Raw genomic sequence first — 127,392 nt, forward strand, 5'->3', positions numbered from 1 at the left:
GCTCTGGACCCATTGGTAAGAGGCCACTCAGAGACTGGAATACTGCTGAAGCGGCTGTCAGGGCCAGGGATGATGGGCCACTTGGTGCCACCCCAGTGTGACGTGCCACTGGAAGTGGTGAAATTCAATGTGGATTCTACCCTTCCCCTGTACAGCGATGGTGACAACATGGTGAACTGGTGGGCAAAAGTGATGGACACTGGCAGGTACCCAGGCCTAAACCATGTGGTTCGAGGGACTCTCTCCATTTTCCACGGACCCATGGTAGAATCCTCATTCAGTGCCATGGGAGACATAATAACCAACAAAAGCACCAAAATGAGCATGGCAACCTACAATGCTATCCAGACAACGAAATATGCCCTCAGGTCCAGGAGTCAGACGGCCATCCAGATGTTTAAGAGAGATGATGTGAAGCTCTCCAGGGTCGATAAGGTCCTCTGCAGGAACATCCACACTGCAGGAACATTGGACAAGGCTCGCAGACAACAGGCCATGTTGAAAAAAAAAGAGAGGCAGGAAGAGTTTGAGTGCCAGCCATCAACCAGTGGCGAGCAAAGCAGGAATACTGCAGTGGAGGAGGACAGGCAAGCCAAATTGAGGCACATAACCGCTCAAAAGCGGAAAAAGGCACTGGAAGTACTGGTAAAGGCAAAAAAGATTTGAGATTTTTGTGTACCTGACATGTTTATTTTATTTAGTTTTGTATGTAGTTCAATATTGTATACAAAGGTTTATTTAAATATTTGGTTGTGTTTCTGTCAAGGGATGCTTGGGGTGGGGTGGGGGGAGCCAAATGGGAAGGGAGTTAAGTAGGAAGTATTTCAAATGTTTATTCTGTGAGTTACCCATGTCAAATTCTAATAAACGGAAGTAAAAAACAAAGAACTGGCTTCATTTCTCATTCCCTTGTTCGGAAAAGAATCAAGGACGAGTTAAAGGGGTTGTGAAAGTTGATAACCATCCAAGCTAAATAGCCGCAACTTATTTGTGTTTTACTGGAATATCATTGAAGCATATGCAATATATATATATGTGTGTGTGTATATATATATATTGTGTGTGTGTATATATATATATATATATATATATATATATGTATATATATATATATTCCGCGAGGGGGTTTGGGTCCTTGTCACCTTTTTCATCCCTGATGAGTTGGCACCCCTGTCAATAAAGCGGCCCTCCTGGATCCCCGCTTCTCCCAGTTAGTCCATCTATCCCCTGCACAGAAACATCTTGTGACTGAACGCCTCTCACAAGAGCTCACTGAAACGGAGACCGACACTGATCGCACACGATAGGGAGAAAAGTCTGCTGCTGCGCTGGGAACGATGGGCAGCCTGTTTGGGGACTTATACAGCACGGCTGACAGAAGCAGCTGCAGCGGTAACGGAGAGCTGCGAGACTACTTGAAGGAGACTCTCTCCGCAGATAAAAACCCGCTCAGTTGGTGGAGAGATACAGGGTGTCACAGGTACCCACAGCTTTCAAAGTTGGCGCGTAAGTACCTGTGTGTGCCAGGAACGTCTGTGCGCTCCGAGCGCGTGTTCTCCTCAGCAGGAAATATTGTAAATAAAAAGAGAGCTGCACTCGATCCAGACCAAGTCGACAGACTTGTTTTTCTGGCCAATAATCTAAGAAATTAAGTCGGGCCATGCTGCCTTGTTCTAGCTAAAATCGGCGCACTCCTTTCTTTATTTAAAAATGTTCTATTTGAGTTGTTTTTTTTCAACTCCTATGTTAGCCTATATGAATTCAGAGGCATGTGAAAGTCTCATTTTCTTTCCGTAAGGAATAAAAAGAGCAGCATTCCGTGTTGGAGGTCGGCCTCACAGATTGTTCGTTTATATAGGCTGTGTGTGCCATGGACGACATGCGCTCCGCATATCGCGCTCCGAGCAGTTATTGTTAATGTGTAAAAGACAGCCGCACTTGTGTGTCGGAGCTTCCTCTTGTTGTGTTTACAAATGTGTTATCAAAGATGTGTTTTTATCCTGTGCTGTTATGAATTCAGTAGGTATACATGATTTCCACAAGAAATAAAAAGAGCAACATAAAAAATCAAGACTGTTGTCGTGTTCTATCGGGGGGGGGGAAAAATAAAATTCGAACGAATTTCATTCATTCGAATTTCATTTTTGGAAAAAGTGACAGCCCTAGTGGCTGTACGGGGCAGGCAGGCCGAGCCGTCTTGGGTCATCAAGCCTCAAGCCTCATAACAATGTTGTTTGCCAACGCTTGTATCTAAGAAAAAATACAAAGCAATCTTTTTACAAACATGTTTACAAGCGGGGAACTAAACTAAAGGTATAACATGGCTAATGGTATAATGGAGGTTCATGTATCGTTACAGTTCTTTTACCGACGAATATGTGCTGACTAGCTGCTCTCGTGCAGGGTACTGCATTATATGGCCAGCCGGACATATCACATGATATAGGCTATACACTCTTAGAAAAATCGGAGGCATTCGAATAGCGGTCTAGTGATCTAAATAAACAAGAACCTGGATTCGGGGATTTAGCCTGTATCTGGGGGAAGAGACAGACGAACAGCAAAACAACCATGAAAACAAACGTGGTTGGTAACACTCCAGCAAGCTAGAAACATACAGGGCTCACAACAAAACGGTTGAGCAAACACATTTTTACAGAGACTATCAACATCAAGAAGCCACAATACAAAGAGGACAAAGTTCACCCAAGGGTACTTACAATTTCAAGAGCAACACGGCCATGGCAAGTCGGCATCCGATTTGCAGTCTTCTTTTTCTTTCAGTTCACGCTATTCCTGAGAAGCTCGCCCAACCTTTACTTGTGTCTGGCCTCTCTGTCGGTCAGCCTCCCTTTTCTCTTCTTCTGTTTCTCCGACATTGGGTTTCTCTGTCTCAATTTAGGCGGCTGATCCATGATGAATGTAACAATCCCTTCGCTACTGTTTATATCGAGCCGGTTCCGTGTTTGTGGGTCTGTAGTGCCTTAAAGCAATTCGGTGCTTCGCGAGACCCAAGAATCCCGCGAGAGTGGGCGGCGGGTCGCTGGCAGAAACTTGCATATTCGCTTTTTCCGCCAAGATGCACTAGGGGTCAGGGGCGTAGGAATGAGTTTAACATTGGGGGGGACACATATCGGAAACCTGACAGATCCGGTATAATTTTTAGGTGGGACAAATGCGCCTGTCTCCGATATTGGAGGGGACACGTCCCCTCCGTCCCCCCCGGTTCCTACGCCCTTGCTAGGGGTAGTCGTAACAGCAACCAATCGACCACATTGGTAGAACCATCACAATGACTCTTAACCTGTTATATTAAGGTAAATTAATCCAAAAAAGTTGTATAGTTCCCCTTTAATGCTGTGTTCTGTGTGAGTTTATGAGCAACCTTAATGACCTATATAAGGAAGTCATTGAGGAAGACCTGCTCAATAATGGCTGACGCAACCCACCTCCTGTGCTTTGAATTTTCCATGCTGCCATCAGGGCGCAGACAAAAAATAAATAAATAATCTAGCCCCTATTTATCAAGAGCCCCAGGTCATTTTGAAGCAGGTGTATATACAGGGTCGGGTCTATTTCTCGAAGATGCCCTACAGGCAGGGCCGTAGCCAGCTTTAGTAAGATAGTGAGGTCCGGCAGTCCTGGACCTCACTTTTGCAAGGTATTTTGGGGACAGTTGTATGGAACCAGTATCCTGCCATAATTCAAACCTGAAAAAAAAAGTTTCAAAGGCTTGTAAGTCTGGGTTTGAAAACTCAACACAAACAAAAAAGGTTTTGCACCACTGAAAAAAGAGATTATAGCCTGAAAACATCTGCAAACATGATTTTGTGTTCTATTTTATCTTCTTCATCATTTTCACCAACACATTTTCAAAGTTCAAAAAATTTCACAAACATATTTTCAAAGTTCAAAAAATTTCACCAGCGCATTTGCAGGGCTTCAAATCTGGCACTGTTCTAACAGTGTATTTCATTGTTTCCCGGTTTTGAAACCTTGTAAAAGGCATTCGGCAAACAGGTGTTCAAACATTGAGAAATACGTTTTGAAAGGTTGAATATTTACTTTTTTCTTCAGGTTTGAATTATGGCAAGATACTGGCTCCATACAGTTGCGGCTTCAGTTGCAGGGGTTCAGTTCACACACGGCAGACACAAAGCAACAAGTCTCAACTGAATTAAGCATTTACTCATCTTAAAGAAGTTCTCAACCGCTGATTTAGTATTTAGTTTCTAATTGTATTTTTATCTCTAGAAAAATTCCAGAGGTCCGGACCTTGGTGAGCTCATAGCTGGCTACGGGCGTGCCTACAGGGATCAGTATGCTCCCGACATCTGGGAGCGAGGAACCAGGAGGAACTCACTGAAACAGGTCCTCTGGTCCGAGCACACGTCGCAGTGAGGCGGGCAGCGCCGGCAGGCGCCGTCCTCGCCGGGGAAGGTCCGCAGGGAGCAGTTGAGTCCGCAGCCGCCGCTCTCCAGGAAGCGGCCCTCGGCACACGAGAGGCACTGGGTGGGGCCGGCGTCGCACGTCAGACAAGAGCCGTCGCAGGCTTCACAGGACCCTTCGCTTGTCTCGAAGAATCCTCTGTCGAGAGAGAGGGGGTGTTATTGGATCCAGTCCTCAGGAGCCACGTTGCGTACAGGACATGATACGTATGCATGGTTTAGTGTGTAATAAGTCAGTCCCTCCAGAAAAACGCGATTATGCAATCGCATAATTCAATGCATAATCAGCCAAAGTCCGCATATTCATGCGGGGGCCGCATTTTTTCAAATATGCCGCACTTTCACCGCATAAATTGCAGATTTCCGCGCAAAATATGCAGGGCTTGCATGATTTCATAATCCCCGCATTTTCGTTGCAAAAAAGTCACATATATCTTAGCAGAAAGTTGAAAAATGTTGCGTTTATTTCACACAAGAGCAGCCGTTTTCTCCTGTTGCCATGGGAATGTTATGAAGTGACGTAATTACGCGCGAGAACGTCATCGAAAAGCTGCATTTTTCGCAAGTTCCCGCATTTTTTTGCAAGTTCCCGCAATTTCATTGCATAAAATTGCATAAATATGCCGCATATTTCATCGCATTTTTTAAGAAAACGTGCCGCATAATCAAGGATTTTCGGCCGCAACAATCATAAAAAAACGCCGCATTTTTCTGGAGGTGATAGGACTGATAAGTGCTTAACACTTATCAGTCCTATACCCGCTACTTCTCGTTTACCTAGACTCTGCATAGTCACCCCCCTACCCCCCTCAGACCCCTCTTATGCACTTACTGTATGTGGTACGTCCTTGCACTTAATGTACACACTTATTGTATGTTGTACGTCCTTGCGCTGAAAACTAGCAGGTAGCATTGTGTAGCGTCTTATTCTAGCTATCTTTGTTGTACAAGATGAATGGGTTAACCTAGCGATGGGTAGTGCTTGGCACCTGGTTCTAGGAACATCATTACTGTACCAACAGCGATAGATTGTTGTTTCTCTTTCTTCTGACAAATGTTCTTATTGTAGGTCGCTTTGGATAAAAGCGTCTGCTAAATGCCCTAAATGTAAATATAATAGGATTTGAGGAATGCTTACTCTGGGCAGTTGGACCAGCACTTTCCCTGGTGGAGGAAGATGTAGCTACTTCTGGAGCAGCTGGTGCACACGTCGCTGGAGCCCAGGCAGGCCTCACAGTTAGTGGAGCAGGCCTCACACAGCTGGGTGGAGGTGTTGGAGTAGGTACCATGCGGGCAGTGCTCTACACATGAACTCTCAGGGTCAAGGAGATTACCTGGGATTATAAAGATGTTTGAAATTACATGAACGGCAACCTTTGTACTGGCGGCATGACAGCAGTAGTTTATTGTACCTGTAAAACAAGATGAACAGTCCAAAGCTTGTGGACCAAAGCAGGTCTTGCAGGAGGAATCACAAGAATGGCATTCACCGCTCTTGTCTGTTTCAACATATTCAATTGTATACATTGATGAGATAAGTAAGATAAGATAAGATCATTCAGAAGGGTGTTGCAAATGAAATATATTACATTCAAGGGAGTTATCCCCTTTATGACCGGGTATACACAGGAAAGTAATGCCGTATGTTTGCTTAATAAACTACCGGTAAGCAGCTCCGGCTCTCACTGTAACCCAATCCAGGTGCCATCCCTTTTGTGAAATGTATACCCGCTACAATATGCCAACAAATAGAAACACATGAATTGATGCTATTGTTATATTTCCTTCTTCCTTCTTTGTATTGGATGACTATCCTTTGTAGTACACTCCCTCCTTATCCAACAAGACGCATCTCTTCTGCACACATTTCGTTAACTGACTTTCGCTTTTTAGGTTTCAGATATTATGTTATATGTTGTTGAATTAAACCAAATTAATACAATTAATTCTAAATTCTACTAGTCATATCTCTTATTTTCTATAATAAGAATTAAATGTCTTTGCAGGCGATAAAATGAAATTAAAATATGATCAGGAAAATTTAACAAATCATTATGCGGCCTCGGTAGCCTTTCAGACATCACGTTTCTGTTGTGTTGATCCTCGTCTTCATTGTCAAACAGACCTACTAGCAGTGCTGCTGCCATTTTTTTCAGTTATTGACATTTGTTTTGAATTTAGGACAGGGTGTATGGCCACCTAACTTAGGGATCCTCACTTAAGAAATTCCTAATTTAGGATAGTTCTGTAATGACTAAATTCCTATCTTAAGATAGGATTTCTTCCTAAGTTAAGTTAGGAAACCTCCTTCTGTAATACCAAAACCCCTAAATGCCTTCCTATCTCAAGATAGGATAGGATTTCAGAGTTAGGAAGTTTCTGTAATGAGGCCCGATTCCTAAAGACCGTCTGCAGTATGACCAGTTGTTGTAGTTTCACTGGGTCGTTCAGCAGTGGAGGTTTGAGTCGTCGTTCCACCATGCTCTCTTCCTCTAGTACATTCTAGTGGGATGGGCTGAGTTTGAACTGAAAAAATTCCCACTTGACGATGTCTTCATTTCCAACTGGGTTACAACACTGATACACGGGAACAACGACCCACCGTAGAAAGACAATGCTTTACTGCCCTCTGGTGGGGGAGACGTGTTACAACACTCAAATGTATCTTCATTCGAGCTCAAAAGTTTAAACCATGAGTGGTTACTTTTTGAATGCACAATTCAAGCATGACCTCAATCACTAAGGATTATGGTGTAAGCCGCTCATCTGAAGAGCCCACGATAATTTTTTCCATTTGTGTATCAATAAAAACGTCCAGCCACACTATCCACAAAAAAGGTGAGGTTTAGGGTTAGGGTTATGAATGATGAATTCTAGGAAACTACTGCGGAAACTGCATAAAAGCAGTTTGTATCTAATGGCATTCTTTAAATTTGTTAATACACACCGAAATCCCCCTCGACAAAGCTAGCCAAGGGGGACGGATCAGATGGATCTAGGCAAGGACAGCTGTCTCTCTCTCACCCCCTTCTCTCTCTCTCCATTTCTCTCTCTCTCTCTCTCTCTCTCTCTCTCTCTCTCTCTCTCTCTCTCTCTCTCTCTCTCTCTTTCCCTCCCCTCTCTCACCGTACTGGCCCTCTGGACAGCTGACCAGGGGGCACTGGCCGTGGACCGAGGGCTTCCCGCCCACACAGGAGTCACAGTGGGTGGAGCGCGGCCCGTGACACGACTGGCAGGAGCTGTGGCAGGCCTGGCAGTGCCACCCGTCGGCGTCAGGGAAGCTCTGCCGGGGACACTGCTTCACACACTCCCCGTCTGAGGGAAGAGAGACCCAGACGGAGGGTGAACACGTCGCTGGACAACGCCTTGAGGAACGGCACGGCTGAGCCGCGTTAGAGAAACGTATCTATCTACACGTTTTGTCGACAGATATTATGGTTGAATGGAAACCCTATTTTCATTGGGGGATGAATCATCCTGGGAACAATGGCCTAGATTCTACTTATTTTGAAACGGGACTTGGATAAGCCTTCATTCAATGTGGTAAATTAGTCCTGTTTGTATACCACCTATTTAAACAAGAGAGTGAATTGAGAGAATTTGGTGTGCTAAATTACAAATTCCACTTAATGCTCAATGTTTCAGTTCTTTGCTTCAGAGACGGATGTGGTGTTTGCACCATCGAATGGCAGCCTCTGCGCGAGTTCCCTCCGCCCTCCTGGTTTGCATGAACCACGTATTTACATATCATGGTGGAGAAGACACGCCACTGTTTCCATCACCATTCATGAAGTGTCCGGGCTGGCAGGCCAGGCAGTGTGTGTCACTCCTGCACTCGGTGCAGGGCGCAGTGCAGAGCTGGCACAGCCTCCTCTCCGGGTCCTCGTAGGTGCTCTGGGGGCAGTGTCTACGGCACTGCTGCCTGAAGCTGCACAGGAAACACAGGAACACCACCCAGCGGGTTAGGATCAGAGTTAGTAGGGCTGTTTCTTAAATCTCTGAAAACATCCAGTAATTCAATTCTTTCATTCATAATTATTTTGTCTGGTAGGAGTTAAAGGACAAACTGCAATATATATATATATACACATGCTTTATGTATTCCACTATTGTTTCTCTCGCTCTCTCTAATATTTTTTGAAGGGAAAGAGGGAGAGAGAAAGAGAAAGAGGTAGAAAGACTGCAATAGAGAGAGACAGACGAAGAGAGAGGAGAGGGAGACAGAGGCAGAGAGACAATAAGAGAGAGACAGAGAAAGATATGCAAAAAGATGGATGCAGAGAAAAAGATACAAAGACAGAGGAGCGCGACGGAGCAAGACTGAGAGAAAGAAAGAGAGACAGAGATAAAGAGAGAGATCTCAACATGTTAGTGTTCCCCTAGGCTCCTTGTTTCTAAGACTTGGTGGCCTGAAACCTGAGTGCGAGCACTATACACATAACCTGGAAGACGTGCGTCATGGGCTCAGCATGCCAGCACAGACCCCACCGGCCTGCAGCTATGACTGGCTGCAGCACAGGGTCCAAGAGCCTCGGCTCCAATCACTGAATGAGAACCAGAACCAGAATAATGTCCGCTTTGGTTTCTCCCCTGTTGTAGGTCTCTTGTTGTTTATGAGGCTGAAAGTTCACTGTTTCCTCCCTGCCGTGACGTGGCAGGTGTTTAATCCTTTGAGTGGCAGACAGGTTGCCTTTTAAAGATGTCAGGCAGCACAAGTTGAACACACACACGTACGAGTACGCATTGAGACAGTAACAAATAACAAAGACAGATTAACCTTCTGCTGCCGTCTCTACCCCCCTGAGCGTGTTTTCTCTGTATCAGATGATCTGACCGCAGACAGACACGTCCCGCTGTGTTGCCATGGCGTCGGTGCTGGGATGCGCTGATTGTTTGAAGAGGAACAGCTGGATGCGCCACATAGCATCCATCATTACGGCCACAATGGAGGCTGGTGCCCCCCCTCTGGCTGGGAACAACACCCTCCCGGGGAACCATGGGGGGCCGCGGAGTCTCCAGGCAAATATTAGACTGCGGCCTGCTCAGGGAGGGGGCGGGGCCTCCAAGCACCTATTCTATAAGGCTTATGGGGAGAATTCCTTTGGGGCTGCTAGTCTGATATTGGACGAACATTAAAAAACTATTGAGAAAGAAATGTAAGTAAATGTGTATTATTGTTTATTTTATGTATTTAATATGTTATGTTTAATTATTAGAATGCAACTATATAATGCAACTGACCAGGGTAAGTTAAGGGCTGTATTTCGAGGTTCTGGATCCCCAATGACATGGGCATTGCATTAGCCATAGAGGCTAAGGCCGGCTATGCTGTCCCCATATTCGCATTGACCATCTTACTGGTACATAGAATGATTAAATACAGAGCGACTTGTATTGTTCTGTGCTAGTCTGCCCTTCACCTCACCTTACCTCGCTAAATGATTGACGATAGAAATAGGAAACTAGTTAGTTGAAGTGTTCAGTGATTGCTTAACAAAGTCAACAATAATATCATAGTTGTGGTTGTGAATACACACACACACACACAAACTGTTGAATCGTATTGAGTCATCGTTAAAGCTCCCCCACACTACCTGCTGAAGGGTTCAACAGGTGAACCTTTGTCTTTAATCCATACCTCAATAACTCGATGATAAACACACACACACACACGCACACACACACACATACACACACAGATTGGATTGACTGATGAGGCATTCCTCTGTAGAGCGTGTGTAGAAGGCTGGGTAGTGGAGCACAGCATGGGAGGGATCAGGTGACAGGGCTGTATTATAACCTGGCTCACACAACACCAGGCAGCCCCCAGCTCAGGACAGACACACACAATCCCTGCTCTGTTCCGACTCTGCGGCCTGCGTGCCACGCTGGGTCTTCAGTGAATCAAGTGGGCTACGGTTTGAGAAGATAACATTGTCCTGAAATAACTTCACCAAGAAGACAATGACCAAAACATAACATTTGTGCAGATGACCTTAATTCAATAACTAATTTTAAACACATTTTCTATGAGGATTGTATGCAACAGGCCTGTTAAGGTATGATACAGTGTGGTACTAGCAGCAGCAGAGATATTTGGTCTCATATCATCTCATTAAGTCAATATTCCCCATGCAATACAGCCCTTGTCAACAACTATTTCAGGGAAGGGATGTGAGCCACAGAGAATGATTTTCCCATCATAATTAAAGACAACTTACAGAAAGTGACTTTCCGCACAGCTGGAGCAGATCCCAGGGTCATCTGCACAGAGAGGAAAACGCTCAATATAGTTATGTTATACTATTTTTGACTAATTAAAACCATATTTGATGTAATAACACAAATACAGAACCTTTTTCTCAATGCAGTAAGAAAGCGTGTATGATGAAAAAGATAAAAGATTAAAAAAGGTGACATATATACCTGTGGAGCATTCCTTACAGCCCACGGCGCAGTCCACGCACTCGCCCGTGTCAGGATCCTCTGACTGCCCTGCAGGAGACCGTAAGGTGAGGACCCTCCGTACAGCCCACCCTCCACATGAACCGCCTCGCACTCACCGTAACACAATCTATCAGACGCTAATAACACATATTTACCCAGTTCACAGGAGGCCTTCTGACAGACGCCATTCAGGAGATTGTAGTGCTCCCGGCATTTGGCACAGACGTTGGCGTCGCTGCAGAGCTCGCAGTTGGCCATGCAGGGCAGGCAGACCCGTCGGCCCCGGTCCGAGTAGGTCCCCCGGGGGCAGTGGAGCCGGCAGCGGTGCTGGTGGAGGTACCGCTCGTGTCCGTCCTCATCTGTGAGACGGGGAGGTCGTGTTTGAATTCACACATTCTGACCGTGTGCTGGTGTCTGCTGGTGTAAATGCCGCCGGGCTATTGGAGAACCCACACGTTGACATGCTGAAAACTGGTGCATCCTCAGGGAAAAGTGGTTCAAATGTACTTGGTATCAATTTTTATGATAATAAATAAAACACATTTCTAAGTAGCAGCCAATTAGACCTCCCAAACGCTCACGTAACAGTTGAAAGGGAGAGGAGAAGAAAAATAGCCATTAGACCTAGAGTGACAAATGATAGGCAGAGATGAGAGTAGAGCTACGAGGGACCGAGAGTCGGACCGTTCAGACCAATGCTCTGCCCCCTGCTGGTGGTCTGTAATACTACAATGTGAGGCAGTGCTGGCTTCCGCTTAGAATTTTCAGTAGGCCTACGGACACGTTTGCTCCAAATGACACATTGTATTAAAAAAAGCAGAGATACCCATTGAGTACCTGGTTACAGTTAGTCACACACACACACACACACACACACACACACACACACACACACACACACACACACACACACACACACACACACACACACACACAAAATCCAAAGGTATAGGCCCAATTGTAAGAAGCACATCAACAAGTCGAATAGTGGAAAAAAACAGTATGCTTCAACATCTAAACTCCGTACCTTCCAATTAATTATAAATGGGATAATTGTCACCCATTTGGTAAAAGTGTGAATGAGCTTTAAGTTTTAAAATTGGATTTTGAGATATCGAAGTGAGAGACAGAAAGAGAGATGAGCGAGAGAGAGAGAGAGAGAGAGAGAGAGAGAGAGTTAACAAGTGGTTGAGGGAGAGGGAGATAGAGAGAGAGCGAGAGAGAGAGAGAGAGAGAGAGAGAGTTAAAAAGTGGTTGAGGGAGAGGGAGATAGAGAGAGAGAGAGAGAGAGAGAGAGAGAGAGAGAGAGAGAGAGAGAGAGAGGGGGGGGGGGGGGGGGGATAGAGACAGATAATGCAACTGAATACGTAGGGCCCAGGGGAATATTTCCCTCTTTGCCTTGGTTAACAAAGGCTCCCTTTTTGAAATGATCAGATTTCGCATTAGAAACCCAATCACAGCCACTGCGTTCAATGGCGTAGTGTGTGAGAGTGTGTTGGAATTGGAAAAGGAATACAGCGCCCAGTTATTTCGCCACCTACAAACAGCACAGGACTACTTTATTATCAACATTTAATAAAATCTCTTGCTTATAAACAGTATTCTGTCTCTTTCTAATTAGTTGTTACACATGTATTTGGATATATTTGGATACGATCATATAGTTCCAAAGCAACTTTCCTTCACAACAGCAACACCCATAAACAAATTCCAAAGAAGGAAAATACACAGGAAGGACTTAACAATTCACAAGTCAGCTTTTACTTCCAGAACTTAAATCATGTTGATAATCAACAACGTTGATATCATATTCCACCTTCCCCTTCGTTATCCGTGCATTAGTTTATGTTAGTGAGAGTGGCAGGCACCCTATGAGTTATAGTAACACCATAATAAACAGAGCGCCGCTTACCGACTCCACAGGTGGTGCATTCGAAGAGCTCGTGGCCCTCGCACTCGGAGCAGGTAGGGTGGCACAGGACGCATTGGTGCTTGAAGAGGAACCGCCCGGCCTCACACGACGGCGGAGCTCTACTCTGAGTGGATCCCGCAAAGTACAGCATCAGAAACGCGATGGCGAGCTTCATTGCAACCGCGAGGACTCACATCTATAAAGACGCTGTCCTGAATGGCTTTGGCAGCAGGTGGATAGAGAGAGAGAGAGAGAGAGAGAGAGAGAGAGAGAGAGAGAGAGAGAGAGAGAGCGCTCTGTCGCACTACTAGTGGTGTCGGTGGGCAGTGAGATAACTTGCTCGACCAGCTCCAGTGGGACAGAACAAAGCTCTGTGGTCAGAACAGACCCGGGAAGAAATGTCATAGTTTCGCAATATCTCCCAAAACAATTCTGACGTTACGGTGTTAATTAGGATGAGGATGATGATGTTGATGGTGATAGGGATAAATGAGGATGAATCAACATAGATTAAAAAAAATAGAAAGATATATAGGCCTAGAGGGAGAGACGAATGAATGAATGGATGGATGGATTCATGGGATGTGGAAAAAACATTAATTCCCCATGAATTGAAGATTCAGTCACCTCAGCCATCCTTCAACGTGTTAGCCCTTCAAACGTGCTCACTGATTAAACACAGCCTTTTAAAACAGCACTCTTAATGTTTTAGCCTGAGTGTACCAAAACAAGTGACTTATTCTAAGATCTTCATCAAATCACAATCTCCACCACGAGGGCGTGGCGTGAGCAGAATCATATTCAATGTCTGACGTCACACGACAGTCAAATCACAGGGAGGCGTGGCTATGATCTGCTGCAGCGGAATATGTACACGGTGGTCGTCGGAGATCCAATAAGCCGGACGTACAGTGGGCGGGGTCTCTCTGTCCGCGACATAACAATCAGCGGTGGGTTTGACTCGGAGAGCGGCACCACCCACTGCATATTCGGACCGGTGATTGGCTGTCATCGGACAGAGGCACCGCCTCCTGTACGTTCGGACCGCTGATTGGCTGGTACTATACAGAGGAACCGCCCTCCTGTACGTCCGAACCCTTGGATCTCACGGTTCCACCATAACATTAGATCGGGATGCGAGAGCGAACGAGCGACTGTCAGTCAGGAATTAAGCGCTCGTTAGATGCTCCGAGTTTTGCACAATGATGGAGGAGTAATGCCGGCGAATAGAACGGTAAGGGGACATGTTTTTTCTGAATCGACAGGCGAGTAGTAGTAGGCCGTGATACGTGACGTCCACAGGAAAGCACTGCAGACAGGTGCACCTGTTTTATGTGACTATGCGTGGGCCTATTTATGTGCATTTGTGGATTCGTTTACGGTGTTTGCGAAGCGTAGCCACCTGCATTGCATGTGTTAACTCCTACGACCAGGTTAGACACAGCGGCTGTGGATGGAGTCTGTGTCTAGGGAGGAGAGGACATGTGATGTATGTGATGCTCCACAAGACTTCAGCCTACTAGTTTACGTTTTATTACCATCTGAATCACAGCTACTCAAATACTGGCATCTACCAATTCAACCTTTTTCTTTCGGAATCTGTTCATAATTGTATTGATGGGGGTAAATACTAGAAACAGTTATTATTGAAAAACAATGCCAATATGCGTCAGTAGTAGCCTACGCATCATTCCAATCGTGAATCGATCATTTTTCTAACACAATTTTTCAATTGTTAATGCATACAATACAACAATACCCAAAGCTATAGCCGTTTACCAGCTGCTTGGGTTGACTTATTGAGTTAGGTGCTTGACGTTTGTGTGTGTGTGTGTGTGTGTGTGTGTGCGTGTGTGTGTATGTATGTTTGTGTGTGTGTATTTGTGTGTGTGTGTGTGTGCGTGTGTGTGTGTGTGTGTCTGTGTGTGTGTTTGTCTGTCTGAGTGTGTGTGTGTGTGTGTGTGTGTGTGTGTGTGTGCGTGCGTGCGTGTGTGTTCTTGTGTGTGTGCGTGCATGTTTGCGTGCGCGCGTGTGCATGCATGCGTGCGTATGTGCATGTGTGTATGTTTGTGTATGTGTTGCGTAGATCAAACACAGTCAGGGCATAACAACAAAGCTGACCCCAACTCGCCCACCCAGCGCCTCCTGGCTGCCATGTCAGGCCAGGCCAGTGCCACAGCGGACATCGGTGCACCAGCTCCGAGTTGGGGAAGGGGGTGGTGGGGGCTTGGCACCTGATCAGTTGCCACAGCCAATTCTGTCCCTGTCACTGGCATTTAGCAGCGGAGCAACTGAACGGCGATGACGGCTGTTGGTGAACTCTGTGGGGCTTTGGTTGTCAGTGTGTGTGTGCTGCTTCAAGCTGCACCTCCGTTGATGCACAGTGACATGTCCTGCTTCCAGCAACACTGTCAGCCCCGGTGCTGGAAATGTGGATTTGCTGAATTTGTGTTTGTATGCTCTTATCATATGACAACACTGGTCTGGTTAAGGGTTGCCCGGTGTGGGATGATGGTGTCAGACATTTCAGAAGATGTCACAAAGAAAGTGACTTGGGCTGTCAGGATGGGTGCACAAGATGTTTATTACACACGTGTATGCATTGTAATATATTGCATTAATCACAATCAACCACATTGTAAGGCTTGTAAAGGCCTAATGTCTGGAGAGCATTCAATAGCAGACCTGTTAATGGTGAACATGAAACATGCTGTTGCCCATTTAGCTTACAGGGTACCAGAGCTCTGCTGTTGTCACTACTGGTAAACGGCTCGGTGCCCTGGTCTCTCCCTCTATGATTTGGCTTCACTGCGGTTAAACGCTGGAGATGAGATTAGTGGGGCTGAGTGGCCCGTGGCAATCATGACTCAATCAGCGGCCGGCTTTGAAGCCGGGCGGCTCTGCAGACGTCCCCGCGGGCAGGGGGCAGAGGCAGTGTTCAGGGGTCTGCAGACATACGGAGGTCAGGCAGAGGCCGGGGGGGGGGGGCGGAGGAGGGGAGGCCAGCCAGGTGGAGGAGGGAAGGGGTTGCCGTCACATGCTAAGGGGTGGGGATCCCAGCAGCCTGTTGGAGTGGGGTCTGGGGGCAGCCTGGAACCAGGGTTACATTGTGGGTTCTTTCCCCTCTCTTTCCTTAGGTGTTGCATCACAAAAAGATTTGCTGCTCTTTGTTGTACATTGTAAATGTTTAATGTGCGTTGGGCAGGATATAGTGAAGTGATTAGGGCTTTGGAACACTGTTCCTGATTGTATTGAAAAGGAGCATTTATATATTTTATCTTTTTTAACGTATGTGCTACGATACAATATGCTTGGTTCAACAACATCAGTAACAGACTCAGACAAATGCGTTAATAGGACAGAGAAAGGTATTTCTTGTGAGTTTGTGTGTGTGAGTATGTATTTGTGTCTAAGTGTGTGTGTGTGTGTGTGTGTGTGTGTGTGTGTGTGTGTATTTGCGTGTGTGTGGGGGGGGGGGGATTGGGAATTTCTGACTCGCCTGCATGTGTACTGTCAGAGAGAAAGGTGTCTGTCAGTGTGTGTCGTCTTCTATTGCTGTCCCCTCAAAAGGCCCGCAAGGCACGACTATACAAATACTTTGTAGAATTAGCAAGTGAACGGCTCTTCAATTAGAAGAGACTGACCCAGAGTCAAGGAGACTCCTATTAAATCAGGAAGAGGCAGGGTTTATTCTTATACTATCTAGAATAATAAAACTGCTTGGTTTTAGTCCCGGTCTTGTGAACTATTTAGTATTTTGTGTATCTTATATGTTTTTTTTCTGTTAATGTGTTGTCTTTCTCAGCACACGCCAGTTGCCTTTTGTTTAATCTCCATTGCCTCTGTGTGGTTTGCAATGGTGCAATGCTAAAGTTTTGCGCGTAAACCATTAGTTTCAGACTGGGAAGGTTGCGTGACCTATAAAGACGAAGGGTAAAAACACGTTCTCCAACCTCAACGTCTGTATATGTTCTTTGTCAATAAGACCCGAAACCACCGATTTGAGCATTAGAAAATATACCCCATACCCAAATAGCCTGATGATGACGGCAGCGATCCTGCGTACACGTCATATGACGGTCAAGTTTCTCTCTGCAAAAACAAAATTGCTAACTTGGATTTTATTCTTTGCTTAAAATCCAATATTGTTTGATAGTTTCGTCATTAGGATGCATTTTGATAAATTTTTTACCGAGAAATATCCATATTATTTCCATAATCGTTGTTCAGTGAGCGTTTATGTTATTGAAGTTTGTTAGTGAATGAGACATTTGTATCATTGCTGTGGCGTTTTCTATGGATGCTGCTACCTTTTGAAACCATGTTGCTTGCATATTGTTTGAATCATTGTCTTTGCGTTGTGTTGTTATCTGAGCTGTTACGTTGAGTGTTATTTTATGTACATTTGGATGATGTTCTTTCAATAAAACTAAGATTTTAGGCCCCCCCAGATTTTAGGGGCTTTCCGACAGAGTAGGATATAAAAGAGACCCCAGCTCACTCCCAACAGTCCTTGGCCAGGACCAGAGCCTTTGTACTTCATGCAGACATTAATGCCCTGATAATATAAAAAAGACCAGACGTTGATTTCGTACTCCAAAGTAAGTTCTAGGTTGTTTTTGTATCTTCTATGACCTCTCAGGGAGGGATTGCATCAGTTCATGTAGGGCTAGATCCACCCAATTAATAATCGTGTATGTCCTTGAGACCCTCTTCCAAATAAAATAGATAAAAGGTCTCTTGCTCTCTCCCAAGTTACCTTATGCCCTATGTGTCACCTGCTCATAACAGCACTTCCTGTTGGACTACAATTCCTTTGTGGATGTAGCAGTCTTTAATGCCCTCTTTAATATGTGAAATATGATATTAATATGAAACTGACCCCAGGTCTCTAGCTCACGCCGTGGTTTCCTCGAACCGTCAATCACCTGCTTGTTAAATATCTTCCTGTTTGGCTACAAACCCCCATGTTGATCATTTTAGTAGTGACCTTCATGAACTGCATATACTCTACAAAAACATTAAAAGCTGTATTTATTTGTAATGATGTCTTCTCAAACGAAATACTTAAAATAACATGCAACACAACAGCTCAGATAACTACACAATGCAAAGACAATGATTCAAACATGCAAGGGATTTACGTGGTTTCATCGCTAGCAGCGTCCATAGAAACCACCATAGCAATGATAAAAAACATTTTGTGTACTTACAAACAAACTAAAAATATGTATGAGTTATTATCTATAAAACCATAGATTCACTGAACTTAGGAAAATAAACTCCAGGTATCGCTCTTATCCCTGAGAATAAAATGATTGTCAGCAATATTGTTATTTTAGACAGATACTTTGCAGTCGTGGTGACAGGGTCGCTTGATTTGCCGTTTTATTGAATGTCTCTTTAACCAGCCGTTGTGGTGCTGACCAGCGAGACACTCATATTGGTCGTTTTTGGTATTGTCAAACAACTACTTCTATGTTTAGGTAGGAGGTTGAAGGGAAAAATTCTAAGGAAGCGTGTTTCATGGGTGGTGCTATTTCTATTTCTCAAAAGGCTTTTTGGTGAGATAACATAGTTCTCTAAACAATTATCAGAAAAGTCTTTGAGAACGACTGAAAACTAGTGTCTAGATGCCTTGAGGAAAGGTTTAAAGGAAAACTTTGGGATTCTTCAACCGAGACCCTATTTTCAGATTATTATGGGTCTAGTGGCGCGTTTCGACGGGCGGCTACGATTAGGCCCAGTACGATAAGGTCCGGTGGTGTAGGTGCAGTTAGGCCCAGTAATAAAAGCAATGAATAAGAAGAACGCGACAAAAAAACAACAAGCAACATTTTCTTAAATGAACTAAGCTTTCGCCGTTGTATAGATAGATGGATGTAGAGATAGACAGATGTGTAGAACTACCTTGCAGGTACTGTGTTTGTATGTTATGATCCCCTGTTGCACGGAAGTGACAATTCTGTCAGCCAAACAACGAACGGCGTGTGTAGCTCAACTTGTTGGCACCCTTTCAGACCGCTTGGTACCACAACGGAGGTACACTTTTGGCGGTGGAAACGCAAACCGTTCCGAACCTATCCATACCAAAAACGAGCCATAATGGAATAATGAGGACAATTAAACAGAAAAGGGTCCAATAATGAGCGAGAACGCTGCCGCCCTAATAATCCACAATAAGGCTGCAGTGGAATCCTTGGGGGTAACATCGCCTGTCAATGTACGTCCTCTAGAAGGGCTTGTTTTTGCTATTGTTTGTTGTTGTTTGTTATTGTGTAAGTCTTGCTCAAGGAGAAGTCTCACCCTGAAACCTTGTTGTTGGGTTGTTACATGAAATTTCCTTATTGTCATTACAATCTCGACTGTCCTTCAGCCGAATCCTTTAATTAATAAGAAGCAACACAACAACAGTGCAGTCCAACACAACAAACTCTCCTCTATCATGTTTCCACCATTCTCTTCCTGAAACAACTCCCCTCTCCTTGAGCGAGATTTGTTTGGGCATAAACCAACCAGATCAAGCTAAAGGTAAATAGAAAAAAAATGGTCTGTATAAAATTGCTAGAATATAATCTGAGCCTGTGAGTGGTAAAAACAAGCACTGTAAGAGTATGTAGATGGACAGGGCGATATCACCCCCAAATTATTACATTGCAGCCTGTTTTCGTTGATTACGGATGGTTGATTATGGATTACGGTTAAACCAATTCTTATAATTAATACCCGCATTAGTCCGTGAGACCCAAAGTGATTGGAAAATTTGTCCACAAAGTGCCACAAAGGTAAACAATAGCAGTATTGCTATAGTTTACCCACAAAGACTTTGTGGGTAAACCTGCTTCCAAAGACCACAAAGTGGTCCACAAAGACCCTATCACATGTCTTACTTGTCTTACTTGTCAAAAATGTAATATAATTTCAATAATGTCATATCACATATCAATTCAAAAATGATATGTGATATGTGATACGTGATATTTCATTTTTGTGATATGACATTTTTTCAACCTGGGACATTATTTTAAGTACTTCAATGGCGATTCATTGTTATGTTTGTGGCTCTTCATCAGAATTCAAGAAGAAGAAGATGCCAGGACATACGATTACAATGGTTTGATCCCCAGAACCGGTCTGTTTGCTGTAGTGCAGTTCAGGGTTTCAAACTGGCAACTCACCAGAGCAGTGTAGTATGGACTGCATGCCACGGGAATGTGGCGGCACACATCCAGAAGACTGACTCTTGTTTCTCCAGGAATATCTGTATGCCATATTCGGTCTTACTTGGTCTAGAAGTGTACTGGTGCACTCAAACAGGACAAGTCTGCTGCTTTTTCTGTTTGTAGCAAACAATGTAGAGGACCCATGTTTATGTTTTAAGACTTGGGATGACGATGCCATTATGTGGAATCAACACAAAACAAGTCTATGGTCTTCTGAAGATTATTACTTGAATTTAATGGAATTTTACAACGTTGTATGAAGTGTGAATATGTAGCCCACTGTACTGGGCTCCACTTTTGTATTTTGAATTGGATTAATTTGTGATGATAATCAAACACACTGGCATACACTTAGTATTTTCAACAGAATTGACACATGAACGCACCCCTGTACACATACACACTCACAAACACACACACACACACACACACACACACACACACACACACACACACACACACACACACATCACAGGCCTGTGCGTCTTGGTTTCCTACTTGAGGTAAGTTGTTTACTGGGATGTAATGTGGGTATTGCTCTGATGCTTACTACGCACACACAAACACTTCCATTTGTGTATGGGTGTGTGTGTGTGTGGAATGTGTGTGTATAGGAAGTTTGTGTGTGTGTGTGCGCGTGTGTGTATGTGTGTTTGTGTGTGTATGTGTGTAACTTGCTTCTGCTTGTCTGTTTGACTAAGGAAGCACAGCAAATCTTTGTACTGCCTTTGTCTTGTCTTTTTCTTACTACTCCTTGTGTTAAGGTGAGACTTAAAGGTGTAATTGCCAGTCTTGGTATCCATTTGGCTTGGAACCAGCCAAATCTGGGTGCTCATGTTGCATTTACTCTGGCAAATGCTTCTGGCCTACCTTAGCAGACCTGGCCTGGGTCAGGCCAATCACAACCGTTTATCTATTAAGTGGCGGGTTTGATAGGATGACAGAAGAGCAGCCTATGGAAGCACCGATGAGGCCTTTTCATAAACAACCAAAATGGCTCCCGCTAATGTGTCATATGTCTTGTAGTTCTGACAATAGATAAATAGATAGGACCCAATGGAAACTACAAATGAACTGAGAGGTTCCATACTAATTCACATTTGTAAACTCTGGCACGCTAAGTAGTCAAAAGTCAATTTAAAGTAGGTTACTTATAATTATTATTTATTACACTGTAATTCTTACTGTGTGTCTAACTCAATCCTGCCGTTGTTTGTTTTTCAATTATTTTTTTTAGAAACGCTTCATATCAGACACCTAGCTCACAAGTTGTGATCAAACCCAGGGCCCTGATTTCTTCCAGCAGCATGTTTCTCACCGTGGTTGAACCGTCATACGTGGAGCCGTCCATGTCCTCTTCAGAAAAAAAACAGCCATAGACGGACACATTCTCTCACATACTGGGAACATGCACGCACATAGATGTTTCGACCCTGTCGTAAGGTCGTAAGTCTAAGATGTGGGAGAGTGGCCGTGTTGTGTGCTGCTTTCGGTGACCTCAACAAGGACAGGGGAGGTGTCTGGACATGTTGAGGAGAAGATCCACCGGCTGTCTCACTCCATCTCTCATGTTTCTACGGTGGATCAGCCAGACTTTGATCTCATCAGTGACTATCACTATTCCTCAGTCTAGTCTAGAGGTCCAAATCCCACATAAAGCATGGTTTTATTGAGACGGATCACACTCCTCTGTAATGACTGGAGAGAAGACATGGAGAGAGAAAGAGAGACAAACTAAATTCAGATTCCTCAAAATTTGGAAATGCTTCACTTGACGAGGGCTGGAGGTGCTGGGGTGCCTGTATTAAAACAAGGGTCCCCATCAGGGCTCCAGAGTGCGACCAATTTGGTCGCACATGTGACCAAAATATTTAAGGGTGCGACTAATATTTTTTATAGGTCGCTCTGGTGCACCGGGTGAAAAAATAAATTTCCTTCGCAATCGCATCATCTCTGCGTGTTCTCCTGTAATCAAACTCACACTCATGGATGGTAGGATCATATCGTGGTCTAAACCAATAAGAGAAAGAGCTCGGTCGGTTCTTTGCCTCTGATTGGCTCTGGTCCTGTTCACTGCTTGTGTTTTTTAAAAAAATTGCGAACGACCTGAACGCCAGAGTAACTGAAACGGATAAAGAAAATAAACGCGACAAAAGAGGGGGAAAATTAAGCGAGGTAAAAACATAGAATGCTTTTTCATTCAAAAAAACTAAGGCTACTGTTCCAACCTGCCCTACTACTGAGAGTCGTTATTCAGAGAGTCTGAATTACCCGCATAAGCCCTTTTTCACTGAGCTGAAATGTTCCATTTCAGCTCAGTGAAAAAACTTGAAACACTTTATTTTTATTTTTATATATAATTGTGCTTCAAATAAAGACAAGCATTTCTCTACACCTCATGCTTCGTTCCAGGGACACTTTTTAGCCCGCAAGTTACGAGCTGGAACTGGGAGTGAATCGGTCTGGTACGAGTTCATGGGTAGTGAGTTGCGGGTTTGTCTACCGTTCCAGGGCATTTTCACGGGTAGAAGGTTGTGAAAACACAGCTTACGGGTTGCCTGGAACGCACCATTATTCTTGTTAAAAAAATCATTCACATTATATGAATGTTATAGAGAGTGATAAAAAAGTGACCTTATGGCGTCAAAGGCGACGCAATGAAAAATTTGGTGCACCTAAATTTTGTGCTGGTGCACCTAAAAAAAAAGTTCGGCGCACCAGTGCAACCAGCGCATAAAGTTAGTCTGGAGCCCTGCCTATGAGCCAATAGAGTCACACATTCACACACTCCACAGGCTCCCTTGGGTATCAGGGTAGGATATCCCTTTCGGTCAGAGCATGAGCATACACACACGCACACACACACACACACACACACACACACACCAGAGACATTGTAACCAGAAGGTTGCTAGTTTCGATCCCCGGCTCCTCCTAGCTGAGTGCCAGGGTGTCCCTGAGCACGGCTACGAAAGGCAAGGCCGCTACCCATCGGGAGCAGGTAGGGTGAGGTGCCTTGCTCAGAGGCTGGCTGTTGCCGTGTGTGTTTAACTCTGCCGTCGGTGTGTGAATGTGTGTATGAATGGTTGTAAGTCGCTTTGGACAAAAGCATCCGCCTACTACCCTAAATAAATTCATATATATAAAATAAAATAAACCTGTGCTCTGTGTGTCTCTTGAATTAATTTCCCCTGAGAGATGACGTACAGCAGTTTTACCAACCGTATGTAGGGTCACACTAGACCTGGTTGTACATACGGCTCTGTCGCTGAGACTCAAAGTGCTGTGGATTGTCTACTCACACAGAGATAGGCTTACTTATTAATAACCATTGTTTAATATTATAGTTACTCCTCTATGAAAACTGCAGCACTTCTACCTCTTTTAGCAGAGGGACTGACATCATAGACTTCTTCAGTGTATACAAAAATAGCCAAATCGGTGTGTCAAAAAGTATGACGTCTTGCGAATTTTGTGTTTATGTTAGTGGTTAATTTTGGTCCAACGTTAAAGTAAAGAAATCTTTCTACCAATCTTCCTCCAGGTAAAGTCAAGCTCACCCACCAAGATTTGGACACAGCTAGAGCGTGCTCATTCCACATGTCACATGTTACTCTTTCCCTAGGCTATGTTCCAAATATATGAAAAGATAAATGTCTTTGATGGCTCCATGGCATGCAGCCCACACACACCTTCATGGGTGTCTATGCTGCAGAGCTTGGCGTGGGCGTTTGGTTGGAGAAAGCAGTCGGTTTCTGTTGCGTGACATGGAGAGGAGCTCTGTGTCTGATGAGCTGCTGTCCTCTGTTCCTGGCCCTTCCTACCACACCCCACACTGTTTCCTTGTGTGTGTGTGTGTGTGTGTGTATGTAAATTACGTCACCCCTGTCATATGGTGGAATGAGGCTGAGTATTTTTTGCCAATGGATATTAAACTCAATGAGTAAAATGTACTGTATCTTCATCATATTTTGAGTTCCCGTCAAAGCGCTTTTCTGCTATCTGTGTGTATTGGTGGATTCATTTACACATCATCTATGGATGGCGCTGGGATCAAGTTTATGCACAGCGAGGAATCAAACCCCTACTTCATGTTTGCTGCAGAATGTGAACTGTTTTGGGGTTTCCATGTACCTGTCGGTCAGTCTGCAGGGTCAGTAGTAGATCTGTTCAGTGCCACTTTGACGTCACTTGAACACAATGTGAATTCAACCTCTGTTCAAAATCCACGTAGGAACCATGGATTGGATGTTGAGCGCTGACGTGATTGGTTAATCTGTTTCCCCGTGGCTCGTCCCCAGGGACCTGTTCCTCTGCAGCATCTGGCTTCTGGTGGCAGCTTGTGAAGCCATGGGCACCGGAGAGGTCGCTGGTCCACACTCGTCCGTCTCTCCCGGCTCCTCAACACTCCTCTCTAAAATGCAGACGGTAAGTGAGTCGTCACCCCGTCTCCATCTTGAACGACAGATAAACTGCACAAACAAACAAAAGTAAAGGCAAAACATAAAATCACGATGCATCATTAAGTGATAGCAACACTGTAGTCATAGTGACCCCCTACTGCGGAATTTAGTTGGAATAGCATGAACTTACATCATGACTTATGACGTTAGGCTGCTCTGATGTATCACTTCTCCTCCTCTATGATCATTGTTATTTGGCAACTTAAACGCGATTTCTCCCTTAACATGAGCTCACTCCTGGGTCAGGGCCACAGACCGTTACTCCCACCCGACTATTTATGTGTTCTCAAGAAGTGGAAAGTATTACTAAAGCTACTATTTTGATAGGAAATAACACAGTCAAAGTATGGGAGTGACACCCCGTCGTACGACTCACTTTTGATCTGACGTCTAGAGTGATCTCTGAAGCTATTTGTAGCTCCCAACGCCTGTCTTCTCTAGTGCTTCCTGTAGCAAGCATGTAGCGAGATGTGCAGTGTAGTAATCTGTAACAGGACGCCGGGGGTGGATGGGAAGCGGGTAACCTCATCTATAGAGTAAGTGCAGTTCTCATATTAATAATGTATTGGATAAAGCAATAAGTTGCCTCGACTTCTAACTCAATCCTTTCCCTTCTCAAAATGAATTAAGACCACCAGGAGATGTTTCCAGAGAAGCTTCTAACTTGGATTATAGATCCTGTGTTCTCTCTCACTGACATCCTTTCTTATTCATAGTTATGTGCACATTTGATAGTCAAATATCAAACAAAACAATGTTGAGAACATAAGCAAGCTATAATAATACACATTTTGCTTATTTTTGATATCGAGAAAATCAGTACGATGCAACAATATATTATTAGCTTGTCTTGGGGATGACATCGCACGGTGCGGCTATATTTAGCTTGTTGTGTGAGGCGGCCGGCCTCCATTTACTGTCCGAGTGCCCAGTCTGAGTGGGACCCTCCAGGGGACTAGGGGTCAGACAGCAGGCCCACGCCCGGGGATCATGACGCCCACGGGGGTGTGATTCCCCCACCGGTGCCAAGGTGTGGGGCCGGAGCCCCGCAGGTCGATGCGAACCGTAGCACCAAGGGCTGTGAGTCTGGGGGGGGACCTGCTTCTTTTTGGGGTTTATTTTCTCCACTGCACCAAAGACCCCAGCAGCTTCTGTCCTCCGACACCGCTTCACAACATCGAGTCATGGAAACAATGCCTAGCAGTTACCCCACCACCCACACACACAACCACACACATGCACAAGCACACACGAACGAACACACACACACAGGGCTACAGAGTTCCAATGGGGATAGTGCACAGGTGTCGATGAAGAAGGACTACTTCCCGGGCTTCTGTACAGACAGTGAATGCTGGGTGGTCATTCTCAGCCATAATGACATCACAACCTGTGATCAGGAAATAAGCAGGACTGTATATGGCTCTGGTCTAATCAGAGCTGCACCCTGCTGTGAGTCACCCTGGTGTTGGAAAACACCATGGAGAGGGAGGGAGGGAGGGATGGAGGGAGGGTGAAAGGAAGGGAGGGAGGAAGGGAGGGACAGAGGGAGGGAGGGAGGGATGGGGGGAGGGAGGCACGGAAGGAAGAGAGGGAGGTAGGGAAGGAGGGAGGGCCTGAGGCCAGTGTCAGCCAGAAGGCAGTTAGGCTGACAGACTGTTTAGATTCCGTTGTAGATGTCATATCAGTGCAGCTGGATATTATGGTCTGGCCACGGGGAAGGGCAGGGCTGGAGTGGGAGAGCAAAGGCAGTATACAAAATAAGTGAGAATCAAATTCTTCCAGCAGTTCTCCAGCTGTGTGTGAGTGTACAAGCAGGTGGTTAGCGGACAGTGTTGTGTTTCTCTCCCGTCGGGTTCCTGGGAAGACATGAAGACGTGAAGGCTGGCGTCCACCAAGGCCTCCGCCGCGCCCTGGCCGGTGCATGCGCATGATCACATGACCCTGGACATGGACGCCGTCCTGTCCGACTTTGTTCGGTCCACTGGGGCAGAACCAGGGCTGGCCAGAGACCTGCTGGAAGGTACAGTAAGACTCCCTGTGCGTCAGTCCATGGTCACGCTGTCGTAGTTCAATATCTGTGTTCCACTGCGCTGGACGGCTTCCGCCTACACAGAGTCAGTGGAGCGAGGAGAGGAGGAGGAGTGAGTGATGGGGAGGGAGGAGGTGGAGGAGAGTGGACAAAGAGAAAGTTATAAATGAGAACCTGGGGAGAGCAGAGGAGATGAGAGGAGGAAGAGGAGAGGAAAGGTGATGAGAGGAGGAAGAGGAGAAGAGGAGGGAAAGGAGCGGAAAGGAGATGAGAGGAGGATAATGAGAGGAGGAAGAGGAAAGGAGATGAGAGGTGGAAGAGGAGAGGAAAGGAGATGAGAGGAGAAAGAGGGGAGGAGGTAAGAGGAGAGGAAAGGAGATGAAAAGAGGAAGAGTAGCGGAAAAGAGATGAGAGGAGGAGGAGGAGATTGGGAAGGAGAGGAGAAGAGAGGAGAGGAGGAAGAGGAGAATAGAGAGGTGGATATGTGAGGAGAGGAGGAAGAGGGATGGCCAGAGAAGAAAGGGAGGGGGGATTGAGGGGAGGGGAGCCAGCATGCTGATATAGAGGCCCGTGTGACAGTTTTACGAGGACTCTCTCCAGGGAAAGCTTTGTGCCCATTCAGTTGAAGTCATTGAGAAGCCTTCTGGTATTTGTAGAGCTCACATACAATCCCCAATCTGGGAGAGCAACAGCGCAAAAGACCACTGCAACAAAAAAATAATCCATACATCAGAACTGCAATTGATTTAACACCGGAATAACACATTTCTGTTTGGGCTTCACCGTGAACCACATGCTGAAAACAGAAAATGTGTATAAGCGTGTTGCTTTCCCGTTGTGACTCGTGGGGAAAATGTGACGGTATAAGAGCATTTAATTTGTTTATTATTAACAAAAGTCCTTTATTTACAATTGCCTGACCAAATACATGTTGACAGTCATTTAGTTATAATGAAACTTTATGTTGTGCCCTACAAATACTTTCCTTACATCATGCTATGATAAACATAGGAATAAAATGAGGATGTTTTAAAGATTCTACATACAGAGAATTTAAGTGTAAATAGTATATATATATACGAAACTATCGCCGGGATTTTTCCATTTATTTTAAACTATATTATTTAAACCTGCACTATTTGCGTTTTTTGATCAGTAACCTCTAGTGGCTTGAGTTGTAGCTACAGGTTTAGCTAGGTTGTTTTCATACAACCGTCGTCTGAATTACTGAAAATCTGGCTTCTGAATGTCAAGACTCAAGACTCCACCCCTGGAGGCCTCGACCCGTGGATTGGAGCGTTACATTCTCGAGAAGCTTCAGAGAGATTCTTTAATGGTTTTCATAGTGGCAATAGAAAAGTTACCCAGTGCAGCTTTAAGTGTCTGGCAACATTTACACTGCAAATTGCATCTACGAGCAAGGCAGGAAATGGAGCACCGTTAATGGCTCTGCTACCTTAACATTAAGAGCAGCCATCAGCAGCGGATATGGTCCAGCGCCGTCCAGTGCCGGCGCCATTCAGTGCCGTGCTGGAGGGAGCCGCCTGACCTCATGATGCCGCGTGTTGTGCAGGTAAGAACTGGGACCTGGGCGCCGCCCTGGGGGACTACGAACAGCTGCGGCAGGTCCACACCGCCAACCTGCCGCCCGTGTTCAACGAGCGCCGCCTCCAGCCCGGCGCCAGGGCCACGCCCACCCACGTCAGCCAGGCCGGCCGGCCCGCCACACAGAGGCAGGAGGACAGCGCACAGGGTACAGTGGCGCGGAGCGCTCTCACACACACACGCATACGCAGACACACATATATACGTAGAAACGCATACATACCCAGGCACACACACATTCTCAGACACACACACACACACACACATCCTCAGACACACACACACACACACACGCTTACACACATACACAGACACACATTTTAAGACACACGCACACACACACACATACTCAGACACACACACATACACACACAAACACACACATACTTGGAAACATACACACACACATACACACACACACACACACGCAAATAAACACACACACATGCTCACACACACTCAGAAAAGCTGCAAAACCTGAAAGTGTACTAGAGCAGAATGGGCGATAAATGGAATGATTGAAAACTGCTAACGTTTTTTTTTAAGTCAACATTATTTGGTTTGGTTGTTGTTGAATTCAATCCATAATCCCCTTAAACAGAGAGAGAGAGAGAGAGAGAGAGAGAGAGAGAGAGAGAGAGAGAGAGAGGGCAAGAGAGAGACAGATAGGCAGACAGACAGACGGATATCTACTGCATATAGGCCAATCATTTTTAACCAAGCAGCTGCTGACGTCTCGTCCTCACACGAACAACACAATTCATCAACATGCTTCTGCTGGCCTTTCTCCAACATGGAGGAGAAGGCGGTGGACAAACAGACAAGATAGACAAACAAACAAAAATACATCAAAACAACCCAACAGAATGCAAACAGACGCCTCTCTAACGCCTATCTCCTGCCGGTCTCCCCCCTGCCAGAGAAGCGTCTGACGCGGGGGATCTCCCACGCCAGCTCGGCCATCGTGTCTCTGGCCCGCCTGCACGTGGCCAGCGAGCGCGCGGAGCAGATCCCCGTGGAGATGCCCATCTACACCTTCCAGCTGCCCGACCTCAGCGCATACAGCGAGGACTTCCGCGGCTTCATCGAGAGGGACCTCATAGAGCAGTCCACCATGATGGCTCTGGAGCAGGCCGGTACGCAGCGGAGGGGTGAAGGGAGGGACGCAATCCCCCGGCGGCCATCTTGGCTCTAAAAGCCTTAGCCCGGCGTTTAGAAACAAGATTGCCGCAGTGGCCGTAAGATAATAATAAGAGATTTATATATATATATCAGATGACGAAGTAAGAAACTCTTACGACCCAAAAACTCTAGTCGTATGAATAAATGATGAAAATAAAATAGAATATTTCGAAGACGACCTGCTATGTATATAGAAAACCCAGGACATAACCGAGCTTAAAGTGAAGCTGTGGATTTAGTGAGAGACTATTTGTAAAAACTTGAGGTGCAGTACCCTTCAGATAGATAAGAGTGTGTATACACTCTTATCTAACACAGTTCTAACACAGTTAGAAAGCATCTTCTCGCTTGTTAGTTGTTCTAAATGGGTTGTGTGTGTGTGTGTGTGTGCATGTGCGTGCGTGTGTGTGTGTTTGTGTGTGTGTGTGTTTGTTTGTCTGCGTGCGTGCATCTGTGTGTGCGTGTGTATCTGTGTGTCTGTGCGTGGCGAGTGGGGCTGTGAGTGGTGCTATGAGTGAACTCTCCACTGTACATGAACAGAGAGGTGCTTCAGCACATTTGAACAGGGTTCGGAACCGAGGCCGTCCTCCTCCGACATGTGTCACTAGGATCAGTGTAGCGTGGGCCTGCAGATCAGGCTCTCGGTCATGCGTCCCTCTGCGTGCAGGACGTCTGAACTGGTGGTCCACCATGTGCTCCAGCTGTAAGAAGCTGCTGCCCCTGGCCACCACCGGGGACGGGAACTGCCTGCTGCACGCCGCCTCCCTGGGTGAGTCCCCTCATGTCCCCTCAGACACCATCCGCATGAGGTCAGATAGACTGATTTGGCCATGTGGAACGCCATAGGCCGCTATTACACGGTATCATATATAACTTCATATATTACCAGGGCCGCTGCTGGCCGTTTCGGTGCCCTACGCGAGCGGGGGTGGGGGGGGGGGGGGGGAGCCTCTTTTTATATATTAGGTAAAAACATATAATTGCCGAAATTGAGTGATAGGTTATGCAATTAAGAAAAAACAACGGTGGGCCCCTTCATAACTAATTTATATATTTTTTTAATTCAATAATGTAATAATTATTTTTATTTTTTTATTTTTTTTACAAACCATAATTTTTGGTGCCCCCCCCCCAAAGGTACTTGGTGTCCTACGCACTCTGCGTACTCTGCGTATAGGGAGCGGCGGGCCTGTATATTACATTTGTTATGACATCATTAATAACATAATATATAACATCATTTATAACATCATTTATAAGGTCTTATAAATGGTCATGTATCACATCTTTAAAACACCATATATAACCTCATATAGAACACAATATGACACTAACACTCTATGTATCCTCCTGTATATGTATGTATAACATCATATATTCCGTTTATATTACCTAATTTATAACGTCATATATAAAAAAATTATAACACAATTTATAATGTTGTGTATAAAGCCATATGTAACATCTTATATAAAACCATATGTAACGTTATTTATCTATATAAATAGGCAGGATAGAAGTGGACGAGAGAGGATAGAAGTAGACGAGTGGCAAGAGGGATTCTCCATAAATCCAACGCTAGACCAGCTAGTACTTTCTGGTTTGTGTTGTCCTGGTCGTTTTCTGTGGGTGAATAAGAAGACATGTTTTTTTATGCCGTTATATTAATTAAATCTTAAACCACCGAGGTGAAAAAGGCTATTTTCTGTCCGCTGATGGTAGTTTCCTTCTGCATAGTCATGAAACACTGCTGTCTGTGCCATCATAGCGGCCATACTGGTAATAAACACGCTGTGTGCACTACAAGCCTTTTTAAAAAAAGTGCAGATCTTCTGGAGGATCTCGGCAGCTGCCGCATTTCGTGCAGCTCAGCGATGTTGGAACGGCTCTGAAAGGAGGTCATTCACCCCCATGCATAATTCACTGTCTAGCCACTCTGCCCCCGGTGCTCAGGCATGGTACTGCAGCCTTTTTCTTGTCACAATAAATAGAACAGCTCTCTCTTGATAATAGCTCTGGTCACTTATGAAGCCATATACAAGGTCATCTTTACCATAACGCCGTAAATAACATCACATTTACCATCTTATTTAAAGTCATAAAAAAACAGCAAGTCATAGATTCCGGGTTTGATATACCATCTCTCTCCGACATAAATACTTAATACTTTAAGTGTTTCTTTGTGTTTCCTTACTGAACGCATGGTGGGTGACCCTTACCATGGGGCTGCCACGTTGCCATAACCCCCCCCCCCCCCCCGCAGCAAGCAGCGTGTCCCCCACGCGCCCCCCAACATGGTGTGTGTTGTGCGTTCCTCAGGGATGTGGGGCTTCCACGACCGGGACCTGATGCTGAGGAAGTCCCTGTACGCCATGATGCAGAGCGGCACAGAGCAGGCCGCCCTGAAGCGGCGCTGGCGCTGGCAGCAGACGCAGCAGAACAAGGAGGTCAGAGCGGCGTCCTGAAGGAGCTCCCATAATGCCTTTCACCCGCACACCCCCGCTTAGACTCTTAAAGTGTTTGGAGGAAAGCTGTGGTATACGCTAGCCTTTGAGGACCTGTGCCTCCTGGTCTTTGGACTACATGTAGAACACCCCAATAAGGATCCTGGGTGTCAAATGTTACTTTATACGCTGTGGTCCACCGCCCGTTCTTGTGTTCTCGTTTGTTGTCTGCCTTACACAAGCCAGGGCTCAATACTTCATTGCACTGGCCCGCCGTACGTCTGCAAATGGAGATAAATCAGGGCCAGTAGTGTTGGTGTGAAGGAGCCGAGAGCAGAGGAAGTGCTGGTCGTGAGGACGGTTCTGATGTGTGGGTGTGCGTTGCGGGTGGAAAATAACCTGCTCACTGGGGACGGCAGAAGAAGAAGAAGAAGAGATCTACGATAATAATAATAGGCGATGTGTGGGCGGGCTGCAGCACGTGCTCTTCACAATTTCCATTTTCCTTCCTGTGTGTTTGTGCGTGGGTGCCCGTGTGTGTGCGTGTGTGTGTGCGTGCGTGCAGTCGGGCCTGGTTTACACGGAGGAGGAGTGGGAGAGAGAGTGGAGCGAGCTGCTGAAGCTGGCCTCCAGTGAACCACGCACTCACCTCAGCAAGAGCGGAGCCACCAGCGGAGGGTGGGGAACATCCTCTCAGTCGCCCCGACGTTTAATCCCCCGATACCACAATCAAGACATGGTCCTCGTCACGCATGCAGACACACGCGCTCACACACACACACACACACGCGCACAGACACATGCACGTGCGCACACACGTGTGACACGTGCACAGACAACCACACACACGCGCGCGTGCACAGACAAACACACGCTTAGAAACACACTCACAAACACGCGAGCGCACACACAGAGACACACACACACACACATACACATACGCACACACTCATGCAAACATGCACACACACATACACACACAGACACACACCCACACACACACACCCACAGACAGACACACATTAAGACACGCACCCACACACACACACCTTCACACATGTGTGTGTAGGTGTATCTAGTCAGACCTATCCAACTTTACAAGGGTATTGAGACCATTTCAGTTAATAAAGAATCAATGGGCCAACAAAAATACTCATTGACACTAACTTTACAACTGCATTGAGCCAGTTAAGCCACTTATATGAACCAGAGTACTTGAAACTCAAGGAAACATGAGTCCACTCTTTCAGACTAGCGCCTCCCCCTGCTGGTTCTCTTCGGTATTGCTGGTCTGGATGTGACTTACAGCAGCATGCCTTTAAGTGAGCTTGTTCAATCATGTGATTATGTTTTTATTACTGTGGAATAATGTCAGGTTTATCTAGAGCCTGGGGCCATCGGTTAAATCTGCTTTGGCTTCCTACTTCAATACAGTAAAACTCTTTGGCTGTCACTCACTGTTACCCATTAGCTAGTCACGCAGATGGAGCAGACAGAGGCACGCCCACAGACCATACCCACGCACACATACACACACGCACACACTCACACACACACACACACACACACACACACACAAACTACAGCCACAAACACACACACACACACACAAACACACAGACTAAACACACACACATAAACAAAATAAACATATACACAAAAAAAGGTTTTGTTTTATGTAAAATATAGCCCGGCAGGTAAACAGTAAGGATGATCGTTTTTGTTTGATTAGATAAACATTAGCTTTAGCTGGCAGCAGTGAGGGAGCTCACACATCATTCAGTTATACAGCTAGGTGGGGATGGGGGGGTTACCCACCACAAGGGAGCTGCTGCTTTGAAGAGGCCTTACTACTGCATCCAAACACAACAATCTGCCGTGTCCTAATGTGGCGTGGTGTGTTGGGATTTGGATATTAAGAGGCTCTTCATTACCGCCAATTTGGCAGCACGGCCGTTTATGTGTTTATGTGTTTACGGGTTTATGTGTTAACATGTTTATGTGTTTAAGTGTTTACATTTTTACGTGTTTACGTGTTTATGTGTTTGTGTGTTTACGTGTTTGTGTTTCACGAGTTAATCGCCCCCCTCTCTTTCGTTCTCGTTCCATTGCTCTGTTTCTGTTCCTCTGGGATTTGCATAAATAGATGAGGTTGTTTATAGTACGGGACGGTTGATACACCAAATGATGAGTAACCACTGAAGAATGAGATACGGTTTCATAGGCAGTGGTTTGTAACAATTAAAGCAACTTTATAAGAAATTCTCATAACAATCCAATGCAGTGGTCTGAAATTAAATTGTGTGTTTGTGTGTGTGTGTGTATGTTTGTGTGAACATGCGTGTGTCTGTGTGTGTGTCTCTGTGTGTTTCTGTGTGTGTGTTTGGGTGCACGCACAATATGTGTGTGTGTGTGTGTGTGTTTTTTTTGCTGTGTGTTTTTGTCTGTGTTTGTGATTGTCTCTGTGTGTGTTTGTCTGTGTGTGTGTGTATGTTGGTTTGTGTGTGTGTTTCTGTGTGTGTGTGTTTCTGTGTTTGTATACATGTATGTGTGTGTGTGTGTTTCTGTGTGTGTGTGTGTGCAGGGTGGATAACTCCGAGGAGCCGGTGTACGAGAGCCTGGAGGAGTTCCATGTGTTTGTTCTGGCCCACGTGCTGCGCAGGCCCATCGTGGTGGTGGCCGACACCATGCTCCGGGACTCCGGGGGAGAAGGTAGGCTCCGTCCATCAGGTTACAAGCTGGCCCTGGGTGCTTTAAAAAAACATGAGCCACCACAAAATAAATATGAAATTAACTCATAATCTTTTGATAACATGCCTGGGTGGCGGCCATTGTGAGACTTGTTTCAATACACTCTGAACTTCTTGTTTTGGAAAATGTAATACCTTAACAGGATAGGCCAAAGAACAACACAGGAGCAATTAGCTCAATAACGGTCTCTACACTCTCCATGCATAAATCACCCAGTCCATTACCTTCTGCATCCGTTGATAGATCTCAGGGCTTGTTCACACTACCTCCGTCGGTCGAGGGATCTCATTGACTTTGCATGGGGCGCTCGCGAAATGCATTGTGGGTCCGTTCGTCCATTAGGCTCTGTGGCCTGCGTCACAAAGTTGGGAAATGTTCAACTTTTCAGGCAGCGGATCCGTCGGCCAATCAGATTGCGGTTATGCAAATACACTCCACGCGTTTCCTGGATCCGTTTTACAATAACAAGCAGGAAGAAGCAGGAAAACTCTGGCCGTTATATTTTTTTTAAAGAAATGTAAAATGATAGGATTGTTTTTTAGCCACCTGTTGTTTGTGTCATCTTTTGTATTTATGTCCACACATTTAAGCGGGAAGTGATTCGATTGGCTGCAGTATCAGTCTACAGAGACTAGTCCCCTATACGTCAGACACACCCTCGGTCATCCGTCGACGGACGCATGTAGTGTGAACAAGGCGTCAGTCACCTGATCTTTTATATTCACATCCACACATCGGCTTTGTTAGCGGGAAGCAATTTGATTGGATGCAGGCTGCGTCTACAAAGACTAGTCCCCTATAATTCAGACACGCCCTCTGTCATCCGTCGACGGACGCATGTAGGGCCCTATTTTAACGGTCTGAAGCGCAAGTGGGAAGCGCCAAGCCCAAGAAGCTTTGTGGGCGGTTCTATGGCGATGTTGCTATTTTACCGGCGCATAAATGACTCTTGCGCCCGGCGCAAATCTAAAAAGGGTTGGTCTGAAGTAGCCTAATTACCCGTAGGTGTGGTTTGGGCGTAACGTGCAATAAACCAATGAGAGTGCCATCTCCCATCCCCTTTAAGAGCCATGAGCGCATTTGAATCTGACGAGTTGATATTTTGACAGCGCGTCTGCAGTCTCCGATGAGACAGATGCACATGAATTTCAAACTTCAAATGGCTCAGTTTATGACCAAATAATATTGCCTAATTCACACATGGAATAAGGTTTTCTTCCACAACTTCCACAGAAATACTGAGTCCTCAAATAAATTTCGGCAAAGAAAACTTATATGATATAACATATGATATGCGGTAACTGTGGTTCTATTTAATGATATACGCAATACATTATAAACATTGTTTCTTACCAGTATTGTATGCATTATCATTATCGACTTGTGTTCCTAATATGCATGTGTCTCCCCGTTAATATACATTGACATGGACTTTATGCGTTACGTGTTTAGTTTGCGTGTGTTTAAGCAGATGGACGCACACACGGGCGCACGCATTCATTCATTCTTTTACACATACACACACGCGCGCCCGCATTCATTCATTCTTTTTAACACTCACTCGCGGTAAAACAATGTTTTCTCACGATCAAATACTCATCAATCCTAAAAGTTATGGGCTTGTACACGATGTCTGTGTCAAGAAAATATGTGTTTGCTGTACGGTGTTTGCAGATGCATTGATTTAAAAGTACAACTTATTACCGCTGTATCAGCTGTTCTTTCCCAAACAATTTATCAAGAATGTGTGGCTAGGTAGATGAGAGAAGCAAAGTGTATGCGCGAGGTGCACAAGCAACATTATGCATGCGCTCTTAAAATAGCATCTGAACAACGCGCCGCTGTCTTTAAACCAGGTATTTCCTGGTTTAAACAAAGTACCATCTTGTCTTATCTTGTAAGATTAAGGCCCCGTTTACACAAGACGCTTGCGGGTAAAAACGACCAAATATTTACGTTACGTCACATACAGCGCCAGTACAGGGAAATAAACAAACATGTTGGATTATATCCACGCGTCGGACCGTCAAGCTGCTCTGGCAGCTCTAATAAACTTACAGGAGTCTTTCCACGAAATGTACAGGATATGTAGTATTACTGAGCAGAGAAGGATCTGTAATTATGTTTTGGTTTTCGCGGCACAGATAAGAGAAGAAGGAAGATTATACGCATGCGCTCAGACATGGCGGTGTTGTGTGATGGTGTATCACAGCATTACCTAGCCGCCTGACATGCATACCCAATCGAAATCCACACACTTTTGCGTCACCGTATGCACGCAGATTTCCTCCCGAAAATGCTTGCCTAAACGCGGAATAAAAAGTGAAGACGCGACGCCACTTTTGCGTCTTCTGTTCAGACCGTCATCATGTAAACGTAGCCTAAATCAATTCAATGTAATATTATACGTTGTGGAAGGGATGTGTGGATCATGGCTGGTTTAAACAACCTCACCTGTTGACTGATTTACTGATTGGACTGTGGGGCTGGGTGAGGCTGCACACCTGTTGTACATTGAGCAATCAATGTGCAACAGGTTAAACCAGCCAACTCCTAACTCAGGGACGATCTCACACATGGCACCACGGTGCACCTCCTAATCAGCATCAACACACTGCTGGTTAAACCTGTGCACGTTGATTGCTCAATGCAGAAGAGGTGTGCAGCCTCGCCCAGCCCCAGAGTCCGATTAGTCTGACTCAGGCCAGGTGAGGCTGCTTGAAGGCTTTTCCCTTGGCTTTAGACTGTTATATGCCGCATGCATACATGTTTTACGTCTGCTGAGCTAGAAAGTCAGAGCCAGGGGGAGTGTTCGAGCCCAACGAGAATGCCCCTCGCTAAGTGCGTGAAACAGCTAATTTGCGCTCAAACTTTACTTCTGTGATAGTGTGACGTCCTCCCGGCTAACTGCAATGTTTACAACTTCTCAGGGGTGTGAATTTGAAGATACACGTGCAAAGGCGTCCAACCAATCGCATCAGAGTGGGCATGCAGACCAATCACAACAGACTGGGCTTCTCGGGAGCGTGGCCTTAACGGGACATGATACAAATCAGACCGTTTTTTAAATAGGTTGAAACTGGTTTTGCAGAAATAAACAGTGTGAGAATAATCAGGGGTATTTCACAGGCATGTAACCCTATTCTAGTAGTATCCCTGAATATATTTATTAACCCTAAAAGGCATGATACGGGATCTTTAAACCAGCCACCATCCACACACATGGGTGTGGATGTCACAGCACAAGTACAGGGAAACAAAGACTGATAAATGACTGTATTGGAAAACCTCTAATAAAAGCATCTGACCTAGACGTCTCCTTGTTGTACCCCCACTGCAGCGTTCGCCCCTATCCCGTTCGGGGGGCTGTACCTGCCCCTGGAGGTCACCCCCAGCCGCTGCCACTGCTCCCCGCTGGTGCTGGCCTATGACCAGGCACACTTCTCTGCCCTGGTGTCCATGGAGCAGAGGGACCAGCAGAGGGAACAAGGTGACCGGAGCACACGCACGCACGCACACACACACACACACACACACACACACACACACAGTGTGGTGTGATGCTGCTCATCAGGTCTCTCTTGGAGAAGAGGTGCTTAAGCCTTGATGAGACACACACATGCTTGTAGTCAACTGAGGTGCGGCCCTCGTCATTTGTCTAGTGATAAGATACATTTAGAAACTTAACACAACTGTATACAAAATCAGCGGTTGAGAACTTGTCCGAGATGAGGGAATGCTTAATTCAGTTGAGACTAGTTACTTTGTGTCCGCCCTGTGTGACATCTTTCGGTTTGTGCGCGAGCCGACGACTCCCCCTCCAACAAAACCGAACCCACGCATCTGAAGCCCTGCCCCCCGGACCTCAATGTTTTTCAGCCCTGGCTACGGCCCTGGACTCACCCTGTTGAATCAAGGTCAAATCAATACATCTACTTGAACACTACTTGAACACACAATCAATGCATGTGCATCGTGGTGCCGGTCAGAGGCACAACGTTTGCATGTCAAGCATGTTGTGTGAGACATTGGAAACAAAGCTATGGACTGCCCAAAGCATGGAGCTAAATTGAAGCTGGTCAGTTCGTTTTTACACCTCAGCTTAGTTTGAGAGCCAAAAGGCTGGTCCTGCTCAGGATGAATAATGCAGCAGGCCGCAGTCTAATTACCTCTTATACATTATTAAGGCAGGCCAGGCAGAAGCTGGAACCAGGGAATAGCCCCCCCCACAGAGAGAGAGAGAGAGAGAGAGAGAGAGAGAGAGAGAGAGAGAGAGAGAGAGAGAGAGAGACCTCTGAGCCATTAGTGTGTGACCAGTGTTGGATGCACACTGCTGTGGTTTCTCAGTAAACTAGTGGTTTGAATCTAGTCCTTGACCAAAAAGCGTGCAGGAGCTTTAGATGACCTTGCATTTCCCATTAAAATTAAATATGTGGTGCCTTTTATAGAGTGGATTAGTTCCACGCCCGGGTCTGTTATTCTATCCTGCATGGAGGGCTGTGAACTGCTGGCTATTTGGAATTTTGACTTTCCTGTTGGGAAGGCATTGCCAGGTCTGAGGTCTCACAAAGCCCTCACAAGGAGTTCCTTAAAGGGTGACAAACAGACTGAGTCTCCTTGACAACCAGCCTCGGTAGTCACAGCACCCCTCTGTATCTCTACCGGAACACCCTGGTCATTTGTGTCAGGAACTCTCTCTCTCTCTCTCTCTCTCTCTCTCTCTCTCTCTCTCTCTCTCTCTCTCTCTCTCTCTGTTTGTCTTTGTCTGCTTTTCCTGCTGTCTCTGGGCCTGGGTAAAGTGCTATTCCTGGCCTACAGACACAGACCTAGTAATTAAATCTGGGTACAACCACTTAGAACCATTATCAAGAACACAGAGGTTTAAACCATCTGACATCCAGCCATCCAGTCAGCCAGCCTACCAGCCACCCACCCAGCCAGTCACTCAGCCTCTTTACAAAAGTCGTACATTGAAGCGCTGCTCTTCACCGGGGATTTACTTCACTAAGGGCAATTCTTAGTTCCACCACAAGATGGCGCATGCGGCCAATATAAAGCATCAGTCCCTCTATCACAAAGTCAGTGCGTAACCCTACTTCATCTCTGGTACATGATGTTCCTTGCCGGGAGTAGAGAACATTTTGTCTGCAGTCACCTCCCTTATGTGTGTACAGTACCATGCACTGCCTCATCACAGGCATTTGCAGATTCATAATCAGACGCAGATCATCGTGTGTTCACGCATCATAGCATATCTGTAGATCATTGTGTTTTAAGGCACACCTCCGTAATGTCTAGAATAGACACAATACGGGGCCCCCTGCTGGGGGCACCCTCAAACTCGACACCGTTCTCATCCCACTCTGGAAGTTTGACCACCGAAACAGGTGTCCCCCCGAAACCACACCAAGACGTCTACCCCTCCTCCAGTCCAGCCCTCGGAGGAGAGAGAGAGAAACACTCCCTGTTCCAGGCCCGACCACACTGTGTTCCCCCCAGCCCCGCTCCACGAGGTGGTATTGGTGTGTGTTCAGGTGCCAGGCAGCCTGGAACACACTGGCCCTGTATTCAGCTCAATGGGTGGATAGATTATAGGAGCCCCTTCACGGTAACCCGAGTCCACTGACACATCACGCCACCCGCTCTTTGATGGTGGTCCGCCGTCGGTGAACCCGCCATGCAGGGAAGGGCTAAGAAAATCCCTGGATTTTCTCCTTTTTTCCTGAAGAATGAAGACTTTCTTTCTCTTTCAAATTCTGCATTTCTAAGCAGGTTTTTTTTCCCTCCTCGGGGGCGCAGAGTTTGTTTTGGTTCCTGGACGGTACGTCTGGTGAGTCTTGCACCAAGCTGAACCTTAACCAGGGCTTGTGTTTCTGTCAGGGAGCGGACTGCCCACCTACCCTTTAGTTAGTATTATAATGACCGGTGCTCATCGCCGCTGCCCTGGACCACTCCAGCCTGGGGTTTAACAACGAGTTGTAAGCAGGACCAGCCCTACAGAAAGCTGGGGCTATCCCTTCATGAGCCACAGTGGTATTTAAAGAAAAGACCACCTACCCACCTATGCACCTACACAACGTGGCAAAGTCCATGCAACACCTCTTGGTTTCGTAGTCCTTGTATCTCAGTACGTAAAGACATAAGGGGCATGCAGATCAACTGTAAACGGAATCAATATGGTGATCCACTGTGTGTATAAACACAGGTTCTTTCCATGCATTATTTCAATGCAGTTCCTACGCCAGTAAACACCATGTTTACGCAGTAGAAAATGTGTGGGGCGAAAGAAAACATGTGCTTGGTTCTACCTCCTGCTGTTTCCTGTGGTGATTTGTGGCCCTCTCAGTCTGCAGCTGTGCATAGGGGCCCGACGTCAGGAATTCAAACGTGTCTGAAGGTTACGACGTTGGACTTCTGCGAAAACCTCAGCCCTCGCCTTGGTCAAAGAAGCAATCAATCGACATAAGTGCTGTCCTAATCCGCAAACTCCTTTTCAACAGCTGCTCACTGAGGCGAGAGGTTAACGTCCTGACCGTGGTTCTGGTGCTCAGCCACTGACACCTCCAACCCTCCACAGCTCACTCGCTTCACAACGCTGCAATGCTCTGATATCATTTGCACACATGCGTTTCAATCTGCGGTTTTGCGTGCGGACAGGGAGGGGCGGGGGCGGGCGGTTTGGTTCAGCTGATTTGTGGGAGGAGGACGGGACCCCACCCAGTAGCACGGGGGGGGCATCTCCGGAGACTCCATTGTCTCTTGGCGGGGCCTCACGGTCTGACCTTACAGTGGCCCCGCTGTGCTCCAGAGACACCGGCGATTTTCACTTGAAATCTGATTATCACCAAACAAAACTCCGGGGGAGACGCCTCGGAACTCCTGACCGGGGGAAGACACACGTCATCGGGCCGGCTGATCGGATTGTCTAATTTACCTTGTGTCTGCGCGGTACGGTCAGACACGGAGGAGCAATCATAACATGGTCCAGGTTGAGTTGAGCTCTTGCGCGCCATTCGAGCCCTGCCCTACACAATGAGAGTGAGAGATAGAGCGAGGGGGCAGAGATAAGGGAACCTGAATCTGATAGCCTTCCAGCTCAGCCAGCCTGGAACGAGGAGGGGCCGCAGCTCTCTGCAGTGAGTCCTCCTCTACAGAGAGCCTGCACCGCAGAGGAGCAGCCTATTGGCAGGGCTGCTGGAGCAGGAAGGAGGCTGCATGCTCCATCTGGGACTGACAGTGAGGGCTGGAATGTCCTGGGCCTGAACAGGCTGGGCGTCTGCTGTCACCAGGAAAAACATCCCCCACCGCCCCACACACACACACACACTGTCCCCACACCACCCAGCCTATAGGGGGGGCCTTCAGGTGGAACAAGTGGAGGCAGGGAGAGGGGTGGGGGAGCACACATCGAGCCACTTCACACATACATATACGCATACAGTTATACATATATGTATACATACAGACACACAAATACACATTTCAGTGCTGATACTGTCCAACTGTAAATGTGAGTCCATGCTAGGTCAGCATGCTACTGCTCTGGGCTAGATGCTCAGGGTCTACTCAGTATCACAGACAGAAGTATGCCCTGATCTAGCTCTTACTATACGTGACTCGCTTGGATCACTATTTCAGACAAATGTACAAATATGGACTCAAGACATGCAAGTTGTTGATGGGTTAATATGGTGCTCTAAGCTCTTTCAAGTGAGGCATTCAAAGTACTAATGGTTGGAGGGCTGCCATAAGTTCTAGCCATTAGGATTGCTGCTGCATTAAAAGCGGTTTCAGACGGGGATAACTCATAGTTTTATTGTGATAGGATGACAGGCATATGGGTGCAAGATATTTGGCGTCGGTTTTGTTTTGCTGTGTAATGGAATCCAATGCTGTCTTCCTTTGTAACATTGTCAGCATGGTGGCTGTGTACTATATAGAGATGACCACTTTTGTCCGACTGAACTAAAATGCTGATGTCTTTTTTTCTTTTAGCCATTGTTCCCCTGACGGACTCAGAGCACAAGTTGCTCGCCCTCCATTACGCCGTTGACCCGGGGAGAGACTGGGTCTGGGGGAGTGATGACACCGACAAGACCAGGCTAGCCAAGTATGTGCTGGTTATACTAGTATTACTACTGCTACTGGTATGACTAATACCAGTTACCGCTGCCGGTATACTAACGCTGGTAGGGGGCTGTTCACCGAACCACTCCACGGAAAGAATATTTCCAAAACGACCCAGTTTTGGTCAATCTCGGCAGGGTAAAAAAAGGGAAAGACAGTTGGAGAGAGTATTGGAAGTCATGTGAGAGATTCTGTCTCTGGAATCTGCTCACTCCAACTGAATTCCTTTGTGCTGGCCTCTGACTTTATTGGGTTTATGTAAGAAACGGTGTGTGTTTCACATTCCTTCCTGTCATACCTACCAATTAGTTTTGCCTTCCTCCATAACTATTTAATAGATATTTTCTAAAGAGGATCCATTATTACACACTACTTTAAATGAGGCATCTGACAGTTTGCCGTACATGTTGTTTGTAGAACAAGGAGCCAATGACTTCATTAGTAAATATGGATTAACCTTCAAAGTTACTGTACATGCTTTAAAGGTAGGCCAGGCAATTCTGAGAAACCAGCCAGAGTAAGCTTGATTTTAAACCAACCGATATAAACCCGGGCCTCCCTCCCGTGACTAGCTTTAGAGCTTAGATCTGCCTAGCCTTGTGGAAGACTCTGGTCATGCGCGATGAGCGCACGGATGGAATGCTCACAGGTAGGCGGGTCAGTATATAGACGGACAGGTAAGCCATCCAGCCAGCCAGCCATTATGTCATTCGGGCTGAATGACATGACTGTGCTGGCTCAACCTCCAACAGAGATATACATAGCGGATTTCTTATTTTTCTTTGCCAGAGCATTTGAACATTGATTGCTATTGGGACGTTCACAGAATTTCAACAAATGTTAAAAAAAATGCTTCTAATATTAATTGTGAACCTTACCTTAATCAGTAATTGCCTTTATTTAATAGTTATTACATCTTCTTACAGGCTCATTCTGTCTCTGGAGGCTAAACTGAATCTGCTGCACAACTACATGAATGTAACCTGGATCCGAATCCCATCAGAAACAAGGGTAACACCTTTAATCCACGAATACATAATGTATGGTTCAGTAAATAAACATGAACGTAAACTAGGGCAGTGGGGACTGCATTAGTATGTTATAGTAGCAGTCTATGAATCATGCAAATAAACCCATTGGGCCAGCTTACTTTTGATGATACTAAAGTGAAACCAGGTATACTTAAAAATGTATTTATGTATTTGATGTGATTTGTAGGCTCCTCTCGCTCAGCCAGAGTCTCCCACCGCCTCGGCAGGCGAGGACGTCCGGTCTCTGGCTGAGTCCATCGACTCGGACCGGGAGTCCGTGGGCAGCAACTCCAACATCAACACCGGCAAGCCCGACAAGGACAAGGACAAACAGCGCAAGGACAAAGAGCGAAACCGGGCCGACTCCGTGGCCAACAAGCTGGGCAGCTTCAGCAAGACCCTCGGCATCAAGTTGAAAAAGAACATGGGCGGTCTAGGCGGCCTGGTGCACGGCAAGATGAACAAATCCAACTCGGGCCCCGGGCGGAACGGGGACAACGGGGCCGGAGAGAAGGTGAAGAAGAGGGAGCCCAAGAGCAGCAAGGCAGGCAAGGAGGAGTCCGGCCAGTCCACAAGCTCCACCTCCTCAGAGAAGGTCACTAGTCCCTCCCCCACGGACGGAGAGAAGGTCTCCAGCACCTCCCCCACCGAGAGGCCGGACGGCGCGGGGAAGATCCTGGGGGACAGGACGCCGGAGAGCTGGAGGTACAGCACCGACGTCACGCTCAGCGTCAACATCCTGAGGGCCGCAATGCAGGGCGAGCGCAAGTTCATCTTCGCCGGGCTGCTGCTGACCAGCCACCGGCACCAGTTCCACGAGGAGATGATCAGCTACTACCTGAGCAACGCCCAGGAGCGCTTCAGCCAGGAGCAGGAGCAGAAGAAGGATGAGGAGAAGAAGCCGGGCCCGGTGGGGAAGAAGGTGGACCAGGAGGACGCCATCGCCCAGAAGGAAAGAGTAGACAGCTCCCCTCCGGTCAGCTGTTCTCCAATCCTGCCGCCGCACAGGCAGACCCACTGCCACAGCCAAAGCTCACAGCCATTACTGGGCCCTAAGGTGCAGGGCCGGGACAGTCCCACTCCTCTAGTGCCCTCCATCCCAGTCTCTGTGCCGCCTCTCCCCACACCTCCCGTCGCCCAGCGGGTGTGTCACCCGGTTCCTGTTTCACTTCCCAGCTACCCCTCCCCTAGCCTGGAGGCCAAGAGACCTGGGTCCATCCCCGTGTCCGCCCATTACAGCCATACACCTCCCGTCCAGAGGCACAGTGTCATCCACCTGCGGGACGTCAACGTGCAGTCGTCCCGCTACCGCGAGAACCCCTGCAAGCCCGGGGCGGCGGGCTCCCTGAAAACATGCGCCACGTACCCCCAGCAGAACCGAACGCTATCCTCCCAGAGCTACAGCCCGGCGCGCCTGTCGGGGGTGCGCACCGTCAGCACTGTCGACAGCCTGGCGTACAACCTGCCAGCCGAGCACAAGTCCCACACCTACACCAACGGCTTCAACGCGGGCGATGTCCGCGACTGCCTGGAGTTCGCCGACGAGGAGGACCCCTCCCCGCGCTCCCGGCTCGGCCACGACAGAGCGGGCGGCCCGACCCCCGGGGGGTCCTACCTGTACTGTTTCCCTCAGCGGCGCTGCAAGAGGGACGACTGCTCTTTCTACGGCAGGCCGGAGACGGATCACTACTGCTCCTACTGCTACAGAGAGGACGTGAGGCGCAAGGAGAGGGAGAGCAAGACGTACCGGCCCACCGCATAGCCACCGCCGGCGCCGGCCGGGACTCACGAAGACCACGGGAGACAAGGTGACAGACAATGCCATCTGCACTCAGCATTCAGTGTAGGCTGATGGCACTAATCGTACCACCCTGTTGAACACCACTCCTGTGTGCGCCCTTGGTTACCCTCTCTCGTTGCTGAAGAATAGTTCTTAATTACAGGGTATGGAGAACTGGATACAGTGAGCACCTTTGGCCAGATATTGTGCTACTTGTGTTTTCCGTCGCGTTAAATGTGCTATTTTACTTGTTTTAGAGTAAAAGCCATCTATCGTCATGGGTCATGTGTATGTGAGGGAGGGAAACACACATTTTAACGAATGCAAGTCATCTGATGTTTTTTTTTTAAGGAGAGAGAATGGCTCGGTGGTTGGATCAGTTTCGAATGCTATACTTTTGATCAGTTCTTCAAAATGTATTTGTGGGAATTACTATAGGTGTTTTGAAATCAAAAGAGAAACAACGAGAGGTGTTGAACTTGAAGCAATAACTTGGTGTTTTTTGCTACACCTCTTCCAATTTTGTCTATGCACCGATGATAGCTACTGTAAATTAACTCTGTCTTGTACATGGTTAAGGGTCGTCACAGTGTGCTTTTGTTAACAAACGTGCAGTGCAGGAACATACACGCATAGAACCTATTGATATTAGCGCTTAAATAAGACCTACTGTAAAGCTGTTTCATTTGTGAAATATACCTACACCTTTGCTTTTTATGCGGCAAGGGAATATTTCCAAAGTGTCTGAATTGGAGTCGCAGCATTGTGTGAAATACCATGAAGATTCCTGCACTTGGCAACACTCCTAGATATCACAAGCACTGCCAAATCGGCTTCCTTAGAAAGTCGCCAATGGCGGTCATAAATTGCAGGCTAGACATGATGTGCCAAAAGACGAATAATATGCATTGGATCAATTGGTACTTAGATGTTTGGTGTTTGTGGCGTGTCCCCTGAAACCAACTGCAAACCACTGCTAACTTTCTTGGTGTGAAACATGGTGGGATGTCCGAGCAAGCCAAAGCCGTTCTGTCTGAAACGTAGTTCTGTGTCACATTCCCCACACCCCAACACTGTGCCCAAACACACGACTGACGGTACCGCCGTGGCGCCAGTCCAGACGTGACGTTGTGTGTTCCCACACACCCGGAGGCCATTCAAAAGCACCTGCCGCTGAGAGCACCTCAAGCCTTTGTGACATCATTAGTGCTTTAACCAATCAGTGGGCGTCAAACCCCTCCCCCTCCCCCGGGCCTCCCAAGTGCTTTTCCGTTTTGTTTTTCTTTCTTTTCCCTGCTTATTCCCGTTACTCCGGTAAGAAGTTGTGTTTGTACCGTGCTGTTCGTTTTGGTGACGCCTGGATGGTTCTGCCCTGCTGTCCTTTGTGAGTGTCCCTCCTGGCCAAGGATGTCCACTGCCTGTCTCGGTTCTCCTCTGTGTTCGTAGGCCACCCCCGCGTGACGGGCGTCACGGACTCTCCCCATGTTAGAAGTCTGAAGATATGATTTTGTATTTGTTTTATTTTTAACGTTTTACACAACTTAAAATGGTTTATTTGCACATTAGGTACAAATGTTAAATTATAATAAAATGTTCTATTGTTCCAACTGTTGTCTTGTTTAATTGGTTGCTTTACTTGAGATTATAGATATAGGTGACGAATTCACAAGTTTACAATAAGGGTACAATATTCAACCATTACTTAACATGAGTTAATAGTAATAATTTACTAATGGTGGACATATTTACTATTGATGTTCATGTTAACTAAGGTATGAATTTATGCATTTTTTAATAGGGTTAGAGTTAACCGTAACCCAATACTTTTTTTTACTATTTCTCAGTTTAATGCTGACATTTGGCCAACCAAAACAGCCAACGGGGTATAGCTTTGTACTAGCAAGGCAGGAGGCCATGATTATGAATGAAGTTGATACTTCATATTAAGGACTTCAATAAGATGTTAATGGGAATTTAACTTTGAATGAACAACCTTTCAAATGATCAATAAAACATCCTCATCAGGATCCTCATATTCCGTCCGACTGCTTAAACATTTAATCCAAAACGTTTAGTTTCTACGCTGTTACTTTTCCACCACATGTCTGGTTGGCTAGCTCTGGCTAATAGCTGTAGCCATAGCGCCACTGAACAGAGTTGCTCTGTTGGCCTGTCGTGTGTGTGAGATGAATTCCATGTTCTTTGGGGGAGTCTTGTGACAAGAGGCTGGTAGTGGAGGCAGTGTGTGGGTCAGGGCCAATTTATTCCTCATGCTTCAGATCACCATTACAGTAGATTAGTATATTACTCCTAGTTGCTATGCCCACGTGGGCCTACAGACTATTAGGTCTACAACCGCAGACTACTACAGCTTGTAATGCTAATGAAGCTATAATCGCTCAGTATGTTAGCTTAAGGAGACGTGATGAAGAATCTCCTGTATGATTAATGGTCAGGTCTATAGGTCATAATAAGGTCAAATGTTCTCTTCTTGCAGACCAGTTTAAGAAATCTGGACCTGAGGAACGTTGCAGACAGAAATGTGTGCTTCTGCGTGCTTTCAATAGAGCATTGTGTTTCTTGCCTCTCCAACAACAACAGGAAATTACATTAATCATGTTTTGCACACATTGAACTCATTTCCCAATCAAGGCCAAACACGTTTATTTTCTTTTGTGTTGCATTTCCGATCATGATAATCAGCGCTGAGGCAATTATTTCTCACATCATGAATTAATTTAAACTTTCGCGTCCATCGACGGCCTTACAATGAAGAAGTACACAAATGACGAGGACTATCATTCATCCCACTTTATTAGCCTGTGTTTTGAGATTTGTTCCATCGTATATGTTACACTACACTTACAGATCACACGCCTACAGATGCCATTGAAGCAGGATTTCCTCTTCCTTGATCTCCCACACACACCTACACACATGCACAGAAGAATCGATCCACGCACCCGCACACCTACACTCCCACACACACACACACACCAGCCTGTCGGTGTGTGGTGCCAGCCTCCATAGTTGTGTGTGTATGTGTGTATGTGTGGGAGGTGGGGGGGGGGGGGGGCAGCTCTGCAGCTCTATTCTCAGGAGTGGGCGGCGGCGTCACATGACCTACCGCCTGGTTCTCTGGAGACTGGGAGGAGATGAGAAGAGAGAAAGAGGGCAGGTAATAGTAGAGGGGGGCTTCTGTGTGGAGAGGGGGCACCCCTTGAGATGAGCCTGATACTACTGTGAGTCAGTCTCAACAGCCTCCCCCCCCCACACACACACACATACACACACACGCTCACACGTAGAGTGAAAGTTTTCCTGAAACACCTACTACTCACAGCGTCTCTCGCTCACCCACCTACACCTCCGTCTCCCTTCTTATTTAGCTCGCGAGCTGATAAACGTGTGAATCTCTCCCTCACTTATGTAACTCTAGCGGGATACCACCGTGCACGGAGGCGAATGAGCAAAAGGAAACAGTGACTTATCCTTCTCCTGCTCGGTCTCCCCCCCGCGCGTGCCCACATCCTCCTCTGGACCACAGCTCCAGTGTTGCCCCCCCCCTCATGTCCTTAACGTCCAGCGTCCTCAGCATGTACGCAGCTCAACCACGGGGGAGGGGCAGACCAGGAAGGAGGTTCACAGCCTGAGCACAAGGGATTGCAATGTCCTCACCCACAAGTTCAGTATAAACACAGCGGGGTAATGATGCGGCACATGCATCAGCGTATGCTAAACCGTTGGCCGGCCACAGCGCACGATTGTTGAATCATTTATATGAGCCGTCATTGTTCACGTGTGGAGGAAGACAGGAACGATGGTAAACGATGGTTTAGTTTGGAAACATGGAAAGCTGAGGATATAAGAAAGCGTGACTTTGATATTGAACATCCTGCCCACAGTTGCCCGAGCGTACGAGACATGCTGTTTCCTTTCATGGGTCCGGGCTTAGAGGCTGTGTCGCACTGACAGCACACCAAGTTCTGTGGCGGTGCCAGGGACAGCAGCTTGTTCGTAGCCATGTGGCTCCAAATTGCCTAGAGACAGGAGGTGTAATGATTGAGGAGGGGTGCACACACACCTTCTAGTAGAGCGTTTTCATGTCACTCCGTTCACTCTCTCTAGCTCCCATTCTCATTCACAGAAAGGGTTTTCACTGCGAGTGAGGTTTGTTGTTAAGTCCGTACTCTTGTTTATCCATTAAAAGCACTGCTTTGAAAAGGTGACTGTCAGTCAAGAGAGAGACAATAGATGGGGGTCAAACAAAGGTCACACAGAAAACTGCCCGGGTCAGGGTTCGACCTCCTGAAATAGACAGATGGACAAAAAGTGCATGTGTGTTCATTGTCAACGACCTTGGCATTACGGTTGGAACACAGTGTTCTTTCCTTGTTGATAGCATGTTCCAGACCATAGAGGCTTTAAAAAAGTGCCTGGTATGGAGGCACGGCAGTTTGCTATCACCGCTCTTATCTGTTCCCTCTCGTTCTGCACTGCAGCTCCCAAAAGTCCTGTTTGTTTAACGTACTGATAAAGGCTTCCCGTCTGGCGGCTGAATGCATTATTCTATATTATTCAGACTGGGAAATTACGCAAATCTCTAATGAAAAAAAAGGCACAATATAGTAACTGGCTTATTTTATGAATTTATTTCCAAATGTAAACTTCACTATTTCATGCATACAAGTTATGACAACATACATAATTCAACATCTCTTTTTGTTTTTTTTTTATTTGCATAGGACATGGTCACAATATATCATCTAACATGTAAAAAATAATGCCATACAAAAGTGTACAGCGAAAAGCAACTATGGACCAGCATGTTGAATATGTGTGGAATAATCCGTGGAGCTGTACAACTGTTAACACTTGAGTGTAGTGATTTTGGTTGATTGAGAGAAGACAAAATAAAACAACTGAAAACGTACGAGATCCGGACACCTGAAGGTTAGGTTGAGGTCGTAGTAGTAGGAGGATGCACTGGCCATAGTTCAATCAGAAGTTATTTACACAGTAGATAGAGTATGATGGTGCTGGGGGCAGTGGGGCAGCACCACAGAGTCACTACAACAGGCAACTGATGGTGATGGAGGAGAGGGGGGAAACACACACTCACACCCACGCACGCGCACACGCACACACACACACACACACACACACACACACACACACACACACACACACACACGAGGAGACAGCGTGTTAGCATTGCACTGAGGACTAAGATGTACTGGGTATACCGAGGCTGAAGGCCATCGACACACTCTCTCCCTCTCTTTGTCTCAGTCTCTGAGTCCTACATTTTAAACACATTAGAATCAACAGGGAGCAATGGTGGCACAATGTGCTGGACAACCTGAAACAGACATATGCAATACGGGAAGGGTCAGGCGGGGGGGCAGGATGAGGATCCTGCCCTGCGTTGAGAAAATAGGAAGAGGAATATATTTCCAGTAAGGAGCCCATGTTGCACAGGGCCATTTAAAAAGGACTTTGAACCACAACAGGACTTCTGCTGACGGTCAAAGGGGTTGGAAAAGACCGGCTTGGAATAGGTTCAGAAAAAGGTCCATGTGAAGCACGTCCGTAGTAGCAGTGGGCAAACACCCAACAGCAGGGTTTTATAGGGTTAAAGTCTAATCCTGTGACGGGCACCGAATGACTTCCATATTAATCTTGTTTTTTTTACCCATTCTCAAGCCTTTGGTTAGGAAGTGAAAACGGTTCCAATATGATACGAGTACCGCAGGCTGATTTCATCGTCCTTTGAGAAGGTCATCTTTGAAAAAGCCTTTACAACAAGGGAAGACTGACATCATCAATATTTTGTCTTTAGAACTCGAATGGGTGTTGTTCTTTCAATTTGGATTCCTCTGCACAAGCAGACGCCGATTGCAAAGACAGAAGTAGGGATTTGTTTGAATTTGTCAATGACAAACAAACTGTGCACATATCTTGCGATCCAAGACATAACAGTGTACAAAAAGGAGCACATTCAAAACCTAAAGAGTCCTTTGGAATGGTTGGGTTTTGTTGTAATTCCAATTTTTGTTAATGCCAAAAATATTCACAAGCAATCATACATTGTGGGCCTTTCAGACAGCTAAAGAGGAGTAATAATTAAATGAAGAAAAAACCAGAGCAAAACAATACGATAAAGCTGAATCATCATCAACTTAAACTGATTACATACAAGGTTGCTTACTTTAATTCTGCACAGGACACCAGGTGGAAATACAAGTTGATAAATGGTAGTAGCATAAATGTCTTTAAACTTCAGATGGTTTCAGGTAACATGCCACAATTTGGCATTTAGCACATCACTGCCATTTGATTTGTACCTTTGAAAGGTTCAGAAATATACCAATGTTTTAAGAGTGATTATTTGAAATCATAATATGAACTGCAATTTTATCAGTGATTTCATGAATACATTACTTTAAGCATACACATGTTGACTCTAGCTGATTTGATTTAGAAAAGCAAGTTCCTATTATTAAGGAATAATACGGACGTAAAGGAAATCAGTTGATTAGGATATATAATGAGCATTAAGAATTCAACCTCCGTTTAAAAAGCCCTTTCTGTCCAACCTCGTATCGCTCGGATTCTTTGCATATCTTTTCGTTATTGGGATAGTCTGTATCCTGACATCAATAAACTATTCATTCATATTCATCGTTTCTTATCAGACTTTGTGATTTCTGGCTTGACATGACACACAGAGGATATCGTTGTTAACACCAAACAACAACATATGTAAAAGAAAAAACAAACACGAATAATATACAAAACAAGGGCTGTTGCACCGTGCTCCTCAGTACAGATGAACGAAATACACAAAACAGAAACCATAATGTATAAAACAAAATAACATTTGAATATGGACCTGTGTGGGCATTGTGTTCAATGCCCATTTTATTTCATTTGATTCAAGTAGATTAACCACATACAAAAATAAATGTTCAGAAGAGTAGTATGAAGTGAGCTGCAGTATTTCATTGAGAAAACAAAAGAAGGATGCCTGGACTGAGGTCTTCCTGAGTTTCCAGGGCAGAATCTCACTGGCCAGCGGTGAAGACTGTGCTCATAGAAACCTGGGAAGGCTGGCTGGATCTGTGCACTACGAAATAACGTCAACACAAAATAATCAAATAAAAAGCCTACAAATAAAATCCTGCCTAACATTTTCTTTGCTGATGTTGACCCTGAGGTAAATGTGCAGATTATGGATTCTGGTCGGATGAATGTTTGAAATTATTCTTGTAATAAACATACAAAAGTCACAGAAAAAAAGGTAAGGGGATATAAGCATTTAGTAACATTTGGGGGAGGAAATTTTTCAGTTTGCAGAAATATATTTTACAGAGGGTCCATTTGATCCATAAAAAACAAGCATACACTTTAACCGATAAAGCTGTGTTTCGGACGACTGTGTGTGGCTTTCCTCACAGGACCCTTCTAGAAGAGATGGGAATATGTGGTTGGTCTACGCTCGTCTGACTAGGGAGGAGGGTAGGAGGGTAGGAGGGAGGATGGGTAGGAGGGAGGAGGGTAGGAGGGTAGGAGGGTAGGAGGGTAGGAGGATGGATGGGTAGGAGGGAGGAGGGTAGGAGGGTAGGAGGATGGATGGGTAGGAGGGAGGATGGGAGGAGGGTAGGAGGGAGGATGTGTAGCAAGGAGGAGGGTAGGAGGGAGGAGGGGGGACGGGAGGAGGGAGGATGGGTAGGAGGGAGGAGGGTAGGAGGGAGGATGGGTAGGAGGGAGGAGGGTAGGAGGGAGGATGGGTAGGAGGGAGGAGGGTAGGAGGGAGGATGTGTAGGAGGGAGGATGGGTAGGAGGGAGGATGGGTAGGAGGGAGGAGGGTAGGAGGGAGGAGGGTAGGATGGGAGGAGGGTAGGAGGGAGGATGGTGGGGAGGGTGGGTGTGAAGTTAGGTGGTTCTGTGGGCTCCCTCCCACGTTGCACGGCTATCATTCTATGCTCACCAAGAGTACCACAGAAACAGGACATGGTCAGCTAGTCCTGGGGATAGCGAGCGGGGGGACTGCGATGACATCAGACTTTGGCAACAGTCAAGAGTCGAGCTGATATAGGATCAAAGCACGAAAATGTATTTCCTTTACGTTTTGAAAAAAGATGGATGCCTAAAGCCGACCGGTGGTGGCTGCAGTGGTTTCTACAGCGCAGCCCATTTCCTGCAAAGGGCTGACTGGGCCTTTGCGCCTGACTGATCCGAGGCATGTCCGCCTAGAATCACAAGCCGGGGTGTTCTCACGGGGACATGGGGGGAGTGTCACAGGCGGCTGGACCATGCATGGAGCCTACATACATGTTCATTTTGGTTCAAAAGTTTTCACAAACGTTTAAAAAGCCCCCCACCCCCTGACCCTCGACCCTATGAGTGTGATGAAGTTTAAAAGCAGCTGTTGATGAGTGGGGCTGATTTGGGTCAAATTCGAGGCAGTAAAGGGGGTTGTGGACCATTTGTTTTACTTGTGCTTAGGATAACATAAGGAAAGGTATAATGCCCCACGTATAATGCTAACATTTAGGTAGTGCTGTTGTCTTTTCTCCGTCGTCTGCCCACAAACAGGGAGGGGATAACCTTAGTGGAATCAACTCTGCATTTATTATCTCAAACCCACTCCCGAGCATGTCTCTTTTCGTTAGGCTAACATGTGCTGAGCCGCCTATCTGCTATTAGCCCCGCTGAACCTAAGCCGTCTCCCCTGTCCCTCGCGGTTTGCCTCTCTATTCACCGTGTCTATTCCTACAGCACAAGAGTCCTCCACCTCTAGCGCTCAGTCTCAGAGCACCGGAGGCGCCTCCGACACTCGGGCCCCCTCCTTTGAACTGCCTGCTAGTCCGCCCTTTGGGACCCAGACGTTTCCCTACCAAGGGGCCACTAGTAGCAGGATCTGGGGGTGGGGTGGGGTTGGGGGCTACCTGTGATAAATTCGGGCTCCCAGACGCAGGGCTAAATGAATGCCTTCTACAGGTCTGAATAGAGCCTTTCATTCGTCTTCGGTTCTTCCCATGTGCTTGTGAGGAGGGTAATTATAGGTCTATAGATTGTGTGGGCATTAGCCTCAGTAGGTATAGGCAAAGTGGAAAGTACTGTAGATGGTGGCGGGAAGGGAGGGAAAAGCTGCTTTTAAACTTATAACATCTCATTTGTAAGATCTGCATGGTCTGATCTGAACATCCCTGTGAAACTGAATGTAGGGTGAACCTCCTTTTTGCTCGGTGCAAACCACTGTTGTAGCTTACATGAGTACCTGGTCATTGACAATTAGTGGTGTTGGATTATTATCGACTGCTTTGTATTAAATGGGAAATATTTAATTACAACCCTCAGGAGACAGTACACAAGTAACGGGGGTGTGGGTATGAGTGGCTGTAAGGCCAGGGCTAGTTGACTTGAAAAACTAAATTAAGAAACAGACAAAGGAAAGAGTGCAACACCTGTAGCGCGTAAGGCTGCTGTTATGTATTATGTTTCTCATCAATGTCTTCTTTCATTCGTTCAAGCTAACAAGGCCGTCCCTGAGCAGGGCATGAGAACTCAAGCCCCGTTGAATTTAAGAGTAAAGTGATGTGTATATTGTGCAGTCAAAACAGGGTTGAGTACGCAGAGTAATGTGGTACTCTGAATGAGAAGCAATGTCTTTAATCCTGAGCTGGATCATCTATCCCTTCTCCTTGACCTCTTGCCATTAGTCAACCCCAACAAAAGAAAAAAAAACAAAATGCTTTGATAAGACTCAAAAGTGTCTGCGACTTTTTCCTGCTTTTGTCTAAACCCTTGTTTAGTTAACCGAATACACACACGCACACACACACATAACACAACCAACCATGGTCAGAAGCTTCAAAGTAAAAGTCCCCCCACAAACGTATGGTAGAGAATGTACATATTGCCATCTGGGAAAAAAGCGTAACTTTTAAGAAACACACGCACACACAGGCAACTGCACTACAATAAGCAGTTATGTACAGTATGGTACACCACAGCAAGCACAGGGTTAGCAGAGAGGAGGGGTGCTGGATCGGGGGTGGGGGGCGGGGGGGTTGCTGACGAATGTGCAACACAATTGTTAAGAAGATAAGAAGAGGCCTCGTAAGTTTGAAGGGGGCCCCAAAAAAAGTGCGACAGAGGTGGCGTTTCTGTTTTTTCGTCGTTTTCTTTTTAAGGCGAGTTGGCGGGGCTAAGGGCGGGGCTGGAGGCGTCGGAGCGGCTGTAGTCGCTGAGGGAGCCGGGGCGCGCCACGCTGCCGCCGCCGCCGCCGCCGCCGCCGCCTCCACCGTGGGGCTTCTTCAGCATGCCTGGCTGGAACTCGGAGTGGCGGCGCGCGTGCTTCATCAGGTGGTCGCTGCGCATGAAGCGCTTGTCGCACAGCGGGCAGCCAAACTTCTTCTCCCCGGTGTGGGTGCGGTAGTGGCGGGCCAGCTCATCGGAGCGGGCGAACTTCTTGCTGCAGTTGGGCCAGGTGCAGGGGAACGGCCGCTCACCTGTAGCGACAGACAGGGCTGCGGTCAGTACGGGCTCACACAGACAGGATGTTGACACAGACTGTGATGTGCGAAAAACAACAACAACACCAACTGTGAAAGAACAAATCCATTAAAGACAGCCAAGTACAAAACGCAATTCCTCTTTAAATGTGTTTGCTAAATGCAGTAAGCGAGTCATGGCGCTTGGAAGTAAATCGCCTCCGATTTGGCTCTACACAGTTGGAAACAGGCATGCTGTTTAATTAGCGGAGCTCCAGATGCTAATGGTCTCCACAATAGTTATCCTGCCTATTTTCCACCATCCACCTAGCCTATCTTATGTGACTATGTGCATGTGAACACCCTCCCCCTTAACCAGTGATACAAATATGGCTTCGGCACAAAACCACCAGAGCCAGATGGTGCAGTATATCTCACTGTGATTTTCTTCCATTTTGACACAAAGTGTCAAAATGCTGTGCTTCTCCGCAGTAGCCAACACGGCTAATCCTGCACTGCTTTAGTCCCGTCTCGATGGTTTTCTGCCTGACAATAGCGAGATCCAGCGTTCTATATTTGCCTCCGTGACCTAGTACGACTACACCGAAGGGGCAGGCTGTCCTTTTTTTCATGATGATGCAGTTCTTTACAAAAGAGGAGGAGAGGATCAGTCATATTGTTCAACCCTAAGCCTTCTGAGACGTGCAAAGGAAGAGACTCCACTGTGCTCTCCTAGCTCGAATGACAAATGAGCACATAACAACCACTCTGTGGTTTCCCTCAGGGCAGCCATGGAAACTGCACTTTTTAAAGATCAGACTGACTGCTACCTGGTGCCAATGAGCCTGGTAAATAGAACCCCCTCCCCCCCTGCGACTTCCACCACTTCCAACCCCCCAACCTTGTTTTGCATGGCTGCATAGCGTGCAGCAACCGAGAGACGGACTGACAGAGCAAGTCTAGACAGCCCGGGCCTGTGTTCTGTGTTCTAACTTCAGACGCCTCACCTCAGCTCCAGACAAACTCATTCTGCTCTGCCCACAAGGATTCTGTCTGGCTCCTGCTGTACACACTTTGCATGCGCGCTGGGAATGTGGATGTGCCCGGGCGCTGGGGAGCAACTCCCATAGAGTACTGGCGTTTCACAAAGAGAGCACCCAGACGGACTCTGCTATGTTGAAGAAGATTACGCATGTTGGAGAATAACGCCATTAATCCCCGGTCATTGTCCACACAGTGATCAGTCTGTTTCTGAGAAGGACAAGAGGCCAACATGCTGATGCCTAAGGAGTGTGAGATTAACGTTTGAGATTAACCTCCAGTTTTGAAATATAGCTTGTTATCACTAATGCCGATTACAACAGGGTGTACCGTTCTACTGAATCATCTCTGTTTCATCAGAAACAGCTCATGGTGCCACACATACTGCAGTCTGAACTAAAGGCCACAAAAAGCGCTATGCTACACGCTGGCTGAATCATCCAGCAGTGTAACAGATCTAACATCAATATTTAACCAGACACCAGAGAGCCGGGATATCCATCCTAACTGCCCTGATACAGTAATGCAGTCATAGTGGAGGCATCAGGTATCCAACGCAATGCTAAGATGCATGTTCCCATTTGGACAAGCTCCAGGTCTGTCTTAAGGAACACGCTAGACAAAAGATAGGCCGTCTATTTTCCCCTTCGACTAAGCGCTTTGTTGTTTAGTGTAGTACAACGGCATTGGTCTTTATGGACAGCGCTTAAACCCACAAAAAGAAAGAAGAAGAAAGCACACGCAAATGCCAGTCTTGAAATGTTGACTCCCAAAGACTCATTAGACCAATTAATTCAGACATCTCTGTCACAAGACTGCATCTTTTAAATTGTCTTTTAAGTCTTTTAAATTGTATTCTTGTGGAAGTATTGAGTAGGTGTTTGGAGGAATTCTACAAAAAAAAGAATTGGATAACAGCAAGTAGGTTTGGTGTAGTGGGGGGAATTAAATCCTTGTGTTTGCGTCACAGGGAACGCGACGAGCGCAGGGAACGCGATGAGCGCAGGGAACGTGACGAACGGTTACTCTGTGCGCTATGCACTCATCGCTGTACACTGTGGTATTTCTCAAAAGAAGAGGATCCCTTCAGCTGTTCCCCCCCAGGCTGACCGCCTCTGCTTCCTGCCCTCCGAGCGTACATCGGCACTCCTCACACAAGGAACGACTGTGACAGGCGGTCAGCCTATCTCCTGGCACAGCGCCAGGGGCGTTATGAGTTCACTGTCCGTGTGTGGTCCGTCTTTCTCAGAGTTTAGTAAGTTTGAGAAGGGGGGCCAGGGCGGGGGTGGGGTAATTAGAAAAGCCTTTGCACAGTGACCCAGTTACCCATAGCGTGGCATCACGTGCACTACAAACTATACGTCTACTAAGCAGCAGTGTCCCCCCATCTAGGGCAGTGCGATGACGTCACCGGTACGAGGGTTGTGTAACTGTTCCCAGTGGGGCCACTGGGACAGTAAATAAAGAGCTCATCTCCCATCCTCCTTATAGCTCCAGTTCACTCGCGTCGCCTGGGTTTGGACACCGACGGACTCAGCAGACGTCCCGGTCGTTGTTGTGATCTGGTTACATATTTACACTGGGACACTGGCTGCAGACTAACGCAGCAGACTGATGCATCGGACTGATGCACACGAGTCGCACGCTTTGGCACCAACAACACAGATCTTCACACTACGGCAGATTACATTCCTGCAAACGTGCAGCGGCGCAAAGTTAACACCATTGTGATTTGTATGTTAGTGGACTCTTGCATTACTGTCAGCAGAAGAGTCCTATTGTACTCAACACTGTTCATAATCATCTCAATTCAGCGCTGGCACAACATCAAGTGGGGAACCGAGTCAGCGGAGCAAAGCATGCTGGGCAACGTACACAAAATAGGAAAGGGGATGGGGTGGGGGAGGGGGATTGAAGGGCGGACACACCACCACTAAATGCTAAATGGCAGGACTTATCAGAAGCCTGTAATTTACTTGCATGTTTATGAGCAGTCATGGCTCGGAGCCAGACGGCGGCCACCGCCCCTACCGCTACCGCCAGACTGCCAGGCGTGAGGCTGCGCTCGGGGTAGTGCTCAAATGACTGGCCAGCCTCTGATCAGCGGTGGCCACTGCAGCAAGCTCTCGCCCATGACATCACTCCCGAGAGCCAGCCTCTAGCTCCGCATGAAGAGGACAGGGTAGGCGTGACGCTGGTGCTCCCAGGCGTCAGCCCGGCTGAAGCCACGCCCTCCTCCGTCACACGCCAGGAGGACATAAATGGGACCATCTGCATGGGCTGGCAGATGATAAATATACTTTATAACTGGCTGTCCCTCTTTTAATTATTGTTTGGGGAAGCACTTTACATATAAACGTATGATTGAGTGCGAGCATGCATTGCACCATGCCACTCTAAAAGCAGAAAGACAAGAAGAAAAAAGGTCTCCAAACGATGTGCACCCTTAGAGAGGAAGAAACCACAGACTTTGGCGTACATTGAAATGCAGAACCAAGAACAACCTTTTGCATGAGCATTCAAGCATGAAGAATGACCAAATGTAGAGAGGTGGCAAATTGCCAAGAGAAGCATATACAGATTGATCCATATGCTTGTTTTCAGAGAGCTCAGTCAGGCATGCAGTCAGAAGAAAATGCCTAGGACAGATGTTGATAAGGCCTGCCTAATGCTCACCACACCCACTCACCCAGCACTGCCGCGTTCTTCCCGTGTCTCGATACAGGAGGTCTCGCATCGCCCAATGAGTAGGCCGCTCCACCCCCTGTCATGGAGCTCCGGTCAGGTGGTGCACAATAGCTGCAGCCCTGCTCCCAGCGGGAGAGCCACTCCCATAATGCATTTCAATAAGACGCTCTAACCGTAAGTCATTCCCCCCGGTCCACCCCACACAAGGTTATTGACGTGCACCCAAAGGCGTAGAGACGGGTCGCGGGTGACTGTAGTCCGCACACAGTCATCCATACATTACCTTATCCTTTTAACTCTATGGGGGGGGGGGGGGGGGGGGGCCAGCTCATCACTATTGCCTCAATTAGTTTGAGTGGGCACTCCCTTCCAGCCTTGAGTGCTGAGCTAAAATTACCTGGATGCTGGAGCCCGGTTGTATTTGCAAGCAGGGGGCTAATCTTTTTAACCCTGGTTAACTAAGGACTTGGCAAGCAGCTGTGGCCATTAGAAAGTGTTTACGGTACATGTCCACACACAAGCAAGGGCTATATGCAGGTGGCTGCCTATACTTCCCTTCATTCTCATTCAACCAACGGAGGTCTTCAACCGTACCCCCTATGATGAGCCTGATATCCCCTTACCAGCCACGTTAACGGACAATGAGACAAGAGAAGAGCTGGCTCCTGTACGGTCTCATTACGGCGCGTGGAGATGAGAGGAGAATCGGGCTGACAACGAACTGACGGCATTCCGTCCAGCCCGGTACCCGATACTCCGAGGGAGGCATGGCGGGACAAGGGGCGGATTACAAACACACACACACACACACACACACACACACACACACACACACACACACACACACACACACACACACACACACACACACACACACACACACACACACACACACACACACACACACACATCCCCCTTCCCCAAGCTTTGCTCCATATGGTCAGACACACGCACCCCACCTCAACGTGCAAGCGTCTGATGGATCACCCTGGAAGAGGCTCCTCCAAACGCCACGGGCAAGGAGAACAGAGCGACCTCTAAATAAAACATATTATGAGCTTCTATTGGTTCTTTAAGAGTACAACACACAAGGCTAATAGATTATTGATAATACCCCCCTGGTTGAGGAGATATCTGTATTTCATTGTCAGGAGGGTTCTTCTACAGGAGGTTGTGGCCCTTCAAACACTAATCAGATTATCGTGGGATGAAGCTAAATAAATGACCTACATCAATGGCAGCCATTGATAGTGTAACTGGTGGACCAACCCCTCCCCCACGGTGCAGCACCGCACCACATACACGCCCCTTTCATCCAACTGCCATTGCATGGGAGGTGGTGTTCACCATGTTTTGTTATGGAAGGGCGAGGAGTTTCTTTTTCTGTCCAGTGGATGTTTAAAATAAATAAATACTGGGTTCCAAGGGTCTGCCTCCCGCTCTTCCTGTAAATCGACACTAAGGCGCAAGCCGGGCCGGGCCTCAGAGAACCAGGTGCCACGGCGTCCATTTAGCCCGGCTTTAGAGCCGTCTGGAGAAGACGGTTATAGGTGTAATCTAGAAGAAAAGGATGAATAAAGAATACCCCTCATGTGCCATTAAAAGGAACAACAATGCCAAGGGACCACAAGGGTGGTACAGCAATAATCCCCTCAGTACAAAGCAGCGCTGAGTCAAAGAAATGGAACAGATGATGGAGGCTGAACATTGTAAGGATCAAGAACATTCAACTAATGCCCTTTTTTTTTCTCTTTGGCAAGCTACTGTAAGGTTGCGTGCAACCTTCACCCAACCCAAGCAGGTGGAGCTCATAATCGCCTGCTTTTGGGCTAACAGACACGATGCCTTTTCTTTACAGAGAGGGTAGATTCTGAGTCAAATACAACAGTAATCCCAGGATAATGGTGGAGCAAAGAACTGGGTTAGGTCCAAGTACACACAATCTCTTTCGGGGCTGATGCTGTCTGTTTATTCTGGACTCTGATGGAATGGGGCCACTGTGCGTTTCCAGCCATGTGGCAGAGAGGAAAGCTTGACCTTTGGAGCCCTAATGGAGCTGTAGCCCATCAGTTAGTCAAGGTTAAATTGAAGAAAGTGAGAAAAACAGTTATCCACCCTTCTGCCTCATTACCGCTATGCACTATGGGAGGTCCATGGTTTTACCTTCTAGCTCACAGAACAAACTTTTTTTCCAAGAGGAATGTTGAATTCTCTTAGATATCAATGTACTCATCTTAAAGTTGACTTAAAGAAGGTAAATTGGGCCTGAGAGGTTCAAAGGATTAGAAGAATACCCCCATGGGTCTTGATATTGAAGAAAAAACTCAAACAGAGAGTTTAAAAAAGGATACTTTTAAGAGATATTTCACTTCCTGCTGGTGTTCTGGATACTGCCTTGCCCTGGCCTTGAACACTGACAAGATGGCCTTTGCTGAGTCCCAGCTGCGGGATCCACAGAGTGCTCAGACTGTTCTCCTCCCCAGGAGGACATGAATTCTAATGAGGTCTGGAGGGCCATCGTTCTGTTTGAGCCGGCGGCCTGACGTGACTTGAGTAACATAATGGGGTTTCACGCAGTACTTAGTCTATTCTGTGATCATCAGCATCAATGAGACGCACGAAAGGGGGCAAACATCACACACGACAGAAACTACTGATTTCACTGCTCTATCGAGTACAAATAGCACAACAAACTAGGGCGCTTTAAGGGAAATAACAACGTCATGTTATGGGTCTGGTGGCTAGAACGTGGCAGCATATTTTGTCCCTTAGCACCTCTTTTATTTCCCCCTCCATTGTCTACAGAGCCTCCTCCCAGTTCCTGGAATTCAGACAAAGCCGTCTGGTAACCTTAGACCCCTAAACCGCCATAGATTCCAGGCCATCAAACATAATGCAGGATAATGAGCCATTTCTATTCAGCATGTACCACCTCGTCTGTACATCCTAATGAAACCTCAACAGTGGGAAGAACATCTGCTTGGGTGAAGGACTGAACTGCTCTCTACTTCATCAGCATTAAGGAGTTGAGCTTTAACTAAATGTGTATGAAATGAGTGTATAGGCAAGTCCCTGATAACTCAACTTTAAGACCAAAAAGGGAGAATGTGACAGATCTGATAATCTAGCTATCAGTTCTTGTCCATCAGCACTGCCACGCCTTCTTGAGTTACGAGAGTGAATAAGCATTCTGACACATTATAATTGTGGAACTGGTTTTAAAAGGATTAGACATCAATTATAACCATGGTGTGGCATATAAAGTATATGTTTACTGTTCTCACATTCCACATGCATGAGCCTTACACTCTCAAACACGTTTTACATGCCATCATTGTTTGACTTTTTTTATAAAACGCATCTTATGAGCTTATTACTGGATAATGCGCAAAAAAAAAACACAATTCGCCCGACGTGGGCTGCTACAATACAGTTGGCTTGCACTCAGTACAGATCTATTCTCTCTTGACTCAGCTAGTATAGACTAGAAGGAAGCAATGCACTGCATGGTAGCTGTGACGTGACAACCGCATCTGAACTCAGATGACCCACATTTTAACTAACCAATCAAATGCGCTATCACAATATTGAACGAAATAAAACGGGGAAGAATAGATAGATATATTATAAAGACACGCTCAAAAAGTACATAGATAGATAGATAGATAGATAGATAGATAGATAGATAGATAGATAGATAGATAGATAAAAATAAATAAATAGATAGATATAGATAGAAAAATAGATTATACAGACAGGTAAGATTGTTCGATATGTAAATAGATAGATATGCTATACAGCCACCTTAAATTAATTATTAGCACAGAAAGGTATATGACATTAGATGGAAGCCGGTTTGCAAGCGTTTCATAAGGGTCTCTCGCTGGTTCACTACAGGCAGAACAGAGAGCAGCTCAGTCGGTGTGCGGGGGCATCTGCGCTCAACTAGCTTAGTCTGTTGCTGGCCAGATCAGCTGGCAGTCTGTCTAGCGGGGGTGTGGCACATCACAACAAAGGGCTCTGGGCAGACAGGCACAGACTGCACAACTATTATCAACCCCCAATTCTACTTGATCTACATCATTTTCACGTTGTTGTTGTTTCCCGTCTTGTGGAATGCAAAGGGCTTTAACGATAGCGGATGTATATTTTCTCTCAAGAAGAACACATGTAGCCCAGCTGCCTGGATTTCGCTTGTGTTATTTGATTGTCTTTCAATCTGCAGCAGGACGCTACTATAGCTTCATTGATTAAAGAAAGGGTTATTAAAACAAAACTTCCTGCATGTTATTTTGCCTACGCAATGTGGACATCGTGTTGGGCAATGCAACAGGTTCATTCCGTTGCCATGTGTGTGCAATGTAATTTAGAATGGTTAAAAAATAATCCAACATCTCCATCTGAAATGTTTGCAGTGCGTTGCCTACTTGAGCGAACGGGGTGTTCAGGAGCGCTACGGCCACTCTGGACATGGGGAGAAGGGTTGCATTTTCTGTCTCTACACCATCCAAATGTAAATAGGATTTATTTTTTGAGGTTGACAACTTATAACATTAAAGCATTTATACTATGCATTACTTGGGAGCAGGCGATATTTCGCCTTTTCTTTTGTTGATACACGCCCCCCTCCTCCCAGAGAAGGAAATGTAGCTTATATTGAGTGGATATAGCATTTTAATTTAATGCAAAGATACATAGTCTTATTGTCATCCCCACTGCACGAAAAGTAAAAAAAAAGTTGCATTTGTCCGATTTATCTAAAGCATATAAGGAACCAAGTCCACCATACAATACACCAAACATTTGCTTGCAAAAACACTGACCTGTGTGTGTCCTTAGATGGGCTTTGAGATGGGAAGATTTCCCGTAAAGTTTTTCACAACCTGAATAGTGGCATTTGTGCTTTTTCTGCGGAGACTCTTGTTCAATCCGACCTCTGAATTTTTTGCCTCTTTGTCTGAGCGAAGGATCGGAGAGGTTGGTAGGTGTGGCAGAGTTTCCATCTATCAGGCTCGGCATGCTCTCCTCTTTTATTTTTGCTTGATCTGCAACATTGTTGGGGGACTGTTGGTTAAAATCCGCCAGAATCCGCGCCACTACAAAAAGAGACGAGTTGTCTTTCACCAAAGGGTCTTTGATCTCCTCTCCGTTCTTCGAGGAGGATGGACTTTCTGGTTTAATCTCCTTATTCCCTTTTGGTGCGTGGACAATCGCACGGCTGGACATTGAAACAAGGCACTCTGCTGCAAAGTGATCCATCTTGTCTTTGAAACAACCCCTCAGGTCCTTTATGACATTCAAAAATTGGCAGCTTGTAAAAAGTACTTGTTCCGTGGTTCCCTTTGTGTGGTGTTACGGAGGTCGCTCTCATTTGAGAGGCGACTTTATGGTTCTATACCCGGCTTTGCAGTTTCACCAACATCCTGATGAATCAGCGTTTCAAATGTAAAAAAAAAAGAATGAAAGACAAACTAGTTTTGCTATTCACTGCAACGACTGTGACGAGGATGAGTCTAAAAACTTGAATGTCATGACTCCCATCGCGACATCAATACACTCCTCAGCATAGTGTCTGCCTCCGTGAGCGCCTGTTAATGCTGATTGTATCCACGCTGGGGGCGTGTCGACCGGTGGCACTTGGCGGTATCGTCAGCGGAGCCGACCGTTCATTGGATACCGGTTGTCCCTACATGCACCACCACAAAAAAACTTGAGTCCCTTGAAAGTTCCTCAACAGTTTGCCATGACGCATACGAATTGTATATTGTGGTCAATTGATGGAATATAATACGTCTATCTGGTTTCACACATTTTCTAAGAATGTGTCATAAATGTATCCAATAAATGGCTAGTAACTGTACACTGCTTACATGTCAACTTTGTTGTATTGTGACAATTAATTAATTGTTATTCTGAAATTTAAATAGGCTAAAATCTATAAAGACTGTAAAGATAATAGCCTTTATAGCTTATAGGCTGATGAACTATTGTTGCCAAATTGAATTTGAATCACAACTTGTATGTAACCCAGACCTGTTAAAGCTCATGAATAATCACCAGAGATAAAAGAGGACATATTATACCACCAGGTGTGAGTGTGATTAGCCTTACAAGTCGTTTCGAAAATCTGCCCCATATGACATCACTAGTGGGCGTGTCCACCTGGATCTGTGCTGGATAGATCAGTCTACCAGCCTACCCAGTGGACTGAAGTAAACGTTGCTCATCTATCCAGCACAGATCTAGGTGGACACGCCCACTAGTGATGTCATATGGGGCAGATTTTCGAAACGGCTTGAAAGGCTAATCACACTCACACCTGGTGGTATAATATGTCCCCTTTAAGAAAAATAATGAATATGATTATTTTCGTAACATATATAGACTAGTGTATATGAATAATATAGCACAGTGCTGCCGAAAACCTCAGTGTTGCACATTTCACAAGCATGGAGTATGTTTGGTGAAGAATGCCCTCCACACCTATAGGCCTACAGGACGTGCATGTCTAGCAGCTCCATGCTCTCCTGTGTAAATGAATGCACACTCTCAGCATTGTGAGCCCAAAGGGCCTCACTAGAACATTCCCAGTGTTCAGTGTGTGAGCATGGGCCTGGCATTCAGACGGCCATCTGGCTGCATTACTTTACATATTCTTTCATCACACAAACTCAGAGTTCTTGTGTTTCACACAGTGCCTCAGTGGCCTGTGCTATGTGACAGCTTGAGGGGCGCATAGTTTAGCTTTCATAAGCTAAACTATGAGCCATGTGTATTAATCAACATCCAAAACAATATGTATAAAATGTTAATGAGTGACACAGACAAAAGAGTGCTCCTGTTGTTTAATCTTTTGATTTTGTATTTGTTCTACATGTTATTTATAAGTACACTCAGTGCAATAGTATGAGCGAGCAGCCCTTAAACGCTTTCGTAGCATCCAGAGATGACTCAAGAGGAGAGGGTTTGTTGATTTCCCCATCATGGCGACCCGCCAGCAGAACACAGTTTCCAAACTCTGTCTGGGACAACAGTCCTCATGAACAGTAGTTTTGTTTGCAGTGCATGAGGTGCCCCCTCCCCGGCACAGGGCAACCTGACCAAAGTTTAGATTCAAAGCACCTGCTGGGTAGCTGGTGCTACCCAGCAGAGCCAGGGACAAAGTGTCACTAGCAGAACCGCCTCTTTACCGAGATCACAGAGATACGAGTGTTCAACTCTTGTAAAAACCACAAGGCTGGACTCCACAGCAATTCTTTTATCCCACGTAGAGCATGGAGGACTGGGTAATGAATGCAGTGCGTCTTGTAACCGGCCCAGATCAGAGGTCTCGTTGTTGACCTATCTGGTTGTTTTCGCTGAAGGCTGCAGGGGGATGGGTCCACGAGTCCCTTCAGCAAGGCGACGACTCACTAGGTCAAACCACATGTCACCATGGCATGTGTGATACATCATGTGTTGTATGTCCCAGTCAACACTGCTATTAGAGCAGAGAGGGTCCTAACCGCTTCAATCGTTGGTCACGTTGTTTGAAAACCAACTTCATGGTTTTACAAGTGTTTACCACAGCACTGGGACACTGCTAATCGTTTGAAGAGACCATATGTAGCCCGTTGTTGAAACTGTTTTGGATGTGTTGACCAATACTCTGTAGGCTTATTATTTATGTCAGCCTTATAAATATTGATTAACACCCAGATGGTTGTTGTTTTTCTTGACCTGCTGATAAGTAGCACTAGTTAACACACATGAATGGTGTCACTCCAATGCTAGCCTATGCTCACAGGGAAGGCCAGTAGAATTTTGAATCTTTGTGTGCTCATATTTTCAACCGCAAGCGACTCAACACTGAGTAATTATATATAAGTGCTGATATGAACTACAACTACTTATACATTCACGTGGAGGCGATGGGGGTCCCGTTTACGATGATGTCAGATTCTTCTCAGTTTCACTTGTAAGAGCACATCAACGCCCTCCGTGCAAATAACCTGGTGACACATGGTTGAGATTAATTGCTAGGTGGAACTCTACCTGGAAGACAATATTAGTCAGAGTAAAGAGCGTTGCTAGCGCCTCTGTCAATGTTGACTTGAACACCTTGTGGACGGGGAGTCCTGAATGTACTTTCAGGGAATGACTTGCCCATGTCGGCGTGACAAGAGAGAATAGGGAGCCAAACCCTCCTAAACTTGGTCCTGGAACTAATTTATCAACTACACCAGCACTGATAGCCCTCTGATGTCAGCACAGCACACAGCTGCAGGGTAACCTTCAACTACTGCTGTTCTATAAGCTGGATAAAAAGGTCCAACTAAATGATATGTTTTCATTGATGGCCCGGTACTTACACCAAACACAGTCCTTCCACAAATCAGAACTTGGATCTGCATTATGTGTATGATTTTCTAAAGAAATGCTTAACTATTATTATGTCTATGATTGTCTATTATTTGCTTCTTACTATCTCTGCGCCAAATTTCTTGAAAGCTCAAAATAGTTAGTATTATGTTTTTTTCTTGCCCTGCAAATGACTGACATCTGGAATGAATACAACAAACACGTTTAAGCTAAAGACCGGGTAGTGCTGAGCAACAAAGAGCTATGGGCTTACCCTGTGATCATCGCTCCCTAACAACACAGGGACTTTGTTTACTCTGCACAATGCAACTACCAGGGAAGCACATTTACACACACACAATCATACACACACAATCATACACACACACTCAAGCACACACAATCATACACACACACACACACGAATACAGAGGCACAGGCACGAACGCAAACCTTACACACACACACACACACACACACACACATACACACACACACACACACACACACACACACACACACACATGCATACAGTCGAAGCCGTTTGCGTGTCACTAGTACTGCTATTCCCGTAGCATTGATCAGCCTGGAGGCTTTGGTTCTGGTAGGGGGGGGGGGGGAACTCTGTAAACATCCCATTCAGCTGGACTGCGAGGGGGGGCAGGAACACCGACCGCCTGGGCTGCTGATTTCACAGAATGAGGGGTCTCCTCTCTCTAGCCTGTTGACATGTGACACTCTTACACCGCATGTGTCATCCCTGAGTACCACACACCTACACACACAGACCTACACAGTGCGTCACCATTCAGCGCCAGCTTTGGTGTGTGAGGTCCACGTATAATTGCATTTGTGACACTGAAATGATGAGCTCTTGACAGACACACCAACCGAGAGACAGATGCAGAAAGATGACATGATTGAGCCAGTGATCGATCATTGATTCACATGTTGCCTTTCAACCAGGTGACCACAACAGAATAGGTCATACATCAAAACAAAGGTTTTTTGAAGTAGGTCTACTGACACCACATGGTGGGACAGCTACACCAGAGGCACCGGGTTCACTGTGTGGGCGATGCCCGCAAACTGCTAGATCAGGTCTGGTTTTGTGTGCAGCAAATCCCCTACAATGGTAGCCTGGTGGGGAGTGCTAAAGAAAACAGATATAATTCTACAACTACTGGTATACGTAACTTATTTTTTTTCCCACCCGCTTGTCCAAAGGCGAGTGGAAATTGTTTATCCTCGAATGACCCTACTGCCGAAGCGAGAACATCCCGTTCCCGAGATATTAATAGCTCCCCCCCTTGCGTCACCAAACGGTGGTAGACCGGCTGACTAGACACGCGATGTTGCCACAAACGGTGCCAACACGTTATCTTCCCGAGCCAACATAGTTATGAACCGGGTATTTATCAATTATCAGCATGTTACTGATGCACTGCAACTGTTGTTTGAAACGATGACGCCCTCTTTTTTTTAAAGCGGGCAGCCTATTTGTTGCACGGTCAGATCAGTCTAATCCCAACGTAAAGACAACATTGTGAGTTACATTGAAATTCCCACATTATTCACTGAAACACATGCGACGTAGTGTAGGAAAGCTACTAAACGCACTATAAGCAATATATTAAACATGCGCCCTCCCCCAGCCCTGGCTTCAACTGTTAACCCAAACTGGAACTGCGGTGGGTTTTTTTAGTCCGTCTGCATAGTTCCAGAGAGAGAGAGGGGGGGGGGGGGGGGGGGGGGGGGTTGCTGTTGCTATGTGCTGCTGTGTACACCGGGAGATTCCTCTTTGGAACGGTCGGACGGGTTGAGCTCGAGGACACCGTGCCTGTGGAAGTATATAGGTCAGCAAAAGCTCGTCGACCAACGTCTTTGCGCCAAGTATACATAAGTAGTGCATATCTTTAACTAGTCTTTGCTTGGATAGGTCATTCTGCCCAACTAACATGTATATATATATATATATATATATATATATATATATATATATATATATATATATATATATATATATATATATATATATATATATATATATATATGTTAGTTGGCCAGAATGACGTATCCAAGCACATATATATAGATATATGTCCCGGATTTACTCATATAATAAAGAAATGCGAAATGCCAGATGCAACACGTGAAGTGCATTCTTGAAATTAAACTTCTGAGGGTATTTACTTTTGTCTGTTCGTGTTTGTGAGTGAGTGAGTGTGTGTTTGTGTGTGTGTGTGTGTGTGTGTGTGTGTGTGTGTGTGTGTGTGTGTGTGTGTGTGTGTGTGTGTGTGTGTGTGTGCGTGTGTGTGTGCGTGCGTGCGTGTGTGTGGAAGAATGTATGTGTGTGTGTGCGAGGGCGTTTATTTCCTGTCTTTTGATGCAACATTTCGTGTGGTAGGCCTATTGCAAAAAAGGGATTGCATGGAACATGTAAACGCCTACAGGAAATGGTTTATTATTGCTATCTAGTTAAAAGAGGCAACGCCCTTTTTAACTGTTTACTACTTAGTTACGCACTACGTTTCGCATCATTGTTCAACGTCACCCTTCTGCTCACGCACCACATCCTATAGAGTTACAGACGCTGATGGTGCTGAGGGTAGCGTGGTCAGAATCAACGATTCAGCAGGGCGGATATTATTTGACTGGTAGTAATAGATATGAACCAACTGATATAATATCCATGGATAGCTTAGCCTCCTTACCGCCTCATATTTCTATCTGCACGACATACTACTAGTGAATTAAAAGGTATAACCTTTACAGCAACAAAGTAAAATCTCCTTCGTCCATCCTGTCAGCCATATATCAAGTCATAGAAGTTAGCGTTTCCGTCGTGTCTGGACTAGATCAATACTCTGCGTCAAACTAGAAGCCGAGTGAATTTATAGCCTTCTTCCTCTATTTACACCAAACAACCTGTTCCTTCAGACGTAACAGTTTATTTAAATTATATACACAGACGTGAATGTCATTTAGAGCGAGATTTTGTTCATAATTTGGATTATTAACCACATGTTTATTACTAACCAATAAACATGAGCGCCAATGCTACCAAACATGTGTGTTGTAGTGGATAGTTTGCACCTCCTCTTGTAAATAAACAGTGTGTATTGACGTTATGAAGCAGTCATATATTTATAGTTCATTATACAATAAGCTTCGGACAGAAAACAGCTTGTGGAAAGTATGGACTTGTGTGTAGTACTCAATAATGTGTTAAGCAGCCACACTGCTGGGCTGGTCAACCCAATGTGAGTGTGGGCATGCCAGCTTGTGTGTTTGTGTGTGTGTGTGTGTGTGTGTGTGTGTGTGTGTGTGTGTGCGTGCGTGTGTGTGTGTGCGTTTGTGTGTGTGCGTTTATGAAACGGTAAATAAATACATTTATTAGCCGCAATCTGTATATCCCATTAGTTTTGATAAGAAAATAAATAGGCAAACAGGGCTCCTAAACCTACACCAAAGAGGACTTACACATCCTCTTTGGTTCATAATTTAGGATTTCACATCCCCTTTTTGTTCATAATTTAGATCATTAACCAACTAACTGTGTGTGCGTGTGTATGTGCGTTTTGTGTGTGTGTGTGCATTTATGAAATGACTAATAAATACATTTATAAATACATTTATTAACCGCTATCTGTATATCCCATTAGTTTGGCGAGGGAGGGTAAATTATTTCTCCCTTTGAAACACTCTCTTGCACTGTGATGAGAAAATAAATAGGAACAGGGAACCTAAACCTGGCTCACACATCCTCTTGGAACTGTGTGCTTAGCTGAGAGCGAGAGAGAGAGAGAGAGAGAGAGAGAACGAGAGAGAGAGAGAGAGAGAGAGACCGATAGACAGAGAGAGGTAGACAGAGAGAGATAGAAAGAGAGAGAGGGACTAGATAAATTGACTGACCCTGATCTGACACAGCAAATATTTTTTTCCTGATGACACTTTTTCTCACCAACAGGAGAAGTGCGAGAGAGTTGGGCAAAGCGCATTGTGAAATGTCTGTTCTGCTCAGGATGGGAGGCAAGTGTGACTTCCTGCAGGTTGTGAGGGCTGTTGTTTTACAGACGCACAAGGCAACATACGGATTCCCTCTTGACCTTCTGAACGGGCCCAGGTCATCGCAGCTGGTCTCTCTCCTTCTAGCAGTGGAGCGTAGGGCGAAACCCTGTACTGCAGACATGTAGGTTGCAGTCTCTCTTAGAAGTGGAGCGTAGGGTAAGGACCTGTATTGCAGACATGTAGCTGGCAGTCACTCTTTGCGCTGGAACGTAGGCTAAGGACCTGTACTGCTGCCCTCTGCAGACATGAAGCTGCGTGCCAAGAGACACATTCATCAAATGCCTCTCTCCCACGGGCAAGGTTTCCAGGAGCACTGCTTCCCTGATGTCCCGCCAGCCTAGCCTAGCGCAGAGAGCAACAGTGTTTGTGTTAGTGTGTGTTTCTGTGTGTGTGTGTGTGTGTGTGTGTGTGTGTGTGTGTGTGTGTGTGTGTGTGTGTGTATGCGTGTGCGTGGGTGTGTGTGGGTGTGCGCGCATGTGCAAGTGTGTGTGTGTGTGCATGTGTGTGCGTTTGTGTGTGTGTACGTGCATGTGTGTGCGGGTGTGCTCAGGGCATTCATGGCATTGTCTCTAAAGGGAACACCTATCCCTCTCCTCAAAGTCACTCTTGTAACGAGGGCTCTGGCCTCACGTCTGTCTGAATACGACACTTGTGACGCAGGAAAATTTGCAGAACAAATCCGAAAGTAAAGTGATATCTGATCTTATTGCATGTACTCAAGGTTCTCGTGTTGACTGTGCATGCGCCTCAGCGCTTGAGCTCCACCCGGGAGATGAGATCGGCCTCCCAGGAGCCTGCTGCGCCCTTATATCGGAGTAGACAAAAAGAAACAGCCCTTCTCCTCTCATGGCTTATTCTCAGAAACAGCCCTTCTACTCTCATGACTGATCCTCAGAAACAGCCCTTCTACTCTCATGACTGATCCCTAGAAACAGACCTTTTTCCTGGTACCCTCAGGAAAGTACCCTCGTTCAGCACAGTTGAAGGACGCTAACATTGTTTTGACAAGTTCCTCCGTGGTAAGAGAGGAGACATTACAGAGTTCACAGCTCTGACGAGAGGCCGTATTCAATCTAGTTTTTGAATAAGAATCTTTGCTCGGATTCGAGATTAGTTCAACTCTTTCAGGAACTGGATTAACTTGATGGAAACAACGGGGGTAATGAATGATTGAAAAGAAGACTAATAAAGCGGTTAAACGTGATGAGTATTTCCGCGAGTCACGCCCATTCAGCCCTGTCCCTGGTGAGGATACTTGTGGGAGTTAAGTCTTAAAAACACTTGAGTCTACTCTCAGGTGTGATAGTGACTTGGTAGTGTTAATCCCACAGCACTCAGGAGCACTCCTGTTTATAAGAACAAGAGGGTCACGCACACGCCATCTGCACGTTTGTGAGTGTGTGTTTGTGTGTGTGTTTGTGTGTGTGTGTGTGTGTGTGTGTGTGTGTGTGTGTGTGTGTGTGTGTGTCTAAACGCCATATATTTTAAAGCAACGTTCCTGAAACAAATATTTTGCAATTAAAGTTACAACATCTAATGCATTCAATAATTTTGATATCTTTTTTTTCTTTTTAATTCACTGGAACTGGGGATTGGAGGGATTGGATTGGTTGGAAAATGTCGTAGCCTACTCACATAAACTTTTAAAAACATGTGGTATTATTGTTTAGTTTAGTTTATATATATTTTTATAAATTACTTGAAGTGGGTGCCGACAGATGTAGGTCTACACTGTATCCACTTGGGAGCAGTATTTTACCAATTATATGAGAATAGGTAGTTATCCTCTTTCATTATGAGATTTATTCATTTCATAGAGGTTAGTTTATTCATAGTGACGCAATGTTTTTCTTAAGTATCATTTAATGCAAACTATACTCCCAATAAATGGGAACAGCATATATAAAAGATAAAATTTAAAATTTTCAATTTCATTTCTGTCTTGCGTTCCTATATATATATATATATATATAGGTAGAAAATAAATAGCATTCAGACTTGAAATAGACAGCAAGGTCAAGAGATCCCTATTTCCCCATTTTATGTGATAATGTTTTTATGTCCAGCAGGGGGAGTCATTATACCTTCATTTTGTGCAGCCTGAACGAAAGTTGGGTCTCCTATGGGACCAAATTGTGTTAATAGATAGTGGTGGTAGGCCTACCTCTTTCTGATAAAAAAAATTAAATAAAAAATAAATAGTTACTGCATGGTTGTGCATTCTGTAGTTGACGCCTATGATGCTGTGTTTTATTTTAATCAGTTGTATACATTGTTTATCTTAAGTTAGAAATGTTGTTGTCATTTTATATATTTTAATATAATATTACATTTTTTAAATAAGGCCCATTAATATATCACGAGGCATTAGTTTACAGCTGTAATTCACCATTCTTTTTCAAGTATTATGTAACTGTGTTTTCCCATTATGTCCTAAAGATTATGCATGCCGAAAACTCAAGACTAATATTAAAATGTTAAATAATCATCAGTACTGATGATTCCTTCATCATGTAGTCAATGTAGTCAATCAAGACTACATTCAGATTAAAATAACATCAGGGCAGCTAAATAAATCTATTTTCAATAGCGCCATTAGGAAACCAAAACCCCTTTGCCCCTCTATTGACTCTAGACCCAGAACTGAGTCCACTGAACCCGTGAGCCCTGATCCTACTGTACTCTCCAGAACACAGATCATCTCTGAGGTTTCTGGTTCTCTCCCCCAGACATCGGCCCATCAGACCAAGCCTTCACCGGGTGGGCCAGGCCACCTGAGGGGCTGATGTTCTGCGGTCCATCCAGGAAATGGTGGTTGTGGTTGTGGTGGTGGTGGTGGTGGTGGTGGTGGTGGTGGTGGTGGTGGTGGTGGTGGGCGGGGGGTGGGGGGGGGGGGGGGGGGGGGGGGGGGGGGGGGGGGGGGGGTGCCAAAGTAGATTTACCTTCAATAACCATTTATTAAATCTGCATCCATTAGATGCCTAGGCTTCCAAGAGCTGGCTGTGCTAAGCCCCGATTACGGACGGCCAGGCAGAGAAGAGGGATTCATGTGTCAAGTGTTATCAAGTGATTTTAGATCCCTCACTGGGATCTCTGGCCTCATCAGTCGCCGCAAAGCTGCGCAGAGGAGAGAGGAGAGGATTCACCCCACCATGCACAAACTTTGCTCACTTTTCTGACTGGAGCTGTGGAAGCAGCTGGGGAGTCTCTCTCTCTCTCTCTCTCTCTCTCTGTTAAACAACAGGGGGTGCACCCAGAGCTGTTCTTCTGACCGAGATCATCCTTGCTGAACCTCACACCTGACCAGTGCAGGTGTGCCAGGCTCCTGTGGCCGGTCCATGATGTCTGTGTGAGACACCACAGCTACCCCTACGCTACGACATGGACCCCACCAAAAGGCCATCGCTCAAGCGCACCACATCTGGCTCGCAGAAGGTAAGCGCTGAGACACAGTTAACGCCCGAGCCAATCTGCTCAATTTAACTGTACTTTTACAGTGCCTTTACCTTTTCCTTGACCTCTACAGAACCGTTACCCTAACCTGTATCTTTGCCTTTACACCTAATGTTGTTCATACCTGCCAAAAGAAGTTTGAACTTTTTGCAAATGCCATGGTAAACGCATTGTATAGAAGGGAGAAACTCTGCAAGAAACCTTATGAATGATACTTACTACATGCATTAAACAGGTAAACTGAAACATCCTCAGCTATTCATAGAATGTCCCTCTTATCTTATGAATTTCAAAACCTGTACTTTATCAGAACTCATTATGTGCATGCTAGAACTTGGACTTCGGGATACATATAACTATAACTATAATAACTATATTACTCTAAGGTCCTAACCAGCCATTCTGAAGATTCCTAAAGAGGCATATGTTAGCAGGCCTACTAGGTCACCAAACCAGAGTGTGTTCATCTCATGTAAGGAAGATACAGTCAAAGCAGCGGCTGCTAACCCGAAGCTAGCTGCCCCCACGCTGCCATGTCTGTCAAGAGGACCTCTCAATCCTGTGGAGAGAGACAGTATGGGGAGAGGAGGGTGTGTAGGGGGTTCGTCTGGGTTCGATCCCCACTGCCCCCAGACCATGGGTACTCACTGCTCCTCAGTAAAAAATATCCGAGTGGGAATTCTTTACATGTATCGGAATGGGGTTTCTTTACATTTAACTGAATGGGAATTCTTTACATGTACGGGAATGGGAATTCTTTACATGTACAGGAATGGGAACTCTAAACTAGTTGCTTATTGACATGTGTCTGAGTGGGAACTCTTTACGTGTTCATTATTTACATGTATCAAATTGGGACTCTTTACATTATCATTATTTACGTGTATTAAAATTATATGTCATTCTCTTTGAGGATAAAAGTTCCTGCTAACTCAGTGGTTTCCAAACTCTCTGTTGGAACCCGTAAGTGGGTCAGGGCAGGACCAAGTGGGTGGAGGGATGCCACAAACCACAGTGTGAACATCTTCTTTCTTCTTCTAAAATATACAGTCTTGTGATTATTATTATTATTATTATTATGTTTTGAAGACAAGGGGATGGAAGAAGTGAAGAGATAAAAGATATTTGTTAGGTCACAGGTGGGTCCCAGCATGAAGCCCTTTGGGAACCCCCTGTGATGAATGACTGAATAGCAGGCAGTTTGCCAGCAGGCACCCTGCCAGGAAGTGTAGAAGAGCCAGAAGAGGAGCTCCCAGTACCACTGGTTCCACTCCAGCCAGTAATCCCCCATAATGGTCAATATGGGAAACCCGAGTCCGCTGGGTCAGATTAAACAAGGCGATGTTTTCTCTCTAGTGTCTGCTTTCATGTGATTAACACATTTCACTGTCACTGTGTTGTTGACAGCCAGAAAGACTTGTGTTCTGAAATGTCCTGTACTGTCCCTGTCTCCTAGAGACGGCCATCTGTGTCCATTCATCTGCTCCGTGGTAGAAGGGGTTAGTGGGGGTAAGTGGGGGTTAGTGGCTGAAATGGAAATCTGAAGAGCTTGCTGATGTGTACACAGATTCCCAATAATAGAGGCCAGAAATAGCTTTTCATACAGGAGAACAGAGCAGACGGGAGTTCATTATCCATTACATTTACCCTTTTGCTAGTCAGACACTTTGGATGAATTTTGTGTCACTGAAACTAAGATAAAGAATGCAGACATAACAATTGTAAATATATCAACCAAATGCTAGTATTAAACTTACATATTAAAAATTTTAAAAGTTTTGCTATTACATTTAATGTATTTTTAAGACAAAAAAACACATAAAGTCTCTTCTCTTTAAGAATAGTTGTAGTAGACTAGAAGATGCTTGCATATGTATTTCCCTACCAGTGATGTGTCCATACACACTGTTTGATCACAGCCTGGCGAGCAGAGCCATTGTCCTCCTAACACGATAAAGGACGCACTCCTCCATCCAGCTTTTCGTTGTCACTTCCACTCGTCGTTGGCGGTTGACGAGGCTTTGATCTGCTAACAGTCTTGATGTATCTCAGTCTAGCTTCTCAAGCTAACTCCTGGTTTGCCTATTTTAAGTTTAATAAATCTATAATAATAATCTATATCAAGATATATATTTTTATAGCTTGAATGAAATGAGTGTTTTTGTACGGTTATAATCTGTTTGCTTCTCTCAAAGTCATTATGTACCCCTCAGTGTTCAACTGACTGTTCTCACTTATTGGAAAGTGGAAAAAAAATCACAGAATAAGAATCATATATGAATACTCATTCCGGTTTTATGTGAAATACCCCACTGAGCAATGGGAACTTGGCCCACAGTTCGGCCCGGAAGTATTGTTGTACTTTTTAATACCTCTCTAGTTTAGAATAATCAACAAAACAATTACTCAAGAATTATTTTATTAAAACTGATTCCTTTCCGAAAAAAAAGGGGATTATTATTTGGGGGATTATTATCTGGCTTTCACGCCAGCAAATGAACAAGAATCGATGAGTATAATGAGACGGTGGCCCCCAGCTGTGAGCTTTAAGTGTAGCTCTACTTGTTCCAAGTGTGGCTGTGTTTCTATTAAGACGCCCGAAAACAACCTCGAGGACCGACGCATCTGGAGAGAAACCGGCGCTCTAAACCATGTCTCATGACTCCTCCGTCTCCCAGCCCTAATGCGGGACATGTTGTGCTGCCCATGTGATCGCCAACTGGATTTCCAAACCAAGGAAGACAATGGCCGCCTTTTAGAAACTCGTTAAAGTAGTAGGACTAAAGTCAGTTTGCAGGATTAATGTACATTCCCCCCCCCCCCCCCCCTAAACTCTAGATCACTTTTTTAAATCTGAATCATTTCTATCGCACTGAGAATATGTTGAAGATTATGCAGCCCGCACTGGAATTCACCATGAGTTTAAAAGTTTCACAAACGGCGACAACTATTCTTCCTGTCACAATGCGTTAAATCCTAACCCATTCACCACCAAAGCCAAGCAATTAGTAGCTTTTATCTTCACCCCTTAGTGACATTAAATTCCAAACAGGTCCCCTCCCCCCTCACTCCTCCCCAAATCTTTTTATATATGTAGGGCATCACTCTTGCAATATTCACCAAGAGTTACACATTAGTTTTTTTTCGAAACAAAAGCACTCTAACATGCACATTATCAACAACACGTTGGTCCTAGAAAAAATCAAAAGTACAACGGACAAGCAGATCCTCAAAGCAAAATCAACAAGTCTCAACAGTTAGATCAACAGTTTCTCTAGCATTCCATAAAATAGTGTTTTTTCTCTATCCATAGTGAATCCAATGTGAGTCACCCTCACATTGCTATGGTAACAAGCTATACTCAAGACCCAATGCCCGGGGACAAGCCATGTGATTTAGTTTTCACACAAGGACGGCTTTTATGTGGAGGAATGTCAGATAGTAACCATGTGCATTAAACACAGAGGGACAATTTAATGAAAAAGTACCGTAATAAGCCTACGTACAGGGATAATTAAGATAACTTAATTTATTGTGGGGGATGTGCTGCAGTTGTTCGATCATTTAGGCCGACTCATATGTGTAGGCCTATAGGTCCACTATGAAGTAGCCTACAATTATTATAACTGAAAGATTTCTTTTTTATTTACGTCAAACTGCTGTGGAAACAGTACAAATGTGGTTAATTGGTTGTAAGCTTGCATCAAATCCTGTTAAACTGTGCTGCTGCTCTAGGCTGCTTCTCCCGGGGTTTGGAAAGGGCCCAAAGGCCAACAGAGGCCTAACGGGGAAGCTGATTGCTTACTGGATTTGTGTTTTAATTGCTGTGCATAATGAGTTTAAGAAAGCTGAAGTAACGGCATCACATTGGCCAAGCCGTGGTGGAAACGCTCTTTTGTTTAATTTGGATATAATTAGATCCACGTGCGTTGTTCCAATCAAGAGTAGGGAACGGCGGGAGCGTCCAGCCCCCTCTTCCCCTCTCTCCCTCTATCTCCCCCTATCTCCCCCTCTCTCCCCCTCTATCCCACTCTCTCCCACTCTATCCCCCTCTCTCCCCCTCTCTCCCACTCTCTCCCCCTCTCTCCCACTCTATCCCCCTCTCTCCCCCTCTATCCCACTCTCTCCCACTCTCTCCCACTCTATCCCCCTCTCTCCCACTCTCTCCCCCTCTCTCCCACTCTCTGTCCCTCTGCGATCAAATCTCAGTTTGTCCCATTCTGAGTATTGTGTATGATCATATATAACGTTACAGGACTAACAACTGTTATCTGTGATCTCTATTTCTCTCTGTCTCTGGCTCATCCCATTCTATCTTCAGTAAATGATTCTTGGTTCCTTTAATTGAAATGCCCCAAGTGACTGCATTCTAACTCATATGAATGGGGCTATAGATAAGTTAACAGTTGCGTACACCGTTCCATTTCATTTTAGATGCCCTGACCATTGGCCTACATTCTGAAAAGTGTATTTGGATGAGATGAGCCAAACCAATACTACATCAAATGGTTATCTAGACATCTGCAAGTTTCTTCCACCAAAATCAGCCTGCCTAGAAACAGAGATTAACTGCAATTAGTGTCGTCTGACCTTAGACCCCAACTGGAGAAGTGTTTTGTGTTACCAAGACAACCGTCCAAAAGAATGCCAGACACCAATTCTCTCAATTATGCAAATAGGAGTTGAAATCTAAGTATTCGTAGTGGGTGGACATTTCCTAAATTTTAAGTTTGGCCGCTTCTCTAGACTGATTTTATTGTGTTAATTTTGGTGTGGCTGTCGTGTAATGTTGGACTGGATCTTCACCTCTGTCTCTGGAGCGTGGGTCCTGTCCAGGGCTGCGACCATTCCCTGGGTGTGTAGAGAACACACACACAAAACAAATTGGGAGCTTAGAGGCCGTGTATCAAAGTCGATTTATTGTGCCTTGTTCAAGTGAAGGATGAAATACCCAGTGGGCAAAGAGAAGGAGGTCATGGGACTCCGGGAGGATTACCTTGAACTGGAGTCATGAGACTGCTCACATGATCACCACAATAAGCAGCCTTCATAAAGTGGTGAAGTTTCAAGTGTGGTGAGCTTCGTGGAGTCTTGTTAGCTGGCCCACTGGGCGCAGTGCTCACAGGAGCGGGAGAGCTGCTGCCGGTCTCTGTCTCTGCGTCTGTCTCTGCCATCGGGAGCTTGAGGAACAAGAGGAACATTTCAGAGGGTAGAGCTTTCCACAGGTCGACCGCTGGGCTTATCCTTCGACTATGCCCGTCAGATCGGATTGGAAGATCGTATGTAAGTGGACCTATGTGATGGGTTGCTCTTAAAAGGTTATTTAGTTACAGAGGGACTGCATTTTAGGATTAGTGCTGTTTGCAGTGGATGGACCACTGGGATGGTTTTAGGCATTAGTCTGCAGATCCATGTGTGCCTGTTCAGGAAAATCCAGTAAGAAAAGTTTAGTGTTAGCGGGAGAAAACTTGCTCAGCCAAGTTATTTTTGCTGTTGTTGGTTTTATTACGATGTTGGTATTATTATAATGTAGGTACTTTATCTCTTCACAGTTTTCAACATGTATTGAATAATCCAGTGGTAGATTTATCTCAAAAGAAAAAATAACTTTTCTTCTGTTGAACCTTTGTTTTTAGGGTTGAACCTTTTTTTCTTTTAAATACTCAAACACATTCATTGACTTATAGAATAACTATTTTGAGCTGATCTCAGGGAAAGTAATTTAAACCAGATAATTAGATTATGGTCAAATTGTATTCGAACAAATGTATCCAACCTGTCTGGCTTGAACTCCACACGCTTTTCATTCTTGTGAAACTTAATTACATGATTTAGTCTGCAGCCTTTATGGGAAGGAAAGTCCTATTTAAATGTTTAGCTGTTTAAGATGTTAATTATATGTATCTTAACCAATGCCCACTTATAGTAACTTAAAGTCACATGTTCACAAATTATTCATTTACTATATATACACACTTTTTTTTCAGGCTCAAAAGGCGTGGATAGAGAGGATCTTCCAGAAGCGAGAATGCAGCACCATTTTACCCACCAAGGATCCCACCAGGTAAAATACTATTCTCCTATTCTCTTAATTATCTTCACCTAGATTCAAGTAGAAGTAGGTTGAAGGTTAATTAATAAACAGGCAAGAACAAACAGAAACAGGACTGTTATTTTTACTTTTACTTTGACTATTGCAAATGAATTTAATCATTCTTTATTTTCTCTTTACATTTATTAAATTCAAATCCTAAAGTAATAACTTAACTTCAAGCACCAACTTAAAATAGCAAAGCACGTTTAAATAAGAACACAGCTCTATCTATTTGTCTGTGCCTAAAGGGATATTTTAAGGCCTCTCCTTTGATCTGCATTAAATTCTTCTTACTGCTCTGATGCGGCCCCAACTGACATTGCCCCGGTGGTTCTCTCTCCTGGAACCACCAATTTTTCCACAAATTTTCAACACATTTTCCACCAATCATCCTGTTCAACAGTGTGATTGGTGGAAAATTTGTGTCACGGTTCCAGAACCACAGCTTACACCCTGAGCTAGCCTTTTGCCCCCAGAGCCAAGATGGTCTCCAAATTGGCCTCCAAAATGGCCTCCGAGACAGCCTCCGAGACGGCCCCCCGTTCTAAAAGCAGCCATGTTTCCTTCTGTTCCGTTTTCCCTTCAGATGTGCCTGTGGCCAGCTGGTGGCGGCGCACGTGTCCCCCGGGGCAGTGAACAGCAAGCCAGCCGAAGACAACCAGCTGGTGCACCTGGACGTCCCCCAGGAGAAGTGGTCCGTGGCCAAACACACCCGGACCTACCCCACCGACGCATACGGCACCACAGAGTTCCAGGGCGGCGGCTTCGTCAACAAGGCCATGGTGAGTTTCATGGTAGAACCCCCCACCACAGTGTTGCCAGATTAGGCCAGATATCTCTGGCCCTATCTGGCAACACTGCCCCCACCCCCACTAACCCAAAACCTAGCCCCCCCAACACACACACGCACATACACACAGGTTGAACCAGGATGACATCTGAGCTCGATCTAACACACGTCCCCGCTTTGTCCCCGTTCAGTACATCCGCGTAGCCTACGACACCAAGCCGGACAACCTGCTGCACCTGATGGTGAAGGACTGGGCGCTGGAGCTGCCCACCCTCCTCATCTCCGTGCACGGTGGCCTGCAGAACTTCGACCTGCAGCCCAAACTCAAGCAGGTGTTCGGTAAAGGCCTGATCAAGGCGGCGGTCACCACCGGCGCCTGGATCTTCACGGGTGGAGTCAACACCGGTAGGAACCCGACCCGTCCCTTAAGCCCCTTCACACCAAACGCCCCCTGATGCTCCCTAATGCTCACTTAACAAATGACCATTTCCAATCTTATTAGAAGATTAATCGTTGCTTCTAAATTTGCATTGCGTAACGCATACTCTGCGATGTCGAAAAGAGGATTTGACCGGGCCCCATTGTCACAGGGCTTACGTGGGGTTGTAATTAGAGCAGCTTCATCAGTGTTCGTGGAGACCTGCTGGTGGCTCAGGCCCCTGGTTGCTTGGGCCCTGGTTGCTCAGGCCTCTGGTTGTGTCTGTTTGTAATGCAGGAGTGATTCGCCACGTGGGAGATGCCTTGAAGGACCACTCCTCCAAGTCCCGGGGAAAGGTGTGTGCTATAGGAATCGCTCCCTGGGGCATCCTGGAGAACAAAGAGGACCTCATTGGAAAAGACGTAAGCATAACGTTCATTCAGAATGCATAGCCTTGCATCTTTACTGCATTTGCATTGGTTAGCATTAATTAACATTCAGTCACAAGTTCAACTCCAGTTTGTTGTTTTCTTCTACCAGGTAACCAAACCGTACCAGACGATGGCTAACCCACTGAGCAAGCTGGCGGTGCTGAACAACAGCCACTCCCACTTCATCTTGACCGACAACGGCACCTGCGGGAAGTACGGGTCAGAGGTCAAGCTTCGGCGGCAGCTCGAGAAGCACATCTCCCTGCAGAAGATTAACACTCGTAAGTGGACAGATGCCCAGGAGCAACGGCAACACTCCTCCATTACCGTCTTCATGATGATCGGACATATATGTTTTTGGTTCGGGGCTCTCTTGCTCTCTCTCTCTCTCCCTCTCTCAAACACACACACACACACACACACACACACACACACACACACACACACACACACACACACACACACACACACACACACACACACTGTGTAGATGTGGATGGAGATCTGGATGGCCTCTGTGACCTTTGAGTTTCCCTTTGTCATCCTATGCCTGGGGCATCCAATAAGGCAGGGACAGCAAAGGGACGCTCAGCTGTCACCCCTGACCCCACTCCCTCGGGCCTCCATGGCTCCTCCGTCCCCCACGGGAGTATCACTGCCCGGTGCCCACCATGTCTTGTGTCATTCTGGAAAATGATGGCTTGTTATTGTGGCTGGATGGATGGATGTTTGTGTAGATAGATGGGTGGATGGATGGATGGATGTTTGGATGGATGGATGGATGGATGGATGGATGGATGGATGGATGGATGGATGGATGGATGGAAGGAAGGATGGGTGGATTTATGGAGGGATGGATGGATGGATGGATGGATGGATGGATGGATGGATGGATGTGTGGATGTATGGAGGGATGGATGGTAGATCGAAGGGTGTATGCGGGGTAGACCGTGAGAAAGACGGGCATGTGAATGATGACTGATTCAGTTTCTTCTGGACCTGAGCAGGCCTGGGCCAGGGCGTCCCCGTGGTGTGTCTGATCGTGGAAGGAGGGCCCAACGTTATCTCCATCGCCCTGGAGAGCCTGAGAGACGACCCTCCCATCCCCGTGGTGGTGTGCGACGGCAGTGGACGGGCTTCTGACATCATCTCCTTTGCGCACAAACACTCAGAGGATGAAGGGTGAGGAAGTCCTGAGACCATTCACATGTTGTGAGTCATCCTCCATGTCTTCTGGACTGTGACATCTAACCGGGAAACTTGTTTCACTCTCAGAATGGTCAGTGATGATGTCAGAGACCAGCTGCTGGTGACCATCCAGAAAACCTTCAACTACAGCAAGAGTCAGTCCCAGCAGATCCTGCTGATGGTCATGGAGTGCATGAAGAAGAGGGAGCTGGTGAGTAAAGGGATAAGTAAAGAAGTTATCTAGTCAAGCACATCATCCGATATGTTCCTGTGATGTGTGTCATTAAAGATCAATAAATGTTGTAAAACCATTGTCCCCATTGTCATTCATTCTATTCACTTCATCTGTCTCGTGTCCAACAAGCTTCCGAAATAATAAAACACCCCACATTCCATTTCCTTATATCATTCATGTGCAGTTGGTCATCCCTCAGTCAAACTGCACTATAAAGAGACTCACTCTATGGATCATCAGCTGTAATATGTTATCTGAAAGGCTCTCACTCGCCCTGTGAAAATCCTTGAACTTGCAACTTACAAACCGTTTTAAATACCCAGCTCTCTGAGAGGGAATGCGGGTAAAAGTGTCACCACATTTGTCCGATTACCCATGACCCCTGGAGCGATTCCTCAAAGTGCTGGGGGGCCAGACAACGATAACATATACACACTGCAGCGGTGCCTCTACTACTTTGCACATAGAAAGCACCTTCCTCTTACGCTAAGTGTCGTGATTAGTAGTTTGTAATGCCTGAGACCAACTGCCCTTTAATCTGCCAACGCCATACATCGGTGGAGGAGAGATAAGCGACCGCAGCCACCTGCTAAGCAGAGCAGTGGCTGGGCTCATGCAGCCTCAAAGGGAGTCTGTGTAACCCACACGATGGAGGAGAGAGAGGATACTGGCTCTCTAATCCTCGTCCAGGAGGTTCTTGCTACTCCTCATACTTATGCTCCCCGCTAAGCCAACTAAGTCCCCAGAACGCAAGCCTTTAAACAAAAAGGATTGAAAGTGTCTGTGTCCTCTATCCCCAATGTATTACACAGACAAATGCTCTGATACTCCCCGGCAGATAAACAACTTTGCCTCTTTCAGTTTTTAATAGTTTTTTGTAAGAGGCCTATTGTTGCTGAAAGTCTTTTTGGTAACATTTAGGGTCACTAACGGCAGACAGAGTGCCAGACAGGGTTTGGAGGGGGGGCTTTTACTTCTAATAGTTGTTTAAGAGGCTGTTTATATTGCATGCTGTTGATTCAAAGTACCATGACTTACTTACAGGTGGTTCAGTGTCACAGTCTGCGCCCAGATATAATCCCTTCATCCTAAGTGCATGTCAAGCCAACAGCTGGGCCAGATGAGTAAAAGCACAGAATAAAAAGTCCTCTGCGGTGCTTCGCAAACAATTTGATGCGTTTAACTGAATTACTAGCTTACATTTACACAAGCTTCCCTATTTACCAGGGTACAGAGAGCAGACCCCGGAGTCTGAAACAGGCTTTCAGTGTTCATCCGCTGTGTGCTAATGCATAGGCCGCTCATTATTAACGCATCCCAAGACCGCTGCTCGAAAAACCTTTGGCACTCGGCCACAGATTCATGCCCACCTAATCCTATTTGCCACAGTTGCACATGTGATGGCCGCTTGGTTTTAAGTCTGCTGGATATGGTGGTCCAGTCCGTTACAATAGCGTACTATTATAAGCCTTCCTCAAATATCAAACCAGAAGTTATGAGTCCATGTTCCTCTATCCTCCCACTGGGCCAACTCCTGCATCAGCGTTTAGCATCTGGATGTGTTCACTGGTCATCCCACATATTGTTGATATCCTATTAATTTTCCAACTCTATTTTCTTCCTTCTGTCAGCCATCAGTACATGTTTCCTTGTGTGTGCATGTCAAACCTTCTGTTCTTCTGTAAAACATGTAGATTACTGTCTTCCGGATGGGTTCAGAGGATCAGCAGGACATTGAAATGGCCATTCTTACTGCATTGTTAAAAGGTATATTTACAACGCATCAACTCTGAGGTTTGTCCTTGTCGCTTCGCTTCAGCTTTTTATTTAACTCTCACTCTCTTCCAACCCACTCTCTCTCTCCCAATCATGCTATATCTCTCTTTTGCTCTCTCCCTCTTTGTCCCTGTATCGGTGGGAAGGCACCAATGCGTCCGCCCCTGACCAGCTGAGTCTGGCGCTGGCCTGGAACAGAGTAGATATCGCCCGCAATCAAATCTTTGTTTATGGGCACAATTTACCAGTGAGTCGCATTCAATTTCCCTCCACTTACAAGGAATGCGGCAATGTGCTACTGCTCACTTAAGGTTGATTGTGTTACAAATACCTCACAAAACATACTTTTTTTACACTACAATATCCAAAACAGACTTTAATTAAAACATATAACATGATATACTAATTAATTCGTCTTGCTTGGACAGCCTGCTGGAGCCGTGGCCAACTGTTCGATGTTAGCATTGGATAAGCCCAAGAGCCCGGTCAGCGGACCCCGCAACAAAGCCAGGGGCAAGAAGGGGAAGGGGAAGGGCAAGGCCAAACCGGAGCCCCCCGAGGAGACCGACCCCAGGAAGCTGGAAATCATTCGCTGGGTGAGAAAAACGTGAAAACACACAACTTTGTAAGAGGTTAAAACGATGTGTGTGTTTGATTACTGTTAAGACTAATATACCAACTGGGAATGTGAATGAACTCCTACATTTGTATTTCCTTTGTTGCACAAAATACCTACACATATATATACATATGTATGTATATATTTATATAAATATTTGTATTATTCATTCTCTAACATATTCATTATTTTCGTACTGCTTTATTTGACATTACATATTTGTTTTCACATCACTGAAAGGGTGTGAAAACCATGAGTGAAGGGTGAGTGGCCCCTGACATGTTTTACTCATGTATAAAATGTGAGTGGTCCCTGACATGTTTTACTCATGTACAACATGTAAGTGGCCCCTGACCTGTCTTCCACCTGACTGTGAGTAAAGCAGTGACTCTGTGTGTGTTAGGTGAATTCCCTGGAGCAGGCCATGATGGATGCTCTGGTCCTTGACAGAGTGGACTTTGTCAAGCTGCTCCTGGAGAACGGAGTCAATATTCACCACTTCCTCACCATTCCCAGACTAGAGGAGCTATATAATACGGTGCATAACAGAAATACAGCACAGAAATGAGAAGGCATGAGTCCATCTTCAAAAATTATTAAAATCATGTTTTAGTTCTCATTTTGCCCATTTTGTGTACCATACAGAAACTGGGTCCAGCTAATACCCTGCATGTTGTGGTCAGAGATGTCAAAAAGGTGATATGCATATTCATCATGTTGCCATTTCTTCTTGCGATTTTCCAAGACTCCGCTGATGATGCTACCAGCCTTCCCAAAGTGAATCATCTTATTCATGTGGTTGTGCTGTGCTGTGTCCTGCAGGGAAACCTTCCTCCAGATTACCAGATTACATTGATTGACATTGGCTTGGTGCTGGAGTTTCTCATGGGTGGAGCATACAGGAGCAACTACACCCGCAAGGCTTTTCGCAACCTCTACAACACTCTTTATGGGCTGAAACGGGTACGGGACAGCAGGGGGATATACAGACATGAAATTACATTGTAATAGTAAACAAGTTATGCCTATTGAGTCACCTAATCTGTTGTATTTCTCTCTTTACAGCCTAAAGCTCTGAAACTCCTCGGAATGGAGGTGAGGCATCTTCCCATTGGTCGTTGTCCAATGGGACAACGACCAATGGGTCATTAAGCAGACTGTAAATGAAAACCCTCTCAGACTTTTGTTTTGACTGCAGATTTTTTACTTCTTATGATGTACCTCTAACCATCAACTTGATTGATTTTATCAGGACGATGAACCTCGAAAGGGTAAGAAGAAGGGCAAGAAAAAGAAAGAGGACGAGGTGGAAATCGACGTGGACGACCCCGAGGTGTGTCGCTTCAAGTTCCCTTTCCACGAAATGATGGTGTGGGCAGTGCTGATGAAGCGCCAGAAGATGGCGCTGTTCCTCTGGCAGAGGGGAGAGGAGGCCATGGCCAAGGCGCTGGTGGCCTGCAAACTCTACAAAGCCATGGCCCACGAGTCCTCTGAGAGTGAGCTGGTGGACGACATCTCTCAAGACCTGGAGAACAACTCAAAGTTAGTCTTCCGTTCTATCAATAACAGCATAGGGCATTGCAAGTGAATTACTTTTGATGGGTTATTTAATGGGTTAATATTATTCTCAGTACTTATGATATATTGTGCTTCATCACATCTCAGTTAGGTTCAATGCAGCTAAATTCCTCTCTTCCTGTATGATCTGTTGACTACATCTTGGTTGACACTGTCCTCTCCTGCAGAGAATTTGGACAGCTGGCCTACGAACTGTTGGATCAGTCCTACAAGCACGACGAGCAGGTGGCCATGAAGCTGCTCACCTACGAGCTCATCAACTGGAGTAACTCCACCTGCCTGAAGCTGGCGGTGGCTGCCAAGCAACGAGACTTCATCGCTCACACCTGTAGCCAGATGTTGCTGACAGACATGTGGATGGGCTGCCTGAGAATCGGCAAAAACCCTGGTCTCAAGGTGACGAGAAATGCATAACCATACAACGCCTAAAAAATAACAAGCTTCAACACAGTATTCCACACATGATGGCATTGCTTGTAGACTCCATTGTAAATATATACAATGGTGGACTGGACAGGATGGATTGTGCAAGGGGGGAATTCAAAATCCTGTTACCGGCATTGTTAATGCCATGCTAGAGCTAGAACCGACTGCATTAGCAATATTTCATTTCATCACTGTTGTTATGTATTTGTCATTAGTTGTAAGAGTGCCATTTTTCTGATCCACTAAGGTCATTCTGGGAATCATGTTCCCTCCTCTGATTATGCTCTTGGACTTCCGTGTCGGCGATGACACGTCTTACCAAGCCCCGGTCGTAGGAGAAGCCGGGAAGGACAAGGACGATGACAACAAGTCCAGACAGGTCTGTATCCCCACCCGACCACTCCTCATGCCCTCAAATCATGAACCACCAGTACAGGGACAGACATACTCACTCCTTTCGTGTGCTTTCCAGGACGCCAACAATGACACCATGTCTCGGAAAGGAGATGAAGAAGAGGGAAGCACTAATGTCCGCAAGATCCCCATCGGAAAACGCTACTTTGAGTTCTACGACGCGCCCTTCACCAAGTTCTGGTTCAACACGGTATGTTGGCCTTCTCCCTGTTCAGCTGAATGTACCAGACTTAACCCAGTTCTCTGCGGAGCCAATCGTGACTACTCATGGGTGATAATGATTGGCTTGTGAATGCTTTCTACCTGGTAGATCGCCTATCTGGTGTACCTGATGCTGTACAACTACATCATCCTGGTGAAGATGGAGAGATGGCCCTCTCTGCAGGAGTGGATCGTCATCTCTTACATCCTCACACTGGGCACCGAGAAAGTCCGGCAGGTAGGGCACAAAACATAAAAATCTTCATTTATCAACCAATACAGAATCATTTAGAAGTATTTATAGACATTTTTATAATAATATATATATCTCATGTTGTCACTTCCCTTCTCCCTAGATCCTGATGTCAGAGCCGGGGAAGCTGAAGCAGAAGATCAACGTTTGGCTTGAGGAGTACTGGAACATCACGGACCTGGCGGCCATCATTACTTTCCTGATGGGCCTCATGCTCAGGCTACAGCATGAGCCGTACCTGGGCTATGGCCGGGTCATCTACTGTATCGACATCATCTTCTGGTACATCCGCGTGCTCGACATCTTTGGCGTCAACAAATACCTGGGCCCTTACGTCATGATGATAGGAAAAATGGTAAGTGTGCCTTCCAAATCATACTGGTGAGTGTGGTTGACAGGCTGTCTCTTTTCATCCTGCTCCTTATGCATTATTTCAAACTTGCTAAACTGAATTTTGTGGACAAGTACTTAATTCAGACATATATACCTAATACATAGTACGCATGACCCAAAAATAATGACATGAAGAATCTTCCACAAAATGACATGTTCATTGGTTCTTGCAGATGATTGACATGATGTACTTTGTGATGATCCTGCCTGTTCATTGGTGCTTCCAGATGATTGACATGATGTACTTCATGGTGATCCTGCCTGTTCATTGGTTCTTGCAGATGATTGACATGATGTACTTCGTGGTGGTCCTGCCTTTTCATTGGTTCTTGCAGATGATTGACATGATGTACTTCGTGGTGGTCCTGCCTGTTCATTGGTTCTTGCAGATGATTGACATGATGTAATTCGTGGTGATCCTGCCTGTTCATTGGTTCTTGCAGATGATTGACATGATGTACTTCGTGGTGATCATGCTGGTGGTGCTGATGAGCTTCGGCGTGTCGCGGCAGGCCATCCTCCACCCCGACGAGGAGCCCACCTGGAGGCTGGCCAGGAACATCTTCTACATGCCCTATTGGATGATTTATGGGGAGGTTTTTGCGGACTCGATAGACCGTAAGACTAGAATTCATAGTAAGATTCTGTTTCCTCACTCTGGGCAGATGATCAGTCCCGTGCTGTGTTCGCTGCTTTCTGCAAATAAGTGGCAATAGATTTGATTATAAGTCATTGCATTTGTTTGTGGCCTCCTGAAAGAGCAGCTTTAATCTAATTTCTAATGGAAGTACTCATATTAAGTACTCAAATAATGTGTTTAATTTGTAAATTGATGATCATCTGCCAAATTTTTAGTTAACCGTGCTTTTTCTGTAAAGGTGAATGTTAGATAAATTCTACAAATTAAAAGCCGGGATTACAAACAAAGCTAAAAGTTATTAAAAAAAGATGGCTGCATTTATCAATAGAAAAGTCTTTAATTCAATAGATTTAACAAAATACTTAAATTAAGCTATAGTAACAGTTCAGACACTCCATCTAGGTCACTCAATTATAAGGACTAAGAATTTTAGATAGACAAAGATAGTACTAAATAGTTAGTAGTAAATCTTACAAAAATGTTGGATAAAATCTCGTAACAGAAGTTTAATGACTAAAAATAACTCATTGTCAAAAGTTAAACGCTAAGTTGTAACGCTTTCCCTCTACTCGTTTTTTATTGTGCTTTTCTGGAATATCCTCAAGTCTACGCTATGGAAATCAATCGTGAGTATTGACTGGTTGCGGTACTCAAATGTGCAGCTAAACACATTGATGAAACATTCCCATACTTTCGGCTCTTCATCAACACCCACCATCTTCCTCCACAGCACCCTGTGGTGAACACTTGTACGATGAGGACGGTAAGAAGCTCCCACCGTGCATCCCTGGTGCCTGGCTCACCCCTGCCCTCATGGCAGGCTACCTCCTGGTCGCCAATATCCTTCTGGTCAACCTGCTCATCGCTGTCTTCAAGTAGGCCTTTCATGCTCCACTATTGTGCACTGTGATGTACGATAAGCACACGTTGATGCCTTGTTTGTGCTGACTGACCTCTGACCTTTTATTTCCAACAGCAACACCTTCATGGAGGTGAAGTCCATCTCCAACCAGGTGTGGAAGTTTCAGAGATATCAGCTGATCATGACCTTCCATGACCGGCCCATCCTGCCCCCTCCACTCATCATATTCAGCCACCTCTACATCGTCTTCAACAGGCTGTTCCGACGATGTGCCAAGAAGAAGGCGGAGGGGGAGCTGGACGAGAAGGACAGAGGACTCAGTGAGTATTGGTCCAGAGACACTCACTGATAGTTTTGATCCTCGATCCGTCGCCGAGTAAGACCGCCTAACCTGGCCTTACCGCTCCGGAGTGTGTGAATGTGAGGAATTAAACTTTAAGAGCTTTGAGTAGTCAGAGGTTAGAAAAGCACTATATGAATGCAGTCCATCTATCATTTGGGGCCAATAGATCCTTTTCTGCTTCCTAACCCTAATCCTTGCCCCGGTTAATTCCCGACAGAGCTGAGGCTGAACCCAGAGGAGCTTAAGAGTCTGTACGAGTTCGAGGAACAGTGTGTGGAGGAATATTTCCGTGAGAAGGAAGATGAGCAGCAGTCCTCCAGCGATGAGCGCATTAAGGTTACCTCCAATCGGTAAGGGATACCATTTAATCACACTTGGATGGCTTAGTGAAGGCCTGTTCAGATGTATATTCTACGGTTGTAGATTTACAGTACATATTATCCTCAAACCTTTCCCGGCTGTCCCTGCCAGAGTTGAGAACATGTCCATGCGTCTGGAGGAGGTGAACGAGAGGGAGAATACCATGAAGGCTACCCTGCAGACGGTGGATCTGCGCCTGGCCCAACTTGAGGAAATTCACGGGCGAATGGCAACGGCCCTAGAGAAACTGGCAGGCGTGGACCGAGGGGAACTGACTCGCACGTACTCACGCAACTCCTCGGTGGGGGACCCCTCCTCCCTGATGCGCCAGAGTAGCATCAACAGCGCAGACGGCTACAGCCTCTACCGCTTCCACATGGACCTGGAGGAGACGGCAGCCAAGCAGAAGGAAGCGGAGGAGGTGGGGAAGACAGGGCTGGAGAGGCAGAGGAGCCTGCGACAGTCAGCCAGCTCCATCAGCCCCAAGGAGTACGGCCCCACGTTGGACGTCAGCGGGCCAGAGAGGGTTCGAACAAGCTCCTGTGTGGATATCCTCATATCACCGTGTGAGCAAAAGTCCTCATCCGGAGAAGGAAGTCAAGAAAGTGTCGCCCACAGTTCGTCTGATTTGACACCAGATGCTAGCTACCCACTGGCCAAGTCACTGCCCAAACTGCGTCCAGAGATGGATAAACTTAAAATTATCCCGACCAGTGCCAAAAGGGCCAAATCCTTAAGACAATATCCCTCTGAAGAACAGAGAACAGGTCCCAAGAGGGCTATGAGCATAGTAAACATTGCCCCAGATACGACAGAATCAGTGCAAGACGCTCAAACTACACAGAAGGCACAACCCTGGCAACCCACCTCTTCTTCTCCCCAGAGGACTAAATCATTGAGATGTTTGCCAAGGGAAAGCCCACGGAAGTCAATTAGAACAAGGAGGGCTTCGAGCGGCTTGGACCTTATCCAGGGGGGCGAGGGTCATGAGTTACTGCAACCGTTGGACACCAAGTCGCTGGTGGAACGGTTTACGGAAGATGTCCAACTGCAGCCGGTTGACAGCTTGCTTGCTGTCAACACCCTCAGTCTCTCTGAGCATATACCCCCAATGGTCCCGACTCCGGCCCAGAAGCTTGACGTTCCCCAGGCACTTGAAGAACCTAGCGCAGCCGGACCGGACCAGGAGCCTCCTAGTGACGGGACACCTTCAGACACAGCAGGATCCGCTTCAGAAACCAATCTGTGTGGAAAGGAACCGCCTCCCAGTCTGAGGGTAGCGGATGAGGCGGAGTTGCCATCCCAACGGTCATGGAGCTGGAATACAGGAGACATGGAGGCCAGGGGCTTGACTGTGCCCTTCAAGTCAAGAGTCTCAAGCAGTCTGACGGACATTGCTGGGGCGTCTCTCGTTTTGACTGATACTCTGCAACGTGGAGAAGGAGAGGAAGAACTACTGAGGAGTGCAGATGAGCACGTGGTGAAAGACGGAGCTGATAAGGTGGAGGCCTCTGAATCAATGGAGGTCAAAAGTGGCGACACAGAAAGCCAGGAGAATAAAGAATCGGAGGGGGTGGAACCGGAGCAAACAGCGCCCGAGTGAAAGTCACACCGAAACAAGGCAGCAGGAAGCAGTATGACAATCAAAGAAACACGACTTTTAATTAACATCAACACCACAGCTCAGTCAGTATCATAAATATGTTATTGCAAAATGAAATACCACGCTTGTTAAAAGTCACATTTAACATCTTTACTGAAACATTTTAGTGTGAAATTTCGACCATTACAGCTGTGCAAAGTACTTTGATGTGAATGTTGGCAATTTAAGTTAAATGTATGAATGTATACAATACAAGTTGAAATAAAATAAAATAAATAATGCGCAGCCCATTTATTTGTGTTGATATGTAAACGTTTATGGTTTAATACCAACACACGATTGGCACACTACTTTCTATAAACACATAAATAAAAACCTATTGTTTAAATATTTGAACATTCATATTCATATAACATGAAACCTGTATACATAATAAGCATACAGAAGTCAACCTATGTCCCACATATCTGCCTCCTATATGAATAATACCATGGACGACCAGTTACATGTAGACTTTAGCCATAAGATCCCACGATCCCAAAGCATACAGAGACTTTCCTTGCTCTTATCTCGAAACAACAACAATAGCAGCTTATGAGACAAAAAAAGCATGATTTTCTTTTTTTTTGCAATTGCAACCGCATCTAGAAATCAGTGGCCATTCATGCCTTCTTAACCCGGTCTCCTGCAATCAAACGCTGCAGGCTGACTATATGTGACTATCTCTCTCCGCAGACTGGAGGTTATCTTGTGTGCAGGTTTCTCTTGTATCTTTTTTTTTTTTACAATACTTCTCAGGATAGAGACACAAGGCAGAGCCCGCTGTGGTCTTCAGGGAAGGAGAATACCCAAGCTGTTACCCAAAGGGGGTTTAGAAGTAGGAACCATCCCCAAAAACAAACCGGTTGCTCCAGAGCAGTCACCATCGGACGAGTCCTTTAGAGAAGAGCGCACTTGAAAAACTTCATCCTCCTTGACTTCTTTTCTGTGATTTTGAGCGAACCTTCCGCTCCTGATGCTTCGGTCTACCAGAAGAGAACAAACAGAAGAGGAGAAGAAAAAGAGTAGCAAATAGGATTAATTTAAAGAAAACTACCAAGCCTTAATTCACATAAATATAAAACTATCTATCCATAATTCGTGCTTACCGTCTTTGTGCTAAGATTCTGCAGGATGTCTCTGGCTATTGTATAAAAAGCCTAGAGTGAAAAGAAATTATATGACAAAGAAATTGGGCATAAAGTATTTGACAAGATCAAATATTCAGAAAAATGTAGGGGAATACTGTAATTATAAAAAAAAACCACTTACCTCCTCTACGTTTAAACTGGACTTGGCACTGGTTTCCAAGAACTTAATTCCGTAATCAATAGCCAGCTTTGTAAAATACAAAATAAATACTACATTAGTAACATTGCTTACTTACACTAAAGCTGGATCTAAAGTAGCGATTCTACTCACCTTCTCCCCCCTGTCTTTGGACACTTGTCTCCGGTCACTTATGTCACACTTGTTGCCCAGAATCATCTTCTCTACATCTGAGGATGCATGCTTCGGGGACAACAAGTATAGAAGTGTATTAAAGCACTCAACAGATAAGATTTGGGTTTAATTGACCCTCAAAGGGTATGATATACCCCGTTATTGAAGCGTGTACCTCTTCAATATTTCTTATCCAGTTCTTTATGTTTTCAAAAGACTTCTCGTTGCAGATGTCATACACCAGCATTATGCCCTGTGTGGAGAGAGGAATATGGGTTTTTCACAACACACACACAGCCATTTCATAACCACAATATAATGGAATATTAGTGTGAGACTGATCATATAAGTGTGCGTCTCACCATGGCTCCTCTGTAGTACGCTGTGGTGATAGTTCTGAACCGCTCCTGGCCTGCAGTGTCCCTTTGAGCGACAATTTGAATGCATGCAGTTTTAATTCAAAATGAATAATTTGTATTCAGACTGGACCACAGTCTGAGTAATAATACGATAAGAGCATACGACAAAAAAAAATACTAAACATAAGGACGTCGAGACGAAAGCCCTTTCTCTGTATTTACATTCAAATTGCAGGCTAATCAGGGAAAGACATTGCCACTTACCAAATCTGGAGCTTCACTCTCTTCCCATTCAGTTCTATTGTTCGGATCTTAAAATCAATACCTGCATTGCAATCGGACACCACAAAACACGTGCGTTAAATCATTGCATGTGAATACCTCTGTTGTGTGACACAGCCATTGACGATCGATGCTACAGTATTTCACTGTAGACCCACCTATGGTTGATATGAACGTGGTGTTGAACGCGTCCTCGCTGAACCTGAACAGGAGACACGTCTTCCCCACTCCGCTGTCCCCGATGAGCAACAGCTTGAACAGGTAGTCATATGTTTTCGCCATTGAAACACCTATGCATTAATAACGGGGTTGATACACCGGAATCCCCCTGTCTGGAGATCCTCACCAGCTGTCGCTCAGAGCCACCGGCGAACACGTGACGTCACGTCAGGGCCCGTCGCACCCTGGTCTATGTAGTTCACAGAGGGACCTCTATAAATATCTAAATAGGGATATATACAGGGTGCGATTTGTGAAAAAACCAGAGGGGGGATAATTTTGAGAAACATTTAAAAATGTTTCAAAATGAAGACGGACCCTGTGTATTTTGGTTGTTAATTATTACGATGTAATGGTGAAAATACTTTGGGTGGGGGGGGATAATTTTTATCCCCACCGAGGATAAAAACAATTCAGCAGAGGGTAGGACGTGTAAACCAGAGGGGGGATAATCCCCACCATCCCCACCGGCAAATCGCACCCTGGATATATATATATATATATATATATATATATATATATATATATATATATATATATATATATATATCTCCGAGATAGAGATACAGCTATTGCATTTTTGAAAGTGTAAAAACACGTCAATATAATTCCTAAACAACAAAAATCAAATCATTAAATACATTATATTCGACAATAGCCCCTAGTTAAACGATACATAGAAAAAAAAACGTACTTACATACGTTGGTGCATTACTAGGTCAGTAATAACAATAATTCCACAAATATGCACCACGTTATGGTTTAGTCTAGACCCACCTCCTAGTGGATCTGCTTTGCTGCTGCCCCCAGTGGACCAATCAGGCGAAACTACGATCAACAACAACCAACTTCGTACTCCATCACAATGCCTGTAAGTAACGCTATTTAACTTTCTCAGCCCCTTATTGTTATTAACATGAAGGCTAAGTGACAGATCCTCGACATAACTGTCAGTATGGCAGAAGCACATGTGGTGCAGCTACCATGCTAAGCAGCCTGAACTGCTCCCCTGACGTGGGATTCTAACCGAAACTTAATGGTAAACATGTTTAAGTACTGACTTACTCCTGAGGTGTAAGCCTCTTTAAAACGCCAATACAACCACCGGTATAACCACCGGTACCAACCAGTACAATAACTGCTTTGGACATCTTAATATGGGAACCATCAACATGCCCGATACAGTCTTTTTCTTTTAATTAAAGTTGCATACGCATGCACGGTTTGGCTTTCTTCTAGCTGGCAACAGGCCTACTAACAACATCAACTGCTCAAAGTTTAATAAACGTACAGTATCTTGCCTTAGAGTATCCGTAAGATTGTCTGAATCAATTTTCTTATGTAGTAAGCATAGGCAGTGACATGTCCTGACATGCCGATCGGCCTTGTCTAGGTTTATCTGGTGCGTACTTATTTCGTGTAAACGGAAACAATCGTCGAGGTTTGTGTGATAATACATTGTTATAGTTGGTCCTAAGGTTTGTGTTGTGTCTCAGCTCGCAAAAGACCTTCTGCATCCTTCTCTGGATGATGAGCGAATGCATCACAAGAAGAAGCGACTCGTCCAGAGCCCCAACTCGTTCTTCATGGACGTGAAGTGCCCAGGTACAATAACGTCACAAACCGTGCTCCAATAAGTTACAAAGCACATATAGTGTAATCATAACCAAGAGTAAAAAAAAAGTTGATTAAAAACACATAACTTATCAATCACGACCATAAGGACAGCCACATCAGATGGACGTTGGCATCAAAACAAATCGTAAAAGAGCGCTCCATTTCTTCAGGGTGCTACAAGATCACCACTGTGTTCAGCCACGCGCAGACCGTGGTGCTGTGCGTGGGCTGCTCCACAGTGCTGTGCCAGCCCACCGGAGGCAAGGCCAGACTCACAGAGGGTACCTTTAGGTCATTTGTATATAAAAAATATAGTCATGATTGAAAACACACTGTAACGAACCTATGATTAATGGTCAACTGGAATTGTTTTTGTTTAGGCTGCTCGTTCAGGAAAAAGCAAAACTGACCACAGGAAATGCCATATGTTGGAGCCCCACTCAGTGCCTGAACACACCGTGGATTCAAATCAACTTTATGAACGTTATGTGGTTGATAAGCTCAACACTAATGTCATTAAGACATTACTATGATAGTAATCTTTCATGAAGATTTCTCTTGTATCAAAAGGAAAAAAAATGCAATGTAAACTCATCTGAACAGAATAAATCATGAAGCTGTTGAAAAGGTGGATTTTGAGTTTTATTGAAAGAAAAAAAACAAACAAAGCAATGAAACGCTGAATGCAATATCAGGACCTTTACCTTCACAGAAAGCATACTAGAACTCCATTCCAGTCAGATGTGACATTTCTCTATTAGGAACATGCATAGAAAACAAATACACAAAACATTCACATCAGGAAGATATACGACGGAAAAACCCAAATAAACTTGTAATAGCTACCGTGTGATAAGCTGTTTTACTAGCATATGGATAACCAAGGGGAACCGAAACAGAAAGGGGATGAATAAAGTTGGCTAAAGCAATGACCTGTCATGTCAGAACTCAGACCATGATGACATTGCACTGTTTTAACTTTTGGGGTGTGGAGGACTTAAGGCCTGTGACGTTCACGTTGCATCCTAAATAAAAGATAATCACTGGGTCTGGCACTGCACCCCTTGCCTTTGACCCTCGTCGTCTTCCTCGTAGGCCTCGCGACTGCTGCCCCTCTGCTGTGATTGGCTGTCCGCCTCGCTGAGGGTCACCTCCTCCATGTCATCAGAAACCACCACGTCGTCTCTGGCCGGCAGCAGCCTCTCTAACTGGAACATCAGGTGCTCTGGGAGCCAGTGTTTCTCCGGGAACTCCACCTTTGGATAATAAAGGATCATTCAAATCCATTGAAATTGTGTTAAATAGGTCCAGAATGGGTAGATGGCGTATACACACTCCAGCCACCATAGAGAACCATTGTGTTTCCTCTAGGAATCTCACCTGAAACTGAACGAAGAGCTGTCCCTTATCGAAAGGTTCCCGGTAGATTGGCATGCCTTCGTTCTGAACACATTTGAGGTCGTTGTGCTTCACCACTTCACCTGGAAACCGAGAGAAAGAGAAAGATATGCAACTGGTGTATATTTTAACTGGTACATGGAGAAGTACACGAGTGCCACTGCGATACAGTACCTGGCTGTGTGCTGATGATGAGGGTTCTGCTGTCCAGCGTCAGGATGGCCTTCTTGAATCCACAGAGAGCTTCGACCAGCTTGATCTCCATCTGCATGATCAGGTTATCCTCTTGCCTCGTGAACACAGGATGCTCCTTCTGGTCCAACACAATGATAACATCACCAGGCTCTAGTCCCGGCTCCTGGTCTCCCTCCCCGTGGAATGTGATTCTCTGTCCATCTTTCATTCCTGTCAAATAGAGCATCATTAGATGAGTTTCAATGCCTCTAATGTATGATATATACGTTTCGGCTTATAGAACAAATGTGCCCTTGTTTAATTTAGTAGAACAACGAGTACTGACGAAGAGAATTATTTTCATGAGCGTTAGTACGTTAAGACAGCTGCTTTTGACAGTTTGTCTATTTATTTTTTTTGGGTTAAACCTTAATGGTTTCGTGTAGTACTGTGCTCAACTGTAGACATTTTGTTTCCTGACATTGGGTATGATTCTAGATGGTGTAGAATAGAATGCTCTACTTGGAAGATAAAATGATTGGATAGCCAACTGCCATTACACAAAGGGATTATCAAACTAACATTAAGGAAAGCCCCCTCAATTTTTTTTTATGGATAATTGTTCAGCTTTTCCTTCTTGTAACCAAGCAATGCTGTAGTCTTACTCATTTTGCACCCCCATTTTCCCAATGGAACGTCCCGCTGCTACACACGAACAATTAACCGACACAGCCATTAGACCAGTCAAGACAACATTGACTAAATGCCTGTCGAAGACACGAATCATCTAAGAGTCTAGGCCACCCCTTATTTCATTGCTTTATCAATGTTTGCACTCATTGACACAAATAGGTTTCTCTTTTCCTAAATTAGCAGTTTAAATGATATTAGGCAATATTACGTGGGGAGGGAAGTGTATTTAACAAAGCTAAAAGTTTGAGGGTGTGTCTGGGCTCAGAATGGGCATTTGGTGGGTGACTTCACCGGACATGATTGCTCTTTAAAAAGGCATGACTCTGTTTAACCTCATTTGACAAATAACTGAATTTTATTAATAACCATTTGTAAACAAAAACATATGCTTGTTCTCCATCCCGACCTCATCTCTTCATCTCATCCTAAAAAGCACCTCCTTTCCGCGGTGCCGTCTTTCCTTGGCGTTTACTGTGCAACTCGTGACACATGCTTTGAATCCGGCTAATGCCCACTGATTCTATTCAGCTTATGCCACTAACCTCTTCTGCATGTTCTTTGTTTTTTAATCAAATGTAATTAATTCATTAAATGTTTGTACGCACCAAGGTTTTCTCTCCATAAACTAAACAGGTGTTTATTTAGAACAGATTTCTCTACAATCTGCTAGACATATTATGGAATTGAGCGTGGCCTATTTCTGACAGTGTATTTCAGCTACTTGTCATTGCATAGGCAACTCTGGCTATACTGTGTACCTTCGGTATTTCACCTAATTTAATGTTTAATTAGACAATAGAAACGGTTTGGTCGGTTGGAAATATTTTCTGATTGAAAGGCACATTGATGGCAGAATACACGCATGTAATGTTGCATTGCAAAATAAACTAGCTCCACTTGTTTCCACTAGTCTCTACAGGACCGTTGAATGACTGTATAAGAACCGTCTGCTCCTGTGTGAACATAACATTAGGTCCAATGACTGTATAAGAACCGTCTGCTCCTGTGTGAACATAACATTAGGTCCAATGACTGTATAAGAACCGTCTGCTCCTGTGTGAACATAACATTAGGTCCAATGACTGTATAAGAACCGTCTGCTCCTGTGTGAACATAACATTAGGTCCAATGACTGTATAAGAACCGTCTGCTCCTGTGTGAACATAACATTAGGTCCAATGACTGTATAAGAACCATCTGGTCCTGTGTGAGCATAACATTACTGATAGTCAGTACTGTCTTCTTTGGTGCTAGTCAGCCAAAGACTGTTATTAGGTTTACTACTAGAAGGTCTATAACGTACCGCCGTCTGCTGGCCAAAGACCACACTGCAGCCACAATCAAGTCATTCAGAGATGACTACAGTGTTTCCCCTATATGCACCTAGCTACCTAAATTCAGCAGCGGCGGTATACGCGAATTTCTTTTTTTTAACAAGAGGAGAGGAGAGCTTCAGCTTATCTCTTTAAATTACAGCAGTTATTTTGCATGCATATTATTTTGCGCTACGCAAAATAATATAACATTCTGTGCGCTACGGACGCTGAATATGCGCTTCATATCCAGGTAAATTCACACACTTGTGAGTAAAGCATATAAACGGAGAGGAGAGGAGAGCTCCTTCTTATATCTCTTTAAAAAACTAATGTTATATTATTTTGCGCTACGGACGCTTCATATGAAGGTCAATTCACACACCTGAGTAAAGCATATAAACGGAGAGGAGAGATCAGTCTTCTCTTTAGAAACAAATGTTATTGCGCCACGGACGTTTCATATCCAGATCAATTCACGCTGTGAGCAAAGTATAAAAGGAGAGGAACTTCTGTAGTTGGAAATAAATTGGCAGATTCTGAGTTTGCGATTCAATAGATCAGTGAAACATCGTTGCGACACAAGTAGTAAGTGTAGTAACCCAGAGAACCAGCTACAACATTGTTTTCATCCAAACGAGCCGTCTTTAGCGAACGGTGAATTGCATTGGCTTCTATAAGCTGTCGCCTTTCAGCCGCGAGCTTAGGGACCGTCTGCAAAGTGCAAAACTGAAAACGACCACAAAAGGTAAAATTTCAATAGCGTTGCCATTATTGACTCTAGAGCCCCAAAACTTGTTCCATAGAGATATGGCCTCTTCGTGGTCCCACTACAACCTTTAGTTTTGAAAAATATATCTCTTCTTATTTTTGCAGATTTTTTATTTAGGAACAATTTCAATAGCATTGCCATTATTGACTCTAGATCCCCAAAACGTTTTCCATATGCATGGGCTCTTTATGGTCTTTCTGCAACCTTAAGTTGTGAAAAAATCTCTTATTTTTAAGGATTTTCTTTTTAGCAAAAATGTCAATATACACTATATACATTTCAGTAGCGTCGCCATTATTGACTCGAGCCCCAAAACTTGTTCAATAGAGGCATGGCCTCTTTATGGTCCTACTACAACCTTTAGTTTTGAAAAATATATATCTTCTTATTTTTGAGGATTTTTTATTTAGCATCAATTTCAATAGCGTTGCCATTATTGACTCTAGAGCCCAAAACTTGTTCCATAGAGGTATGGCCTCTTTATGGTCCTACTACAACCTTTAGTTTTGAAAAATATATCTCTTCTTATTTTTGCAGATTTTTTATTTAGGAACAATTTCAATAGCATTGCCATTATTGACTCTAGATCCCCAAAACGTTTTCCATATGCATGGGCTCTTTATGGTCTTTCTGCAACCTTAAGTTGTGAAAAAATCTCTTATTTTTAAGGATTTTCTTTTTAGCAAAAATGTCAATATACACTATATACATTTCAGTAGCGTCGCCATTATTGACTCGAGCCCCAAAACTTGTTCAATAGAGGCATGGCCTCTTTATGGTCCTACTACAACCTTTGTGATGGGGAGAGGGGAGGGAGTGGGAAGATTCATTGGTTTGAGGCACAGACCTTTTCGATTGTTGTAGTATTTGGGTTATGTGATTTTACTGTATAGGGTGGTTGTTGATATAATATATTTTTTGTTAAATAAATGTAAATAATGTTTTTAAAGATTATACTTGTAATTTGTTCAATCTTTCCATATTTCCCCTGCTCATTACTGTGCACAAATATACTGTATGTATGTTGCCGGCAGACACATAGAAACCTCCTGGCAGGGTGCGCTTTGCAAGCACACAAAAAAATTTGCGCGCGGAAAAAAACAAACATTTCACCTCCGCTGCTGCAACTCCATCCTAGGGGAAACACTGGAGTATGCTTTAAGCTATTGCAGCTAACCCTCTCTTTGGGAGTCAGGATTTTGCTTTGGTCGACAATGAAATTACTTTGCCGCCGGCCAAAGAATATTCAATGTATTAAACCCTGCGTGTAACTTCACAATTTCATCATAAGAATTTAATTTACCATTGATAAATTAGAAACACACTTATTAAAGGCCATGTGTCGTAAAGGATTGGGTCAATTTGTTGACACTCCAGGTTAATTGTTGACATTATCTATTTTGAGAAGTAATTCAGCGAAGATATTTGTTCAACTCATCCCCTCTCTCCCAGAAGGTGAGTTGATGTAACTTGCATGTAACTCGGCAACAGAGTTACTTGCTTCAGCAGAAGAGTTATTTACTAACTTCAAACAACACTTCTCCACGTGCTAGAATGTGCAGCTGCATGTTCAAATCAAGTCAACCTTTCTTTGTCTGTTTGTGGGAACAAAATATATCCCAATTTCAGGATGTGCATTCTGTGTGACAGGATGAGTTTAATAGAAAACATGGCTGATTTATTTAGACAAGCTGTTCTTAGCAAACAGGCCAATTCCTTTAAAAGCCCTCAGTTCTGTCATTCTGAACCATTAGCACTCATGGAATTCCTCTGGTCTAATCTATCACAATTACTCAACCAATGTGGCCTGGTTTAGGAATGGCTTCACTTTCACACGAAAGACCCACCTTTGTCAATGTGGACCTCGAGGACCTTCTTAGTGCGCTCCACCTTGTGGCCGTTGCAGGTCTTGCAGCGATCCTTGGAGCTGAACTTCTCGCCCTGGCCCTGGCAGTCGGCACACATGCTCTGGATCTGCTGAATCATGCCTGGTCCGATCTGCTGCACTTTGATCGTCACGCCTCTTCCTTTACAGCTGAGACACTTCTCCAGGGCTCCCTTCTTACCACCATAACCTGTCAAATAAAATCAATCGTGTTTTCTTAGGCTCGTAACGAGAGCCTAGGCTTTCATATGAATGAATGAAAGAAACCTACCTTCACATTTTTCACAGATGACATTCTTCTGGAGCCCTAGCTTCCTGGTGCCTCCGTTGTACATCTCGTCTAGAGTCACGCTGAGCTGATGGACAACGTTCTTCCCTGAACACAACAAGGAGGATGAGTCTCCATCGTATTTGAACGTATTCGTCTTGAACGTCATTGCTCATATCTCTGTGTTCATATCACCATGTACTTTTCCATTCCAATTCACTATTCTGTCTGTTCTAGCGTATTGCGGTGACTGGACTGGATGCCTGGAATCTCCTCATGGTTAACCGGCCAGCACCACATCATCAATTTGATATGATGTGCATGTATTTACCTGTATGTCAATTATGGCACCCATTGCACTCCTGACCATCCCTGGATGAAGGGATCTCCTACTATGCGTTTCTTCTCAAGATTTCTTCCTTGCTAATTTCAAGGGAGTTTTTTCTTGCCCTTGTGGGGGCTTGGGTAAAGGGGGGTGTCATAAATATTTGGCCTGTTAAGCCCTTTGAGACTGTAATGGTGATTAAGGGCTATACAAATAAAATTGAATTGAATATCTTCATGCGTACCTCTTCTCTCCCTCTGAGTTCTTCCTCCCCCGCCGAAGAACATGTTGAAGATATCGGTGGGGGAGCCCCCGCCGGACATGCCCCCCTCCTTGATGGCTTGCTCCCCACCTTGGTCGTACAGATCCCTCTTCTTTGCATCTGATAGCACCTCGTACGCTTGGGATATCAGCTTGAACTGTTTGAGGGGGGATTAAAACGAGTTCCCCAGCAATGAGCTTATTACACCACAAAGGTTGTGTAACACTTTTTTTTGTGCATTTATTCAAAATAATTACCCTTTGTGTGCCCTGCCCTGTGGCTAAAGTCCACCATCGGCCTAGGTGAAAAATGTTGTGACTAGACGACATACAATGGTGTGTGTGTGTGTGTGTGCGCTTTTCTTCTGTAACAATACAAATAATTAATATCATTCAGCAACACTATCATCAAGGGAAAATGGTTATGGTAGACGACCCCTTTTAGATAATACACCTTTTGGATAGTAGAATTTAAAAGACCAGGTCAGACTAATGGAGAAATATTGAGTTCAAGACATAATGGTGATTTAATAACGAATTGCATTGCAATACAATAGTACTAAGGCGTACATTTTTGTTACAAGCTGTCAGAGAAGATAACTTCACGGAGAGTGAAGAGACCTCAACATGACTCTGATACCTTTCCAGAGAGTTCCTGGCATTCTGCTGCCTCATTCTAACAGGCGTGCGTTCTAAAATAGAAGCAGCGGTCCCTCTCCATAAAGGGCCGGCCTGACGGCCACATCTCCCAGTACGTACCCTCTCTCCTTCACTGGGGTTCTTGTCCGGATGATATTTTAATGCCAGTTTTCTGTACGCCTTTTTGATCTCATCTGGCGAAGCTTGAGCCTTCACACCCAAGAGGTCGTAGAAAGCGGTCTCATGAACCATGATGGCAACCTAAACGAGACGGGGAAGAAAAATAATTGTGAATGAATCAGTGAAATTAGGCAATTTAGATAGCACTCAAATGCAGTAACTTCATGTGATAGCCGCACCAGAAGAGTAGCGATCCCTAGCATGGGGGTAAGGGGCTACCCAGCATGGGCTAACGCAGTCACATGGAGAACATAGTTAAAAATAGTGCGTCATACTTTGGCGTTGAATATCGCCTGCCTTTATCTAATTCTATGTGGATTGTGAGATGCAATACTTACTTTTCTGTCTCAGGGTAGGAAATTCCTTTCAATAAAGCGACCCTTATCAGGAAGATGGCTGCTTCTTATAACAGGCGACAGCCGAGAGCAGAATATTCTGGAGCGCAGGGGCCGGAGGACAGTGTTGCCAGATTGGGACATATTTCCCGCCCAATCAACACTGTTGTAGCCAGTGTTGCCTGATTGGGCGGGAAATCTAAACCAATCTGGCAACACTTAGCGCAGGGGGGCCGGAGAAGGGGGTCTTCCCCCCCCCCCCCGGATGTTGAAACACACATAGAAGAGTCTCGAAAAGACCGGAGCGGAAGTGGGTTGTACCCCGTCTGCCCACCAACCCAGAGCCATAGGGAGAGAAGAGTTGCGACACTCTCTGATCTCGCCGGCAGGGTGGTCACGTGGTTCATGTAAGCCTGTATAGTTCCAAAACACGCCGCGCTGTCATGTTCTTCTATGGGACTGATATGGAGCCAGTATCCTGCCATAATTCAAACCTGAAAAAAAAAGTTTCAAAGCCTTGTAAAAAAGGTTTTGCAACACTAAAAAAAGAGATCATAGCCTGATTTTTTTAAAAAAACATCTGCAAATATGATTTTGTGTTCTATTTTATCTTCTTCATCATTTTCACCAACACATTTTCAAAGTTTCAATAATGTCACCAGCGCATTTGCAGAGTTTCAAATCTGGCACTGTTCTAACAGTGTATTTCATTGTTTCCCGGTTTTGAAACCTTGTAAATGGGATTCTGCAAACAGGTGTTCATACATTGAGAAACAAGTTTTGAAAGGTTGAATATTTATTTTTAAAAACTTGTAAAGGTGTAAATTTACACCATCGCAATGTATTTAGCACTGACTTTTCAGAGATTTGACCACACAGGCGCAAGCTTTGAGTCACGTGATTATTGGCAGTGTTCTGTCGCGCATTCGTTTTGAAACTCCCTGACAGTCAAAGGTCTGAAATCGTTGATCTGCAAAAAGGAAAAAAAAAACGTTCCTGGGGGCGGGACCATTTGGCTCTAAACCTATTGGTTGCTCTCTGCTGACGTACATTCCAATCACGTGTGCCGTTGACCGGGCTGTGCGTGATTGACAGTGCTCTGCCGATGACAAAAATAACAAACGACCTGCGCGGTTGATTTTGTTTTCCATTTTCTGGAACCATGGCTGGGAACGGAAACCGTAAAGGGACACCAGGGAAAATAAATAAAAAAACAACGTTTCTCGTGAGCACGAGAAAGTAACTGGTGAGCACGAGAAAGTGGGTCTGCTTATAGGTCGGAATATGGTTGGAATGAAGCGGCCACCGATTCTTGACAGGCTGGGTACTTGATTCTTACACACAACCGGACTCGTTCATTACTTCACTAAACTGACACGCACGCTATCGCTCGCTCGTCCACCCCACACACACATACACTGCCAGTGATATGCGCACGATAGTTCCCCGTGCTCATGAGATACTTTCTCGTGCTCACAAAATCATGTTTGCAGATGTTTTTTTAAAAAATTCAGGCTATAATCTCTTTTTTCAGTGTTGCAAAACTTTTTTTACAAGGTGTTGAGTTTGCAAACCCAGATTTACAAGCCTTTGAAACTTTTTTTTTCAGGTTTGAATTATGGCAGGATACTTGCTCCATAGACTGACAGCAGGATTGCAATATTGAATGGTAAATATAAATTAAAAAAACACATAACCAAGTACTTTTCTGACTATTGTTGCATATTTGTAAATGTCAGTTTTACATTTGGAGTGGTAGGGTGACAACTAACAGCTACTTAGATACGTTTTTAAGTTTGAGGGAAAGCTTCACGTTAGTGTTTGCATGGGTAACACTAGGCTACTGACTTTAGTGGCTTAACCTTACCTTGTACCTTATTACATCTGTTCTGAAATCAAAGACGATTCAAGATGTTCATTTTTGGATTGCCTTGATTTTGCTTGTAATTCCGATTCACTTATCCGTGGTTAGAGAGCGATTGAGATGCCCAACAGTCAACAGTCAATTTAGCATTTAGTTTCCAGGCAACTTCTTCTGATGAGGCAGGAGGTGACCACACAACCATGATACTTTTAAGACTAAGACATGCACAAAGTATCAAATATATTAAAGAATAACAAATCATTACGCTTGGATGAATGAAATACTATTTTATTATTATTAGACAATATTAGACAACAAGAATGTGTGTGTGTGTATCAAACTTGAAAAACAAGAACAAAGTGAAGGAACAGGGATGAATATTGTATATATTAGTGTTAACAAGAGGAATACGGTGAGGAAAGGAGACAATTAAAAAAGCAATACAAATAAAATGGACCACTGGTTATAAAACCCTCCAGCAAATGCAGATTCCACTGCCTAACATCTGCAAGCGGCAAAGGAGGACGCACCATGTAAAGCTGGACCCAGTGTTTGAGATGCTGAGTGTTTAGAAAAAAAACCTCTCCACATATATCAGGCTGAGGTTTGTGGAACCAAAAACAAGTGGGAACAAGTATGACTAAGAACAACGAGGCAAACATACAGTAAGTGTGAACAAGAACAGCAAAGTAGAGCCAGGGGGTATCAATAAATAAAACAAAGTTAGTCCTGTGTGGAACAAGAATAACAAATGTGTAAACAGGTGTGCGTGTATATCTAACTTGTAAAACAAGAACAAAGTGAAGGAACAGTGAGGAATATTAAAAGTTATTAATAAAAAAAGAAAATACTCCACATACATCAGGCTGAGGTTAAGGATAGCAAAGTGCATCAGGTCGAAAGGAAGGACAACAATCGCAGCCTTCGCTGCCGCCACCACCACCACCACCAGCAGTCGCTACCACCAACAGCCGTCGCCAGCACAAGCCGCCACCACTAGCAGCAGAAGTCGACACCAACCTCCTTCACCAACACCAGCCAGCTCAAGCAGCCTTCGCCTCAAGCAGCAGCGACCTGCAGCAGCAGTGTTTGCCGGCACCAGCCAGCTCAAGCCACCAGCAGCAGCAGCCACCGCCATCAGCATCCACCATCAGCAGCATCCACCATTAGCACCACCATCTGTTACACGTAAAGTTAGACTACACTCGCCAGCAAGAATTATTTGCCTACCCGGGGCCAGGGCTCCCGACATTGAAGCTAATCTTAGGGTGCTGGCATGCGGTCAGACCACACACGGAGTTAGATTAGATGCACCAAACACTGACACTAGTTTCGACAACATTGTAGTTCATGTCGGCACCAACGATGCTAGGACGAGACAAACTGAGGTCACAAAAAGCAACATAGCTAGGCTTTGTGACTTCGCCAGAAAGATGTGTCGGCATCGATTAATCCTCTCTGGCCCTCTACCCGATAAGGGTAATGATGCGCGCTATAGTAAATTATTGTCTCTAAATCGCTGGCTGGCACGATATAGTTCAGAGCAGGGCTTTTGTTTCATAGATAACTGGCCCTCCTTGTGGGGCCGCCCTGGTGTGCTCATGAGAGACGGCCTACACCCTACTGGGTTAGGCGCCTCAATTATGTCAAAAAACATAGATAGATGTCTTAGCCAGGCGTGACTCATCCACTCACAGCACCCTGGGTTGCAGGAGTTAAGCAAACCTGCTAGCAACAGGTTAGCTGAACCAGTTTATCAGGAAGATGTATCTATTGCACCAATCTTTTCAGAGATGAGTGTTAACCAGACTCCCTCTGAAAATAACGCTGTACCTATATGTACGGTGGTGCGGCCTCGCACTGTCTCGAGGTGTAAAACCTGCAGGCGAGGGCCGCGACCAGTATGTCGAAATCGCACCATCCCCTTGATCGCTTCAGAGCTGAGTGTTAACCGGACTCCCTCTGAAAATAATAAAATGGAAGCACTCAGAATAGGGTTCATGAATATAAGGTCGCTTTCATCTAAGGCGCTGTTGGTCCATGATCTAATTGTTGATAATAAGATCGACATACATACTTTTTTAGCCCTAAATGAAGCTACTCCCCCCAATTACGTTAGCGCCCAAGTATCTAGATAAGTTAAGAAAGGTGGTGAGTAGCCCTGATATCTAATTCTAAGCTTAATTTAAAGCCAAAGAATAGATATATATTCAGATCCTTTGAGGTGCTTGCGTTCTGCTCCTCAGCTCCCCGACAAGCAAAACGAGTTCCAGACTCTTTCGTTTTAGCTGTAGTATACCGTCCCCCAGGACCGTATTCACTTTTTGTTGATGAGTTTTCTGATTTTGCAGCTGATCTGGCTACATATTCAGACAATATTTTGCTCATTGGGGATTTCAACATTCATGTGAATAACCCATCTGATGCCCTCGCAAGGGCTTTTCTGTCCATTACAGATACGCTTGGCTTCAAACAGCTCGTCCAGCACCCAACCCACATTGGTGGAAACACGCTGGACCTCGTTTTGACCTGCGGTGTAGACATTTCACAGCTAGTGGTCTCTCCCTACACCTCAGCTTTATCAGACCATTTTTTGCTCACTTTCCAGGTGGTGGTATCCTGCCCCTGCAACGATCACCAGGCTACTTTCAGCTGTTGCCGCATCACACCTGCAACCATTACAGCGATGGCAGATAAGTTACCCGGTTCACTTGCTCCTCTTTGTAACTATAGGGGTTCTGTGGAGTGCCTTACTGATGACCTCAACGCTGCCCTGTCTGCTGCCATTGATTCAGTTGCTCCGCTCGTAATTTAAAAACGATCATTGAAAAAAACAGCTCCCTGGTTTAATGCAGAAACCATCACGTTCACTCCTTGAACGCAAATGGCGCTCGACTAAACTTGAGGTCTTTCATCTTGCATGGCACAACAGTCTGCTCACCTATAAGGGTGCGCTGACTACTGCCAGGAACGCCTACTTTTCCCGTATCATCAACTTGAAAAGAAACAATCCCAAGTTTCTTTTTGACACGGTGAAGAGTCTGACTCAGAATCAGACTGAAACAGTAGGTTCTTCCATCATCGCAGGTGAATTCATGGATTTCTTTGAGAATAAGATTCAATCGATTAGAGGAAATTGGTGCTTGCCGTGCAGCTTGTCCTACACATCCTGCGGGGCAGGATGGGGTCCTGCCCAGTAGGATGGGGAACTCTGACGCAACTCTCTTGGAGTTCAAGGCAATTCCTCTGGTGGAACTCTGGTGGAAAAGGTGATAAAGGCATCGAAACCAACAACTTGTATGTTGGATCCTCTCCCTTCCAAGGTTCTCAAAGAACTTCTTCCCACTGTGGGGCCTGCAATCCTCTCGCTTATGAATCTCTCGCTTTCAACAGGAATTGTTCCCTCCAATTTCAAGGCTGTGGTGATAAAACCACTACTCAAAAAGCCTGGCCTAGACCCTGGATTAGTCAGGAACTATTGGCCTATATCGAACCTGCCCTTCCTGTCCAAGGTACAGGAAAGGATTGTAGCAAAGCAAATCGTCGATTATCTGATGAGGAACAATCTCTTCGAGTTGTAAATGACATCCTTCTTGCCTTGGATAAAAATACAATCTCAATGCTTGTGCTGCTGGACCTGAGTGGTGCGTTCGACACGATCGACCATAGCACTCTTCTTCACCGTCTTGAGCACTATGTTGGTTTCGGGGGTACGGCTCTTGGTTGGCTTGAATCGTACCTCACAGATAGAACCCAATTCGTGCTCCATGAGGGTTCAGAATCAAAACAATGCAAACTACGCTTTGGCGTACCACAAGGGTCGGTCCTTGGTCCATTACTTTTTGCAATCTACATGCTTCCCTTGGGCAACGTTATCCGCAGCTTCGGAATTAGTTTCCACTGCTACGCGGATGACACCCAGCTCTTCATTCCTGTAGATTCAGGGAACTCGGCCCAGATCCAGAGGGCTGAGTTCTGTCTGGCTGCGGTGAAGGGCTGGATGTCACAAAACTTCATACAGCTTAACACTGGGAAGACAGAGCTGATAATTATCGGCTCGAAGCGGGACCGGAGAGAGTTTGAGGATATCTCACTGTGGTTGGATGGCCTCGCCATCCCACAGAGTGCATCTGTCAAAAATCTTGGTGTCCTGCTCGACCCTCAACCGTGCTTTAACCAACATGTTAGAAGTATAACTAGAATTGCCTTTTTCCATCTGAGAAACATTGCAAGAATCAGACCAATGTTATCTGCAGCGGATGCAGAGACACTGATTCATGCATTTGTTTCATCAAGACTGGATTATTGCAATGCACTGTTCTCGGGAGTACCAAAATCTACCACCAAAAGTCTACAGCTTGTACAGGATGCTGCAGCTAGACTGCTGACCAGAACGAGAAGGTTTGATCATATCACACCTATTCTCGCCTCTCTGCACTGGCTACCAATAACTTTCAGATCAGACTTTAAGGTGCTACTGCTAACCTATAAAGCCTTGCATGGATTTTCTCCATCCTACCTGAAGGACCTGATCATTCCTTATAGTCCTTCTCGGTCCCTCCGGTCTTCGGGAGCTGGCCTTCTTTCACTGCCGAAGGTTAAAAAGAAATCGGCTGGACAGAGCGTTTGCCTATCGAGCCCCCTTCCTATGGAATAGGCTGCCACAAGTGATCAGGGAAGCTGACTCTGTGGTGCTATTCAAAGGAAAGCTCAAAACGCACCTCTACGATCTTGCATTTGGAACATAGAGTGTGAAAACGACAGATGCGAAGTGAAGACCACTCTGTTTGTTTGTGCTTTTCTGTGTCATAAATATTTGTCCTGTTAAGCCCTTTGAGACTGCATTGGTGATTAAGGGCTATACAAATAAAATTGAATTGAATTGAAATTAGCCGCATTCACCATCATCAGCAGCAGCAGCCGCCGCCACCAGCACCAGCACCAGCAGCCACCACCTGCAGGGGAGTGAAAATATTCAGACAAGACCTTGAATAGCCTGTAGGTCAATAAGTTTCCCCATACATGGCCAAATTGCTGCCAAGTTGGGGAAGGGGTGGACAGAAGCTTACATTATGATAAAGAAGAATGACACTACTTTCTGTGTAATAACATTTGAAAGCACGTCATTATGGCTTATATTTTTTGTGTGGAATAATTTGTATTCATATATGTAATTCAACAGCCTTTTCAAGGATATTAAACAAAAGCAACCTTATTTCTACTAGCTATAGCATCAGACACACAGTACTCCAACACCGTAGCTAACACCGTCAAGTTCAGCAGATTAAACCCGTCGTTAATCAACCTTATTGATCCTAGTGTGACGGTCGGGATTATTGCCGCCGCCTTGTAGGGTTAACACAGTTCTTAGTCTGGAGAGGACTGAGTGGGACAGGATCTAGGTCCCCCACACCCAATGCCTATGGCTTCAATGTCCAGGTGAGTGAACACGTTGTGCGCTGTTTAACCATTTAGACCAACGGCAGCCTACTAGACAGGGTAATGTAGGATTCAGGATGTCCTGAGGGACCGCCTAAAGTGTGTGCAGTGTTTGCGACCTGACACCTACCCCCTTCTTTACTAATATTTGGCTAAATAGGTGAAGCGCCCCTACCCCCAGATAAGTAGCCCAATACAAAATAAATAAAATAGAAAATGTCTGTAATTTACCTCTGATGTTTACTCAACATTAAACACATCTTATATTTCAGAGAAATAGCTCAAAAGACACTTGCCAACATTCAACACATTCAACACGCCAACATTAGTTCGTTGAGTCAAAGTTCTGTTCGGGCTGCGCACGGTTTGTGTGTCTTCAGTTTCAGGGTAAATGGTTAGGTGTGGTGGCAGGGATTACAGATACCGCAGCAGGGATCGCACTTCGGGATGTGCAATGGCTGGCAGGGCAAACTTCTCCTGACACGTCCCCAGCTTTCGGGCAGCCCTAGGCAATCACGTAGGACAGCGTCCTTCCTCGTACTAATCACATGGAGAGCCTCTTTCCCCCGTCGCTTTCACTGACGTCCAGACTCACTCCGCAACGAAACGCTCAAAACCGCCGCACTACTCTCAGCGACCGAGTTGACGTCAAACCGTACTAGACTTAACTTATACTAACTAATAAACTAATAAAACAAAACGAAAAAAAGCTTGCAACCGCCTTACTTCGCATTGCACACCGCCGGGGTCCTTCACTATCTTCCGCTCCCCCTTCCCGCTCGTTCTCACTCCCGCCTCTTTCCCTTTACGGGTCCGTCATGCGTCTTACAGGCGCAGTCTATTTGTACCCGTTACACTAGTAATCCTACTTAATCAATAACTAACAAAATAAAAGTTGTCAGAGATTCACTACTTAACTTCTGGTGCAGTGATACCTTCACAGCTGGCGAAATCGAGCAAACTAACTAGCAGGCAATGCCTGAAAATCGGTCGTCTACCAAGATAAAAAAATATATAATTACGCTGTGCACATACAAATAAAGATCAGTATATGCATCATAAAGGCCCTCTGATACAATATAGACAGTTGACAATTCAAACGAGGTAGCTATTTAACGCATTTAACTCAGAAGTTACTCGACTGCCAGCTATGGAAATGAATGATCTCCTACGCCATAAATGGATGTTTTGGAACTATGCGAGGCTCGATACCCCGGAAGTAGACGGCAAAAAACGCTACATCGGAGTCCAATGGAAGTATCGCTACTCCGTTATATCTATCACTCTGCACCAACCCATCACCGGTCAGAGCCATCCATGGTGAGGCTGTTCTGGAATCATGAATTGTTGATATTTTTCATTCGAGATCTCAACTTCATAGAAGGGCATAGTCGAAATAAAAGCATGTGTGAACAAGAATTTCGTTAATTTACCAATAAGACTGTTGAAAATGTTTTGAGTGAAAATGATATATTTATTTGGTAATTGTCGTGGAAATATCAATCATAACTATAATATACAATCGTATACAAATTATATTAACCTTGTTTATATAATTACCATTCACATTAAAATGAACTGTATACATTCTCCCTGAGAGGTTAAGAAAGTTCACATTTGCATTCCCACTGGAGCCACTATGTCTGATTCTAAGGCCAGGCCAATCGACTGACTTCTTTGTTATGTAGATGGGTCATTCCTACTATTCGGTGCCATTTCAGTCTGGTAACTTTCTATCAAAAACTTTAAAATGTTCCATGATTTTATCTTATCATCTGAAGGAGGGCATGTTAAATTATAAGAAAAATATATTGGTCCAGCTCAGGATATTATATTTTCATAATTTTGACCAAATTCTTCACACCTAACATAGGCCAAATGTCCACCCTGTTACGGGACATTCTCATTTCTATTAAAAAATGATTTGAATTCGCAGCTGTTATAAAATGTACATTTTCTTAGAGATATAATGTCCCTTATTTAACCCTGCAAATGTATTTTAACAAAAACTCATAAACAAGCATTATCTTGAGAAAAGACATGTGTTATTTTAGGACACAATGTAATTTCAACACATTTCTTTTAGTATAAAAAGGAATTTTAATGGGATTTGGCCCATTTTTTTAGTAATTTAATTTAGTCAATTTACTCCCTTTAAGCAACCACAAAGATATACATATTTTTTGATGATTTCATTTAATTATTATCAATAAACACACAGGTAACAGGGTGGACAGAAGAGTAACAGGGTGTACAGGACGTAACAGGGTGGACATCACAATATATATTTCATGAAAGAAAGGCAGTTAATTTACCTTAGAACATTCACATAAACATTGATAATGTAAAAATGATGTTCACTAACAACCCATTAATGAGGATAACTGCCCCAAACCTATATAGCAAATCAGCAACAGCAAAATAACATAATTGGTGGATTTTCATTGTTCCTTTGATAGGAACAAGTGGGGGCGCTTCCATAATTTCCTGCACTTTCCTCTCAACATCTCCTTCTCCCACAAAAAAAAGTTCCACCGAAGTACCCACGCTCCTCAACTGGTGGAGCATAGCCTCTGCGTTGGGGATATCTCCTCCATGACGGACGATTTGGTCAGCTGATCTTTTAAGGGTACCCCCGACACCATCTGGAGCTCCCTTTCCATGGCTGGCCTCAAAAAAGTTCCAGCTGATATCTTTAAAGCCTTTCTTGAAAGGCTCTTTTGAGATTAGGTAAAAGTTTCCCTTCTGTTTGTATTGTGTAGCTGGGCCGTCACTGAAGACATGAAGGCGATTAATCAGAGGGTATCTCTCCCTCACCATGTCTAACACAGGGTCGAGGTGGGCCCAGATAGCTGGGGGATCGTGCCGCCTAGAAGGTGAGATGGAGCAGAACGTCACTGGGGACTGCTCAGCTGCAGTGTACAGCACTCCTGTATGTAGGGTTGCTTGCTGATGTGACCCTCCAAAATGGACCGATTGAATTTCTTGAGAATACTTACAGGAGTAGTTCTCACTGAAATCTACATGTAGTAGTCATTCGTTGTTCCTCAAGTTTTCTCTGAGCTGTCTGTAGGCCCCGTACTGCCACCTGATATTAAAGATGTGTTGCCTAAATCTAAACAGCCTGTCATGAAATTCACTTACAAGTTCATCCTCTGTTGTCATCACATTTTTCTTCACAGTGATTGTTGACCTTTTCTGGACTTGTAGGAGGAGTGTTCATTGACTGAAAGGTCGTCCTGGCTCTGTCATTTTTCCTCAGCTTTCTCTTTCTTTCTCGCCATTTCTTTCTTACTGCTCTCTTCTCTCTTTCGCTTAGGTCTGACACTTTCTTTTTTCTCCCTTCATCAATGTCCTTTCTCCACCTCTCCTTCTCTTTATTGAGGCATTGCTGCCGTCTTTCATGGTCTACATCCCGACGAGCCCTGTAGCGCCGTTGCTTTTCTGCGGCAGACAACGGCGCCATTCCCTGATAATTACATGCAAACCATTTTTAAGAAATCTTATGGAATCTTATGGAAGTATGGAACAAAAAAGGCATAATAATGTATAAAAAATCCAATACAAACTGGAAACACTTATTCATCTAGCCCTCTTACATCCACCCTGTTACTATGTGTCCCCCCTGTTACTGTGTAAAACAGTAACAGGGGGGACATTTTATGCTAAATTTAGCTATTACTACTCATGTGATGCAGAAGAAGCTAGCTAATGTTGACCACTGAGGAGGATTTTTAACATGTTTTTTAACCATATTTTCAAAATTACAAAAAAGGATCAGTTTCCACTATTTATAAGCATAACAGGGTGGACATGTTATGCTTTACCGCATCAGTCAAGCTTTCTAAAACATTGAAAAAAAGGTTGATTAAAGAGTGATACTTACTCTGCTTCTTGTAGATGATTTCTCTCCAAAAAGTAATGTTACTTGTTGAGTCATGTGACTAGAGGGATAGTCGGAGGGGGGTGTTCAGGGGGACTTGCATCAGAGTAACAGGGGGGACAGTCGATTCAGGGACACAACATATTTTAAATACTTAAAGTCTTAAAAATGTTTTAATCACAAAAAATAACATTTGGTAAGGAATATTATAACCAAAGCTATACAACAATAATGACAAATGTAGAATTTCTTTGATTTTTATTACTTATATTTGTAACTGAAGTTGAGCAAACACGATTGGGGACATGGCAGTTTAGTTGTTTGTGCTAAAGTTGGAGGAATTATTTAAAATGCAATTAATCCTGGGGACATACTGTTGTGTTCTACGGTAGAGGGGGGTTAACGATATAAGATGAGCTTTTAAAAATAAGTATTGGCCAATTTTTACAAAAAATATACCATATTAGGCTATGGGGACTCAAATGGCACCGAATACTAGGAATGACCCAGATTTCTTTAACCTTCTTGCAGACTTGCAGACACGTCCACTTCCCCATAGTGTATTGCAGTTAAATTGGCCTCTCCCGCCAATCCTAAACTCTCCACTATGGTCACTCCCACTTACCTGTGTATTCCGTACGCACAATGCCAACGTTTCCCTATAAGAATCTGTTTCAACCATTGCCTCACTGAATGTATCCTTGTTAACTTTGCTGCATGTATTTTCCCATGATCATGCTCTAATATTAAATCAAATATTTCCGACGTGTCCTAAAAATAAGTTTCTCTTCATCAGTAATGTACTAAATAAAAGTAAAATAACAATTTGAGTAAAACAATGGTGTACCTACTTGAATAAAGATAGGTCAACATCATACAATAACAACGTTGTGACTTGCTATACAGATCTCAGAGTGGCTATTCAAGCATGAAATCATTGCTATTTGTGGCTGGTCTGTCATTCGCGCCTATTGTCCTGTTCGAACTCACAAATGCAACACACTGATTGATCTGATGCATTTTTTTCTAAGCTTTTTATTGATTGTGTGTGACCAGATCACAGTTTAGCCTTTTCAGTTATTCATGAGGACAGGCAATCTCTCCCCGAGCAACAATAACTTTCATCTTAGCAATCAGACATTTGCATACATACAGGGCATCTTTCCAACATATATGTTCCTTTTGAACTTTCATTTCAAAGAGTTCCTCCTAAAGGCTCAACCTTAATTACATAAATAAATTAAATAAATAACATTATAGTTGAAATGTTCCAGTTTAAGACCAAGATTTGCTCACAGAAAGACATTGGCTAGTCAAGAGTCATCTATTTCAGTGCTTCTGCTCTTTGCAAAACTGAAAGTAACTAATGAGCTATATTAAGACGAGGAACTCGTGCAGCGAGATAATCCAGCTCTGCCTGGACTCTGGAGACCACCTCTTCAGTCCAAGTCTTGTACCCTCTCACAGATCGCCGCTGTGAATTCTGAGCACTTGGCGTTTCCTCCCAGGTCTTTCGTCAGCACCTTGGTGGGAAACCACACGAACATATGAAAGACTTTGAACTTGTGCACCACGTTGTTAAAGCTCATATATTTAATTTAGAATGCACTTTAAAATGTACTATCCCTGTAAATCTGAGATATGACTATTAAGCATGAATACAAATATATATACTGTACACAAAAAAGCATCTGCTAAACGACTCATTGCAATGCAAGTGTAACGTAAACAAGCGTATACACATCACCACGTGCGTATTCCAGCACTGGCCGACCCAGCAGCTGTACATACCTGTTTGTCTTGAATGGTGTTAAAGCAGGCAGTCTGGATCCTCTGGGCGTGGGTGTGCAGCCCCATGTGCCGCAGCATCATGACGGCACTGAGCAGCAGGGCAGTGGGGTTGGCCAGGTCTTCTCCCGCTATGTCCGGGGCCGTTCCATGAACCTGCAGTTCACAAGAAGCCCCCAATGTTTACATTTACATCTAGGGCAATTAGCAGACACTTTTATCCTAATCGACTCTCGATAAGTACCTTTGTCTGAAGAAGAGAAACAACAATATATCGCTGTCGGTACAGTGACGATGTTCGTAGAACAAGTGCCAAGTACTTACGATTGCTAGGTTAATCCTATTTCCCGTACACAACAGAGATAGCTACAAGCCACAAACACATACCAGGCCATGTTAAGAATGACTAAATAAGCGGGATGACTCAGTACCCACCGATTCAAAGATGGCGACTCCATTGGTCCCGATGTTTCCACTGGGAGTCACTCCCAGTCCTCCAATGAGCCCAGCACAAAGATCGCTTTAAGGAGGAACAGAGTAGGCTGTTAGATTAACACTGAAAGTTTATTTGAGTGGACAAATGTGTCAGTGTGGATAAGCATTTTTTTTTATTTAAACGAAAGAAAGCAATTTACCTTAGTATGTCGCCATACAAATTTGGCATCACTAGAACGTCAAACTGTGTGGGGTCTTGAACCATCTGGGTAGAAGATACATATTTTGGATGAAATTCAAGCAATAATGTTTATACGAGTAACAACGTTTTGCATATTTGAAATATTTATATATTTTTTTGGGATGGACATGTACTTACATTAAGACACACAGTGTCCAAGTACATCTCAGTGAACTTGATATCTTTGTAATTCTCAGCTGCTTCTCGACATTTGCGGAGAAAGAGACCATCTGACATGCGCCTGCAAAAAGGGGTAATGATCAAAGAAATATTAATGTGCGTGTAAAGGGTTGGCACGTAAAATAAGATGTTTAGAATACAACTTACATTATGTTTGCCTTATGCACTGCAGTAACACTGGAGCGCTGGTTATTAACGGCATATTCAAAAGCGTACTTTGCAATACGTTCACTTGCATCTTCTGTGATGAGCTTTATGCTCTGTACAACTCCATCTACGATCTGCCATGCAAGTTTAATGAATAAAATATTAACATACAATACTGCAATATGACAACGCATACAATAAGGATACTGCTGCTACCACATGCAGGTGGAAGACAGTCTTAGAAAATTCCCCCTCAAAACACATCTGTTGATAATATATAATATAACCACATGCACAAAATCTTTTACAGGGAGAAGCAGCTTCAGATTCAGAGACCAGGTAAACGTACAGGGCAAGACACAACTAGTTAAGTTGTGTTAACTGTTTCTCACCACATGTTCGATCCCGCTGTATTCCCCCTCAGTGTTCTCTCGTATGGTCACCAGGTCCACATCTGTATAGGGGGTCTTGTAGCCCTCAATAGACATACAGGGGCGTACGTTTGCGTACAGATCAAATGTTTTTCTCAAGAGAAGGTTCATTGAAGGATGGCCAGCTGCAACTGGCGTCTTCAAGGGACCTGCAGATAAAAGGTTGTGACTCATATATATATTCTTGAAGCAAAGATCAGCCAATATGCACTACTTTGTCACAATTTGTGTAAAACACAGGAACAAGGTTACTTTCATGAAGCAATATGAATTTTAATTTCCATATTAATCAAATCAACATTAATGAAATGATAAATTCAACGAAAGGACTTATTAAATACCTTTGAGGCCAATTTTGTTTCTGTCCATTGATTCTTTTGTGTTTGGAGGTATCATCCAGTTACCACCTGGCCCTTGGATGGCTGTGACATTCCTCTCGTCCCACTGAATGGGTACCTATAGCACATATACAGAGTATAATAGTTAATAACATTTAAACCAAACTACCACTATAATGACTAATATATATATCTGTCGAACTGCACTGCAAGGAAAAAAGGCAGATAAATGAATCCATTATCTTGAGAACACTGAATAAATATACTTTGAAATAAAACCATAAAAACCGCATGTCAAGGTTTGAGAAAGCTCCTTTCAAAGTTCTCACTTGAGCTGCTTCAAATATCTTCATCACAGCAGTGGAGATCTCGGGACCGATTCCATCCCCAGGGATTAGTGTCACCGTCTGCATCTGAGAGGGGAATTACAGTGAACAACAATTGCCAGCATTCAATATAATTTCATTAAACAAAAAGTATGCCTTGTGTTCTTTCTTAGACAAGAACTATTACGACTCATAGAAAACATGACAAATGTATCATTTATATGCCAATCATAAAATAATGAAGCTCAATGGCTGATGCCAGACGTACTCCATGGACGCTGGCCCGGGGACGCTGCTGGCTAGGGGCTTGTGGCACCTGTAGGGTTAATAGGAGGGAAGTATGATTGGATGAATATACAATATGTACGCTCAGATGCTTTCTACGAAACAAGTCGCATAAGAACCAATCATAAAGTTGTCTAAAGGTCAAAATAGTGAAGTGGTGGTCCAATAACTAATACGATTTGTATAAAGCAATCTGAAATACCGCACAAAGAACTTTCATGATCAAATATTTTTGGTATATTAATCAGTTGTATCAAATACACACAGTGAAGATCCCCATTTAAAGTAGTTGGTTTCAATAAGTATTAAAGGGGAATCTATAGAATCAGAAAACAATTGCAAAAATAACTAACGATTTCCGATTTGGCATAAGAAAATACCAATGTGTGTGATGTGTGTTTACTTGGTCAGCAGGGAAAGCCTTGGTGTCCTTCAGGCCCCACCTCCTCAGAAGGTTAAAGACCTGCAGATGAAATAAGTAAACCACCTGCTTACACCTTTTTAAGTCACTATTAAACTACACATTGTTAAATAATGTAAGGCTAACTAGTAAGTCAAATATCTATAGTAATGGGACGTACGCTACCTAGCAGCACATACCTTAGGCTAGCATGATATCGATGTGACATTGACAAAGACTAAAACAACGCCTTGATAAAAACATGATCACAGTAATTAAACAATCATTTGTGATTAAATGTTGATTTGTGATTAATGCTCTGCGCTACAGCTGTCATATCAAAGTGAAGGCACTCAGAAGAAGGCAGGGATCACCAAACTGGTGATGAGAAATGAGCATCCAGGTAACCGGGTTGCTATAGCTACAGCAAACAGGTAGCCTGCGTCGCGAGCCCAACATGAAGGACACCACGGCCTCTTCGAACTTACAGATAATCGACATTACCACTACTACATTACGTTATAACACAACGATACACATGTCAGTGCGGAGACTCACTGCGGTCCTCCATGTCCTTCCTGCCATGGCAGCAGTTGGTATAGCTACTAGCGTGATAGAGGAAGACGTCAACCACGGTTCAGTTCATTTCAAAAGGACACCACGTGATCCAACCATGTACTTTGCAGTGTGCCCGACCACCACTAGATGGCGCTAGATATATTCGTTTTAGATTCTTTGGTATCTCCCGTTTATGTACAAGTAACTTTCTGGCTATAAATATTGGTTACATCTACCTGTAACGTTATTAAGACCTGTGTAGCTCATGTGGGAAATTAACAAGCAGGTTGTACACAGGACAAGTAAGGGAGAACGTTTTAATCATTACAGAAAGACGGGAGCATTGTAGAAATGATTAGGAACAGTTGACGGCAAATGTATTGTTACATTGTCAATGTAACATGGGTAAACATAGAAAATACAAAACAAGTAAAAAAGCTAAAACAATCTTTCAGTCGCTCTTTGCAAAAGTTAGTTTCAAAGCAAGCACAATAGGACACTATCCCAAAATGATCTAGCGATGTAAAATCAAGCAGCTTTACCAAAAACTACAAGTCTTAAAGCAGCCTTCCCTTGCCAAAGCTAGCGTTAATGCAAGGTGCATGAACGAACATTATGCTAGTAAACAAATATTCACAGAAGCCTGAGGGTAGTAAATATGACTTTAGTTTAAACCTCTCAACTGCATCTCTTAAAACGCACATTTTCCGAATAACATTAATTGCAATAGTATGTAGGCAACAATGCTGTATGCATTAGGATAATAGTTTTTAGGAAAAATACAGTACAAGTCATGAACACTTCATATGAAAGCAACCAATGGTAGGATAACAGCATGTTTATACAGTATACTGCTTTGGCTGCTTCTTCAGGCTCATTGATCGTTCAGTTTGTGAAATCATGTGTGTGGCTCTGCTGTTCAGGAGTCTGCATTCATGAAGCACATCTGGTAAGGTCACACAGAAAAAGATCATATTATCATATTATAGTATATCCTATTACACATAGAGAAACTGTTTTGGATTAAATCATACTCAAAAGGACAATATTGACACAAATGTAAACACTGACAATATATCACCAGACCAGTATTGTCCTTAAATACAAACTTTACCGTTGAACTGCTTGTAGGCTTCTTCAACGATGGCATTGTTCGATCTCTTTATTTCCCAATAGTTATCTTCCACCCATGGTTTGTAATCCAGATGTTCGGACAGTTGTCCGTTTTTGTATGTTCCAGCTAGACGTTGGCAGAGAAGAACAGCACAGTAAACCCACCACTTACCCATCTTAATTCTGTTGAGCTAAAAGAAAGTTTCTTATCAGGTTAATTATTGATTCTCATGCTCACCCTGACCAATCTCCTGCTTGGTATTTTTTCTTTATTCCATATAATCCTTTGTTTAACTTTGAAACCCAGCATCGGTGCTGTTTGAGTCCTGTTTATTTTACCCCCTCTATACCCTAGACCAGGGGGTCGTAACCAACTCTTATGAGATGATTACAATCAAATGTAATTAGCGATTTATGAATTACCTTTTATAGTGTCATCAATGTCTTTGCATAGTTGATACAGGTCACTTCCACGTCCCACAACTCGTTCACCTACAAATCAAGACACATTTTACAACGCAATACACACACGGCTAGTTGACGGATCAGAAGTTATTAATCTTACCATCTAGGACCTTGATGTTGGCAAACATCTCAAGCAGAATAGTTCTATACAATGAGTTCCTGCATACTAAAAGAAACGAAGGTTTACATTATATTGCACATTATATCACAGCTTTATTCATGGGATTATTTCATTTGGCTGACCATGACTTTTCATTAAACTCACCCGGGTTGGTATAATTATAAGTGTTGTCTTTTAGTCGTATACTCTCAAGCTTTCTCAAAGACTGAAGGCATTGGAGTGTCTCGATGCTGACAAAAGAAAGGTTTCATGGTAACTACAATAACTACAATAATAAGCTATTTCTACTATCAATTACATAACTAAATAATCATTTTTGAATGATTTAGCCACACAATCATTATTACCTTGATATGACATTACCAGCCACATTCAAACTCTGTAAACTGTCGCAACTAGAAAGGGGTTCTGGAAAGGATGGAAGCAATACAAGACAAATGGTCAGAAGTGCATCGCTACTTCAGCATATATAGAACGGAAATCCCACGTAATTTAAAGATGCAGTGTGTAGGACTTTGTGGCATCGAGCAGTAAGGTTGAAGATTGAAACCCCCTGAATGTCCGGTGATTACTTCCCTTGATAGATTAATAACTTGTAGCTATTTATTCTGTACAACTATAGGTCATAGCTTACAAGAAGGATAGTGATTATGATCGTCAAATTCAAAACTTGTCGTCTCTAGAGCCGTTTGTCAGTTCTGGGCTACTGTGGTAACACTGGGGCTTCATGGCAGGCTCCGTGTAAGAGATACGCTATATAGATAAAAAGGGATAATACCAACCGAAACAAAGGACCATTCTCATTTTCATGGGATTAACCGTTACATATTTTTAAAACATATTTAGGATTATTATTCTCCAATACTGCCAAGTCTGTTCCGCTAGATAACGCTGAATACACACTGCACCTTTAAGCATGAACTCATTCTTACCCAAATTGGAAATGCGGTTGGCTGAGACATTAAGTACGACCAAAATCCTCAGAGAGGCGAGAGGAGCTAGATTTGTTATGTTATTTCCAGACAGGTCCAATCTCTCCAAGCTTGTGCACTCCCCAATACATCCAAGATCGTGTATTCCTGCAGCACCAACACATAGTCAATGCATGAAATACAACACATAAGACATAGATATGTTAATCTTATTGGAATTGTCTTACCAAGTCCTCTGAACTTGAGAAACAAAATAGATTCCAGATCAAATTCGCCTGTTCGGGACTTCAGCAGCACTGCAGTTATTTTCTCAAATTCTGCATCTGAAAGAGTGACAGAAGACTGCGGTAGAGACAAGGCAAACACACACTGTACATAGAATTATATAAACACAACAAGCAAACACTCGTGGGCGTGAGTCATTTGGCTGCAGGACATGAGTGGGAGAGACTAGGGTTGTCTGTTCTGTGTCCTAGTGGAAGAAACAGTCAACAGCTTCTATATATAGAAGCTTAACATACAAATCATACAGCCCACAGATTTGGCTGTCTAGAGACAGTGATTAAGATGTAGGTTGAAATGTGTTCCTTTCCTCTTTGCTTGTAGGGTTTGAGCTCACTATTTTCATCCCACTTTTCAGAATATCTGACTTAAACAGTACCCTACACAGAAATAATTATTTGGACAATTATTGGTCATTGATGTAGGGGTATGAAAATGTAGTAGGGTTAATAAAATAAATTAAAATTAGAATTAACAATTAAATAATAGGCAGCTTGATTTTCAGCAACAATTGTCCTGGGTTCATTTCTAAAGGTATGTAGTCTACCTCCAGGCATCCTAGAGCAAAACATAAACCCTGGCTAGTCATGGACTCTAACAGCCAGTGCTGTTGTTAGACTATTCTGTTCCAATAGGTGGGGATGAGTGCATTCTGACTTGATTGTAGAAATGACTTGATTCTTGATTGGGTGAACATAATTAATGCAATGGCTAAACCTGAAAGGGGACCAGCGGACAAACAGCATAGGCTAGGAGAGACCAGATGCAGGGGGATGTCAGGCTAGGAGAGACAAGCTGCAGGGGGATGTTAGGCTCTGAGAGACAAGCTGCAGGGGGATGTTAGGAGAGACAAGCTGCAAGGGAATCTTAACCCAGGAGAGACAAGCTGCAGGGGGACGTCAGGATAGGAGAGACAAGCTGCAGGGGGACGTCAGGCTAGGAGAGACAAGCTGTAGTGGGACGTCAGGCTAGGAGAGACGAGCTGCAGGGGGACGCCGGGCCAGGAGAGACAAGCTACAGTGGGATGACAGGCTAGGAGAGACAAGCTGCAGGGGGGTGTTAGGCTAGGAGAGACGAGCTGCAGGGGGACGCTAGCCCGTATGGCTATAAACCAGTAGCAGGATGCTCGGCTAACGATGGGACTTGGCCATGATGATGGTTCGATTAACCGGATTGGTGGTTAAGTTTATGAGGTGACATTGTTGTGGTTTCTCGGTAGTTGCAGCAGTGAATTAACCGTACGTTGTTTAACTGTTAAACGGCAGGAGAGCCTGTTCAGGGAACGCTGTTTGTTTGCTAGCAACAGCGTCATAGCAACAAGCTATCCAACACAACTTACCTCCTTGGTCTTTTTCCCGCTTCGAGTCCATCCTTCAAACGTTCGCTACCTCCTCTATGCTTTTGAAGTATAATTCAACAGTGTGTCCTGTGGGGAAGTGCAGTCGTGTGGAAGTGTGGAGTCGTCATTGGTGCGGACACTGAGTACACTGACAGCGGCGCGCAGGTGGCATCACCTCAGCAGCCCAGCAGTGTGCACCGCGACGTCATCACCTCAGCAGCCCAGCAGGGTGCACCGTTACGTCATCACCTCAGCAGCCCAGCAGGGTGCACCGTTACGTCATCACCTCAGCAGTCAAGCAGGGTGCACCGTGACGTCATCACCTCAGCAGCCCAGCAGGGTGCACCGTGACGTCACGTTCAGTGTTGAGCGCATCCTCTCAACCCAGAGAGCCTATTAGCCTCAGAGCAACAGGTCATCTACATTCATTCAATTAGAACAACATTATACCAAAAAACA

The 127,392-nt window shown here is 44.8% G+C and overlaps 8 protein-coding genes across 9 annotated transcripts; 3 read left to right on the forward strand and 5 right to left on the reverse strand.

The window, feature by feature from the left end:
• The first annotated feature begins 26,410 nt into the window (after positions 1-26,410).
• Positions 26,411-46,797, forward strand: otud7a (OTU deubiquitinase 7A). The gene is made up of 11 exons (XM_079744118.1): positions 26,411-26,516; positions 28,099-28,278; positions 29,051-29,266; positions 29,980-30,081; positions 31,632-31,759; positions 32,322-32,434; positions 34,341-34,468; positions 37,848-37,997; positions 42,503-42,617; positions 43,561-43,645; positions 43,853-46,797. Exons 1-11 carry the CDS (start codon positions 26,432-26,434, stop codon positions 45,425-45,427), a joined length of 2,877 nt encoding a protein of 958 aa, XP_079600244.1. The 5' UTR covers positions 26,411-26,431; the 3' UTR covers positions 45,428-46,797.
• Positions 46,798-50,121: 3,324 nt separating this feature from the next.
• On the reverse strand, positions 50,122-65,250 carry klf13 (Kruppel like factor 13). Its single transcript, XM_079743801.1, has 2 exons — positions 64,500-65,250; positions 50,122-55,965 (listed from the first exon to the last, which is right to left on the reverse strand). The coding sequence occupies exons 1-2, from the start codon at positions 64,933-64,935 to the stop codon at positions 55,643-55,645; spliced, it is 759 nt and encodes a 252-aa protein (XP_079599927.1). The 5' UTR covers positions 64,936-65,250; the 3' UTR covers positions 50,122-55,642.
• A 10,218-nt stretch (positions 65,251-75,468) lies between these two features.
• On the forward strand, positions 75,469-94,164 carry trpm1b (transient receptor potential cation channel, subfamily M, member 1b; the record flags this gene model as incomplete). Its single annotated transcript, XM_079742865.1, has 27 exons — positions 75,469-75,522; positions 81,528-81,604; positions 82,221-82,416; positions 82,616-82,829; positions 83,140-83,264; positions 83,383-83,554; positions 84,281-84,455; positions 84,549-84,672; positions 86,391-86,463; positions 86,619-86,719; positions 86,901-87,068; positions 87,495-87,629; positions 87,737-87,787; positions 87,914-88,054; positions 88,157-88,186; positions 88,344-88,633; positions 88,837-89,065; positions 89,343-89,474; positions 89,568-89,699; positions 89,820-89,948; positions 90,067-90,318; positions 90,800-90,992; positions 91,602-91,622; positions 91,727-91,871; positions 91,973-92,178; positions 92,419-92,551; positions 92,673-94,164. 27 exons carry the CDS (start codon positions 75,469-75,471, stop codon positions 94,162-94,164), a joined length of 5,190 nt encoding a protein of 1,729 aa, XP_079598991.1.
• A 353-nt stretch (positions 94,165-94,517) lies between these two features.
• Positions 94,518-96,569, reverse strand: LOC307080876 (ras-related protein Rab-8B; the record flags this gene model as incomplete). Its single annotated transcript, XM_079743833.1, has 8 exons — positions 94,518-95,189; positions 95,313-95,363; positions 95,476-95,541; positions 95,626-95,715; positions 95,822-95,899; positions 96,009-96,069; positions 96,270-96,330; positions 96,446-96,569. 8 exons carry the CDS (start codon positions 96,567-96,569, stop codon positions 95,103-95,105), a joined length of 618 nt encoding a protein of 205 aa, XP_079599959.1. The 3' UTR covers positions 94,518-95,102.
• Positions 96,570-97,299: 730 nt separating this feature from the next.
• Positions 97,300-98,744, forward strand: rps27l (ribosomal protein S27 like). The gene is made up of 4 exons (XM_079743477.1): positions 97,300-97,377; positions 98,003-98,111; positions 98,294-98,404; positions 98,504-98,744. The coding sequence occupies exons 1-4, from the start codon at positions 97,372-97,374 to the stop codon at positions 98,530-98,532; spliced, it is 255 nt and encodes an 84-aa protein (XP_079599603.1). The 5' UTR covers positions 97,300-97,371; the 3' UTR covers positions 98,533-98,744.
• An 8-nt stretch (positions 98,745-98,752) lies between these two features.
• dnaja (DnaJ heat shock protein family (Hsp40) member A) lies at positions 98,753-106,470 on the reverse strand. The gene is made up of 8 exons (XM_079743476.1): positions 106,370-106,470; positions 105,972-106,112; positions 105,196-105,370; positions 104,630-104,734; positions 104,321-104,548; positions 99,696-99,926; positions 99,504-99,604; positions 98,753-99,379 (listed from the first exon to the last, which is right to left on the reverse strand). Exons 2-8 carry the CDS (start codon positions 106,101-106,103, stop codon positions 99,164-99,166), a joined length of 1,188 nt encoding a protein of 395 aa, XP_079599602.1. The 5' UTR covers positions 106,104-106,112; positions 106,370-106,470; the 3' UTR covers positions 98,753-99,163.
• Positions 106,471-118,621: 12,151 nt separating this feature from the next.
• idh3a (isocitrate dehydrogenase (NAD(+)) 3 catalytic subunit alpha) lies at positions 118,622-122,758 on the reverse strand. 2 transcript variants are annotated; one of them, XM_079743374.1, is made up of 12 exons: positions 122,682-122,758; positions 122,127-122,186; positions 121,707-121,754; positions 121,442-121,525; positions 121,116-121,230; positions 120,736-120,923; positions 120,344-120,477; positions 120,155-120,257; positions 119,976-120,040; positions 119,776-119,860; positions 119,344-119,496; positions 118,622-119,075 (listed from the first exon to the last, which is right to left on the reverse strand). In XM_079743374.1, exons 1-12 carry the CDS (start codon positions 122,706-122,708, stop codon positions 118,992-118,994), a joined length of 1,146 nt encoding a protein of 381 aa, XP_079599500.1. In that variant the 5' UTR covers positions 122,709-122,758; the 3' UTR covers positions 118,622-118,991. The 2 variants fall into 2 exon arrangements, with proteins under 2 accessions (XP_079599500.1, XP_079599501.1); XM_079743375.1 differs by having other exon boundaries at positions 122,104-122,186; positions 122,682-122,705.
• A 516-nt stretch (positions 122,759-123,274) lies between these two features.
• On the reverse strand, positions 123,275-126,964 carry lrrc61 (leucine rich repeat containing 61; the record flags this gene model as incomplete). The annotated part of the gene is made up of 9 exons (XM_079744030.1): positions 123,275-123,627; positions 123,796-123,921; positions 124,218-124,286; positions 124,360-124,425; positions 124,525-124,610; positions 124,728-124,788; positions 125,313-125,459; positions 125,540-125,635; positions 126,934-126,964. The coding sequence occupies 9 exons, from the start codon at positions 126,962-126,964 to the stop codon at positions 123,521-123,523; spliced, it is 789 nt and encodes a 262-aa protein (XP_079600156.1). The 3' UTR covers positions 123,275-123,520.
• Between the last annotated feature and the right edge of the window lie 428 nt (positions 126,965-127,392).

Source organism: Pollachius pollachius (assembly GCF_949987615.1).
Source record: "Pollachius pollachius genome assembly, chromosome: 9".
NCBI lineage: Eukaryota > Metazoa > Chordata > Actinopteri > Gadiformes > Gadidae > Pollachius > Pollachius pollachius.

What these genes read in the sequence shown, in the direction of transcription:
- idh3a (XM_079743374.1), bottom strand. Translation starts at nt 122,708, where the DNA reads ATGGCAGGAAGGACATGGAGGACCGCA. An exon ending in AAACAAAATTGGCCTCAAAG is followed by an intron (nt 120,924 to 121,115) that starts GTATTTAATAAG and finishes TTTTATCTGCAG; the next exon opens with GTCCCTTGAAGACGCCAGTT. An exon ending in TGGACACTGTGTGTCTTAAT is followed by an intron (nt 120,041 to 120,154) that starts GTAAGTACATGT and finishes TCTTCTACCCAG; the next exon opens with ATGGTTCAAGACCCCACACA.
- klf13 (XM_079743801.1), bottom strand. Translation starts at nt 64,935, where the DNA reads ATGGATCACTTTGCAGCAGAGTGCCTTGTTTCAATGTCCAGCCGTGCG. An exon ending in CCATCTAAGGACACACACAG is followed by an intron (nt 55,966 to 64,499) that starts GTCAGTGTTTTT and finishes CTGTCGCTACAG; the next exon opens with GTGAGCGGCCGTTCCCCTGC.
- dnaja (XM_079743476.1), bottom strand. Translation starts at nt 106,103, where the DNA reads ATGGTTCATGAGACCGCTTTCTACGACCTCTTGGGTGTGAAGGCTCAA. An exon ending in ACCCCAGTGAAGGAGAGAGG is followed by an intron (nt 105,371 to 105,971) that starts GTACGTACTGGG and finishes CCCCTCAAACAG; the next exon opens with TTCAAGCTGATATCCCAAGC. An exon ending in CATCATCAGCACACAGCCAG is followed by an intron (nt 99,605 to 99,695) that starts GTACTGTATCGC and finishes CTCGGTTTCCAG; the next exon opens with GTGAAGTGGTGAAGCACAAC.
- otud7a (XM_079744118.1), top strand. Translation starts at nt 26,432, where the DNA reads ATGACCCTGGACATGGACGCCGTCCTGTCCGACTTTGTTCGGTCCACT. An exon ending in AGACGCAGCAGAACAAGGAG is followed by an intron (nt 31,760 to 32,321) that starts GTCAGAGCGGCG and finishes GCGTGCGTGCAG; the next exon opens with TCGGGCCTGGTTTACACGGA. An exon ending in AGCGGAGCCACCAGCGGAGG is followed by an intron (nt 32,435 to 34,340) that starts GTGGGGAACATC and finishes GTGTGTGTGCAG; the next exon opens with GGTGGATAACTCCGAGGAGC.
- rps27l (XM_079743477.1), top strand. An exon ending in CATGGACGTGAAGTGCCCAG is followed by an intron (nt 98,112 to 98,293) that starts GTACAATAACGT and finishes CCATTTCTTCAG; the next exon opens with GGTGCTACAAGATCACCACT. An exon ending in CAAGGCCAGACTCACAGAGG is followed by an intron (nt 98,405 to 98,503) that starts GTACCTTTAGGT and finishes GTTTTTGTTTAG; the next exon opens with GCTGCTCGTTCAGGAAAAAG.